Genomic DNA, 131,444 nt, shown 5'->3' with positions numbered 1-131,444 from the left:
ATGATGATGAACACCTTGTTTCACCTTCCAATTTTTATATATAAATTAATACATTGCACACACACACACACACACGTTTGTTTTTGTGAAAAGTGGTGACATCCCATAGGCGTAATGGTTCTATCGGCCTACACCAACCCTACCCCTAACCCTAACCCTCACGGGAAACATTTTTACTTTCTCAAAAAAAAAAAAAAAACTCATTCTGTATGATTTCTAAGCGTTTTGAAAAATGGGTACATGGGTTATGCCCTCATAAGTCACCCTCTCCTGGTAATACCTGTGTCATACCCATGTCATTACACAGAATTGTGTTCTGTATAATGAATTGCTCCACTGAAACCTCACAAAGAGAGAATGACAAGGCAGAAAAGGCAGCTATAATTAAACATTTTTCTCCACCTCAGATAGCTGTTCCTTCATCCACTGTCTCTGAGCTTCTTTTCATCACACTCCCCGTGAATAGTTATTTCGTATATTGATATCGTGCTTGTAAAGTATGTTTGGCCATGAACACTCTTTGTGAACACGTCTCTATGCATGACAAACATGAGACAAGCTTGATTTATTAAATTTTGCAATTTCAATATAAACCAAACAATAAATTCTAGAAAATTTAACAAAGAAGAGCAGAATACAATAGGTAGGTTACATCAGCTCTTTTACTGGCTATGTGTGCTGTAACACAAAGCTTAAAACACAGTGAGATAAAGAATGTATATTCAGCAATTTATTGTATCAACAAAAGATAAAACGTATAAAAGTTACTATGAAACTAGGATCCATATGATTTGACTGTTACTCTGACTTTTTGACTATTTGACTCTGAAAGTGTCACTGTATACGTGCTCTAGATGCATTACATTGGTTAAAGTGAATCAAAAGTTACATTATAAAATACATTCAAATAGAAAACTGTTATTGTATTTTAAGTATACTAATATTTCTCAATACTCCTTTATTGTATTTCGACAGGGGTCGTTTTTGGAGAACTTAAAACCAAAAATGTAAAACTTGTAATTTTATAAAATCATCTTTATAAAATTTGATAAAACTGAAAAAAAAAAGGTTAGTAGTCTTAATACCCACATTCACTTCAACTGTACTGTAAATGCCTCATTATAACTAATTTTTAAAGAAGGGTGGACAAGTCTAAATATTTATGGTGATCAACATTATGCCACAAATAAACAATAAACTGGCTGCACCTGGAATATTTTCCTATCCCCAAGCACTGACAGCTGAGGCAATGACGTACACATGTCTTTCTTATGTAGCAATGATCCGTGATCAAACACGGTGAGCGTAAACAAGCTTGGTACTGCTTCGCTGACTTATACTGAAAGATCATCTACAAATACTTTGAAAAAAAAGGGGTGTAACCTATTTTTAATTAAAGTATTTACAGTTTGTTACTGTCATTATATCTGCTATTTACAGTAACTAGTGTGATGTCACACACACGTAACGCAACACACATAATATTATAATTTTTTATAGTTATATTATATATCAAATAAATGACAATTTCACAGTGTAAAGTACTATTCAGTAATGCATTTAAACAACAAAGAGTATTTGATTATGAGTATTACTGTAATGCAAAATGCACTTCAAAAGGCTTGGGTTACACATTCATCAGCAGGCAAAGACTAAGGTAAACATATGGGATATATATATATATATATATATATATATATATATATATATATATATATAGACTCATGATGTAATCCAGGTTAGGACATGACACTTTCATAAGACTGATGGCAAATAAATAAATGAATAAAAAACACTTGAAACATTCTGAATATCTTTCAAGATAAATAAATGAACACGTTTTAGGGGAAGCTTTGTTTTCATTTATGGCATTAGAAAATAGGCTCAGGTCCTTCATTTATCATTGGAGAAATGGGAGTCATCTCCTTTAACAATGAAAGGCAGTTAAACAAATGAGTGCAAGAAATGAGTGTCATTGTTTATAAATGCTTTTATTTATGGATTTTATAATTATATAATTAAAGTCAAGTACGTTAGCAATCTTATTGACTGGGTATGATCTCAGCTGGGAGGCGGTTTTGTTTTCTTTAAGTATACTTTCACTTTACACTGCCTCCTGTTGGCCAAATGAAGAATGGGTGCTTTGGGATTTTAGATTCCTGTATAACTACCTTCCTGCAGAGTTCAGCTCTACCCTTACGAATATAATCCATGGTTTTACTACAAAAAAAAAAAAAAATATATATATATATATATATATATAAAATACACCCTTGTTTACTACACTTTCACCACAATAAAACCATGGTTAATTTTCATAAGGGCAACCATGATCAAACACAACTGAATTAACTTATTTATGTCATCAACATCGACAACATTTTTGTACATTGAATCTGAATTAAGAGTTGCTGCATTCGCTTATATACACTCACCAAAAGGTTTATTTGGAACACCTTCTCAGTTTCTCATTGCCGGCAGCCATATCACCCTGGAGCCCAAGACCGGTTTCCCACTGAAGCTAAGCAGGGCTGAGCCTGGTCAGTACCTGGATGGGAGACCTCCTGAGAAAACTAGGTTGCAGGCGGAAGAGGTGCTAGTTAGGCCAGCAGGGGTTGCTCACCCTGTGGTCTGTGTGGGTCCTAGTGCCCCAGTGTAGTGATGGGGACACTATACTGTCAACGAGCACCGTCCTTCGGATGAGACATTAAACCAAGGTCCTGACTCTCTGTGGTCAGGTGTGACCTTGGCATCCTGGCTAAATTCGCCCATTGGCCTCTGACCATTATGGCCTCCTCCATTCTGCACACTAGTTGTTGATGAGGAGATACCCCCTGACAATGTAAATGACAATGCGCTTTGAGTGCCTAGAAATGTGCTATATAAATGTAACGAATTATTATTATTAATGCAACTATCTTATCAACCAATCACACAGCAGTTGCTTCAATGCATTTAGGGTTGTGGTCCTGGTCAAGACAATCTCCTGAACTCCAAACTGAATCTCAGAATGGGAAAGAAAGGTGATTTAAGCAATTCTGAGTGTGGCATGGTTGTTGGTGCCAGACGGGCCAGTCTGAGTACTTCACAGTCTGCTCAGTTACTGGGATTTTCACGCACAACCATTTCTAGGGTTTACAAAGAATGGTGTGAAAAGGGAAAAACATCCAGTATGTGGCAGTCCTGTGGGCGAAAATGCCTTGTTGATGCTAGAGGTCAGAGGAGAATTGGCCCACTGATTCAAGCTGATAGAAGAACAACTTTGACTGAAATAACCACTCGTTACAACCGAGGTATGCAGCAAAGCATTTGTGAAGCCACAACACACACAACCTTGAGGTGGATGGGCTACAACAGCAGAAGACCCCTCCAGGTACCACTCATCTCCACTACAAATAGGAAAAAGAGGCTACAATTTGCACAAGCTCACCAAAATGGACAGTTGAAGACTGGAAAAATGTTGCCTGAGTCTCTGATGATTTATGTTGAGACATTCAGATGGTAGAGTCAGAATTTGGCGTAAACAGAATGAGAACATGGATCCATCATGCCTTGTTACCACTGTGCAGGCTGGTGGTGGTGGTGTAATGGTGTGGGGGATGTTTAGCGCACTTTAAGCCCCTTAGTTCCAATTGGGCATCATTTAAATGCCACGGCCAACCTGAGCATTGTTTCTGACCATGTCCATCCCTTTATGACCACCAATTACCTATCCTCTGATGGCTACTTCCAGCAGGATAATGCACCATGCCACAAAGCTCGAATCATTTCAAATTGGTTTCTTGAACATGACAATGAGTTCACTGTACTAAAATGGCCCCCACAGTCACCAGAGCTCAACCCAACAGAGCACCTTTGGGATGTGGTGGAACAGGAGCTTCGTGCCCTGGATATGCATCCCACAAATCTCCATCAACTGCAAGATGCTATCCTATCAATATGATCCAACATTTCTAAATAATGCTTTCAGCACCTTGTTGTATCAATGCCTCGTCTCTACGGCAGTTCTGAAGGTGAAAGGGGGTCAAACACAGTATTGATATGGTGTTTCTTATAATCCTTTAGGTGAGTGTATCTTGAAAGTTAAATGTCTGAGCTGGAAATTATGTCACATCCACATGAACCTTGTTCCAGTCAATTAAAAACACATAAAAAGCGGTATTTTGCACAGATAATGCCATAGTATCATGTCCACAAATACAGGTTGAAGAGTAGGCCTACTGTGTGCACCACTGAGACACAGACAAACAGAAGTGCTACTAAACAATGTATTACTGCTGTTTCTCTTCTGTTGATGCACTGAGCAGCCATATTGGATTCTGAAGTTGAAGTTGTTGTGATTCCGATTCAGAACTACGACTTTTGAGAGCATTCTGTTTCGTGTGTTCGATTATGGTTGGAGCTGAACTTTGCAGGTCGGTAGATCTCCAGGAATAGGATTGGGCAAAATTATGATTGTATTTATTTTGGATTAAATAGGCAACTTTCAAATTGTCTAAATTCTTTCAAAAAACAGTCCATTTGGCTAAATTCAGCTCAAGTCTAAGTTGGTATGAAACACTTATTTCCACGAAAGAAGAAATTAACACATTTTGTACACGTTTTATTAGAGCAGGAAGATGCCAGAAGGACAAGAAGGCAATTATATCAAGAAGCAAAATTTCAACACATAATTATTGTTGTTGTTATCGGTTGTGTTGGCCTTCATTCCGCCCTTGAACAAGTCTCTTCTTCACATATTAGCAGAAACGAGAAAAACGAACCAGTGTTTTGATGAAATAAGCAGTTAATTTAGAAAATCATGTTATAATGACAGCAAGTGACACACCAAAATGAAGTATGTCAGGAGAAAACACATGGGAAAGTGCTGAAGCTGTCAAAACGAAGCATTTTGAGGAAAGACAAAAGGGAAGTTACACCCACTCCTGGCAGAAAGTTCCCTCTAATTTACCAGACTCAATCAGCCGTCATCCATACAGCTCGTCCGGCCCAGTTGAGATCCATATATGTGTACTTTTTCGGTAGCTCACACATTCATGACATGTAAGCCAGCAGTTTGACTTCAGTACTACAGTATTGTGGTAGGTTTAGCACTGCTAGACCTTATTTTTAGATAATCTTTCCCCCAAAATGAAAATGACAATGAAAAATGTAAAACAACGATAGCTTATTGTTGCTTTACAAGTAATAGAAATGGTAACTTCTATCAAAGTAGGTGTTTTTTTGGTTAGAATAAGCTGCATAACTGACCACATTTTATCTTATTAGTAAAAGGTCTGTCTACATGAGACTGCTTCTGTGAGTTTGGTCACTGGTGAGAGTAGTATGTCTTGCCAGAAGAGGGCAATGTTTGACCTTTTTTTAGGTTGTCCTGGCTCTATTGGGTGCCGTTCTTTGCTTTGGCCAAGGAGCTTCCAAACAGTGGTGACCTTGATAGTTTCTGGGGAAGTGCTGGTGTTTCCAAAGATGGAATTGAGGCATTCAAAATGAGACCGATAATGACAATAACAAGTAGTTTTACACATTATTAATAAAGTCATCTGAGTGGTGTACAGACTGCACTCAGTCTTATCTATAGACTTCAACCAGTTTAGATGCCATGTTAAATTTAATGTGGATGAAAACAAAGCTTTGAGGGATACACTTACAATGGGCAGCCCTAGAAAATAGTTTGGTTCTTGAATTAATCTGCATTTTGATAGAATCCATTGAGCAAATGATTCAATTAGCCTCAGTTAGCCATGTCTCTTGACTCCGAAATCATTTAGTGCTATGCCCACTTTGTTGTGCATATTCAGAGCTTAGTGAGGCAAACATTCCTTCAGTAAGGGATAGATGGTATTGGTTCTCCATAGAGTCAACACCAAGTGTCAAAGTTCCACTTCTGGATGTCTTAGGCCGTGTATGCTACCAGGTTCCCTGAGAAAGGGAACACCTGTGTCTCATTGCCATACTTTCTGTACATCTAACACAACACATTCTCACTCCCAACTCGTCACATTGATGCTTGATCAGGGTCCTTTGGTGTAATTTGTTGATGCACAGGGTACCACTATAACAGAATTTTTCAATGTGTAGGGTCTTCCGTTACTTTCAATAAGAAAACTTTGGCAACAATATGCCGACGCGAAAGGCATTGGGAATTTTGTCGTCATGATTAAATTATAATTAGGTAATTGTAATTACATTATTGCATTTTTCAATGTTAACCGTTACAACAATTTTATTTACATTTCATAATTTATGCTTATAAAGTATGAGCATGTAAACCAAACCCTGCAACTACAATGTTCAAGGCCTAGAAATGTAGTAAGGACATCGTTAAAATAGTCCATTTGACATCAGGGGTTCAACCTTAATGTCACGAAGCTCTGAAAATATTTTTGTGTGGAAAGCAAACAAAAGTAATGACTTTCTTCAACAGTTCTTCTCTTCCGTCTCAGACTTCGACGTACATTCACCACAGTACCACGAAAGAGAAGAATTGTTGAATAAACTCGCTATTTTTGTTTTCTGTGTGCACAAAAAGTAGCAGCGAATAAAAATGAGACTGTGTTGTGCTTGACAATTTTGACCATTTTTCTTTTTCTATTCCTTGTTTTTTTTTTTTTTGAAAAGCAGCAGTGGAACCATGGAAACACCATGAAACTAGGCCGAAAACACCAGCACATTTGACCAAATACACAAATGAAACCCAGTAATAAGCAAAATGTAAATACACTTCCTTATTCAACAAGGGCTGGGCTACAAAAACAAAACATTATGAAATAGAAATCCCGAAAATAATGTATTTCTTTTTTTAACTCAAAAAGTACATTTTAAAAGTTAAATGTGTATTAGTCTTGGTAAGCATTTGAAAAAGACTGTAAAATATTAGTTTCACATGTTTGGTTAAATGTATTAGGGCCCGAGAACTGAGTTGTGAGGACCCTCTTTTAATAGTTCCATTTCTTATTTAATTTTATTATATTTTTTTTTTATTTGTAACCATTCTTAAGTCGCTGGGGTATATTTTTATAAATAGCCATTAATATATATATATATATATATATATATATATATATATATATATATATATATATATATATATATATATATATATATATATATATATATATATATATATATATATATAATAAAGAAATGGGTCAAAATTATAGATTTTTCTTTTATGCCAAAAATCATTAGGATATTAAGTAAAGATCATGTTCCATGAAGATATTTTGTAAATTTCCTACTGGTAATATATCTAAACTATTTTTATTTTTGGTAAGTAATATGCATTGCTAAGAATTCATTTTGGACAACTTCAAAGGCAATTTTCTCAGTATTTAGATTGTTTTGCACCCTCAGAAAAAAAAAGAAAAACATGACACTTAAGACTGGTTTTGTGGTCCGGGGTCACATTTGAAAGAATAGCTCCTTACCATGCTGATTTGGAAACTGTGTTATCATACCATTTTATTATTTTATTTTTTATTTTTTTTTGTGTGGTTTTCACGCTGCTAGATTGGATTATTTGTTCAGTGCTGTGTATTTTCTGTTGTGTGACTATGAGAACAGGGGTCAGAGATCTTCCAAAAAACCATGGCAACAATCTGCACTTCGTGTCAAATAATTTTAATCTGGGTCCATCAATGTTCTAGTTACATAGTTAAACTTCAACTTTATTCACCCTCTCATAGAGGCCACGTGATGATCTCAATGTGATCTGTACTCTCGAGGGAGATCTGAGCAGTATGTGCATTTTTAGTCTAAATATAGACATATGCCCTAGATATTGAGGCTCCTCAGTATGTGATTCATCCTGAGTTTGACCTATTTACATACATACATAAACAAACACCCCCCCCTCCCAAAAAAAAAACAAACAAACAAAAAAAAAAAAAAACACTATTATTTATGCATTTTTCATTTTCAAATCATTCAGATGACTTTATTTTGAAAAACGGTAGCTGAGCATGCATGAGGCGACTATTGCTATTAATAGTTTCACTTGTTGAGATGACTCTGCTTAATAAAATGCACACTGGCTATTGTAAGATCACAATTAGATGAGCAAATAATTTAGAAACAGGGCTGGCATATGTCTAGCTGCTAAAGAGCTTTTCTGCAAAAGCAGACTTGTTGAGTGAGTTTTGTGTCATGTTTCATGTGATTCAGACTTAGATCAGGCGTGTAAGTCTGTTTGTAAGAAGACTGATCTTAGACCAGCCTTTGCTTTTCAAATAGTGAAGAATATAACTTCATACTGTGGAAGGAAACTGATTCTAGACGATGAGTTTCACTGTAAATGTGTCTCCAGGCCTCGGTGAGGGTGTGAGCTGGATGTATTAACACACTGGTTTTCAGTTCTTCATCTAATGGCAAAGTGAAACATTCAGACCGAGTGAGTCAAATTTGCAGCTTTCTTATGCAAAAGGTCATTCTCTGCTGAAAAAATAATAATTAAGACACAATTTATAACAGAGTAAATTAATGTAGGTTAATAAAACAATATTTTTATTTGCTTTTTAATATATTTTTATTAAATTATGCTCAGAATTAAAACATTGATGCAAAACTATTTGTTAAAATTTTAGTATTTTAATATTTATACTTAAATTTAAAGCAATTATATAAAAGCATCTATGAAAGCGAATGCAGCAATATTTTCTGTTTTATTTTAAGATGTTTTTTTTTTATACGTGTTGTATTACAATGTATTTTAACTGAAAACATTTAACAATGTATAATACAACATATATAAAAACATAAAAAAATATAAGTTGCATTAAGTAACACTAAGGATAACGTGCACACACACACACAAGTTTAATACTTTATGTTTTGGTTTAAAACAATTACATAAAAGTATAAACATGGAAGTTAATACAACAATATGTTTAATTTACTTTTTAATATAGGTATTGAGATTTTATACTTAAAAAAGAAACATAATTATAAAAAAAGTATTAATAATTGGTCAATGCGACAAAACCTGCAAATGGACAGAAAATCATAATATACACAACAGATCAGTCTCTTCTTCTCAGAAATTGGTTACAGATTCCAGCCACACCCCGCCAAATGTCAAAGTTGGTTTTCTGTACTCAGAAAAACAAAAGAAAAAAAAAAAATCTGCTAACAATAGATATGTGGAAGATAGTCAGTCGGATGAGCAAAAATGCATTAAAATGATGTGCAATCACTATGCATGTATTACCACTAACACTTCAGGCGAATATATGCGTGCACACGTGCATGTGGTCACACGCTGAAATGAAAACATATTTGTAGTTTAGCACAGAGAAACACCTGTTTTTATAGATTAGGAAAAAGTGAATATCACAAACAGTAAGAACTTAATGAACTATATATATATATATATATATATATATATATATATATATATATATATATATATATATATATATATATATATATATATATATATATATATATAAAAGAAAACAAGCAAAAAAAAAAAAAAAACTGTAAATACCAAGAACAAACATGATAACTCTGGTACTCTCCCTAATTTATGAGTACACTGGTATTTCCCTTTACAATAGGAATAGTATATATAGATTTACATATACACTGTAGATTTACAATATTTTTCATTTTCACATGTTCACGTACACAGCTACAGTTTTGGCTTGATGGTATGTTTATAACCGAGAGAGAGAGAGAGAGAGAGAGAGAGAGAGAGACATAGCTTTCTCAGAGTCGGGGAAATACTGTATCTGCCATCACGGAAGACCGAACAGAGAAAAACAGAGAGAGGGGAAGTTCACAGTGCAAATACATAGAGAGCCAGTCAACCACTCAACCTCACATTCAGATGAGAGATAGAGAGAGAGAGAGACGTGCGGACGGAACTGAGCAGCAAATGAACATCGCACTGGCTCTGTTAGCACAGTTATTTAGTTATCAGGACCAGTTCAATTCAAATACAGAGAGTTTTTATGTGTGTATGTTCGGAACTGGACTGGAATCGGGATTTAATATTGGATATGATGCTCAACTGACATAAACATGGATTGGACTTCATGGATTACTTTTTTGGTTGTGTTAATAAACACTCCAGCTTACATAAGAGGTAAGATTTATTTATTTATTTATCATGCTTCTTCTTAATTTTGCTCTCTCTCTCTCTCTCTCTCTCTCTCTCTCTCTTTCTCTCTCTCCCTCTCCCTAGACAATAACAATATATTTTACTGAATAATATTATAAATTATTTATTTATTTAAATTGCATATTTATAAAAATATAGTATACACAATACTGAACCCATGAAAAAAAAAAAGAAGTCAATGCATAGTGTAAGGGGGCGCTTGACTTGAAGTCCCCAGTTTCAGTCACCGTGATGATGAGAGTGATGTAAATTCCTCGCCAAATTTGGACTCCCCAGTGTTTTCATGCCACCTACACATGAAAATTACAGCTGATCAGGATTTATTCACAGTACTGTAAATACCTCGAATGTGAGACTTCAGCTTTGACTGGAACGAGCGCAAATAAACCACTTCTCTATTGGGAAGAGAGGATAATTGGGTCAAAGTATGGGAGATATGGGAGAAGTCTGTAGATGATTCTGATCATTTTCCTCTTTTTTACAGGTGAGCCACTGGAATTAAATGTGACTATAGACATATGGGAGGGAAATGTAACTGTGCTCTGGGATCCCCCTAAAGGTGCCCCTGTGAATGCCCTTTATCAAGTAAAGACAGCACTGTAAGCATAAATTTTGCATTACTCTCCACCAAACAGTATAAAACAATGTATATGTTCTCATTTGCCAAAAATATTTTTTATTTTTTTAGTTATTGTAAATGAAATTTACAATACGCCAAAGCTAATCTACTTTTATTTCATTTGATAGATACTCGCGTCGTAATGCTGAATGGGACATTGTGCCAGAGTGTAACATGACTACAGAAAATAGATGTGATCTTGGGAACTTTATATACAAACCGGAAACAAAAATAAAGATTGGACTGTTTAAAGGAAATTGCACCGTTTCATGGTCATCAGCAAAACGAATTCGTTTAATTAATAGTAAGTATTTGTAAGACAACAATTTACCTAAAAAAAAGAGTAATAAATACAGCTAATACTACTTTCTTTTAAGTATAAAGAACATCTGTTTAACTGTCTACAGGTTGTCCAATTGTTAATGGTGGTCTTCCTTCCATGTTTTAGGCAAACTGTTGGCTCCAGAGTTTGACTTGTCTTTCTCTCCTAATACGGTGAAGGTTAAGATTTACAGAAAGCCGTTTCTCAATGATATTTTTAAATATGGATCAATGTACTCTGCCATGCTGTACCCAAAAGGAAAGGAGAGTCAGGTTGGTTTTTAGTGTACTATCCTAAAATAGTTTTTTTTTACAAATTGTAAGTGAACGTTTCAAGGTTACGTAGGTAACCATGGTTCCCTGAAGGGCCAAGATGCTGTGTTGAATGCTTTGGGAATGCCCCCGGAGCTTGGAGCCTCAATTTTTAGGGCCTCAGCCCCTGTTCTTGAAAGGATGTTTGCTCCCTGATTGAGATGCCTGAGATATAAAATGCTCTGAGTCAGAGGAGATTTCCCTGAGCCCACAGGAGAACTTGGTGCATCAGCTTGTAAAGGTGGCACAAACCCAGATGCAAATTATGTAGGAGACCACCAATGTGATGTCTGTGTGGTCAAGCACATGATGGAGGACTGGGCACCGTATACTGAGGTTTGTACCTCTCCATCTCATCTGGTGGGATGATGCTGAGGACAGGGAGAGATAATTCCTGAGCATCTGCTCCACCACTGGCATTGCCCCAAAACCCTTCTCATTCAGCCCCATGATGTTAGAGTAGTTTGTGACTGTAGGGCTGAAGAGTTGGGATGAATATGGTTTCTCCTACAATCTGACACCTCGGTATGGAGATAAATGGATAAACGTAAGGCCCTGATGTGTCGGCTGCAATCTGGCTTTGAAGAGAGTGCTTGACGAAGGACGAACCCATCTCAGATCCCTCCGCAAAAATTCACTTGTGATGCCCACAATAGCAGCTGACACTGTGCCTTGGCAACAGTGGGGCCAGACCCAACCGGATCACAAACTTGGCTTCATCGAAGACGGCCAGGTGGGAGTGGAGAAAACACAGTGTGAAAAAGAAACCCCATCAAGGGCTGCCCGTCCATGCTCCCCTCCCAAACAGACAACACAGAAATCGTGTAAACTCAAGAGATAGCTTGGGCATGGAGGAAGACACGACTTGAAACACCCTCCACTTGCCACATTAGATTTTATTTTTACACTTAGGCAATGTCTCTGAAGAGCAGAGGCTAACGTGTGCTTGTTGGATGCGCCTTTATGCTTCCTGGTTGCTCACGTCAGCCCGCTCGTGACATCTCGCTTCTCTGTTGGACTGATTTCACACATTCTTCAAAAAGTGGTCTCGACGGTGGTGTACCCAAAGTGTTCGACGCAGCTCGATGTCCTGTAGGGGAACTTGCTAATTGTATTGTGTGTCATTGCAATCTCTAAACCAGTGTTTTCTTTCTCTGATGTAGGCTTTAAAAAAAAATGATGAGGATGAAGATGGAGAGGTGGAGTTCACATCAATACCGTTATGGAAGGAGTATTGTGTCCATGTGAAAGTGGAGATGGAATCTAATGACGTGAGCAACACCTCATTACCACGCTGCATACATCAATCAGAAGGTACTGTAGATCACATGGACACTATTTGAATAAATAATAATCATCTATTTTTACAGAGTTCTCTCAAATAGAAGAAGGTTCTGATGTTGTTTTTATATAATGCAAACAAAACATTAAAGGCTCTATCATACACCCGGCGCAATGCGATGCAAGGCGCAGTGCAAGTGTGTTTGCTAGTTGCATTTTCCCGTCCAGTGACGCGTCGTTTAATTAGCAAATGCAGTTGCACCCATTTGTGTGCCCATGGGCTTGCTGGTCTAAAAAAGAGGTGTGTTCAGGCGCATTGCTATTTTAAAGGGATAGTTCACCCAAAAATCATAATTATGTTATTAATAACTCACCATCATGTCTTTCCATTTATCTTCCGAACACAATTTAAGATATTTTAGATTTAGTCCAAGAACTCTCAGTCCCTCCATTGAAATTGTGTGTATGGTATACTGTCCAGGACAAGAAAGGGAAGAAAAACATCATCAAAGTAGTCCATGTGACATCAGAGGGTCGGTTAGAATTTTTTGAAGCATCGAAAATACATTTTGGTCCAAAAATAGCAAAAATTATGACTTTATTCAGCATTATCTTCTCTTCCGTGTCTGTTGTGAGAGAGAGTTCAAATCAAAGCAGTTTTTCATATCCGGTTCGCGAACGAATCATTCGATGTAACCGGATCTTTTTGAACCAGTTCACCAAATCGAACTGAATCGTTTTAAATGTTTCGCATCTCCAATACGCATCGTTGAATATATTCCACGTGTCATCAGTGGTTTAACCATAATTTTCAGAAGCTACAAAAGTATTTTTTCTGTGCAAAGAAAACAAAAATTACGACTTTATTTAACAGTTTGTCTCCTCTGTTTAAAAAAAAAAAAAAAAGTTGTTATTTTTGTTTTTCTTTGCACACAAAAGTTTTCTTGTTGTTTCGTAAAATTGCGGTTTGAACCACTTATGTTAAATTATTTTAACGATGTCCTTGGTACATTTCTGGACCTTGATTGTGGTAGGATCCTTGCAGTCTATGGTAGGGTCAGAGAGCTCTCAGAATTCATAAAAAAAAAAAAAAAAAAAAATGTTTTCCGAAGATGAAAAGAGTTCTTATAGGTTTGGAATGACATGAGTGTGAGTAATGACAGAATTTTCATTTTTTGGTGAACTATCCATTTAAAAGATAAATCAGGGTCATTCAAGAATTTTCATTTTGAGTTTGGGTTTATTATGGCCTGTGTATGTTTCTAAAATTAATTCTTTGTGAAATTTAAATCACTTTCTCTTGTTTGTCAGATGTATCCCTGGTGATCTCCATGTCCTTTGTTGGTGTAGTAGGAGTCATGTCTTTCTTCATGTTCGCAGTCTGTTTCTTCCTGAGGCGTCCTGGTAAAATGCCCGCTGTTTTGGTGAGTCAACTTGAGGATTTTAAAACAAATGCAGTTTCATCAAAACCAAAAGTTCTAGAGCAAGCCAGTTTCATAGTCTTAAAAAAGGAATAAAGTGTAAGCAAGAAAGCTCAGTACTGACCCATATCATAAGTGTCGCTTCTCCTTTCGAGGAAAAACAGCAGAAAAGGGAAACGATGGGGATTTTTTTTAAGTCTTGTGCATATATCACCTCAATGTTTGGTTTAAATGATAACAAAGTTCCACTCACAATGAAACTATGTCTACACTTTCAGTTTGACAAATAAAAAGAAAATAAAATCTTATGCTTACCAAGGCTGCATTTATTTGATCGAAAATACAGTAAAACAGTTATATTGTGAAACATGTTTACAATTTAAAACTTATTTGATTATATATATATATATATATATATATATATATATATATATATATATATATATATATATATATATATATATATATATATATATATATATATATATTATTTATATAATTTATATAATATAATTTATTTCTTATATGGAAAAAGCCAAATTTTAAGTAGTCATCATTGCAGTCTTTGCCATGTGATCCTTGATTTGATGGTCAAGAAAGGTTTTTAATTGTTTTTATTTATTTTTTTCATTAGTAGTTATCAGTGTTATAAACAGTTTAGCCCCTAAATATTTTTATGGAAATAACAATATATACAATTATATTTTATTTTATTACATTTTATTAAGGGACTATTTAATGAATGCATCCCTGCTGAATAATAATAATTGATTTCAAATAATTGACTCTCCAAACATCAAAATAATTTTTATTATCTAATTTTTGTGTTCAACAGAAATCTGCTGTGAATGGATGGAACCCTATGAATGTCGGATTGATCCAAGTGGAAACAGTCACTGACAAGGGATGGCTCCTGACTAGCAACAAAAAGGTGGAAAAAAGTAAAGAATTTGATGAGAACAAGGACCTTTTGGAGGAAGACAAAGAGAGAAGAGAGAGTACAGACAGTGGAGTGAGTGTCGGCCAGCAGAATTCGATTAAGAACGAAGGACTAGACGGACTTACGGAGCAGGAAGATAGCGGCTGTGGCAGTCTGACAGGCACAGAGGACAGTCTCAGCAGTGGAAGAAGAAGCCTGGAAGAGCTCCCTTTTCTAGATGGTGAAGTAAACAGCAGCAATGAAAGTGAAAGAAAAGATGACAGTGGCTTGGGAATAGGAGACCAGGATGCTTCCGACAATCTCACGGGAACGGACGTTGACCTCTCTGAGATAGTAGTACTTGGGGATGGATATCGTAGTCAGAGTCCTTCAGCTGATGCTCAAAGCGAGGCCACCATCCCATGTGATATAGACGCCAACATGGCCAGCCCTAGCGGTGGCTATCGGTCTGGTCATGTGACATGCTTGTGTTCTGATGTTGAGACTTGCATGTGGTGCAAAACCAGGAAGCTCCTAACAGACAGTGATTCATTGTCTCATGAGCAAACCAGCTGTACTTTCAAAGCCAATAATGACAATGACAGACTGAACTATTTGAAAAAATCTCCTTTAGATTCTGTGAATGTATCAGGATTGGAAGAGTCATCCTTCCAGTCAGAAGAGGACTGTGGCGAGTCGTCGCTTTTTATCACCTGTCCACTAATGCTACAAGAACCTTGTGAACTGGACATTTTGCCTCTTAAATTAGGAGACGTAGAACTGACATTCACGTGAGATGTGAGACATTTTCATAATTGCGAAGCCACTGGACAAAGCATATCTGCTTCTCCTCATGCTGTTTGTCCAGCTGGCATTTATTCCTCATTTAGATGCTGGGCTGTCAGAAGTGGGGCTGCCCCTCTGTGACTTCCTGCATGCATCAGGTCATAATTTTTCCCATATGCTGACTATAGAGGAGACATCCAAGTTTCTACTTGAGTGACCAAGAGTGATATACTATCAGAATATGATGATGATGATGCTGAGTCTAATCTCATGTATCTGCCCCACCACTGATACAGTTTTATACAGACTCAATTATGTTACACTCTCTAAAAAACAACAAAAAAACATGGTTCTTCTGAAAGTTTATTTGTAAACTTCCATGACATTACTGCAAAAAAAAAAAAAAAAACACATTTTAGAACCTTTATATTTAGGAGTGTAGTGTGGAGAACATTTTAAATATCAGAAAGAAAAAAAAAATGTTTTACTATAAAGAACCTTTTACTCAATGTAAAGGTTTTGTAGAAGGTGCTTCATAGAACCATCAATGACAATTAAGTCATTTTTTGCACATGCATTGTACATATTTACATTATATGTATGCACTTACATTTTCTAAATGCTGAATATTGAAAAAAAAGTGTTAATAAAAATATCATTTTTTTTTTCATTATATACAGTATATATTTATAAATATATATAAAAATTGTGTTAATCCTATACATAACTCACCAACATGATATATATGGTGGTTGCAAGAGTGTTGCTATGTGGTTGCTTTGGTGTTTGTGCATTTTGCTTAAGCAAGCACCAATAATAATAATAATAATTATTATTATTATTTATTTTTTTCATTCACTTTTATGCATTTGGCAAAAGTTTTTATCCAAAGCGACTTACATTAAATTCAAGGTACACATTTACACAAATTATTGCTTTACCTGTGTATTTAACCCATGAACTTGGTGTTGTAACACTAAGCTAAACTTTTATTTATTTTTTCTTCTTTTCACTGTTTAGCGTCCTTTCAGGACAAGACACAAATGATTTTCTCCAAAATTCCAAATGTGGTCCAAACATGCACTTCATATCACCAGCAAAAACATACGCAAATCATAAGGCAAGAATACATGCCTGAAATTCCAATGTAATAATAAATATACAAATATTAATGACACAGGAAAAACCAGCACTTCCTCTAGTGGAAACCCACAAAACCATGTGACTGTTTGCCTATTAAAATGACAGGAAATGCTTGTGATATGTTGTGATGATGTGTGCAAACCACGTCACTTATTTAAAACAGTTTTACTGCAAAAAAAAAAAAAACACCTGGTGGAGAATCCATGACCATTTTCCCCCCTATAAACTCCTGGATATAAACACATCTTCCAAAGCAAGAACTCACAGATCTTGTGCAAACCCATTACTCAGTATTTCCATACAGTCACCGAGCTATGACGAAACAGACTTGAGAGAGCGGATGAGAATGAGAGAACGAAACTCTGCCGCAATCATTGACCTCCATCTTCAGATAGGTAAGGAAACAAAAAGTACTTTGAACCACATCTGATTAAAATAATGTCACAGAAGCTCACAAGGCTCTTTGCATAAAAGAAAAAAAAAAAACATGGAATGGAAATGCTGATTTAGAGTCAAACAATCATGGCGATTCCACATTGTGGAAGTATCTGAAACCTTTTCAGAGAAGTGTATGTACTGCTTTAGAAATAATTAATGTGCACTTGAAGTAATTATCAGATCTTTTTTTCAAAGAAATAGCTCAATCTGATAAGGACTGCAATATAGCACTAGAGTTGATTTCAGTATTTGCTTTCTCCGAAAAGTTGTGTGTTTGCAGTCATTTGTAGAATGGCAGGCACTTTTGCTTCTCATCTCAATAGCAAATCGATTGCTCAAAGAAACCACACCACTTCAACTGAGACAGAACACAACGACAACATTTATACCCACCTAACACTCTGTCATTATATCGCACACACTCATTTCTGAAACTGTCAGGCTGATGAAAAAGCGAAAATGGTTCAGTTTCTGTTCTACAGACTACCCTACAATGAAACAGGTGGTAAATTATATGTTACTTTATATAGAAAAGTCTAAAATACCCAGAGAAAGTAATACTTTAGATTTTTTAGTGTTCAAGTTTTATATTAAAGGACAATAACGATTGCCTTGCAATGCATCTTTTCTAAGACTGTACATCCACAGAACCCTTAAACTATAATGGAAAAATCTAATGTTATAATAGATTTGAGTTAGAAATTATTTGTAAGGTTTGAAACATGCTGTTTCGTTACGATCAGCCTCTGTTCCATATTTTTGAGATATTCAAATGTCCTTGTAGACACTTGTGGCACTTTTGGACCGAGACCATACTAGTTTTCATGTTAATAAAACAAATGGTTGCGTAGTTATAGGCATTTTTATGTTTTATGTTTTTTGTTTCGTTTTGTTTTTTGTTTTGTTTTAGTTTTTTTTCGCCATGACCTCAGATTGAGATTTTACATACGTGTTCTGATTTTGATGAAGATATCTCATTCCATTCTTTAACTTGGCTTACACATCACACACTAATATGCTTCTAATATCCAAATCCGTTAAAGTATTTTTAGGCTGCAATAATTAGGTAAACCGGAACCGGGAACTCTTCCCATAACACCTGATGTACTTGCTACATCATTAGAAGAATGGCATCTACGCTAATATTAGTCTGTTTCGCTTAGTTGGGGACAGTTCTTTTACAGCGATATTGTTGATTTGATTGCAAATGATTGCACAGACACTATTTGAACCGAACTGAGACGATGACATCACTGAATTCAATGATGAACTGCCGTTAACTGTCATTTTGCGTTATTGACACACTGTTTTCATAATCAATGTTGTTCAGTTGCTTTGACGCAATCTTTTTTGTTTAAAGCACTATATAAATAAAGGTGAATTGACTTTTCTTGACTTACAGGAATTTTACTAGAAGTCGACCAGTCCTTTTCAAACGTTTTGATGCTCTTTTGCGACGGTGGGGCAGTGAGAACTTTTTATTTGTGTGTTCCCTGGAAATAGAACCCACTGCTGCTAACGCAATACTCTACCACTGAGTCACAGGAACACTCCAACAACACAAGACATTTAAGCCTGCGACTGACGGTTCAGGAGTTGTGAGCAATTTCTTTTTCACTGTAGCGCTCCCATCAGGCTGATTGAGGGAAGCCTTAGTGACATTGTAGGCAGTCTAAGTACTACCATCCCTAAAAGTTTCAAGTCTATACAACTCATGGTTTGGTCTGCACAATCAGTTTTACTTGAAGATTCCTGAACCTTGGCCATTCTAACAATTACAATAGGGTTTCAGTGATACACACTTGAACCCCTAATAATGAGTATTGACAAATAAATCACTTTTTAATGGTAAAAGTGTAAGGATGTCAATAGTATTAAATTCTTTCTCAATTATTGCCTCGTGATTCTCTCATACACTTTTTATTCAACACTCAGGATTTTCAAAACATCTTTAAAAAAACTACTGAAACTGAATATGATCATAAGTAATTTTGTTTAAATCCTTATTTGTGCATTAGTTTGCGCTGTATAGAGTTTTATTGTTACTGTACCAATCAACGTAATGCATTCAGTTGAAGTTCTGGAGAGCAGCTGAAACATACCAAAGACAAAACACAGGAAGTGCTTTAGAATGTACTTCCTGTCTTTGATGTCACAGCTCAAAACATCTGTGATAATTAAATAAGAATAACAAATTTAATTGTAATTTAAAGTAGTTTTGGATGGGAAGCATGTGAACACTTTAAATTCTTGATACGTCAATCCAACTACCCAAATGAAGATTAAAGAATCCCAGAAAAACAAAAAACAAAACAAGAACTAGAATCTAAAAACTAACTAGATCTTTGGAAATTCTACAGTAGAGAACTCCACAGACATTGCATTTATTGATCTGTGTCAGCCTTTAACGAAAAGATGCCTACAGGTTAGAAGAAGATTGGAAAATATTGGAGTTTTTGTGAGTTAAGCTGACATCTCACTCCCCCATGCAAAAAACTGCCATCAGCTTAGTCATGCCTGCGGTTTCCCAGCTTCTATGTCGCCCTCACAGATTGTATCTGCCACACAGGGACGACACTGAATGGAGAGATTTTGAGTGTATCATCTCAGGGTTTGTCCCACTCTAATATGTTGATAAGAGATAACATCCCACTACACACTTCCATGTTGTTATCAACTTTTAATGAGTCGACAAGAAGCTAACCATGAAGTTAAACTTCAGTTTCACAGTGTAAGTTTATGTAAGATTCAAATGTCAAGTTTTGACATTAACGTGGACTGATGCACGGCTCATGCTGAGTATCAGAGAGGAAGTGGGTAGGAAGGTCTGATGAGGAATGTGGTTTTTATTTAGCTGTAGTTTCTCAGTATCTCAGAAAAAAAAAAAAATGTATCAAGTTAATTGTAGAATGCAATTGCCTCGTGCATACATTTTACAACTGCATTCCACACTTCACAAGAACTTTAATCAGACTATCATCTGTTTAAGCCAAATAATATTCTGGTTGTCGGGGGCAATTGCAAAGCTCACGCAGTGTGTAATATATATGTGAATGTAAACAATCTGCAAAGTTGTAAATTAGAAAGTGCACAAAAATGGCTAGTTCTGTCATGAAAACGCATTGGCTGATGGCTTGTTAAAGGGTCAAATGATGTTGCTAAAAACAACATTATTTTGTGTATTTGATGTAATTAAGGTTTAAGGTTAAAAAACACATTATTTTCCACATACTGTACATTATTTTTTCTCCTCTATGCCCCGCCTTTCTGAAATCTGTCAGTTCTTAAACAAATCATAAGTCTGAAAAGCGAGGTGAGCTCCGATATGCCAGCTATCCAGTGCATTGTGCTTTGCCAAATAGCTCAAGTGTGTGACAGAATTGTTACGCCCCTCACCATACTGTGTTCTGACGATTCTGTGCTACCCTGTCAGATTTTTCTTCCTCCCATTAAAACAGATGGCAGTATAATTTGATAGCGAAAAGTGTTTCCTGTTAAATTTGGCTTGTATCATGATATTTATAAGGTTTGAGGCTTTATTAACATGTACACCTACCCAACACCTAAACCTACCTTTACAGTATGGTAAATACAGTGTTGGTAGCATAATCTGTTAAGTACCGCTATTTGTCACTGGCTGAAACCCATTACAAGGCATTTGTTGCATTCAGTGGGGACATAATTACTGATTATATGCCTGCATTTGTGATCGGAGACACTCTACTCTACACTGCTCAAAACTCATGTTTGAATCATCAGTGGCATATTCCTTAAATATAAAAAAACATAACTGTGAGTCAGAACAGCCATCATTGTAGTCTACTCTTCCCGGATCAGGAAACAGTTTGCCATAAAATGCATTGCACACATCTGTATATTTAGGTTGAACTGTTCTGGAACAATGTTGTAAATACAACTTAATCACTTATTTCTATTTGTGTCCTCTTTTGGAAGGCCAAACAAAGTAGGTTCATTGTCACAACAAAACACAGCATCACACACAGTGGGCTTGAGTGAGCGGCGATGAGTTCGAGAACGGCGTGGCCAGCGGATTCGGCGAAGGAGCGGTCAGCGGGCTTGCGGTAACCACGTGTGACAACCCCAGACTGGACTCTGCTTCGTCCACAGTCAAATCCAGTATGGATCAGTTCTAAGCATGACAAGGCAGATATCGCCCTCTTTTGGAAGGACAAATTAAAGTAGTTTCACTTTCACAATGAAACACACAGCAACTCCACAACATGGTAGTGTGCCAACAACAATACTAAAGCGAGAATAAAAGTTAAAGAGCCACACAGATGGGAAATCAAAAATTACCTGTATTACAGTGTATGATGTAGCTGTCCATCAGTGTAAACAATGTGCAAAGTAATTAAACCAAAAAGTACACGATTTATAAAGTTATTGGCTTCTAAAGTAAGGAGTCGACTCTGAATCGCTGAAACGAGTCGTTATAGATTTCAAATCTTTTGCCCATCTCTATGTACGTCACTAGGAACAATTTGCATAATAATCTCCGCCTACCGTCTTGGGAGAAACGGAACTCTGACCTGCCCCACCCCCCACACAGACGCTCTGGTTGGTGTGAGAGCATCATGTCGAGGAGACAGTGTGTTTTTAATTGTAAAGGCAAGTTAGTTTTATTTTCACTGCCAAAGAATGAAAATCAGAAGAACCAATGGCTAAAATTCATTTTTACCACAATACCAGAGCAGTACAACAAATCCCTTTTGTTGTGTTCACAACATTTCACTGATGACTGCCTTTCTAATCTCGGTGAGTACAAGGCTGGATTTTCAAAGCGTTTGGCCATAAAAGAGGGTTCATTACCAACTTTATTTAGACTAACAAGCATCTCTGAATCACAACGCAAAGTATGATTATGAAGTTATGTTATGTGTTTTCTCCCGAGCGTCTTATCAGTATGTGTGCTGTCTGCAGCCTTTGTCTGCGCTGATCTTCATTTACAAACACGTCATTGAAATGAAGTGTAACAAGTGCTGCTAACAGATATTCTGTGATAAAGTAATCCATATGAAAACAACGCGATGTCCGTTTTTCACGTATCGGGTGACCACGTCCCCGCTCTGAACACACTATTCAGATTCAAACTGAAGTGCGCGGCTTGAATACACCCACACAGAAGAAAAAGCAGCGAGACTGTTCAAGTTTTTTATTTTACTGTTTGCTTCGCGATGAGAGGAATAAGACATTATTCACCCCAAAAAGATGCTAACGCATTGTTTACCATGAAGTTGTGTGCGGAACAACCAATCAAAACTGACTATGTTAGTTGACCAATCAGAACACAGTATGCTACTGAAAGGTTGGGTTTGAAGGAAACTGAATCTTTTGAACAGCTTCGCGCGAACCGTTTGGGGATTTCTGAGAACTGAGGTAATTTTAAAATTATATTTTGACAAAATGACAATGTTTTTTAACCTTGGATGGATTTAAACCTATTGTACAGGACTTATAAACAGTGATAGGAAGCTTAGAATTTTCATCTTACTGGCTCTTTAAGCCTTCTTTCTTTGCGTGAACATTTGGGCGGCACTATGTTAATCTTCTCACAACGTGATGTAGATATTTGGGGTCATGTTAGAATGAGCTGTTTTAGGTAGGCATGACAATATTCACAGCACGTGGCAAAAGCTGATTGATTCACATTGCATCTGCAGGCGATGAACTTACTGCTTTATTTAAATAGCAATTTGGGGCACGTTTCCCTTCACCTTCTCCAGCTCCACCTGTATAGATCTGATGCAAGATATTAAATATGGTATTATTGCTGCAGCAGTATATCTGAATATTCATAGCAATGTACTGATGCATTCATTGACAGAAGGAAGTTCTTGTACTTGCTTTGTAGCAACAGCAATAATCTACAACAGTAGCAATAACAGCAGCAGCGTAGCTACTGTAGATCACAAATACATCTACATTGTCATATGTGTTACCACCCTAAAGTCTTCTTAGAGTTGTCATGATAGAATTAAAGTTGTCTCCCAAAAGTAAGAATCGACTCTGAAAAGTTTAAACGAGTCGTCATTTGAATCCTACTTCTTTGACATCCAATCTAAGAACTGCTTTGAACAAATCGTTTGGGAATCCTTGGAAAATTAGGTGATATTGGATGCATATTTTGACAAAACTAAAGTGTTTTTGACCTTGCATGCATGTAAGCCTAATATAGGAGACTCCAAAAGCAATATTAGGAACCTTAAAGAATGGAATAATAGGGACACTTTAACTGACAAACCAGTGCAAATGATTCAGTGAAACTGAATCATGATTCAGAACGTTTTGCAAAGCTGTTTCACTGCAAAGAATCAAACTAATACTTAATTCATGCTAGCAATTTGATGCCGCTGTAATTTTGAAGTGTGTACTGAAACTGTAATGGAATAATACACAAATTAATGACATGGGATTAACAAATCTTCTTGTACATGCCATGATGACTTACATGATTACTTAAAATGAACAATGAATGGAACACAGTCAATGGAATCGGCATCATTTATTCACCCTTATGTCACTCCAACCCACATGCTGATATTTTTCCATGGACCAAAAAGGCTACATGAACAAAAGATAAAGAGCACACCTTAAGTAAAAAAGAGTATATGTGTGTGTGTTCGGGCATGTTTTTGTGACATATCAGGACACACTTTGTATAATGACATGGGTATGACACAGCTATTACAAGGAGAGGGTGACTTATGACGACATGACCCATGTACCCATTTTTCAAAACGCTCATAAACCATACAGAATGAGTTTTTTTGAGAAAGTAAAAATGCACAAAGTTTCCTGTGAGGGTTTTGGTTAGGTGTAGGCTTGGTCTAGGGCCTAAAAACCATTACGCCTATGGGATGTCCCCACTTTTCACAAAAACAAATGTGTGTGTATATGTGTGTGTGTGTGTGTGTGTGTGTGTGCGTGTGTGTGTGTGTGTGTGTGTGTATTTATACAGGTACATCTCAATAAATTAGAATGTCATGGAAAAAGTTAATTTATTAGCTGATTAGCATGTCACCATATTCTAATTGTTGAGATTATAATTACAGATTAGAGGTTTTTTTTGTTAAATGTGAGCCAAAAGCACTACAATTAAAAGAACCAAATACTTAAAGTATTCAGTCTGTGTGCATTGAATTGACTTAATACACAAGTTTCACAAGTTGAGATGAGTTACATTTAACAAAACCCCCCTCAATGTAATTATAATCTCAACAATTAGAATATGGTGACATGCTAATCAGGTAATCAACTCAAAACACCTGCAAATGTTTCCTGAGCCTTCAAATTGGTCTTTCAGTTTGGCTCACTAAGCTACACAATCATGGAGATGACAATCACTGACACCCTTCACAAGGAGGGTAAGCCACAAACATACAATGCCAAAGAAGCTGTCTATTCACAGAGTGCTGTATCCAAGCATGTTAACAGAAAGTTGAGTGGAAAGAAAAAGTGTGGAAGAAAAAGATGCACAACCAACCAAGACAACCGTAACATTATGAGGATAGTCAAGCAAAATGGATTCAAGAATTGATTGAACTTCTCAAGGAATTGACTGAGGCTGGGATCAAGGCACCAAGAGCCACCACACACAGACATGTCAAGGAATTTGCTGAACCACTGACACGTCAGAGGCGTCTTACCTGGGCTAAGGAGAAGAAGAACTGGACTGTTGCCCAGTGGTCCAAAGTCTTCTTTAAAGATGAAAGCAGGTTTTGTATTTCAAGTTGCTTGAAGTCAAGTGTTGAGTTTCCACAGTCTGTGATGATTTGGGGTGCAAGGTCATCTGCTGGTGTTGGTCCATTGTGTTTTTTGAAAACCACAATCACTGCACCCGTTTACCAGGAAATTTTGGAGCACTTCATGCTTCCTTCTGCTGACCAGCTGTTTGAAGATGCTGATTTAATTTTCCAGCAGGATTTGGCACCTGCCCACAATGCCAAAAACACCAAAAGTTGATTAAATGACCATGGTGTTGGTGTGCTTGCCAGAGAGAATATATGGGGTATTGTCAAGAGAAAAATGAGAAACAAGAGACCAAATGATGCAGATGAGCTGAAGGCCACTGTCAAAGAAACCTGGGCTTCCAGACCACCTCAGCAGTGCCACAAACTGATCACATCCTTGACACACTGAATTGCAGTAATTAAAACAAAAGGAGCCCCTACCAAGTATTGAGTATATGTACAGTAAATAAACATACTTTCCAGAAGGCCAACAACTCACTAGAAATATATATATATATATATATATATATATATATATATATATATATATATATATTATTATTATTTTTATTATTGGTTTTATGAAGTATTCTAATTTGTTGAGTTTGAGTCATCACAATTAAAAGAACAAAAGACTTAAACTACTTCAGTCTGTGTGCAGTGCATTTATTTAGTACACAAGTTTCACAATTTGAGTTGAATTACTGAAATAAATGAACTGTTCCACAACATTCTAATTTATTGATTTATTTATTGAATTTATTAATATAAATAATAATATATAGTAAATTATGATTTTATTTGGAATGTCATGAGGGTGAGTAAATCATGACATAATTCTTTAAGTTGTGAAGTCACTGCAGCATGTCAGTGTCTGTGTGGTTTAAAGAAAGGTCTTTTTTTTTATCATCCTGTGGGGTTTGCATGACCAGCAGATGTTTCTGACAGAACTGGTCTCGAAAATAGTCCCTAAGTTTAAAAAGCTGTTGAACCTCAAATGTTAACTGCTGTTTCTCACTTCCTACAGACCACCGCAATGCTTTTCGTGTAGCTTGCCAGCTCAGGAAACAAATAGCCTCTTTAGATGTTTGCATAAGTTGCATGAGTTGAAGAGCTAATGAAGCTCTGTCTGGCTTGCGGTTTAGTGCGCTGTGTGATGTACTGCAATAAACTGAATCAAATGAAAAACAACGATGATAACCAAAGAACAAAGAGGAAAAGCAACCACAGTGCTTCTATTTTTATAAATTGAATATATATATATATATATATATATATATATATATATATATATATATATATATATATATATATATATATATATATGTATGTATGTATGAACAAAACATTTTGAGTGGAAAGTTGAATTGAAAAATAAAAATAACAAAAAAACTAGTAAAGGATAATGTTTGAAGAAACACACACACACACACACACACAGAGAGAGAGAAAGAGAGAGAGAGAGAGAGAGAGAGAGAGAGACAGAGTGAGAGAGAGTGAGAGAGGATAATATACTAGACTTATAAATCTAATAAATATTTCTTAACAGGAAATATATCACTCTAGAGGACTAATATAAATCACATTGAAGATATTGTGACCTTTCTACTGCAACTGAAGATAAATATATATAGTACATATGGTGACCTCTGACATTATTTTTTACTTAGAAAAAGTTTGACTTGAGAAGAATGCTTCGCTGTGTTTTTGTGGTGACACTGAAACAGTGAGACAATTCACAGAATGTCAGAGAATGAGAAAAACAACAAGAGAAGCGATCGCAAAAAGCATTAAAGGTGTGTTTTTTTCCCCTTAGCTGTGGGAAAATGAATCATCAACACCCTAGCAATACTAACACCTTTACCCCAGAAACGTGATTCACACTTTTCACAGAAATAAAAAATAATAATAAATTGAAAGACTTCAGAATAATATGGAAATAATCTGTTACAATTCGACATCGAGAGAATGTCATATGAGCAGTGATGGCCGTTATTTCTTGTCAATGAGTTTGCTGATTGAAAATGGATGTGAAGATTTCGTAATCCCAACTTTCCTGTAAAGATACACACAATGAAAATAAGCCATGATTAAAACGATTTCACACATAAACACACCCAAAAAACTATTAATAAACTATTTCTTACTTTAAAATTTTGTCTTTCACTGAAGGCTCTGTCAAAGAAAAGAAAATAAATCCTCACTGTTACTTGGATAGTTGTTCATTACTTCAAGAATTTTAATAAATGCTGGTTTGTAAGGAACGAAGATGCTACTTAATTTTGCGCTTACAATATTTGATTTTCTTGATGCATATCTGAAGCAAACAGATCAGCACGAACAATCCCAAGATCCCAAATGCCACAACAATGCTACAGAACTCCATCACAGATTTTTAAATAACACACATACTGTATAGAATTTACGTTTGCCAAGATATTCTTCAAACCAACGTTACTGCATACTTATGTTGGGCTCTTGTTAGACTTATGGATTTATGCCACACTCCAGTTCACATAATACCCATCCTAAACTGTAGAAATCGTATGTCACAAATTCTAATATGTTGAAAAGAGTGTCCCAAAGGAGCGTGGGTGGTCTAAAAGTTCTGGTAAGAATGCAATGTATAGATCTGTGCATACTCTAATGGCTAATATTTTCCTCAACCCATTGCACTTTGGAAGAGATTTTAGTTTAAAACCATAAACTTTAATAAAATGTGCAAAAATGTGTTTCATCTGACAGCAACCACATTGTGGATTTGTATAAAGACACATTTGACCATTAAAGGCGTAGTTCACCCAAAAATGAAAATTATGTTATTAATGACTTATATCATGATATGTGAGTCAAGATTCATATTCCATCAAAAAATGAATACAATATGTATGCTTAACTGAAGAGACTTATATTTGAGAGATATTTCATATAATTTATCTTTCATTTGCATGCTCATAGGGTGTTAAAAAACAAGTAAAGCACACCACATAACAGGCTTTAAAATAATTACTTATCAGTAATTGGTAGCTATACGAGGCTACTTGTTACTGACTGCAGCCATTTTTGTTGTTTTATGTGACATCACCACAGACACGTGCAGGAAATCTGTGATTGTATTAAATTCCAAACTTGTGACTAAAAGTTTGACAAAAATGCACACACACTATGTACTGGGCAGAATACACTATTAATCACAGTTATTGCTAATTATGAATGCTGATTGCTAATTGCTAAAATCTAGCATATTAGCTTAACATGTATTATGCAACGTTAAAAGTCGGATGAACACAAAATTACATTGACAAAGACATTGTCAATGTATCCCTTAAGTTCTGAACACTGTAAACATATTAAATCTGAATGTATTTACATTTATTTCTTCAGTAGGTGCTTTTATCAGCAACTTAACAAGAAATTTGTCATAACACCATCATAGCAGTTTTATTTATTTTTCATTTATTAAACGTTAAGTCTTCAAGTTAAAAGACTTGTACTGTATTTGTGAACAGCAATAGCCACGTTCTGATAAATAGAGTTTCTTACCCATTATGCCTTTTTCCTGACAGCAGCTGTGCTTTTTTACAATGTGCTCAAAAGAAAGGTGAGATTTTCTTTTTTACTCAGAAAAACAATATATATTTTTTTCTGATACAGTGCTAGCTTTCTGTGTCGCTAATTAGCCTTGTGTACATGCTGACGGGGAAAAGCTGATGTTTTCTAAACTGGTCTGTCTTCATTATATTTTTGACATTTTCTAAAAGGCCTACCCTTTTACAATGGCGCTTCATTTTCACCTGACTACTCTCGCTTGTTCTGATTGCTTCTTTAGCGTATTGGCTAGTTTGTTTTCATTATGACGACGTTTCTTTCAGTCATGCCGAGGCTCAGGCTACATTGCCTTTTTCATTTGGAGACTGGTGATTCAAGGACAAATGGTAAGAATGTGTTCGGTTGAAAATAAAACGTTTTCAGGTATGTTCTGTTCTGGTAAATGTGAAGTATGCCGCAGCATGTCTTCACCACGTCTTCTTATATACACCTACATTTGTTATCTAGTTTAATGTCACCTGTCTGGTTATGAATCAGATGGAATGAGGTTTGCGTTCTCATTCAGTACAGTGCACACTTTGTGGGGGAGGGTCGGTTTTACGTAAATATGCATGTGGTTCGTACTGCCCTCTGCTGTTCAAGAAATGTTAAATACAGTAGGCTGGTGGGCATTAACCAACAGGTCCATAAACCACAGGCCCTTTGTGGACTTCCTCTCTCGGAATGCAATAAAATACCCTTTAATTCAACAGGGGCTTGCATAAGACAGCACAGGAAACATAAGGAAGGAAATACAAAACCAGAGAGATAAAGTTCAGCCTTGTGAAAGCGAAAGACTTAAATGCCCATGTCAGTCCAAGTTCAATCCCATGGCTCCAGATGTGAGTTTTCTTTGGTAGTTAGTAATTTAGTTCTGGAACACGTTGTTATACTAGTTTAATCACTGTAGATATATTTTCTAGAATTGTAACTACAGGTTCCAGATTTGTGGGCTTCAGATGAGAGCAGTATTTGCATTATTTGTATGTGAAACCAATTGAATGTGAAAGCAGCACCAGAGTCTAATTTATTTTTACTCTTTGTAAACAATAACAATTGCGTGGTTTGATGACGCAAAGAAGGAGCGTGGAATCATGGGATTTGTTGTCTTCTACCCAACCACTGACGGCAATCAATCAGACGGAAAGATAAATCATGGATTTAACGGATGCATATTTTACTGCAAATATCTTACAAATTGTAACTTTAAATGACAATCTACTAATCTGTACACTTTTTTGTGTGGTGTGTAGCGAAGTGGTGAAGCGATGTTGTTGATCCAATTCATGAAACCAGTCTGAATGATTAATTTACAAAGCTGACTGATCTACTTCTACAATTATAACTCAATGACCCAATGATCACTGGAGGGACACATTATCAGGAAATACAATTTTAATGATGTTCATAAGACTTGAAATATGCCACATAAATTAGATAAAGGGATAGTTCACCCAAAAATGAAAATGATATAATTAATTACTCACCCTCATGTCATTCCAAACCCATAAAATTCCCATAAATTCCCCTTCGGTACACAATTGTTTTGCACTCAAAAAGTATTCTTGTAGCTTCATAAAATTATGGTTGAACCACTGATGTCACATGGACTATTTTAAGAATATCCTTACCCTTCTGGGCCTCGATCGTGGTAGGACCCTTGCTGTCTATGGAGGGTCAGATTTAATTAAAAATATCTTAATTTGTATTTCGAAGATGAATGAAAGTCTTGTGGTTTTGGAACAACATGAGATTGAGTAATTAATGCTATTATTTTCATTTTTAGATAATGAAAAATTGTCTCATTAAAATACCAAACCACCCTTTCAGCATACTGAGTGATATAAAAGGATCTGTAGCAAATGCATGTACGGTATGTTTTATCCAGATACCGTAATAGTGTACTGTATATGTGTAAAAGAGATGAGTAGGTCAAATGTAATATGAGTTGGAGGATCAATGAATATTAACTCTTTAAGAGGAAATGGCTGTCCCTATGTGGGGAGTTCCCCACTTGCACCTGTTTCTGTTTATTCCAAAACTGTGTAAAGCTGGTGAAAACAGAGCTGCCGCCCTGCACACGAGCAGCTGCAGAGTTCAGAAGAAGAGCAGAAAGGCAGGTAAACACAGTGCTCACTGCAGAGTTCTCAGAATGTTTTGAACACGGAGATCAAGGCATTAACCACAACCTGTCACATGCCTCTCGCTGGGCTCCAGGCCTGAAATATCCTAAAATAACACCTGTGTGGTTCTCGAATAAATGAGAGCTTTTAAAAATTTGCTCAGGAGGACTTTGTACAAACACTGCACAAGCTAAATATAAATAAATAAATAAATAAATAAATAATAATATATGAATTACAATAGTTACTTTATGATTGATTGAATTATCTGATCGTATTAATATAATATAATATAATATAATATAATATAATATAATATAATATAATATAATATAATATAATATAATATAATATAATATAATATAATATAATATAATATAATATAATATGTGACCATGGACCACAAAACCAGTGTTAAGACTAGATTTTTTATGAAATCTGGAATCTGAATACTGAGAAAATCACCTTTGAATTGTCCAAATTAATTCTTAGCAATGCATATTACTAATCAAAAATTAAGTTTGGATATATTTATGGTAGGAAATTTACAAAATATCTTCATGGAACATGATATTTACTTTATATCCATATAATATAATATAATATAATATAATATAATATAATATAATATAATATAATATAATATAATATAATATAATAATCTTTAAAGCATGTGCTGTATAATAGCTGATTATTTATGACAACTTATAAAGTGCCTTATAATCTTTTGACTGAAACATTTACTTTAACACTCAGACGTGTCCTTCTCAGGCCTGGATTAAGAACACATGGGGCCCCTGCATGTGGCTTTAGCAAACCTAAGGGCCCCCCTTTATCGTAGCCTATCTTGGTGCCACAATGTTCTCTGCAACAGGAATAAATTGTATATTATTATTATTATTATTATTATTATTATTATTATTATTATTATTATTATTATTATCAAATCTCCAACACACAGACCTACAATGTGTATGCACACTAAATATTCCAGACTTCAACACTTTATAAATATAAACACATTAACACCAGTCATATGAAGTCAAAGCAAACGGGTTTCCAGAAGCAGCAACAACTTTTGTGCATATACGATCCCTTAAGGAGTTTAGTTTAAATAGTTTTATTATTAGAAAGTTTTAGAAAGTTAGGAAAAAAATGTTGTCCCTAGAAGAGGAGAACCATCAGGGCTGGACTGATGCTAAAATCCAGCCCTTCTGGCCCACACAGTCCCCCATATATTTTGCTGGGGTTAGGGAAATTGAAACACATTATTCATTAATAAAAAAACGGACAGAGACATTTGATGTTTTTTAATACTTCAAATGCACTTAATATTAATAACCCATTATATTGCAGGCTCTTAATTATTGAAATCATATGTTTCTGCAATTAAAAGTTTATTAGAACTATTAAAAAGTCCTTTGTAGTTGTCCTAATGAAAAGCTAATTCTTGCAGAATTATCTATAGTATTAGTAAACCTTTATAAAATTGCCTTTACTGAAAATTTAACCAATTGCTATTTTTGTGACATTAATAATAAATACTTTACCCTTACACTTCACATCAGAGACTTTACTGTTCAAATATACGGTAAATGTCATGTTTGGGATTCAAAAAAGGGCAAGCGCTGCATATTATCACTACTGAAGTAATTTGAGCAATCTTTTGGACAGAGATAGCACAGACACTAATATGTGGGGGCATGGTGGGATTTCGGCAAACGGCACACAGGGAAAAGCTGGCTGCTCCCGAAGGGCAACCAGTTCTAGGTCAGCTTTTCCTTTCCTCCACAGCCAATCATGTCGGGTCCTGATACTTCTGTGTAATTATGCAAGATATTACATCATATTTTACTTTGGTTTTGCTGTAAATGATTCAGCACATCTATAGACAAATACTTCCTTCCACACTGATTCTGTGTAATATACTGGTAATACGGTAATCTGAATCCGTTTTCCTCCATATGAGATTTCAGGATACGAGTTGAGATATCACTACAAGAAAAATAGGAGCACTTCCTTCTATCCTTCCACAGAATGTAACATATTCTAATACAAAAAAAGATGACAAAGATATATGAACAATAGATTAGTGGGAAAAAGGAAAGACAGAGGCAAGGGTCAGTTATAAAGGGGCTTGATTCTGAATTGTATGTTAGTTTTGAAACTGCTTTGCCTCGTGAAGACACATCTCCATGAACATAGTGACCTGACTTATCCTGCCGGTCTTCATCAACATCAGATCCGTTTGGAATACAGATCAGGATTTCATTTTAAAACAGTAAGATCTTGCTTAGTTTTTCTATTGTGCTTTTTTTAATTATTTATTTCAATTTAAAAGACTGAAAAAGTTTTCCAAAAAGAAAACAAATGTAAGACAGCTGATATTGCTTACGTTTACTTGTAATTGTTCTATGGGTGATTATTATTGTGATTATTAGCAGCATCATAATTGTTAATTAAGTTATTTGTTAAAAGTTAATTACATGACGTTTACTGTAAACTCTGTTTAGTACGTGTGTGTATTCGTGTCAGGTGGCATGTGATTAGAGTGTTACGCTTTACATGGGCTTAACAGGAAGATTACAAATATAATTTTGCAAGAAATAATTGATTACCAGATATTCAGTTCCTATCCTTCATTTATTTATTTATTTATTTATTTATTTATTTATTTATTTATTTATTTTTATGTAAAAAAAAAAAAAAAAAAAAATCCATTCCTCTCAATAAAATAATGTTCAGTACATCAATTCATACAGTATGTTGTGTTTCAGTACATGGCAATGTATGAAGTGCCTTATATCCTATACAGTGTTTGTCTAAAACATTCATTCCAAATCTCAGGTATTCTTAAGTATAATTATTTATGTAAAATAAACAGAGATTCATAACCTATTTTAATTTGGTTTTACTGTAATGATGCAGCATCTCTGCACACAATTACTTCCTTTTACATTGGCATTGTACAATATTCCAGTCATGACAATTAGTCTCAGCAGATTTTTCTGCATATCAGATTTCAGTATATTAATCTATTCCTTTAAATCAGCTTGACTGGCATTGGTTTTAGAACTAGAGCTCTGTTTTAATTTCTATTTTATATATATATATATATATATATATATATATATATATATATATATATATATATATATATATATATATATATATATATATATTTAAGCAGTTAAGCAACATTCTTATTCATGTTCTCACTGGCTTTGTTTTTCACGTTCTTGCTCAGTTTTAAAGTAATTTAAAATACAAAAACAAAGTGAGTCATCGAGTAGCATGGTACTTCAGTATCTATACATCATAATAGTTGCTGAGCAACTTTGTTACGATAGCAGTATCAACAACATGTTTAGTGAGGTAAACAGCTCTGGTCTTGGCTAGTCAGTATGAGTTGCTGGAATTCATTACACACAGTTTCCTAACACAAGACTGAGATGTCGACCAATATCATGGGGTCATACTCATCAAGAAGAGGTCACACTGAGCTGACCCTGTAGAAACATGATCACTTTCCCACTGAGAACTTTCACAGAGAATATTTTCTCTACATCTCACTCAATGAGAGACCTCTCTCTCTCTACAGAATGAAATTAGAGTGATAACAGAGCTCCAGGGTCAAGCGTTCTTTGCTTTGGTTCACTTGATTATATAGATAGTTTTATGTTTGTTTACCAGATTGATTGACTATAGACAAGTTTACTGATTTGAGTTTAGAAAATGAGGCGAGAGACTGTTTATATTTATTTCTCTGAAGTTTAATTCATAATGTACTGTACATATTGAGTTTTCTGGCATTATGTGGTCAAATGTAAATGTGAGGCAAATGCTTTAGTCATGTTGAGTAAATTTACTCCTTAAAGGAAATAGCACAAGACTAGTTTTAGGCAGGTTACATCAGACCTAACAGGATAGCATTATCATTCATCTGTGAGGAAATGATGAATCACATGCAAAGGAGGTTAATGAATCTAACTTTATTAAATTAAACAAATTAAACTGACTGAAGAGAAGGTAAACCAAACTAAACTGAATCTGACCTAGACCACAAAACCAGTTATAAGTAGGACTAGTATATTTGTAGAAATAGCCTACGATACATTGTATGGGTTCAAAATTATTGATTTGTATTTTTTTATGCCAAAAATCATTAGGATATCAATTAAGGATTGTGTTCCATGAAGATATTATGGCAACTTCCTACCATAAATATATCAAAACGTATTTTTGATTAGTAATCTTTGTTGCTAAGGACTTTGTTTGAAAAACTCTAAAGGCTATATATATATATATATATATATATATATATATATATATATATATATATATATATATATATATATATATATATATATATATATATATATAATTATTATTATTATTTTTTTATTTTTTTTTCATGTTTAAAATTCATATTTTAAATAGTTGTTTCTTGGCCAAATATTGTCCTATCCTAACAATCATGCTTCAGTGGAAAGTTTATTTATTCATAAATCGTATAATGTATATGTTTAATCGTATAAATTAAAAAAAAAAAAAAATAAATAAATAAATAAATAAATCTTTGACTTATCATTTTGTGATCCAGGGTCACAAATGTGGAAAGGATTTCGCAGTCATAAACTGTATACTGATAGGTAGCATTTTCAGAAGTAAAGTGCAGTGAATCAGTGAAGTAAAGTGAATTTAAGTAAAATCAAGTACATTTAAATAAAGTAACTACAATCAAATCAAATCTGAAAAAAAGATGCACCATCATTAAAAGTATAACACTGACTTCTGAAGGGGACATTTGAAACCTTCTTATTAAAGAAAGAGGTCACTGAATTATTACACATTCTGACATGAGCAATGATACAGCAACATCATTATATGATATGGTCAGTTATTTCATTGTGACAAACCGGTAGATTCCTGATCTACATTAAAAAACTGTTTTCATGAGCTGTCCTAATTAAAATACTTAAAATACAGCATAATTACAATGATAAACTACTTGTCATAGCCACCAAAACCTGTTTGAAAGGACATCTGGGAAATGAGGGCTATTTCCTGTATAAAACCAGCTTCAAAAACCTTCCCTGAACCCAGAACAACTTGTAATCCTGCTCAACCAAGCACAAGATTTAGCTCCGTCCCAATGAGGAAGTGAATGCAGCGGGAGGAGTGACATATCTAGGTGAGATGGGCGGTATCCTCTTACATAGGTACGGGTTTTGATCGGGGGCTGGGAAACTCCAAACAAATCTCCACTAGACAGAAGCTGGATAGGTGGAACATTTCAAAAGACAGAGTCTAGAAGCGTAGAGAGTTTGAAACAGCATTAGGGCAGATCGGGTAGCAGTAATTGTTAAGTGAAAGACAAGACGAGAAAGAAGTTACTGACAAAGAAAATAGAAGCATTGTGCATTAATAAAAGGAAGGTTGCAGAAAGAGGTGTCTTTTTTGGCATTGAAGTGGCTTCTGTGGTCTCCACTGGTCATACTGCTGAGGTCTGTACGGCCGGCAGATTCCAGGAACGCGCCGACGGCAGTGATAAAATCATGAGGGTGAGTGTGAACATGCTCAAAGAACAAATTGATGTAGGCAGAACAAAGATAAGAAGGACATTTACTTTGCTGATCACTAGACTGACAGGTGTAGATTGTGTTGTTGTGGGATTTTGAGAAGAAAATTAACTTTTGGATGGCATGGTCGCATCTGTCGAGAATTGTGTGATTATTAAACATTTGCTATAATCTTGCACCGATCTTTATGTCATGCCAAACTCATTTGATTTACAATCATATGGACAGCAGATGAATTGCTATTATAAGAAGTTGGCATTAAACTATCAATAGTTAATTCAAATATAGCCTATATGTTTATTCAATTAAAGTTTATTTGTATAACGCTTTTTTACGATACAAATCATTGAAAAGTAACTTTACAGAAAATTACGTTTCGTAGTAGTGTTTCGTAGTAAATTCAGTAGTAGTGTTTATAAAACAGTTGCGTTCCTTGCTACTGTACATCCATCATGTCATTATCATGTGATAACGTAAATTATCAGATGCATTTTCATTACTTCTCTCCTGTGGCCCCATGGGATTATAAAGTGTCTATCTGTCTATCTGCACATTTTAGAAATAGTAAATTTTCGTTACTGTTTGGTTACTTTTTTTCACATGCTGTTTTCATTTATAGCAGGATACTACATAGTATGCAGACTACCAGTCTGTGTTCATAATGGGGATTTGCAGGTTTGCAGGCAAATTTTGCAGGTTACATTGTTAGGCCAGCAGGTGGCAAGTGACTGTTTTCGTTATTCATACAACTGATTAATTCAAGGAATAGAACATGTGAACATTTTACAACTGAGTCATTCACTTAAATAATTAATAAAAAAAGACACCATTAATCATGATGGAACGTGACTATAAATGAGTCATTGAATAATCCACTCAACCTACCGTATTTATATAAAAAAAAAAAACATACAGTAGAAGCATTCAGCAACGAGACACTTCTAGTGTGTGCTGGTGTTCGGTTTGGGACAGTTTTCATCGGTGGACGTGCAAGTGACGGGTTGTTTCGAAAAATGTAAGTTACGCGATCTTAACTTCTTAGAGTAACACTTTATTTTATGGACAACTATTAACTGGCATGCATATAACTAGCATCTTGGCTGTTTATTAGTACTTATAAAGCACATATCAATGCCTTATTTGGCATGAATGTAATTAAGATTTAACTCCTAAACAACTACCATACTAACTATTAATCTACAGCAAATTAGGAGTTTACTGACGCAAAAGCCGTTAATAGTTAGTTAATTGTGAGAACTGGACTTAAAGTGTAAAAATAAATAAATAAACTAAATTTAAATGTTTGAAACAACCCATGGTTTTGCATTGATAAAGAAGGTTTGGATGCATCTAGCAAAAAAAAAAAAAAAAAAAAAAAAAAAAAAAAAAAAAAAAATAATAATAATAATAATAATAATAATACGTATTATATAGCGCAGGAATAATCACAGCTATAAATTGTGGACATGATCAGTTATTGTACACTGTCTTGATTTTTTTTTTATTTTTTTTTTTGTGCTTTGTGTAGAGTATATGGAGACTACACATGGTTCAAAAACACCTACTTTACATTTCAGTCATTTGAATGGGTCTGGTTCCTGTTGCACGGCGCAAGTGAGATTAGAATGCTTGAAGCTTGAACTGCAAAACTGAGAAGTTAATAACAAATGCTTGGCTGCCGTTTGAAAGGAGCTGTTGGGTTGGCATGTGTATCTAATCTGCTTTGGCATGAGTCAGCTTTGATACTTTCTCACCTGAGAAATCTCTTTGGGTTTGTTACTGTAGGTATAGTATTTCTCCAGTCTCCTCAAGGGACCTGAACGATGATTAGTGTTTACTTGTACAGTAAAATCAGTAACAACACTGGGCATGACATGGAGTCAATAATTGCTGGTGTATGACTAGATCTCTTTCACAAAGCAATAGTACCAGACCGAGCTGTAAAAAAAATAAACAGTATGAGTTTATATCCAGACATTCTGGATGGCACAGACCATGCTAAATGACAAAACATTTAAGCTATCCATCATTTTCTTGCCTGACATTGTGCTTTTGTGCAACTGTTTGTTGTAATTTAATAGTTTCTAGTAAACGGTCACTCCTCTGAAACAGACATGATCCTGTTTTACTAGCTTATTCTTTCATTTGCTCCTGTTCTGTCTGGTTTTAGATATGTTGTTGTTGTACCTTTTACATTCAAACATTCCGTACTGTTTGCATTCTGGTTTCTCTCTGTCCAGATCTCATTATGTGATAATGACCCATTCACACAAAGTTGCACTTTCAGTCTCTGTCTCTCAAAGATCTTTCAGTGGTTTCAGTATTTGTTGAAAGGGGGATTCAAATTCCAATGTCAGCCTTTCAATTTGAATTTTATTTGCATTCTCACCAATACAATACACAATTTCACCCGTACTATATTACAGTATGATGCTGAAACGAATGCAGACGATAGGTAATTTGATAATACAACAAATTTCTTTACACAATTACCATATTGCGCTGTAATGTTGGATAATATTACAAATAGTTTAATTATGATGATTGCTGATCCCTTTGGCTATGATCTTTGACCTCTAGTGGATGTGTAATGTGTTGAAGTATGCTAATGTTAATGATATAATTTTATAATCATTTAAGGGTGAATTTAAACACAGTTCTGTGTTTAGTGAACTATGAGTTGTCACCAAGGCATGAACACACAAGATTCAACTGGTTAAAGATAAGAAACATGATTTTAGAAGCTAACTAAATAAATACATACATAAAATACATACACACATATATATAGTTTTCTTTTCTTTCTTTTTTTCTCAAAATTACTGATGTATGTTTGTCTTATGTTTGTCTCTCTAATTTAGTTGTGATGTTACAAAATTATATGAATCAAGGGAGTGTTCTGGGGAAAAACCTTTTTGGGAAAAGCCATTATCAAATCTCTTTTGAAGACACATGTATGTTTAAGGTGTGCCATCTCATTGTGGTTGATAAATTAAGAAGAAGAAAGAAGAGCACACCCAGTCTGTATTGAGAACACAGTGGATGCTGCATGATGAATGCTTTGTGTCAGTACAACTCCATCATGTAAGAAGTCAATCAAGCATCTAGAACTTGTTGTACATGTGGACACATACAAGCACCGCAAATTTGGAAGCTGTCCCACCCCATTCTTGACCTGAGTTCATAGGGTTTCTTAGTGAAACAAAAAAGTGTGGCTAATCAGGTTGTGACTCCAATGACTTAGATAGGAACAAGTGCCATTAGTTATAGGCTTCTATTGAAATACACTGGAATTTGGATCACTTGCATTCTGACTAGTTTCTGTTAAACTGTGCCATTATTGACCAATAAAATTGTTGAAATTACATAAAATAAAATAAAAAAAAAAAAAATTAAAAAATCTATTATTTCTCTCTAAATAAAATTTCGCAAGGGGATTCTGTTGTCGCCAAATATGTGGAACATATAATATAGTAATAACACAGTAGCGTTAGATTAAAGTTATTGGTAGAACTTTCTTTTACAGTCCTGTTCCCCATGTACATACTATTTACATATCACTGATTCTTGAGAGTTGGGACAAAACATGTCCCATATAGAAAAGTCTAATTTATAGCAAAAATTTAAAAAATCATCATGATTGACATAATTACAAAGTTAAATCTAAAGGAATTGTATATACCCATGTAATTTTTAGAATAAACTTTTTTATCTTTTTGGGTTTTTTTTTTTTAATGTGTGGTCTGTGGTTAGAAGGTCCATGTTATTGCACTTGTCCTCAGCAAGCGGTCACAATATTAATCATACCAAAAAACTTTTAAAAAGCTCTAAAATTGTGAAAACATATATAGCCAATAAAAAATAAGAGGTATAAATATAAAAAACAATGCATGAAGTGAACATCAAACTATATTTTCCATAAAAATCTACCTATTAAAGTTGTGTCCTCAGTTTCTGTCAACTCCGTCGGATTTTTTTAATAAAGCTATTTAAATCAGGAAATTCAGGTCAGCTATATCCCTGAGGACCCCTTTTCATCTCCCTGCCTGTGGTGAATGCAGCACTACCACACATGCTCTGGTATGTTTACATTTTTTTAATATATTAGACAAACAATGTCAATATTCCTATGGTCACAGCTGCACCATGTCAACACCATCTTTCTGTTAAGATACTTTTTATAAACCACAGTGGATTGAATTCAAGTATTTTAGTGAGGTTATTGGGACAGCTAGCAACTGAGGAAAAACTACCTAGCTGTAGTGTACAATACATGTTTTGGAGGGAAAATACATGCCCTTATGTCAACTCCGTCAGACGTCAACTCCGTCAGGTTCTATGTCTGAGGGAGTTGACCTGTAAGCTGATGGAGTTGACAAATCCACCAATAACCTCTCAATGTGCGATTATAATATTGTTTGTAAATATAGTATAAGATTAAACTATTATTTCAGGGTTTTATTTACACTTAAATGCACATTTAGCTTGCATTACATTATTTAACCATACGCATCTGACTTGTAAAGAATGGGCAGGCAGTGGTCTGCTTGTTATTGTGTAACATGTTATTTATATATAATATATATATATATATATATATATATATATATATATATATATATATATATATATATATATATATATATATACTTACATACTTTACATATATACTGTATGTGTGTGTATATATAGACACAGAGATAGAGGAATGAGAAGCCAGTGTGTAGATTTTATATGAAAACTACATACTGCACCTTGAGGATTTTACATCCATCCACTATTCAAGAAATCTGATTCTATACTCTTATTCAAGTAAATTTTTCTTTATTTCAATTTGTATTTTAGGAAAGCATGGCTAGACAGAAATTGTCAGTTGAGGATCAAAGGAGAAGAAATAGAGAGTACCAACGAAAGAGAAGAGAAAAATTAAACAGTGACCAAGAGAAGGAAAGACAAAGGTGGAAGAAGAGAGTTAAAGACAAAAAAGTAATACAAATAGACGAGATGGGAGACAGGGCAAAGAGGAATCAGAGAAAGTATTGGAGAGAGGCACAGAAAAGGTCTAGAGAGAAAAGATCCATTGAAGATGCAGTGCTGAGGGCACACACCCCTCCAGATAGTCCGCAAGATCAGGATATTCAAGAATATAATGCCAGACACAGCAGACAGTCTCTTAGACAGAAAAGGGAGAGGAGTAAAACGAGAAAAAGGCATTCAAGAGAAATAAAAACTTTGAAAGAGAAGCTTAAGAAGGTAACAAAACAACGAAACAAACTGAGAAAGAAAATATATCGAAGAAGAAACGCTACAAATAAAACACCACTTGACTCCCCAGGCACAGAAACAAAGAAGATGCTATCAGAAAGCAACATTAGGAATCCAAAAATCAAGAAAGTCCTTCTATTCCACAACATCCTCAGAAGAGAGCTGAAGAAAAACAAACAAACTCCTGGGCCACGGCGTCAGGAACCAGCACTAAGTGTGTCTTCAGGCAAGATTCTCAAAAAGTATCGTCTCCTTCACCAAATCCACCAGTTTGGGATAACCTACAAGTTAATAAGAGGAAAGAAACAGACAAAGAAAAAGCCAACATTCCTAAAGGGTATAACAGAAACTGTTAAGGATTTTTTTCTGAACTCTGCACGTGTGACCACTGATAAGACTGACACCATCACTAGGAATAAGATAAAGCAGCAGAGAATGATCCTGGCAGACTCCATGATCAACCTCCACTCTGACTTCCTCATTAGTAACCCTACTGTGAAGCTGAGCTATTCTTCTTTCTGTTCTCTGAAACCATTCTATATTACAGCACCAAAAGCATCTGATCGGAAGACATGTCTATGTCAAAAGCATGAAAATGCATACTTAATTCTTGAGGTCCTTAGAATGTCTGGTGTTGTGAAGTCAAACAAACTGGATGACAGTTTTCAATTAGTTTGTTGCTCTCCAGCAAGTGAGGCCTGCCTTCTTCGCACCTGCTCACGATGTGTAAACAAAGGAACAGTTACAACCCAAGAGCAAGACAAAATCCATGTTCAGTGGAAGCAGTGGGAGAGAGTTCAAGAAGAGACAGTCAATGGAATCAACACTAAACTCGTCCAACACAGTGGCAGTCTTTCAAAGCTAATTAAACTCTATGAGCAAATACTCCGAAATGAAACCACAACACATGTGTGTTTAGTCCGAAACCAGTCAAAAGCATACAGAAACACAATTGAGACTTGTGAAGAAAGTACAGCAATTGTTCACGTTGACTTTTCAGAATTCTGGAGATGCAAGTATCAATCTGAAGTACAGGCCTGCCATTTTGGACAAAATCTGCCACAGCTAACTCTACATACTGGAATGTATTACATTAAGGGTGGAAAGGCAGGTTTTTGCACACTTTCAGAGTCAAAGAGACAGGATGCTGCAGCAATCTGGACACACATGGATCCAGTCCTAAAAGATATCAAAACAAGATATCCACAGGTCACCACTGTGCACTTTTGGTCTGATGGTCCAAGTAAACAATATAAGAACAAGAAGAATTTTTTCCTTCTGTCTTGTATCCCACCTACACTTGGGTTTGAAAGAGCCACATGGAACTTCTTCCCCACTTCCCATGGTAAGGGCACACCAGACGGCATTGGCGGAACAGTGAAAAGAACAGCTGACAACCTGGTCCTGAGAGGAAATGATGTGACAGATGGACACACATTCTTTGTAAAGGTCTCAAACAGTCTGAAGAGCATTCAGCTGTATCACATTGCAGAAGAAGACATGCAAAGATATGATACACTTCTCATGCATCCTCTCAAACAGGTTCCCTCAACCAGAAAAATACACCAGGTCATCCCACATGAGAACAGGATCCAGCACAGACAACTATCCTGCTTTTGCAGCAAGATGTTGGTTTGCCAGTGCTTCAGCCCAGCTACCTTCTATTTCCATGGCTACCCAGAGGAACAGCAGAGTGATACAAGGAGGGCAGGGAAGAAAAGACCTTTGGCCATGTTGTTGGAGGAGATGGAAAAAGAGATGGTAGGGGGGGAAGATGTAATGGAGGAGGAGTTAGATGAGGAGCCTCTGAAAAGTCCTGAGGGTACTGTGACAGTAACGACTGTTAGCAGCCTTAACAATGGAGACTGGCTAGCAGTAGTATATGATGACCACTGGTGGCTAGCCAAGACCATTGCCGTGGATACTGAGCATCAAGATGTGAAAGTGGAGTTTCTGCATCCCCATGGTCCAACAGCAAAGTATCAGCCTAAGCTTCTCACAAAGGATGTCTGTTTCTGCCCAGTTAAAGACATCATAGTGAAACTAATGGGAATTGCATCACCAGTCAAATTAAGAAAACGAGAGATCTACAGCATAGCCCCTGATGTGATGGACTTCATAGAGCGTGAGCATGTCCGACGCCTGCTGCCCAAGGCATAAACGCAGCTTAGATTATGTGTTGCACTATTGTTGTTAATTTAAGATCACACCCAGTATAAAGTAGGCAGTGCAGGGCAAACACATCACACACACACACACACCTCACTTCAAAGTAAAAAGAAGAGGAAAAGAAGAGGAGAAGAGGTGGATGAGAAAAAGAAGAGCAGGAAGTGGTATAGAGGAGATAGATGAAAAAATTGGGGGAGGAGGGCCCCTGGTTTCCCTTATTGTTCTTTTTTTTTTGACAGTTGGAAACGGTGTAATTTATAATAGTTGGAAATGGTGTATGTGCAATATCTTAATTATAGTTTGCTTTACAGTACTTTAAAAACAATGAGTAGTTTTAGTATAGTATTTGAAAAGCACATCTGTTCATTAATCAGCAATGCACACATATTTTTGTCAACACCATCAGTTTTTCATCAACACCGTCAGATCTTCATCAACAGCGTTGGATGTATTTTTTTGTTAATCTTTTGGGGAAAAAATATTCTTCCTTCAGTTTATGTTGTTTTTGTAATAAAGGACCATCTGATCTACATTCTCTTATGTTTTATTTATTCTTTATTTATTTAAGGAAATATTAAAGTTAAAATCAATGTTTGAAAATGCTAATATTTAGAAATCTGAGTTTTCAGAATAGTGTGGAATCACAACCTAAGTGTATATATTGTATTTTTTTACATATCAGAGTAACTAAACACTATTACAATATACTTCAGAATTTTAGTTTCTTGTTGGATTGAAAGAATTAAAATTTTATACTTTTTAGTGTGTCTGATGGAGTTGACACTAAACAAGTTCTGAATGAAAACATGTTGATTTGTTGAAAATGTGTTTTTATTTAGAACCTGTTCCTTTACATGGTTAAATAGCTAGGACCTTTCTCTGCAGAAACATATAACTTTAATTGATATAGTGTGTATTTAAAAAAAAAGTTTTTTAAAACCTGTTTTGTCCCGACTCTCAAGAATCAGTGATATTATAGTAATTACAATAACTATGTAATAACTAGGTACTAACCCTGAACCTACCCCTAAACCTAACCCTACCCCATGTAGTTACCTTGTATTACCAGATCTTTCTTAGATAAATACACTGTAAGTACACAATAAGTACATGTAAGTACACGTACTGTTAAACAAAGTGCAACCAAGTTATTTCCATTAATGAATTTAAAAGGTAGCTTTAAAAGAATAAACTTACAGTACATCATATTAAGTACAGCATAAGCATATTGCTTTTCATTCATGTCTTCTCCGACAATGATAAAGGAGATGTTTATTTGGAGATTCTCATGCTGTTGTCGAAACTGGACGCGTGTTTTGGAACAGTTTGTTCTGACTGTTATTTCACGGGGTGTTTTGAGTGACAGAGGTGTCTGGAATCAGCCGTTACACTGATGCTAAGTCTTAGTCATTGTTTTGACTAGTTGGCTGATGTTGAAGTTTCACCTCGCGCTCTCAGATGTGGCATTTCTGGTTTATTCAGCCACGATACAGTACACATTAAAGTAAATAGGAAGAGGTTTTTGAGGAGACGTTAAAGTTCAAAGATGTTTTAGTGGTAGTTTTTAAAAATGTTCTTAAAACAGAAACAACCGTCTATATTAGGGTTGCCATGAGCCATGTCTGATCTGATACAATCAAAATTATATTAGCATCAATACACGAGAGAAATGTGCCTGAGCTGTCAGGAGAGTACTGGTCTCTGAGCATGACGACATTGGGACTAATATAATTTTCCATAACCATCCGGGATCAACAGGTTTAAAATTGAAAGAGATGCAAAAGCCCATTGGATTATATAACCAAGAATCAATATATAATACACATAATATCTATCTATCAAATGTGTAATAAATGCAGCTACTGTTTATTTCTTGCTGCAGCTGAACTGCGGCCTACATGTTTAAGCTGAGTAGGCTGCTTTACAAGGAAGTGTGTGAGATTTCAAGAACAACTGGGAGCAAAAAAAAAAAATCCCATGTGACACACTGAAAGCGATACAGAAAGTTACAGCTGAGTCATAAAGCTTTAGGGGATTGCGGGTATGAAAGAAATAAGAAAATAACCTCTCACTTTTTTCGATTTCCTCTTCTCTCTTCCTTATTCTCATTCCCAGACTGAAGTTCAGGTTCCCGAAGAGAACACCAGACCCTTAAACCCATCACAGCAACAAGGTACAGCGTCTGGGGTTGCTGGTCTCATGTGTCAGCCAATTACTCGTGATTTAAGTGGGTGTAGTACCAGAAAGAAACCACACTGTACTGATTTCAACTGACTTTCGTGTTCTCCTCCAGCGGCTCGGCCCGGAAAACACAGAAAACTCATGACGGCTCCAAAGACTCAGGCGGGGAAAAGGCCGAACAAGAAAAAGATCATCATTACAGTCCTGATAGTGGTGGTCGTCCTGGCCATCTTGGCTGTGGCTGCTTACTTCAGTAAGTTCTAGGTCATTTGAACCCCGTCTGGATTTCAGTTGAGCCGAAAATGATGAAGGCTAAGGCTGGTTGTCCTGCTTTCACTCCAGTGAATATTGCTCAGGGAGGATTAGGTCTCAAACTCAAAAATGTAATCTAAAGACTTGGCTGCTTGAAGTTATTGGGCATTTCTAATGATTCAGCGTTATTAGACTGTATTGGCAAATTGTCACACTTAAAATCTGTCATTATACATCTTACATATGACAATTTAAAGAGAAAAAAAAACACTTATAGAATGGAAAAATTATTTAACAGTAAAACTATAAAAGCCATCATTCAGATATATTATTATGGTAGACTTAAAATAGCATGGACAGATCATATGATTGAAAATGTGAAATCTCCAATTAATGCATTGTATGAATTGATACAATTTAAAGCATGAAAACGTAAATGTTTAACATTCTAATACTTAAAATGAAAACGTGAACCGTATTTAAAATTTGTGAACATTTCAATTAATACTTTGTACAAATAATAATAACGATAATATATCACATACATTTATAACATTCCAATACATTTGTAATTAATTAAAGTATCATACAAACACACACACACACACACACATATATATATATATATATATATATATATATATATATATAACATTTCTTACACATTACATACATTATTTCCTGTAAATATGAATGCTACAGATTTATTCGATTTTCAATATGTGTTGAATCAACAAGTTATGAATTAATATATTTTATAATGTTTATAATATTTAAAATGTTGACAACATGCTCTGACCTGATTAATAAAATGAAATAAAATAAAATAAAATAAAATAAAATTATTTTTATTGTTATTAAATTATCTTATCTTGTGAATACAGTTCAGTTGAGAGGCAGGCCTCTTTAATGTTTGTTTTTAATGTGAGTGAGGAACACCAACCTACTATTTTCTGTTTATAATCTTTCACACATTCACTTTTTACAATAAAAATGAGTCACAGTTGAGTCTTAGTCTTATCTCCTCTTCTCATCAGCAGCAGTTATTTAGTCACCCCTCTGACCGTTGTGACTCAAGAAACAAAAACAGACTGATTCATTTAACCTCACTTTTGGTTGCTTTAATAACAAGTACTGTTTTTACTCTTTCCTCCTCTTCATGAAACAGTCAAGCAGTTGATCGAGAGCAAGTATTATTTTTGCTCCAAGTCAGTGAAGTTCATTCCGCTGGAGAAGGCCTGTGATGGGAAGGAGGACTGCAGCGGAGCCGAGGACGAGTCAGCCTGTGTCACCAAGTTTGGAGCCAACTCCACCTTCCCCCGTAAGACACACACACACACACACACACACACACCTGCTCACCAACATGTATGCAGTCAGCACTGCTAGAACCTGTGTGTCTGGTTTCAGGAAAAAAAAAACAAGACAGATCCCCCAACACTAACCTAATTTCTGACTGATAATATGTTAAAAGATTATATATATATATATATATATATATATATATATATATATATATATATATATATATATATATATATATATATATATATATATATAATAGATTTTAAAACTGTTTGTCTGTCTCTGTCTCTACAGTACGGCTGATAACATCCCGCAATGTGCTGCAGATCTTCAGCCCTGATGAGAATAAATGGAAAAGTGTATGTTCAGACAGTTTCACCCAACAACATGCTGAGACAGCGTGCAAGCAGCTGGGCTACTCAGTGTGAGTTTTTAATCCACAAAACACTGTCGTTACACACTTAACTTCCTGGTTCAACCAGAAAGACGTCAATACCCGAAGTTTGCAACACTATTTGATTCATAATATTAAATTAGAATAACAAACTTGGATTATTCTATTATTCGAGATACTACTGGGTTTATTAATAGCCTATGTTTATTTTTTTGTTCATTTTCTGATTTCATTGAAATATTGGTTAGTTTTAGTAATTGTGTTGCATGTTTTTACCATATATAATAGTTTTTTTTATTTTTTATTACACAATATGAATATGAATTCATGAATATATATATATATATATATATATATATATATATATGTGTGTGTATATATATATATATATATATATATATATATATATGTGTGTGTATATATAAATATATATATATATATATATATATATATATATATATATATATATATATATAGTTATTATTATTATTTTTAACAATTTTCCCCATTATATATGAATAATAATCCCCCCCCCATTATTTTATATATTCATATTCACATTGTAAAATAATAGTAATAACAATAAAATAAATAATAATAATAATTATATTGATTTTCAAATTATGTTGATTTTCATTTAATATTTCATTTTTAGTTTTATTTACTTTGTTATGGTTTATAGTTTAAAGATAGTTTCAACTAGCTGACTAAAGGAAGATAAGCTTTTTCATATTTTATTTCATGTGTTTTAGTTTCAGAAGTTTTAGTTTTAGTTAACTAATATCTGTCATGGAATAAAACCTCCTGTAAACATATTAGAACCCTAAATACGTGTAAGAATACAGCTCATCATTTGATCTCAATGTCATTGTCTTGTGTTTTTCTGTTCTCAGTAAACCCACTTACAGTGGAGTTCAAGTGGGTACACTGCCGACTGATCTGAAGATGTCTTTCTGTACGGTGGGCTCATCTAAACCCCAGACCTTCCAGTCGACCGTATCAGATCTGTGAGTATTCATACTCTGCAAATACAATATAGCCTTGAAAGGATTGGGCACTTCTGAAGATAAACATTTCAGTAAAAGAAGGGCCTGAAATGATAAAGCAGTAGATATGTTGTTAACAATTTAGACAAAAGTAATTGGCCTTTTTTCTGGTTGTCAAATGTTAAGCATGAATCACGTTTCCTCATATTTTGGGGGCTGCTGGAGCCGTTATTAGTTTTGCCTGTAGGCATTCTGACATTCTCCCATGTTTTCTCTCTCTTTCTCAGTAAAGTATGCAGTAAGGGAGAAGTCGTTACATTAACCTGCTCAGGTAAATATGCAGTCATTATTCAACAGCCAATTATCAATAATGGAACACATGGATAATTACAACAAGCACAAAACTAGCAATACATCATCAGAGGTGTGTTGAGTCATTTGAACTGGGCAATTTGACATGCTAGCACATGTTTTAAAGAAACAGAACAAGAGGAGAACTGCAGACATTTAGCTTCATGTTTGGTCAAACTGTCCCTTGTGAAGTGCTATGCTAGGAACAACATATATTTTATATTTACACTATGACATATTTGTATTGTTACATTTTATTAGAACATACAACTTTACTATCATATATTCTCTACTTATGATGACAGGCACGTTTTGTGTGTGATGTATCATTGGCCGTTTTTATTTTGCAGCGGAGTGTGGGTTGTCCAGAAACCAGGAGCGGATTGTAGGCGGACAGGACGCTATCATTGAGAACTGGCCGTGGCAGGTCAGCCTGCAGAGCATTGGCCAGCACACCTGTGGAGGGTCACTGGTGTCTCCAAACTGGGTCGTGACTGCGGCCCACTGCTTCAACGGGTGCGTGTGTAAAACACTCTTACAAAGCAAATGCATCTCTTTAACCCTTTAGATCACACAGGCTTTTCATCTACAGTAAATCAATGATTGAATTCATAATATGAACACTTAAAAAACACAACAACAACAACAACAACAACAACAACAATAATAATAATAATAATAATAATAATAATTATTATTATTATTATTATTATTATTATTATTATTATTATTATTATTATTATTATTATTATTATTATTATTATTATAAATAACAATAATAACAAACAATTATCTAATTAATATTATATTATATATTATATTATATAATTAGTATTATATACTAATAGTATATACAAATGTGCTAACCATTCATATTTTATATATATATGAATATATATATGTGTGTGTGTTAATTATTATTATTATTATTATTATTATTATTATTATTATTATTATTATTATTATTATTATTATTATTATTATTATTTAAATTTGGTACACTGAAAATAAGGTGACCTAAGAACAATAACATCTACATTAACTGATTATATTAAAAGCCAATATTTTGTAATATTGTTGAATCAAAATAATTTAATTGATTTATACCATATATTATTATTAACATTAATATTATTTCATATATATATATATATATATAATAATCACAATAATATTAGCATTATATGTATGGTCTACAACTACTTTGGGTTTATTACATTTAATATCCAATATTATTTAATATTTTGCTGAATACATTTATTTATATCACCAAAAGTACATAAAAAGGGGTAAAACTGATAGAAATAGCTTTAGCACTTAGGTTGCTTTTTTTTTTTTTTTTTTTGCAGTGTATTTGCATTTGTAGCTCGTTAGTTTAATTAATACCTGGTTCATTAATGTATGTCTATATATTTTGTATAGGCTTCATTCAGGTAGTTAACACAACCAATGATGTGCTGTTTTGAAGCCTGCAAAGTGTCTCATAAGTGTCTGTTACTTTTGGAAAACATGAGTCATGGAAGTAAACATGTTTTTATCATTAACTTCAAAGATATGTTCATAAACGCCATTCATTTCTGAAAATCATTTATAGCCCTAACAAGTTCACCCAGTTTGAAAACAGTACGCTGTACGTCATTCATCATTCACCGTGCAAAAAATGTAAAGAACTCAGAACTGAATTGTTTGCATCTTACCTGACGCATACATTTAAGCTTTGTAAACAGAACTAATACAGGGTGTTTCTTAAACGAGTAATGCATTAAGAAGGTCACACTGTTCTTGTCTTCTTCAGGGAGGGTAGGAAGGCTCTGATCCGATGGAAGGTAGTCTCTGGAAACACTTACCTGGGCTCTGCTGATGCTTCTTCTGTGGACAAGATCATCGTCCACAAATATTACACGTCAGGACACAACGACTATGACATTGCCATGATACGACTTGAGTCTCCCATCACTGTAGGAGGTACATCACCGCACACACACACACACACATACACACACGCGCATGCACGCACACACACACACACACACACACACACACACGCATACACACACTCGCATGCACGCACGCACACACACACACACACACACACACACACACACACACACACACAACACACAGTTTGACTTTCAAAACCTAAATGTTTGAGTTAATTCGATATAACAGCATTCCATTTAATCTCCCATCAGTATTTTGAAAGTAATTAAGAAATGTACATGTACAGTAAGAATATTATTATAATAATACTGTTATTATTATTATTATTATTATTATTATTATTATTATTATTATTATTATTATCAGTTGTTGTTGTAATAATATTTACATGATGATAATAATAATAATAATAATAATAATAATAATAATAATGGTAAATTAATTGTATAATCATTATTAGTATTATAGCATTATATGCATTAATGGCATAAGTATGAATTAATTATTATTTATTATTAAACTAATTACGATTTTATTTAAAATTATTGTATTGTTAAAGTACGTAGAACTAATTAAATTAAAGTCCAACTTATTTACATTTTTTTATTTTTATTTTTTTATTTAATGATATATTTTAATACATATTCTACATAATTGAAATATTTGTGTGTGTGTCTACATAATGTAATTATGGTTTATTATAGTCCCACAAGATATTTAAATATTTAAACAGTTAAGTCAATATAAAATATTTATTTTATTAATTATAACTTTTTTTGTATGTGCTAGATAGCTAAATAGCATCAGCTATAATTTTAACATCACCACATCCCTTCAATCCTTCAAGCTCAATGTTTTGTGTTTTTATTTTGTTCATGCCAAATGGGAGTAAAGATCATTATTCTTTTTTTTTTTTTTCACATTCAGAATCCCGCAGGCCAGTATGTCTGCCACCTCAAGATCTTGGTCTCAAAGGAGGAGAAAACTTAGTTGTGACCGGCTGGGGACATCTGACAGAAAAAGGTTCCTTGCTTTTTTCCCCTCTCTAACAGAACCCTTATTATTCAAACTCAGTTTACATCAAATACCTCTAAGACCGCCTGCAAACTTAAACCTTATCTTGGTGTTTTCCTGCAGGAAAGTTGTCTTCAAAGTTACAGAAGGCTCAGATCCCTCTTGTAGACAGAGACCAGTGCTCAAGCCCCATAGTGTACGGCGCTTCTCTCACTCCCAGGATGATCTGTGCTGGTTATATGACGGGGGGAGTGGATGCGTGCCAGGTAGGTCTCAGTTTTTTTCTGTGTACCATTATGTAAAACTATTACCATGTTAATAGAATAACATTTGCATGTTTTCTCTTTCTAAGGGCGATAGCGGCGGTCCTTTGGTGTATTCATTCAACCGCTGGATGTTGGTGGGTGTTGTGAGCTGGGGTTTGGGTTGTGCCAGACAAGATCATCCTGGTGTTTACACCAATATGGACCAGATGCTCGACTGGATCCATTCAGTCATGAAGGTATGAGCACATTGTTCTGGAAAAACTCTAGCTGTGTAAAGAAAAGTTAGTATAAGAATAGCTTGAATAGGTATGGAAGATTGTTTCAGCCACAGAATATAAATAAATAAATAAATAAAAAGGGTAACTGTGACTTTTCATGAATTTTCTGAATTCTGAGATAAGAGAAGTCTGAATTGCAAGGTATAAACTCAAAATTGCTAAATATAATCTTAAAATTTTCACAGAATTTTTTCCCCCTTCCAATTCCAAGCAATTTTATGTTCCGTAAAAAAAAAAAAATTGCAATTCTGTTTACATTTCACAATTCTGACTGTTTTTCTTCTTACAATTGTAAGAATTGCGAGAAAAAAAAAAAAAATAAATTGAGAAAAAAACGTCAATAATGTGCGATATAAATTCACAAATGTGAGAAAGAGTTATAACTGTGCAAAAAAAACAAAAAAAAAACAGTTACATTGTGTGTAACATTTACATTACTATGTTTTTCTCTGAATTGCGAGTCAGAATTCAGAAAAAGTAAATTATCAAGGCAATTGTCTTCCACAATAGAGAGTGGCTACTATTACAATGGGTAATATGAATAAAATTTGTATACGCTACGTCTAACATGTTGTATCACTTTACCGCCTTTCACAAATCCTCTCCTGTATGTTTTTTTTTTTTTTTTTTTTTTTTTTTTTTTTAATGAATTTAGACATACTGCTCTTTTGACATAATGTATAGTATGGGAATAAGCATATTCAGACGCAGCATGTGTCTGTGTACACCAACACTGAAAGCAGAAGAGTGGCATACTAATGGTTGTTTGTTGTCTTCAGGAGTACCAGTGAGTCTGGGATGGAGAGAATAACAGTAAAAGCCACAGCACAGATTCACAGAGATCTTCAGTCCTCAGAAAGAAGATATTCTATTGATCCACACAAATTTGTGGAGGAATCGCTGTGGGAGTTTTGCTCAGGGTCTTAAAGGTGCCATGAGAAAGATTTTGCACACTGAAATATATCATGTATGTACGGTTTATAATGAGAACATATTGGGTGCCATGTTATATCTTGAATTAAAGCCAGTGCTCATTTACTAAAATTCCATGATGCCTTTGAAAGGCTTTACAAATGTTGCATATACTATTACATATTTAATGATAATTTATGACATAAGATACAGAGGCCAACTCTTTTTATATAGACTGGGATTAAGCGCTCAAAAAGAAGAGTGACACCTGTATTTAACTGCTTTGTGTGTATGTGAACGCCACATTTCCCTTTGTGAGCCAGTATTCAATCTAAATGAGTCACAGTCAGTCCCATCTGGCTTTTCATATTTGTTCAGAAAACATTTTTAAACTGCACACAAAACTAAGATGCGTCATTCAACCTGTATCCATGTCTTGCAACTTGTTTAACTTATTAATGTTGGTTTTTAACTTAGGGTGGATTCAGGTAATTAGGGCTTTGTTGACCGTCATGTCAGTGTCAAAAAAGTCGCCCATTTTATCTGAATTCACCCTAATTGTGAAAGTAAAGGATATTTCTTTGTAAATATTGTACAGATTTGTGTTTGTCATGTCAAATTCATTATATTAAAGTGAAGAGTGGTAAACATCAAGTTTGGTCACTGACTCCACAACCAGCGAAAAAATAAAAAAAAACACAACTAGTAATATTTTTTTTGCAAACCTTTATTCCGCATAGTGATATAGTCATTAGTTTATTAGTTTATTCTTTACAATCCAGAGAAATCTACTGAGATGCATAGTTATGACAAGGAAATGTGACAGATGTTGGTACAAAGGGAAGTTGTACATACATGTTTTTTAATGTTCTTTTTTATGTCTGTGTTTAAAGTGCTCAGTCAGAGCCAGTGATCACAAAACTAGTATTCAAATGCTGTCCATCCAGACTTTTTTTGCCTATTATTTTGCCGGTTCCTTTAGAAATGTACAGAAGAGGGAGTTCAAATGAAAGGAGCGTTCTCCTGGGTGCACTGATGGGAGGTACAGAAGGGCTTGTGTTTAAGTAGATTAGATAGTTGTATATTTAGGCTGTTGTCTCGGTTTACGTATAGGAATAAAATCTCTTAAATTTGTCTAGACTATGTGGTGGACAAATAACGCTTGTGCACACCCGCAAAATACAAACTTGAAAACTCTACATTTGTCCTTATATGATGGCTAGGTTTGGATTAGCATGCTAGCATACTACTAGTACTATTTTTGCAGTATGCAATATGTGATTTTAAGCATGTATGGAATTCCTGTTAAATTAGGTCACATGTTCGATCTATAGCATCTTTTGTTGTCGTTTAAATTAACAAAACAAATTGTGATATTACAATTATAAATGGATATTGGCAATTAAAATAAATCTGAAATAAAGTATAACTATATATTAAATGGAACACTTACTGTAGATGAAAAAAAAGTGAATTAAATTAACGCTGAAGTTCTAAAATTACTCAAATTTAATAACAAAAAAAGCAAAATGGAATTAATTTAAACAACTACTACTACCACTACAAAAAAAAAAAAAAAAAAACCTTACAATGTAATGGTAATGTTAAAATGTAATCTAAAATTAAAATGAAAACCAGGGTTGCCAGGTCTGCAAAACAAAACCAGCCCAATCAAGACTAGCTCAAAATGTGTTTCTTCCATTGTCAGACTTGGCAACAATGATGAAAACTAAACATATAAAATAAAAGCTAATTCAAAATTATAATAAATATAGTAACAGCACATGAATGGGGAAGTCATGGCCTAGTGGTTAGAGAGTTTGACTCCTAACGCTAAGGTTGAGGGTTTGAGTCTGAGTCTCGAGCCGGCAATACCACAACTGAGGTGTCTGATCTCCCTGGAATTATTTCTGCTAGATTTTAACATAACGTGAAGCATATTGCATACTGTTATACACATTATTTAAAAAAAAAGAGACAGTAATTAATATATACTGCCCATTATGTAGTAAGAAGTATACTTAGCCATTCCAAACGTAGCCAGTGTGACTGGAATCCTTGATTATTTAAAAATATTGGAAGTCTTAAAATCCACTAGAGGGAGACAGAGCGTCTTGGAATGTGTTGGAGCACACAGAAGTCGTCACACTCTCTTGGCTTGGCAGTGAGAGTGAGTCACCCAGGCAGTGAAATCCAGTTGTTTTGAAATCCATTATTTGTAAGTCTGCTTTACAAAAGGTCAATCTGTTCCTGAACGAGATCAGATTGGACAGAGCCAAACTCTCAACTGAATATAGTAGAAGGATTTTAAAAGAGTGCAAGTGGTTTTGGACATCCCACGTGAGTACAGTGGAACAAATTCTCACTGCAAAATAGAGAGGAAAAAATGTGCATGTAAAGCACATTTTATATTTCAGATCTAAAATTTTCTATCTACCAAGATCGAGCAGCCTGCCTGAAAATGCAGCTGTAGATATTTAACTTAAATTAGTATTTGTAACATGTGACATGACCCTAAAAGTGTAAAGAATTTAATAATATGTTGGCCGGTTTGAAAGATTTTTCTTTTTTTATGACAGAAATCAGAAATATCACTTAGGTTTCCTTGCTATAACCCTTCAGAGCCAGAGATAAATAGACTGATGTGTGCAGATTCATGGCTCAGTGCTGCAATATTAGGATACGGTTCATACTGCAACACTGCAGCTATGCAGTCTGGTTTCAGCGCAGACGCTCGCCTACCCAGACATTACTAATCGAGCCCAGAGTTGGCTGATCTGAGCCAACCAGTCCAGCAGACACAAGCAACAAGACCAATATATCTATGCGTCTATACAGCTACACAGTACACCAGTGGTTCTCAACTGGCTGCCAATACAGTGGAATGAAATATACTAAATGCATTATTTTATCAAAATACGATCATACAATAATTATGTGGCATTTTGGAAAATCTTAACCTCCTTATGCTAGTAAAACAGATTCCAAAATTTACAGGTAATCTGACTTTTGAAACCATCATAAAAACTGCTTTAAAATACTACATCTGGAGTTTCAATGCATCTATCTATTAGTAATTTCAATGCATGATGCAAAAAGCACTATGGTTTACACCACTTGGTGTAAAATGCAAAGCAAAACCAGTTGAGAACCACCTTACTGTTTCATTATCAATAAACATCTGATTCAAATGAGTGCAAAATATTTAGGGGGGAAATAAATACATAAGCAAAGCAGAACAGGAATTAGGTTAACATTACAGCTAAATAATAAAAATAGAAGCTCTAATAAAAGTTACATTTGCACCTTTTGCATACAACAGTCCATTCTCGAGAGCCTAGGCACTCATGTATATCCTTTTTTCTTTTCTTTTTTTTTTTGACATTTTCCTTTCTTTTTTTTACAGTATTGCTGATCTACGTAATCTCCTTGTTTATGTGATAGTTTCCTCAAATACACTAGCTGCAAATGACAAAAGGCAACAAGCTGTAAGAAGCATAACATGGTAAAACATTCTGCCATAAATTAATCAAAGAAGCAATGTGAACAGCTCGACAATGCTAACCACATTACTGTACAGTGCATCTTATTTCATACCGCTCTGTCAAAGAATCCCAAACAGTTGGGATTGCCGAAGCCCCTGATTTCTAAAAGAGAGTCAAGTGATTTGGAAGACTGCTAATATGTGCACATACAAGAGATATAGCCATTCAAAGAGACAAAATATTCCTGTTCCGCTATTCTTAATATATCACCACTGCAGCTGTTCAAGTACATAACTATAAATTCTTCATCATTCTTTGCTCTACATAAAGAATGAGCATTCAAAACACTTCTGCGTACATCTTTATGAATAAAGTGCCCAGAAACGACACCTCTGAACTCTGCCATAACTACAACCACTGCGTACATTCATCTTTGGGTTATGGCGGAAGACTAGTAGAGTTTCATTGCATTTCTTATTTTTTATTATTATTATTATTATTATTATTATTTAATTTATTTTTTTGCTGCGTATTCGCAAAGTGACATTCATCGCATGTTATAAATTTGTTGATACATTTATACTTAACCCATATATGGATATGAACGGGCATTGTGCATTTATGGGGTTCCCTATACAAAAGGAAAGAGGAAGACAAACGAAACAAGATGGACGCAACAGTAAATCATCCACCATTCCACTAGCAGTTCTGTTTTGGCACTTAAATCTTAAATAACTACTGAAGTATTTGGAAAGTTGCCTTTTTTTGATAAACAGAGTTAGCTTTACAGCTCCAGAACGTCTAAAAAAACTCAATCCCACAAGTATTTTCCACCATTTGTGTGTTTTCTTGAATAAGCATCAAACTACTCTGATATATGAGAAGTTTTGAGAGGTTTATGCTAATGCTAGTTACATGTGCACTGTAATTAGCCATAGAGAGGCATGTGAGGTATTACTATCTATTATAATTTGTCACAGAAGTAGTGTGTTTTTGTACGATGATATGAAAACATAAGTATTCGTTTTCAGATGCTAAATGTCAACATTAGCAGTTAGCAACAATATTGTGCCCGGTGAAGTTTGGATGTCACGATAAATTTTACCAGTTAACTACAGTGGCCCTACATGCCTGTATGTTGGATACATACAAGATGAACTGTGACGATGTATACGACAAGCACAGGTTGATCAGTCATGTAAGAAAAGACTGGAGAACACGATTCAGAGAAATGGATATATAGTACCCTAGATGTACTGTATAAAAGCGTTCACATGCATTAGGAAAAGTTATTGGTTATTGAAAGCAGCATCAGAAGATCATTCATTTTCTACAGGGAGTTGATTTCTGGGGATTGTCTTTATATTTTAATGTTTTTTTTTCTTTTTTTGTTGTTTTTTGTGTTTGTTTTTTTAATGTGAGCATTGTTTAATTAACTTATTTATATAGCATTTGAAGGCTCCCAGGAAGCATGTGGAGCTTGAAGCATTAACAGGCACCTGTGTTTTATCTAAAGCAGAAAAAAATGAAAAGAAATGAATAAACCGTGCTGGGCTGGATGCTGGATATACACACGCCTTATCTCTGTTAAGTCCTTTTATTTTCAGTTCCTTTTAAACAATGCTTTAGCCATGAAAAACACTCTACACAAACTTTTTTTTCTCACACAAGACGTCACAATGCATGTGTTGTAATATCAACATTGCCACAAGGGGTGCTATTGCGTAGAGTGTGTTTCTGCCCTTCAAGTGCACTTGCATCCTGTTCTTTATGACCTCAATATCACCTGTAAAATTAGTGGGAGTGGTTAATAATCAGACTTGGTTAGCTGCTTGAATTGGTGGTAAACATATTCCAATTTGTAGAGGCACCCTTGGTTTTTAATCTGTAAGTTGTTTAGTATTTTACAGAAAGGCGTTTCTGTGTCTGTTTTGTTACTGACTTGTTAGCTTGTGAGAGATTCCACCGCGGGATCATTTGGAATGCAGTGTGAGGACGTTGTAAAGTTGCACTGGAATTGTACCGCAAACATTTTATAATGTGGGTTTTGTGCTGTCGAGCATTGAAAGGATATGGCAGTTCATGAAAATGGCAGTGTGTGTGTGCTGTGTCTCACAGACAAGAACAGAATGCAAGCACACTGAAGTGTCTCCCATCATCTGCTCTCCGAATATCTTTTTATGCCTTTTCAGTCCAGCAAAGGGTGTGTGATCCAGCCTGCAGCACTTTGTATTTTTCCTCAAGCACAATCTAAAATATATATTTCCACATATTTATATGTAGCATTTTTTTTTTCTTTGAGATAAAGATAATAAAATGGTCCATTGTTATGACTTTCTTTCATATTGTTATGAATATGTATGCATGTATACATATGCTCATATATGTACACACACATGCTCTTTTCATGCCTTTGGTGTTGGTTTGCTGTCTGCTTTGGATCCCGGGAGGCCATTTTCTGTATTGTCATTCCCTGAAGAGCTCACAAGGCACTCTTTACTATAAGAAAAAGGAAAACAGACAGACATTGACAAATAAGAGTGGCCATGAAGAAAGAAAGAAAGAAAGAAAGAAAGAAAGAAAGAAAGAAAGAAAGAAAGAAAGAAAGAAAGAAAGAAAGAAAGAAAGAAAGAGAAAGAAAGAAAGAAAGAAAGAAACATATTTTAAAAAGATTATATTTTAACATTTTTAAAAATCCACCTAATGTCAATTTTATCACAAAAAAAAGAAAAAAAGAAAGAAAAAAGACATATGATGTGAACATTTAATATTGACTTTGAATTGATGTGAATATACACATTTTAATTATTATTTTAAAATCAAGGAAAATGTTGAATCTAATTCAGAAAATGATCTTCACAGTCGACATTCCAGAATTATCCATTCAAGTGTTTAAATATAGGTTAAGTTATAATGAATCAGACAGAATAATTAGGGAAATGTTGTCCTAAGAGGGATGACCCCTATAACCATTACCCAGAATGCCTTATTGTTGGCATTTACTCAAAATGACAGAATGATATTTATTGGCATTTGCTCTGGTGTCACAGGGGTTTTATAACTGTCAAAGTCACGAGACAAGCACTGGACCCTAGTGGGGAGCTCAGTTAGTGTGCAGCACTCATGCCACCATTTACAGAGAACAGAACGGTGGATGACTCTGCATATTTCTCCCTGTTGTGGCAAACCCCTGTCCATTATAATTGAAAATGTGCTATATATCTGTCTGTCGGTCGGTTTATAGTGTTGGGTCCGAGCCGACCTTGTCAATCTGAGTCAAGTCTTAGACTTTAACAAATCGAGCTTGAGTGGAAGACATTTTATATATTTTGTTTTCCTTCATTTTATGTTGTTACTTATGCTTTTAATCTTTCATGTTCACCAAGACCACCTGAGTACATCTGAAACCAAGTTTATTCATAATTGACCTATCGGTGAGATCTATCTATATGTCCGTCCGTCCATCTGTCCATCTATCATAATATCATGTGTCTAAGAGACCAATTATAGTATCTAGTAGCTAAGTATCTACCAAGCAACTAATTAGAAAACAAGGGTAAGATAGATTGGTTCATTTGTTTAAACTTTACCGTTTCATTACTGTAGAATTGTTTTATCAGGATAAAACTGACTTACTTCTTCTCCTGGACCTTGTTTAGAATGGCGAGGACTACAGCTTTCACTACCATGATGAGAATGATCAGACCTATAACTCCACCAAGCACGGACACAATGATGAGGGTCAGTGTGTTGTCCACCTCTCTCACTGTGAAGACAAACACACGTTGAGTTGATCTGGGTGGGTATAACACCAAACATAATGGGAAGAACAACAATATTATTAAAATGAGGCCCTTTGTAAAATAGAGAGTGGAGACTCACATTCGTCCACCACATAAAGAGTAAAAATGGCACTATGGTTGCGATCCTTCTCCTTGGGATTGCGGGCGAAGCAGATGTACTCTCCCTGGTCCTCGAAGGTGACGTTATGCAGTAAGATTGAGATGTTATTCTGTTTGCTGGAGCCGACAAACTCCACCCGCTCATGATAGATTTTCACATTAGGTTCTACTCCTTCTGCTGGGATGATGGCCTCACATAGCTGAGGTAAAAGATAGTGTCACTAGAGAGTATTTGAACAATTAATCCTCACCCTTTTTTTTTTTTTTTGCATGAACTGCATTAAATAAGTGCGCTTGAGAAACGGTTGGTTATCTCACCTTAATCAATGTCCCATTGTCTTTGAACTGCCAGTTGAAGTAAAGGTTTTTAATGCCAATGCAGCTGGCATAAGTGCAGGGTAAGAGCACTGAACTTCCATTCATCACTTCTATAAAGTGGACCTTTCCTGTATTTACCTCCAGTGCCTGAGCGTACCACACTCCTGAGACAAATGGAAGAGATAAACACAGATTATGAAGAACCTTTTTAACAATAAACAGTGATTGAAAGAGTATGGTTTGAAATATATATGTGTGTGTGTGTGCATTATATAGCAGTTTTTAATTGTATAATAATTAAATACTCAGTATTCACAATACAGTGAGCAAGCACTGGAATTAAAAAAATAAAATAATAAATAAATATATCACAGTTTCCACATAAATAATTTATCATAAAAGCACAATTGTATTCTATATAAGTAATAATAAGAAATGTTTTGTCGGCAGTGAATCAGCATTTTCAAATGATTTCTGAAGTATTATGTGGCACTGAGACTGGAGTAATGATGCTGAAAATTCAGCTTTGACATCACTGGAACAAATTACAACTAAAAACAATTTTACAGTTTAATAATATTTCTGACTATTTTAAACTTACTGTATTTCTGATCAGATAATTGCAGACACTGTGAGACTTTTTCAAAAATGAAAATAAATAAATAAATAAATAAAATAAAACGTGTATACAAACTTGTATATATGTATGTTATGTTTTTACATATTACAGTTTATATTGGTACTACTTTTACATGTAAGGTGTAAATCTAATTAAAAACTTGTAAAAATCCAACTTGTAACAGTGTTCGTCATTCTTTTAAAAACTGACAATTATCATAATCATTGTTTCAAAACATAAGGTATAGGTATAGGAGAGGGCTGGCAAGGATTTAACCCCCTGGCCCCTCTAATGCTGGATTCACACCAAACGCGAATAAAGTGTCAAATTTGCATCTAGTTTGCCGCTTGAACATTTTGAATGCATTCATGAGTTCACGTTTACATATAATTCGCTGAGGTATGGTATACGTATTTGGCATGCTGTCCGGGGAAGGGCTCTGAGCTCGGGAATGGCCTGAACCTAGAGTACTCCCCAAAAAGCAAATGGACAAGAGGACAGCCGCCAGATTAAGAAAGCCCCCCAAAAATGGCATTGAGTACTGGCGGGGCTGATTTTATTTTCTGAAAAGTCATCTCGTTGGCGGGCCGGAAGAGGCTACTTACTCCAGTGGGAGTGACATAAGCGTTGGAAGGGTAGGCCCTACCAGCTGCAGGTACTGGACTATGTGGTTAGAGGCACCCGCTCAGTAGGGCTCGAGCCGATGCTCAACAGGAGCTCACAGCGTTGGAAAGGTGAGTTCTGCCAACCGATAAGGAGGAGCAGCGTGGTTATATAGCCTGACCAGGAGGGCCCGAGCTGCCTCGACTGAAATAGGTCACGGTGTCTGTGTACGGGCCCTACTGGCTGATAAGCCCCTTCTATTCAGAGGGCGAAGGGCAAATGGCTGACCGAGAGGGCCCATGAAGCCTCAGACTGGAGATTAAGACTCAGGACGACAGATGTCTGCGTCCTCTCGGTTTGGCAGATAAAAAGTATTTTTGGGCTGACTGTCAAGGAGACTCTTGTGACATCCGACGGGAGGTTGATACTCACGGCATTGGAGGATGAGACTAGCTTGCGGGCAGCAAGTATGGAACCCAACCAGGAGAAATCTCGCCAACGTCTGACGGGAGCACACGCATCAAATGGGTAAGCCTCACCGGATGGGGAGAGGAAAAGAAAACCCATGCTGGGAGGCTCTCGCTGCATCCGATGGGGTATCAACTCAGAACATTGAATGGGTAAGCCTCACCAGGCGGGGGAAAAGATTTGAGGATAGCGGAGGGAGTTCAGACAGTATTTGACGGGAGGTTGAGACTCGTGGCATCGGATGGTTAATTCTCGCCTATTTTACTAAATAGGTCAACTCGGATGTCAGACACGGATTTGCATCAAATGCGTAAATGCACAAAAGCAACATTCACGCGTAACGCGCCAGACGCTCAATTTGCATCATTCGCGCAAACTAGATTTGCGAATGAGGTGAATTTGCATCTACAGCACCGCTCTAAACACCTCATTCGCACCACAAGACCTCCAGATGCGCGGAAATTCATCTTTACATTGACTTAACATTGAAATCATTCATGCCAAATGCTCTGTTCGCGTTTGGTGTGAACTCAGCATGATGAACCTGATGACGAGGTCATGCTTACCTAAAGACTTCCCATTCAAGGTACGCAGCAATAGCGGCAACCTGAAGAAGCAAAAAGGTCTACCTGAGAAGCTCAGAACCGTCTCCAAATCAGCTGGACCGTCAGGGGATGGAGTCGCCATTCTCCCTGGAGCATTCCAACTCCATACCAAGAAAAGAGATCCTCTGCATTGGTGAGAGTTTGCTCTTTTTCCAGTTGCCTTGAAGGCCCAACAGGCTCAGATGCCAGAGCACCAAGTCCCTGTGCTCGCACAACTGATCCCGAGATTTTGCTAGTATCAGCCAATCGTCCAGATATTTGAGAATGCGAACACCCTGCTCTCTGAGGGGAACAAGAGCCACCTCCATGAATTTCCTGAAGGGCAGGACCTTGTACTGATATGCCCATCCTTTGAACACAAACTGCAGAAAAGGTCTGTAGCGCGGAAGGATGGATACATAATAGTAAGCGTCCTTCAGGTCGATCACTGCAAACACCAATATTGAAATGCCCGACAACCAACATCCGAAAAATGTGTTTATGCATCAACATCTTGAAAGGTAGCCAATAAAGGACCGTATTCAAAACTCGCAGATCCAAGATTGGTCGTAACCCACAGCCTATCTTTGGTACAATGAAGTAAGGGCTGTAAAACCCCGTCCTCGTATTGACTGGAGGATTCGGATCTATCTGGGCAGCCGAGAAGTGCTGGGCAAAGTTCTCGACTGCATCGCCGAATAGGCTGGTCTGGGACACAGGGGCATTGAGAAACCGGACCTGTCTAGTGTCCCTCATGTCTGACAGACACAGCCAAAGATGGCACTCCTGGACCACTAACGTGGACATTGCACGACCCAGTGAACTTGTGGTGACCTTCGTCGCTCAGAGCACGAGGTCAGTGGCGGTTCGGAGCTCTTTCAGAACTGCTGGATTGTGACCACCCTCGTGCAGGTCCTTCAGTGCCTGAGCCTGGTGCACCTGCAATAACACCATGCTTCACTGCAAGCTGCATAGGCACCGCCATTTAGACCAGATGAATGCCTACAGGCCTACAGGCCAGGGAAGGCAGTACTGACTCTCCATGCCAGGAGGAGGCCGACTTAGGACACAATTGCATTGCTACGACGCACACCACCGGCAGGATCGCCAAATACCATCGAGGGTGGTGAGGGAGGGGGAGCTCACCGGCTGGTTTCTGGCAGTAAAAGGTGCCTTCCAGGACTTGGTAAGCTCATCATGCACTTCCGGGAAGAAAGGCACTGAGAACCAGTACTGGCTGCCCCGAGAATCCAATCATGGATCAGATGTGCAAGAGGAGTGATGGTCCCCAGAGGGTTGGTTCCCTGCGAGGTTTGCAACTACTATCATACTCAAACCACCCGCGCTACTGCCGGAAGTGGTTCTCGTCTGTCGGCCGCCAGAACGAGCCCCAGATCACAGCAGAGGCAATGGGATTTGCCCCACTGAAGGTAGCAGAACCTGGTTTACAGCTACGAGATGGTCATATTCCCGTATTGGGAACACGACTTATTCACGAAGGCCCCCTCAGCGTGCTCAATGCCCAGACATGTGAGGTAGTGATCGTGACCATCACCCGTTGCCAGGTAACGACCGCACCCAGAAATGCATGGGTGAAATGGCATCCTTATAAGGATGATCCATCGTCTTTACAAAGACGCACCTGTGAAACTCTTTTACAGAAATTTGCTCTTTAGGAAATGCTCTTTTAGTGCTGAGGCGCACATGGGGGTTGGTCGCTTGTAAAACGACAGGGGGTAGTTAAGCCTAGAGTGCGCAACCAACTTGACACGGTAACGACCACAGCTGAAGTGCCGTCTCGCCAACATACGAAGCTTCCCAGAGCGTGCTGAACACGTAGTTTACAGCAGACATAGTTGTGTAGAACGATACTAATGTTCGGCTCTGAAGCGAAAAGCTGGTATGCATTGCATAGCATGTTAGGGATTCTTGTTAGGGAACTCATGTCCAAAATTATACCCTGCAAGAGCGGGAAAATTTGGACCACGTGCTTGATAAGATAATATATGATTTATGATACCCTAAGCAAATACAATATCTAATTGGTCAAAACAACATTTGAGGTGTGGCCAAGAGGCCAGTTTAAATACTCAGGACACCATCAAATTCAGCTTTTAGCTTTTAGCTTGCATTTCGCTTTTGCTATCTGTCATGCCAGCTTTTAGTGTTTGCTTTTCAGCTGCTGCTTTTAGTCGTGACTTTTAGCATTCTTTGAGCGCGGTTCAAGCATGCTTCAGCATGCACGCCTGCTGCTACTTAGCCACGATGAGAAGAAACACCACCTAGTCTCGTCAAACTTTACTTCTATTCTTTTACTTCAGTTTCTTTTCTTTTCCGTTGAGAGTTTCTTGTTCTGAGTTAAGTTTTGTAATGCTGTGTTTCCGAGTCTGACCTCGAGTGCCAGTTCAACTTCAACCAGTCCACAACCCCGCATCATCAGCCAACGCCCAACCACGGGTTTACCATGACGTCACTTCAATGACTACTGAACTTCCAGCCAATCAGCAACGTCGGGAAACCCCCTTTCAAAGGCAACAAAGGTAAACACCTTTACACAGGCAACACAAGTAACTATCTCCAGACTCTGATCTGTACTGGTGTATCTGATATAATTTTAACCTTACTGAGAAACTCAATGCGAGGGTTAATTAAGTGATCGATGGCTGTTCATGTCTATGCAATTCCACACATTGCTGTAAACTTGGGATTCCACATTTTCATTCTCTTAGACTCATTATTCCCTAACTTTCTATCTTCCTGCAACTTGTGTGAATGTGTGCGTTTATGTGTTAGATTAGTTTATATGTCTTAGATTTATCTAATAAAGCATTATTCATATTGAAAGGAGAAGTATCTTGTGTTTTCTGCTTACAAGTTGATGTCTTAAACTGCCGATCTTGGTACTGTGCTAATTAATAGTGTTTTCATTATACTTTGGGTATTAATATCCAGTGCAGATTTGATGTTAAGTGGCTCGTTCAATGAATCGCTGGCCGTCTCAGTGATCAGCCGTGAAACAGTGATTCTGTTCAAGTTCCCTTTAAAATCTTAAATGATTCCCTTTGAGCTAAATTGAACGGTTTCCCGTACAATTGCATTCTCAAAATATGACAAAAAGAGCCATTCAGTATGACATTTATATTTGTTTTCTATCCCCAGCTCTGGTATTTGTAGCATGTGTCTGAGAGCCATTGCAGGAAGGACTATTTATAAATAAATCCATCTCAGTATTTAATTTAGTGTTTTCACTATACAGATTTGATGTTAAGTGGCTTGTTCAATGAATCGTTGGCCGTCTCAGTGATCAGCCATGAAATGGTGATTCTGTTCAAGTTCCCTTTAAAATCTTAAATTATTCCCTTTGAGCTAACAATTCCCTTACAATTGCATTCTCAAAATATGACATAAAGAGCCATTCAGTATGACATTTAGAGTTGTTTTCTGACCCCAGTTCTGGAATTTGTAGCATGTGTCTGAGAGCTATTGCGGGAAGGCCTATTTATAAATCCATCCATCTCAGTATTTAATTTCAGTGCATACAGCAAGATGTTCTGTGGTGTTCTTGCTTTTTTGTAAGTATAGTTTGCTTGAAATTACTGCAGTTTTAGGTGGTGCGACAATTTCTCTAAAATGTTTCTTCTCCTGTAATTATGTATAGAAGTTTTGAGACGTAGTCAAACTTAAGGCAAGCAGTTTAGATCAAATCGCCGAGTGAACGAGTGAATCTTTCGTTCGTTATCTGGCTCTGCTCTGTGTTCATCTTCAGTTCTCTCTTCACAGCACTTCAGTCAGTGTACTGTTTTGTAAATTAATTACCCTGTGATATTGGTTTATTTGACCTCAGAGGGAGTGTCAGCCACGTTAAAAAGACAACAGTTTAAGTCATTTGTGGATTAATGCTTATCGGAGACGTGAACCATTTCAAATGATTCAGTTCGATTCGGTGAACTGGTTCAAGAAGATCTGGTTACATCGAGTGATTCGTTCACGAACCGGACATCACTACACTGCAGTGAATGCGCTCACAACAGACCCGGAAGAGAAGACAATCCTGAATAAAGTCGTAGTTTATGTTATTTTTGGACCAAAATGTATTTTAGATGCTTCAAAAAATTCCAGCTGACCCTCTGATGTCACATGGACTACTTTGATGATGTTTTTTTATTACCTTTCTGGACATGGACAATATACCGTACATACATTTTCAAAGATTTTCAACCAACATCATTCAAGGGTTAAAATATTTTGCTCTCAAGCAAAATTCCTGATTGCATGTATTTCTATAGTTAAATGGCTGGGTTGCACCTTTGAAATTCCCCAAACAAAGGTAATCTTGCTGTGCATTGTTAGTATGATGTTAGATCAACATAATTAACACAACATTAATCATTAGGCCTTCTATTATTATTAGTGCAGCAAATGTGAAATTGAGAAAATACTTTCTTCTGTTTTGGCACCTATTACAAGAAAGTGATTCTGAAAAATTCAGCTCTGAGAAAGAGCAGAAGAAAGAGAAACGCAAACGTCTGTTTCTCTGCCACCCAGCAAATAATTTTATTGCTTTTCATCACTCTGTTATAGAAAACAATTCATGACTTAACAGCCCAGTGGTTTTGGTAATTAATCTAACCAAAGCAATCGTGGAACAAGTGCTGAACAAGACGTCTTAATGCTGTGGATAGCATACCTTCAGCCATGTGGATCAACTCACATGCATGCCTCAACAAAACTCTACCCACTCATTGGTGAGGAAGCAGATTAGATGTTATTATTGCTAAACACCATCACAAGAATGCAATGCTAATTTGGGGAAAGTCTGCATATTTAATTTCATCCCTCTAGCAGAATTAATAAGAACACCAGTGATAGAAACCTCACGGAAAGACATTATGACTGAATATGTGGATTACTTTTGTGTGTGTGAATTGATTTTTTTTTTTTTTTATGTTAAAAGTTAATGTTTAAAGCAGGAGACGATTTAGCTGCAGCATGCGCTTGTAAGAAACTGAATATTATCGTGTCTTGATTTTTGCATGCTAATACAATGCAACTGTATTGTTCTCTTTATGGTTATCATGCTAGGTGTGAACAGGCATTATGTGCCAGCTCATTTTAATCGATCACAAATTCTGCCGATTCATTTTTATTGTAAAAAAAAAAAAAGAAAAAAAAAAAAAGATTCTGAATACTGAATTGTTGGATTTTGTTCAATAATCGAGTGTTAAAAAATTTATTAATTAATTGTAATAATGTAAAGAAGCATAACATATTTGAAACTATGTAAATTCAGTATTTCTCTCCTTTGACTTCTGACAGGGTGAGTTTGGGTGGTGACAGAAGGTGGAGGGAGATGTAGATGCTCTTTGACTGTGGAGCAGATTTCTAAGTTGTCTAGGTTGATAAAAACTCAAATGCTTCTATTCAAGAGAAGCATTACAGAAAACACAGTGTCTTTTCATAAAATACCAAATAATGCATCTTAAATGCCAATTAATACAACTTATTTTAATGCAGTGATATCTGCCATCTGACCAGCCTCTCCCTTTAGTTGCAAAGCTGGATGTCAGTAAATAATTCATCATCTCAACTCAAACCTCTTTCTTGCTGAGGGGACTGTTTCAGCATGAGTTCACTTCTACCTTCCGGTGAGGTCAGCACGTGGGAAACAATCTGATTTATCATTTCGTTTTTCATGCTAAGTCTTTAAACTGTCTGGATTTCTGAGCGGTGGTTTTCCTCCACCTGCATCCACGTGAAAACACCCAACTTTCCCCAAAGCCATTGCATTCTCTTTTCCTCCCCTGGCCAACTTTCTTTCTAACTCACTCCTTTCACTGTTTTTCTTGATCCCTCTCTTCATATCCATCCTCTTTTATTTCATGCTTTTTCTGCACTATACAATTCCTGTCTACCTATCTTATATTATATTATGTCTAATGAGATGATATTATTTTGGTGCTTTTATTTTATCTACTTATCTATATAATCAAGATATTATGAAAGTGTAAGTGTAAATACATGTTCCTGATATACGTTTTTGCAGTCTTGCAATCATCTACACTTTGGCAGGGGCCATTACCATTGCTGCTGGTCTTTCTTGTTTCTAGAATACTTCCACACTCGTTCTCCATCCCTTTTTCTCTCTGTAACTCCATTCAGCCCATTTGTTTCCATTGGCCCTAATTCCCCCTGAGACTCTGAGTGCAGTCTACAGGAGAGGGAGGAGCTATGGCTTACAGTAATGTGTCAGCCTTTTCTTGTTTAATGTACTGACTGCAGCATTGCGCTGAGATGGGAGCTCATCATTTTGATCATTTTACCACAAGCCACTTTGTCAAGTCTTTTCCATATTAACTGATGGATGACTTGCAAACAGATGGTCCAGTTTGTTCAAAGTTTTTTGACTGGATGGGGGGGGGGGGGGGTCCGTTAGCCATGTAGATTCCATTGGGAAAGACAACTGACAAATGAGATGTCTTATCTAAATAAATTGTTCTAGATTCTTTTTCTACTTCCAAGATTGCTCTCCTGATCTCACATGTGTCACACTAGAATTCTAGTGTCTCAAACTGTGCTCAGGTTTGCCGAATGATAAACTCTGAAATCAGAGATTTCAATAAAACACTTTTTGAAAAACATTTAGTGTCATGTCCAGGATGGAATTATCTTGAAGCATCAAAGTTTTAGTTTGTACTACTACATTTGTAGAAGTTATGTAATAATTGTATTTCAACAATGGACTTACTCATTTGTTCTTTATAAGCTAAATCTAAATAAGAACTTTGTTTTCTGAGCAATGAAAGAGCAACCTGTGGGTTGAGACTTATTTTACGTAAATCAAACTGAAACTATTCAAATCAGTTTCTGTTCATTTTAAATAAAGCCAAAGTAAAATATAAATATTGGATACGAATAAATAAATAAATGAGAAATTTTGTCATGGCAACTAACTGAAATAAATGAATAAATAAAAACAATTATATGTATTTTTTTTAATGAAAATATTTGTGAACAAAAAAAAAAAAATATAACCTTAAATTGTAATATCTTAATTTAATTTTAATTAAATATATATAACAACCACAAAAAACAACATCAAAGTACTAAAATTGTATATTAATAATACTAAAACAGCAGTGGTTCATATATAATAAAAAAAAAATAAAATAAAAACTTATTATGCATTATGGAATTTGAAATGTAAAGCTTAAAATAGAATGACTTTATTGTGTTCGATCTGATTCACATAATATTAATCAGAACTTCCCCTTAAATCTGCACCCACTATTCCACTGAGTATCACTCCAGAGAACAAAACTAATTAAAGCAAACAACCCCCCTTCTCCTATCACTCTGGCCCTCTTAAGCATCTTTCTCTTTCCCTTATTCAGGACATCAATTTTCAGCCAGCTATCATATCTCATTATCTCTATCCCTGATAAGACATTCCCTTGACTATATGTTAAAGTTCCTCATTGCAGTGTCAGAGAATGCCAAATAATAAAGCAAATAATGTACCAGTTGTGAGTAGATTTTGTGCCATTTTATCTTATATGTGTTATATTAGTGAGCTATGCTACTATGGAGATGCCAAAAGGTCAAATGTACGGTGCCCGTAAAATGACTTATTCGGTTTACTTAGTTTTGTCGTGGCCACAAAATAATAACTCCTGGAAACATGATGATATATAGTGGCCACGAAATATTAATTTGTGGGAACGTCATATTAACTTGTGGGAATGTCATGTGTCGTGGCCACAAGATCATTTTGTCTTTGCAACGACATCCTTATGTACAATATCCATTTCTCGTGGCCACGACTTCTGATGTTGAGGCAACGACTTGTTTTTCTTGTGGCCACGAGTTTAATGTGTAAACAAACCTGCGTGACCATAGCAACCCGGGATTATCAGAGATGGATTCATTAGTAATTATTATATTATTTTTACATACACAATTTATACATTTACATTATGACATTTTATGTTAATGTCGAGCATTAACAGTACGCTATTATTAGTATTCAGAATATTAAATAAAGAGATCGAAAAAAAAGAATATAAACAACAACAAATAAAATCCAATAATAATAGGCTAATAATAATAATAATAATAATAATGTACACATATTACGGGGAAAGACTATCAGTTAATGAACTTACAAAACTATAGGATAGATAAAAGAAAGTTTTTATATTTTATTATGCACTTTATGTAATATTTATTTATGATAAACAAAAAAAAAAAAATCAGAAAAACATGTCGTTCCCTCACCATTAGAAGTCATGGCCACGAGAAATGGATGTTGTTCCCTCAACATAGCATCTCGAGGCCACGACATAAGGATGCCATTACCTCGACAAAATGATCTCTAAGTGAACGTCATATGAAATAATATGACGTTCCCACGAGTTAATAGGACGTTCCCACAAATTAATATATCGTGGCCATGACATATTATCACGTTCCCACGAGTTATGTCATGGCCATGACAAAAACTAAGCAAACCGAACAAGTCACCCTACGGGCACCGTACAAATGTGTTATATCTTGAAAAAATATATATTTTGACAAATGAATTATTACAGACTGATTCTATAAAGTTCATTTAAAATAAATGTCTAAGTGTTTGTTTACAATTGATAGTGATCCTTTTACTGAAAGCCAGATTGATATGTGTATGCTGTTGATTTATTTAAATAGTGTGATACTTCAACAATATACATTTTTAAAATCAGTCATAAGATACCAAACATCACGTCAATTTAATTTATGAAAGTACTTAAGTTGTATGAAATGAAATGAAGAACAACAAACCACTAATGAATGAAACAATCACTTTTTGAAAATATCACTGGATATTGTATATGCAGTATTTATATAAAATGCTGGTATTACAATATTAATTATTATTGTTTAATTATTAATTATTATTACAATTATTATTAATTAACCGATTACCACTTTTTATCCTAATAAATATTAGACTTACTAAGGTTATTTTTTTTATTTTTTTATAGTATACATAAACTCTTGATGGTTTTACCCAGCCTTTTGTATAAAATGCATTGCAAAAAGAAAAGAAGAAGAAGTATTTATATTTATAAATGTATAGATTTCTTGCATTTACAGATTTCAATACCTCACCTTCCACCCCTGGGAGGTAATAAATACCCATAATACATAACCACAAACACTCATTTGCAGTGGTATGAGGTTCATATTGCTACTTAACAGGTCAAACGGGGAGTGAAGGGAAAAAGAAAGAGAAGTTGAGTGAAAGAAAGAGAGAGGAGAGTGATGTGTAACTACGTACAGTATATCTACTCTGTGTAACAGGACTCCATGTTCAGCCTGTGACATCAGCATATCATAAACATACTTTAGAGCCTTTGGATCTTACTGCTGGATTAAACCAAAGTCCCTTTAAGGACAGTCAGTCCACTTGCTGGCCAGAGGGCTGCTATTTTGGAATCATGCATGTACAGCTGGGTCATTCTCGATGGAGAAACTGTACAAATAATATGCACGATTGTTTAACAAACCTATTCACACAGTATTAGTATTGTAAGCATGGCATGATTTAGCTGGTTACCCTTGGCAGTTAACCACTGCTGGTAGATCCTGCATTATCATTTTTTTAATAACAATAATAAAAAAATTAAAAGTTCCTTCATAGACAAGCATTTAAAAGTAAACCCTGTAAAAATGCAATATGTATAGTATGAAGTATAGTAAAAATTGCCTTTAATCTCAAATGGCTTTATGCTACTTTAAAAAGAACTGACTGCCACTAATAAAGTGATTATGTTCAGGACGTCATTATACCGTAAAGTAAGCCCTTTAGATCTGTGCTTACATACTGAATTTTAATACATACAAATTCCCAATAAAGCTGTTTCCATGAGTATAAAATAGCATCACAATTCTGATTTATAACCACTACATTGCCTGACTTGTTTTCATCTCATGCATTTATGAATTTCACAGCACACCCTATGTATTATATTCTCTTCCAAGGAAAGAAACTAAGGCTTGTCAAGACAATTGCTAGAGTGGTTATGTGCTTTTTGAAAAAGATATTAAAAGGGGTATGAAAAAGCTGTTGTGAAGTTGGTAACACTGACAACTATGCACATATAAATAAGATATTTCCTCACAATCAGGTGGGTCCTATACTGTCAAGTTGCTAATTTTCAGAGATGATAAAGGTTCTGTCGAGGGGTCCAGGCGTGAGCTCCTAATCATGTTTGTCCTAATCACTCTAAGGTGTTAGGGACTAGTGACGGTAGAGGAGATACCACAACTGCTCTTCACATGCTCTGCATGCCATGCCATTACACACGTGTGCTCTTGGACTATTTTTAGAGCCCTTTTTTTATCAGATTGCGCAGGATAAACTATATTGACATTAAGTTTTATTCAAAATATTAGTAAATAAAAGTAATGTCCATTTGGTACTATTAGGACGCTGTATTGTTTGGTACCAGAACTGTTAAGAGCCATTTAACTTCTCTGTCTTTCAAGATCTCCCAGGCTTCTGACAAGCGAGTACATTTGCTTTTTTCACAGCACTGATGGAGTATCAATTCTTTGGTTTCAAAATAATTCTATAGACTTTTAAATGACTGAATGACTTTTTTTTTTTTTTTTTTGGCACGGACGCAGACAGATCTGATGAACTCTGATAATATACGAATGAGGGTTGTTTATATTGCAATTAACCTCACATTCCATCAATTGCAGGCACAGCGAAAGGAAAAATTGTAATCAAACCACCAGCAAAACTGTGTCGTATGTCAGAATGATGGTTCGCCCCTAAGTGGTGCACCTTTCTCATAACCTGACGGATGTGCCGCGAACATATAGCAATATATCATACCTCTCCGAGTCTACTGGGAACTCTGCAGAGGATGCATATTAACCATCTGAGTTCATGCTATAAAGGAGAGAGTGAAAATGACCTAGTTTAACGGCCTCTAATTCACCTTCACAAGCAGTAAAGAGAATCGGGAGGGGGGCTTGCTTGGAAGAACCGGGCCCACCTGCTCAAAAAGAATTAATGTAATTCAGTGGCGAAATTCAGTGAACTCAGCATACTGTTGTGCAGTGTGATTCAAGACTCGCACAGCACAATACATCATAAAGATGCTCTAAAGCAGAAACCCACACGTCCCAAAAACATCCTGCAGCTGGGGTAAAATGAATGCCTTTTACAGCAAGATCATCAGATTTTAATGTAAAAAGTATGTAAAAATGGAGACCGTATTTCATGGATGAGACAAAATGTTCACGATTTGTGTAAAAGTTCAAGAGTCTGTCATTAAAAAAAAAACCTTATCAATTGAACGCTAATATGAACATTGGGGAAGATGTGTTCCCCTTTAAACTTGGCTTGGCTACGAACCAGTACACTGGACATGGCTTGAAGCACAATTGAGAAGAAAAGGCAAAGTCACCAGAGTATTTCAGTCACTTAGTGAGATGGATTTACTGCTTTGGAGGTGAAGATGTTAAGTACGATCTTTGATAGACCTTATGATTCCCATCAATATCAACTAATTTAAACCATCTGATGTCAACATGATCATGCCTCCTTGATATGTACTGTACCGTGTATTGATACAGTACTTTAAATTATTTTTTCACCCTCTATCCCTTTAGTTTCACCAGAGTTAAGAGAAGGAACCTAATCCTCCCAGAAGATATCCTCTCGAGAGATAAAAACCTGAGATCTTTCAACAAACAGCAACAAGTATATAACTCAGCTTGTTTGGTCCTATCGACTTGTGCGAGCCATGCGAAAACTGCAGCATTTTGGCAGTTACCCCACTAGGCAAGCATAGGATGGTGGGCTCAGGAGTAAACAGATAGAGAGGGGGACAATGTAGGGGAATGATTGCAAGAGACTTACCAATCAGAAGTGTGACGACCAGACCGGCGTGCACTACATCACCGGACCGCGCACACCTGTGCAGGAATGATCTTCTGTGTTGCTCCATGTCAGACCGTCTGCCCAGTCTGTCCCTGGTCAAGTCTTCTGCCGTATGTCTTGAGTGGGATACTGCAGGTCTGAGGGGTCACAAGGGACCCGACACGAAATTAGACTTTCAGCTGGGGAAGTCTTGCAGCGTACCTCCTTGTCCTCGGTCCTCCTTTGCAGTATGTCCCGGTGAGGGAGGGAGGGAGGGGTAACTAGAGAGCGAGAAATACGGAAGCAGCAGCTGATCCGTTGCTTGATCTTCAGATCAGTGGCTTTCAGTTGCCGGCAGTGTCTCGCTGATACTCTGTCTGATACTCTGTCTGACTCAGCGTGGTTGTAGACGCAGGAAACGATGCATTCATTTCGCGGCAGCTGTAGCGCAGAGCTCCACTTTCAGCCTTGGGTCTTTCCCATGAATAGGTACCGCATGCTGGGATGAGTGACCAGAGCAGGGGTGGAGGGGGGCGGTGTGTGTCTCTAGCCGGCGCAGGAAAGAATGAGCCACTGCAGAGGCACGGGACGAGTGAGAGGGAAAGAGAGAGAGACGGAGAGAAATAAGGGAGGGCAGGAGAGTGTGTGAGGTGGGGATGGGTGTGTGTTGTGGGAGTGGGAGTGGGGGTATAGGGGGTATCTTTTAGACTAATCACATCTGTGGAGATCATAAAACCGTCAGTGTGTCCCGTTATAGCCCGAGCGTGTGAGCATGGGATTCTTTATTCCTGCCCCTATCTGTTTCAGTATGGGTGTATTATTGTGCGACTTCAGTTCAGTCAGTTCTATTATTGTTATGTTGCATTTACTGCTGCCTTCTGTGTTTTATCTTCCCTACTTTTCTGTTCTAAGTTTGTTGCAATGCCCGCAAAAAATATTTTATTGCTCAGAGGTTGCCTCTTTCACATCTCGGGAGCAAGGTCAGAAATTAAACGACGTGTGGCAAAAACTGCACTAAATGTGACAGAACATGTCCCAGATTTGTAAAATGTGGGGTCCAAGATGTCCCTGTAATAAACGCCCTTTTATTTATCTGTTGTAGAATTTGATATAGTTCCGTTTTCATTCTCAAGTTGTATTTTAAGCCTGTCTTGTTGTACGTGAAGAGCAGGAGTGTCATATTTTCCAACGAATAGAAGTAACAATAAAATAAAATAAAATAAAATAAAATAAAATAAAATAAAATAAAATAAAATAAAATAAAATAATGGTTGGGTTAAATGTTTAAATGGTTAAAATAAAAAAATAAATAAAATAAAATAAAAAATATCCGTCGACCTAGGGCATGTAGACAAGATATATTCCTGAGATTGCTTTGTATTCTCTAGTTAGTGCACTATGTGGCATGCTCATTACATAGGGAATAGTGATTGATTGAATAAGTGAGCAATTTAGGCCAGTAGCAGTGTCAGTGGGGGGGTCCAGGGGGAAGAATTGTTCCTTTTGTTAAAAAGGTTAATATCTGACAATTCTCAGGAGTTTTTCCCGCTGAAGCTGCTCCTAAAATTCCATCAGAGAAATTAAAATAGACTCAAATTGTCACTATACAGTTAAGGAACTAGAAAAAGTACCAGGGATAGCATAGCCATTTGAGAAACGTTTGAGTTCATTTGAAAATCTTTTGTATCCTCATAGCCCCCCTCCTATGAATATCTACCTCTTTCTGTCTATTTCTCTATTTGGAGCTTTTCCAGGTCTTGAGTAAAACCAACCACAAACCACCCAGCAATGCAGGACTGGATCAATGATTACGGTTCCAGGAAGAGAAGCTAGATCGAACACTGTCTAGCCTTGACTGAAATACTAAATATGCATGATAAATGAAGTAATGGACACTTGTGAGTCCTGTAGTATCCCAGCGGAGCTCATTCAGGATATCAAATGTATTATCTGCATAATTTATGATGCCGTTTTAATCTCAGTAGTAATGCATCCAAACAGTTTTGTTGTCAATAGTGGCCATATTAGCCTTGTAAACAAATTACTGACTGTTGAAACCTCTCTCTATGGCACTATTTATATCTTACAATTTAATAAAATACATAACTTATGAATATGATTTAATAATTATTTGTTAAGAAAATTATTAAATCAAATCATTAAAAAAACATAAATATCAAAGCATTCTTTTATTTTATTTTACTAGCATTAGATTTGATTAGCTCAAAAATGATTGCATTTTCCATATTAAATTCATGATTAGACATATCATTTTTTTATCAGTGGTATCACAAGCTTCATAGATATATTATTACGCCAAGAAAATGTCAAGTTAAACACTCTGTTGCCTCAGCTTCAGACAACACGCTCACAGACTGCAGTCTTTTCATTGACCGTCTCATGCTTACGATACACGGACATGGCAGAAACTAGCTGAAATCTCTAGCTCTGATTGGCTGAATGTTGTGTTAAATCAATAAGTCCGTGCACATTGTATATATATATATATATATATATATATATATATGAAGTATGGGGCACTAAATTCATTACATAATTTTTTATCAAATTTCCATTTCTTTTCAGCCATTGTTACAAGTTGAATACAAACATAAACTGTGAAACAGACTTTATCCTCCTAAAAAGCCTGGCTCTTTTGAGTCTAAGCTATCTGAAAGGTGCTATCCAATGGATTATTTGATTATTTGTGTCTCATCTCCCCAGAATTCTAGCAATTGGATTGGATGACAGATGAGCCAGCAGTGCAGCTGTTAAAAGGGGAAAGCTTAATACATGGGGAAGTGGTCTGGGACCTTTGTGGTCAGAGTTTTATAGACTGAGACACTTGGCTAGTCAATCACATTGGCCATTCAAGACATGTGACTTATCTAGACACGTGGTCTAAAGGGACAACAATATAACAGTTATCACTCATCAACTTAATACGACATACTATAGTCAAAAATGGTTAAACGTAAAGATGAGTATACGTTTTGTTTCTGATGACTGTGATTAAATCTTTAGGCCTGATCGTGGGGGAACATTTGCTGATGAAGAGCGCCGTCGCTCGATGCAGATGTGACACCGAGAAGAGACAGCAGCTGTTTCACAGACAACCGATCCAAACAGAGACATTTACACACAAACGCACACAGATATCTGACTGACAGAATCTCATCCTGTGTGGGCTGTTGTGATTTATAGGATAGCACTTGATATCAACCCCCTGTGGTCACACTCTTGTACACACACACACACACACATTCAGGACAATGTGACCTTGGGAGTCCATATCACAGCATATGTGTGTGTGCTTGTGCAGGGTGTAGTATCAGAGAGAGAGAGACAGAGAGAGAGAGCAATTCCCATAATGCAATCTACTGTATAGAGAGAGAGACTGGACAAGAGAGACCCACTCACGGATGAAGAATGGAGGAATGCATTAACAAGACAGAGTTTGGGACGCTTTGGAAAAAGGAGCACAATCATGGGCTTTGGATTGGGATTGACTAAGCAATAGTAAAGAAAAAGAGAAAAATATTTCATTAACGTGACCTTGGTTAGGATGAATTTCACTTGGGATGCCACGCACCAAATGATATGCAAGTACTGGAGCACATGACATGTTATCAACTCCCCTGGACTGCGCCAGCAAAGGGAGCATGATGTTGCAAAACTTAGCCAGAAGGGAAAGGCAGAGAGGAATGGAGGGGAGGAGGAGGAGGAGGAGGAGGAAAGGTGTGGAGGACACCAGGAGGAGGGAGAAGGTGAGCCGGAGAGGTAGAGAGCGATAAAGTCTCTGCATTTCAAGTGTTTAACAGTGACCTTAGAATCTCTCTCTATGTCTCTCACTCTCTCGCTCACTCTGCATTAAAGTACAATGCTGCAGTTCTTCAGACCTTTAGCGTCCCGGGAACAACTACAAGAGTGTCTGCAGGAGGACGCAGCCCTCCCTGCCTCTGTTTCTCTCTCCCTCCCTCTTTTTCTATAACTTTATGATGCGTGGACGGTGAACAGTGATGCTGAGGCCTGAGAGCGGAGCAGAAGTTTGGACTTGTGGGCAGGACAGGCTTCACTGGACGGAGTTACCCTTTAAAATGTCTTCAAATTTAAGAGTGAATGCTTCTTGTATTATGGTTCATTACCAGGTAAGGAAAACAGTCATTTTATTTGGTTGTACTTTGAATGCATCTGGATCTCTTTGAGCTTGAAATTTTCAAAGAGTACTTTTCCATATTATTTATAATCTATAAAAAGTGTTTGTAGTACAGTTGTTTCTTTAAGAACTATTTGTAACTGTGACTTTGTCAACACTCCAGATTATTGTTGTTTGTATGACATAATTTAGTACCATATGAAGCACATTTTTAAGTTTACTGACAAAACTTTATAAAATATTTTGTATGTGTAGAAAATGTATATGTTGAAGAGATGCTTTTAACAATTCTTTACACACACAAGGAGTAAGTCACATGAAACCAAAACCAAATACCATAACAAATACACTTGTACTGAGATGCATTTGAAGGTGAGGCTACGGTGTTACACTTGTCTACAAAATACATTGTGCATTTTAAAGCGCTCATCAAGTTAGCTGGTTTCTTGTAATACATCATTTTTATGCCTAAATGTTATGTTTCCCCCTTAAGAAATATTATTTAATAGTTTTATTTTAATCAATACCCTTTTTTGCTATTTGCAGGTGACCACCAACTATATATATATATATATATATATATATATATATATATATATATATATATATATATATATATATATATATATATATACATAAACATTTACTTGATGCACATAAAATAACATGTTTGTTCATTACCAAAGTTACATCAGTAATATATTGCTGACATGACATTTTTTTTTTTTTTTTTTTAAGGTTAAGGTTTTGGATAATTTAAGCCAATTTATTTAGATGTTGCGATTTTTGGTTACCATTTATTTCAGTGTAGAAAATAATCAAATAGTCACATTTCTATCATAAAAAAAATGGCAGACACTTTATTATTTAGAAAATCATTGAAAATGAAAGATAAACTGACAAAACAGCATTCGTCCTCAAATAAGTATTTCTGAACCATTATAAAACTTACTCGAATACATTGACTATAGGCATATTATCAAAGACAAGGACGTTGGAAAGAGGAACTCTTATGAAAACAATAAATGCTATAGGAAGTAAAATGGTAAGACTGGTCTTTCAAATAATTTGACTTGACAGTTCAAAAAGAAAGAGAGAACAAAACTGTTATTTGAGGAAATTATACAAATAATTACCAATAAGAATACCAAGATGAGAAATAGTCACATCTGTGTATTCTATATCAGACTAATTGTGGAGCGATTGATTAGCTGAATGGTTTTTGCACCAGATGTTTAAAATGACATCTGTCTTGCTGAGTCACTGTATGCAGAAGTAGCACATATTAAACATTAAAACATAAAAAAGGAAGAAGAAACAAACCACTTACTGCATCAGTAATACATGTACTGATCAAAAGATTCACAGCTCATCCGCTCTGTTTAACTGAATGACTGACTAGTGCTCAGCTCAGATTTGTTTGCAGATAACCAGGCTCTATGATTTGTATTATTTTGAACTTTAAGTTGTCGTGTTGCTGTGGTCTGATTTTGCCATTTTGATAAATATCTATGTTGAATATTTGCATGCATGAGTCACTATCACTTTTGCCTGTACAGCAATTTTCTCCAGCAGTAGCTGGTGTTGATCACACTGCGGATCTGCTGCCAGCTTCTCTCTGTAGAACTTACTTAAAACACCTGCTCCTGCTCATAATTTAATAAGAATAATCTTCTACACAATGCAATTTTTTAAATGTATCTATTATTATTTATTTATTTTTCTTTTAGGTATTGGTAAATGGCTTGCATGACTTTAAAACATTAATCAATATTTGAATGCAGTAATTGTAATGTTTATTTTTTTATTTTTTTATTTTTTTACCAAAAGTACATTTTTGAGGGAAACTATATCTTTGAATATTAATTAATACTTTTAATTAATAAAACATTTTTAGATTTAAAAAGAGGCAGGCATTAAATGCTATGTTTCTTTGTTTCTTTTATAAAAAAAAAAAAAAACAGAAACAAAACAAAAAACAATCAGTGATGTAGGTCTTAATTATGGTGCAATGCAAGCATACAGTGTGTTTACAGTAGGCCACCTTCAGCGAGACACTAAACAGAGGGCATGCATGATGATGAAAAAGGAAATAAATAAATATTGGTCCCCAAACCATTCCAACCAAAAATGCTGGACTGATTTATTTATTTATTTTTTATGCCCACATATATGTTATGTTTGTACGATCTTGATGTACAAATGAAATTTTGAAGGCAAATGCATTAAATAAAACATCAAAGCAGTACAATCATGGTTGCATCTACTGTATGTGATCAAATTCACCTTGAATATAATATTAGGCTTCTCACAGTTCAAAATTATATTTAATGACATTTATTACATCAGTACTTATGAATACATGTAAACACGTAACTAGGAATTTGTTGTCTATCTCTAATAGAAGAAAATCAGGGTTTTAGAGTCATGTTTCCTGGCAACTCAACCTATGAATGGCAACCACTAAAGCGCTAGCCATAAAAACATTAGGCCACAGTCTGGATATCAGAAACTGGCTTAATGGTAACTGCTGTGCAGCAAATCAAATTATGAGCTTAATGGTTTTATTATATCCTTTAGGAGACTTTTTAAAATTCTGTGGGTGCCTGATGTTGCTCATATTATGTAAAAATATAATGCAAAGCATGGTGGCAAAAATAAAATGTACATGTGTAAATGAGTGTCATTGAATACATGATTATAACTCAATACATAGCAATACAAGTTAACAGTTATGATTACACAATATGTAAATCTCAGTTTTGGTTCATAGTACAATAAAGCATTACTGAACGAAACATTAAAATTAAAAACAATAATAGATACATTCCCCAAAATTAATTTGAGGTCAAAATGGAGAAATATTATAGATGTAACACAGCAATCCTTCATCATGGTACATTTTTATAAAACAAGAAGCAATACTTGATTTATTAAATACTTATTGCAGTACAATATGATGTGGAAGTGTAACATAACACCTGTCAGTCAAAATAAATAAATACATAAAATAAGCCAGTCAGAAGGCGACTGAGTGAGTTAAAGTTTGAGTAAACAGAAGCCAGTGTGGGTGTCGGCTTTGCCCAGCAGAGGGTGAGGCTTCTGGGGCTCAAAATCACTGTGGCTCCAGGCTTTGGGCCTCTGCTGCATGGATGCAGTGTTACAGCATGCACACTAAATTATCATTCATGGTGAAGTAAAATAAGTGCTGAAATACTTTATTTCCATGCTATGTAGACAAATACTGTATATCTTGTATGAGGTTGTGAGAAGAATAACTTGTAAATGAGCCAACATCTCTATGACATTGTCTTGCTTCAATTTAAACATACAGAATGTTTCAATTAGACATATACTGCTACTTTTTGACATCATTCAAGATTACAATATACAAACATATTATATTATATATATATATATATATATATATATATATATATATATATATATATATATATATATATATATATATATATATATATATATATATATATATATATATATTTAAATCAAACTATTTAGAACTATTTAATACTCATGTTTCCTGACCATAACACAAAATATGCTGTAATAATTTAGCTGAGGCTATTCTTTTAAAATTGTTCAATTTAGCAGATGGTATGTGAGGGACCTGCCCCTTCCCTACATTATCTACTACACAGTATGGAGTCTATTACTACGAGTGCACTGAAAGTTCACAATCACTGTGTTCAAAATGGATTCCCATCACATGAAGAAAAAAAAAAAAGAAACTTGTTTTGTTTCTTTTTTTCTCCCCATTTACTTGAAATCAAAGTTTCTTACAGTATTTCCTTTGTATACATACAAATATAATATGATGTCATACATACTTGATTATCTGTTAATCTTTTTTATTAAATGCACATTCATTAATCCAGTATCTTTCATTGGCTTGTTACTCAATTTAAAACCATTTTAGCCTCTTTCAGGACAGATTATATGATTATGTGGGAAATTTGATTATGAGGTTAATAAATTCAGTCAATTAATTTCACAGCTTATACGTTCAATAAGATACTCATGTAAAATAAATTCAAATATATTCCCAAATATATTCCCAATAACACACCACAACATCCTGTACATATCAAACATAATTGATAATATTAACAATCTGATTTCTGTATACATATATTTTTTTTCTTTTTTTTTTTTTCTTTTATCTATAAATAGATCATGTTTAACTAATCATTGCACCTGAAAAATTATGATGTTTATGTGTGAAAGCAATGTTTTGGCATTTTCCATAAATAGGCTATAAAATAGCTGATACTTATTTGATCTTTTGTTTATTCATAATTGGGAAACATCTATAGGTTACGTATGTAACCCTAGTTCCTCGAGGGAACGAGACACTGCGTCAAACAACGCTTTGGGGAACAAGTACCAATGCCGCCAGACTACCAAACCCCTGCCTAGTGTGTATCCGAAGAGCACAGCTTAGGACGAGAGGACAGAAGCGCCTGGAGTGACTGGCATGTCTAGGCCATATAATTTAACAAACGTAGAAGGTGTGGACCACTCCGCAGCATTGCATATGTCCAGCATGGATAAACCTGCTAGGAAGGCCTTGGAGGCCGCTATACCCCGAGTAGAGTGAGCCTTGGCTCCCGACAGCAGGGGACGATCAGAGGACTCATAGGTGGCGTTGATAGCCTCGACTATCCAATGACTAATAGTCTGCTTAGAAGCAGGAGAACCCCTCTTGAGGGGACCGTAGCATACAAGCAATTGATCAGTTTTTCTCCACAGGGCAGCTCTGTGGACGTATGCGTACACAGCGCTCGAACTGGACACATACAATTTAGCTTCGCTTGGTCGGGCTCCTGAAAGGGAGGAGGACAGAAGGCCTGCAGCACTACAGGTCGTGGTGTAACAGAGGGAACCTTAGGAACATATCCTGCTCAAAGGTATATGAATGGTTTGGTCATGCCAGGTGCAAACTCAAGATAAGTGGGGGCCACAGAGAGGGCCTGAAGATCTCCTTCTCTCCGCAGAGGGTTGATAGCCAACAGAAAGGCAGTTTTAAGCGTAAGATGTATGTCTGAAATATCTTGAATGGGTTCAAACCGGGGTTTGCACATTGCTTCTAACACCACAACCAAGTCCCACGGGGGAATACAGGACCGTACTGGAGGTCTCAGCCTCAGCCCACCGCAGAGGAAACGCATATCTAGGGGGTGTCTTCCCAAAGACTGGCCATTGAGAAGGGCATGGTAGGCCACAATGGCCGCCACGTAAACCTTCACCATGGAGTGGATCAACCCTGCAGAGAGCCTGGCCTGTAGAAACTCCAGAACTGTACCAACTGGGCAGTTTGCTGGGTCTAGCTGTCGGTCTCTGCACCATGAGGTGAAGAGTTTCCACCTCAGGGCACAGATTCCTCGTTGAGGGAGCTCTGGATTGGTGGAGGGTCTCAACAACCTCGGTTGAGAGACCAGCTGCTAATAGTTGTGCGTCCTTGGGGCCAGACCCACAGCTTCCAGAACTCCGGGCGAGGGAGAATTATCATGCCCTGCGTGTGTGAGAGTAGGTCTGTCCTGATCAGTATCTCCCATGGAGAGCCTTCGAGGAGCGAGACCAGGTCTGCGAACTATACTCAGCCCAGCCAGAACGGGGCTACTAATAACAGACGGACCCCGTCCCGGTCGTACTCTCGTGAGAACTCCCAGGAGCAGAGCAATAGGGGGAAAGGCGTACAGACGAAGCCTCGGCCAGGTCTGTACCATAGCATCCAGTCCCAGAGGAGCTGGATGAACTAGAGAGAACCAAAGGGGACATTGTAATCTTGAGTCGCAAAAAGGTCTACTTGAGCCCTGCCAAACACTCTCCATATCTGCTTCACCACCTCTGGGTGAAGCCTCCATGCCCCTGTCTCGACAGTATGTCTGCCATATTTAGTTTCCCAGGAATATATACTGCTCTTAATGAGAGGAGTTTGCTCTGGGACCACACAAGGATCTGGTGCCCCGCCTTGTACAAGGGGCGCGAACCCAGACTTCCCTGGTGGTTGATGTAAGAGACCACTGATGTGTTTTCGGTGCGCACCAACACATGGTGACCCCTTAGGTCTGGGAGGAAGTGATTCAATGCACAATAAACTGCTAGCATTTCTAGACAATTGATATGCCATATTAGATGGCCACCGCTCCACAGACCACGGGCAGGGTGGCAACTCATGACTGCACCCCAACCGATGAGAGATGCGTCCGTCACTAGTATTACACGGCGACAAGGAGCTCCCAGCACCGGGCCCTGATTCAAGAACCAAGGTTTCTTCCACATGTCTAAGGCACGGAGGCAGTGCCGCGTGACCTTGATAGTGTGAAGTGGATTGCCTCTCGGGGAAAATCCCTTGGTCTTGAGCCATCACTGTAGGGGTCTCATGTACAGCAGGCCAAGAGGTATCACGTTGGACAGTAAGTGACTGGCCTTCTCTGACTCTCTCAACTGAGATGAGGATCGACTCGATACGAGCAGGGGACAATCGTGCCTGCATCGCGGTGGAATGACATACTACGCCTAGATAGGTTGTTCTCTGAACCGGAGAAAGTACACTCTTCTTGGCGTTCAGTCTCAAACCCAGCTCCCCCATATGTGCGAGAATTACATCTCGATGCTGAGCCGCAACCTGCTCTGACTGAGCTAAAATCAACCAATCGTCGATATTGTTGAGAATGCAGATGCCCTGCATGCGCAGGGGGACCAGAGCCGTGTCTACACATTTTGTGAACTTGCGGGGTGAGAGTGCAAGGCCGAAAGGAAGTACTCGATATTGCTAAGCTTCGCCCCCAAAAGCGAACCTCAGAAACGTCCTGTGTTGTGGAAGGATGGATATGTGGAAGTATGCATCTTTAAGATCCATTGTGACAAACCAGTCCTCTGACCTGATCTGAGCTACAACATGCTTGATTGTGAGCATTTTGAACTTCAATCTTATAACTGAACAATTTAAGACCCTCAAGTCTATAATCGGATGCAACCCCCCATCATTCTTTGGAACTATGAAATACCAGCTGTAAAATCCGGACTCCTTGTCTTGAGGAGGGACCACCTCGATGGCCTCCTTCTCTAATAGGGTTTTCACTTCCTGTTCCATAACCAGACCCTGCCTGGGGCCGACTATCATCGGAATGACCCCGTTGAATATTGGCGGCACAGAGCCAAACTGAATACTGTAGACTTTTTCTACTGTGGACTTCTTGACTTCTATGACTGCCCTAAGATCTTGTTTAGGCTTAGAAGACCTTGGCTGGGATGCTCTGTTTCTGGGCCCTGGATACGAGGAGCTAGGGTGCGGCTGGGGCATCTCCCACACAGATGCCCCAAGAGAGCAAAGAGGGAGGGACTTGTTTGCGGGCCTCCTGAAACCTGTCAACGACAGAATTGACTGCGTCGCCGAACAGACCAGTCGGCTGGATCGGGGCGTCCATGAGGCAGACCCTGTCCCGCTCTTTCATATCAGACAGGGTCAACCATAAGTGCCTCTCCGCGGCCACCATAGCTGCCATGGAGCGCCCAATCGCTCGGGCAGTCTCCTTGGTGGCGCGGAGGGAGGGATCAGTGGTCCTTCTTAGCTCTGAATTATCATGGGACTTGATCTCCTCTCCCTCATCTAGCTCTTTAAGCAGGTCGGCTTGGTACGCCTATAACACTGCCATGGTGTGCAGACATGCACCAGCCTGACCTGCAGCCGCATACCTTTTGCCCGTCAAAGCCGATGTTGTTCTGAGTGGCTTTGAGGGCAATGCCGGGGCCTTCAGAGATGATGCCGTGCTGGGGGACAGATAACTCTCGAGGCGTCTGTTCCACCCGGGGCATCGCTCTATAGACGTGCTCTCCCATCCCCACCAAGTTGCCGCAGTAGTCAGACGAGGGGATGTAGAGGCGGGCTGAAAATGGGCGTTTCCACAACCTGGCGGTCTCATCATGCAGGTCGGGAAAGAATGGAAGGCCCCAGCTGGGAGGTGGCTGACTTGCACGCAGGAAGCGTTCATCGAGCTTGCTTCGATGCAGTTCGGTCGTTTTTTTGGCGGGCCACTCAATACTTAATTTTGCCACCGTGTGAGTAACCACCTCCAAAAGCTCCTCATATTGCTGCGAATGGGGTGGTGAATCCATGTCGACAGATTCCACATCAACCTTCTTGGAGGAAGAGAGCAGAGCGTCGATCCCTCTCCCTGGGTGGAAGGGGCCGCAGAGTGCGCTTCCGACTCCAGAGATTGGGCGCCGGATCTGGCGGAAGTGGAATGAGATAGGGACTGGCCTGTCTCCATTCCCTCCACCATATCCACTTGCGAACTCAAGCAGAAGTGGGACCAGCACCGCGGGAATGCTGGCGATGGCCCCCTCCTCGAAGAGGGCCCCCTGGGAAGGAAGCAGCCGCACCCACATTCGCTCACAGTGCGGACAGTCGGCCCCCTCGAGAGCCAACTCAGCGTGCTTCGCTCCCAGGCAAACCACGCATAAGCTGTGTGTATCCCCACCCGTTATATATCGCAGGCAGGGAGGAACACACAATCTATAAAGTGATTTGTAACCGCCTTCACTATGTTTTGATTTCGCCTTGCTCTTCGGCATGATTTGGAGCTCTAACTGGAGAGACAACAGTGAATAAGACTCACAAGACAAACAAGTGACATTCACACACAGAGCGCTTGCTGAAAGACGCAAAGCTGATGCCAGCTGCGCGGCATGTGCTTTTATAGCTTCCTGGTCGTTTACGTCACCTGCCTGTGACGTCACGCTCTTCCATTGGACTTATCACACACAATATTCAGAGTCGCTCACGCTAAGCGCGTTCCCCAAAGCGTTGTTTGACGAAGCACAAGTTCATGAAGAGGAAATAGAGTTTATTTACATCCAAACTAGCTTTATTTGTTTGTTTATTTATTTACTTATTTGGTAATGGGGGAAATATGTTTTAATAAGGTTAACAAATAAATTAAGAATTCACTTATTTTTACTTTTCATCTATTGCAATGATGATGCTGTTCTGTGATATCTGACCAATTCCTCATGTCACGAAACAGCAAAACATACCCTATTTGTGGAATGTGCCAGATGCTTGTGCAAATTATTATCTTTTTTTTTTTGTGCAAATTATCTGTATCATGCATAAAAAAATTGTCATGCAACGATTGTACATGTTTTGGAGGTGTGCTATGTGCTGTACACTAGTGAATTCTAGATTTTGTTACTGATGTATAGTCATGATCCTGCCTAATAGTCTGCTGTAAAAACAGCATAAGCTTCTAGACCCAACAGGAGCAAACAGGGCACAATGAGAAGGCACACACAAATATACAGGTTATATTTCTACATCCACTTTAGAGGTTGTTGAGGGCAGTGATTTCTCAAGAAACTCTTAAAATGTATAAACACCATAAGGGTAAAAACACTTTGGCAGTTGTAAGGACCTTGTATAATTTAAAATTCATTTCTTAAGAAAATTCTCAGCAGAAATACTGGATGGTTGATATCAATAGAGTTGGTGGCAGTAGTTGAAGAACAAAAAAAATCCATTACTTGACTTTGAAAAAAAGGGTGGTCTAAACGAAGAGTTTTGCAGGAAGTTATCACCTTAACCTGTTATATTGAGTGGAAGAGGCAGCTTGAAACCCTTTGTGATTTCTCACTGGTAACTGGATACCATGGTCTTCCTTTATGACATCTTCCTTTATGACATGTTTGACTGCTACACGAGAAAATCCGAGGAATGTTGAACGAGACCGTTATAGGATGAAGAGTCAAACAAGTGTTATATATCTTCAGGCAGGAGGCTTAAATTTCTGAAAGGTAAAAAGAAAGGCAATGAAAAAAAAGTGAGCATGTTGAATCAGCATGTTGAATATTTACATTGATTCAACTGATATAATTTTTGCATGATTTCCATTTGTGGTTATGTTGTAGGAAAATACCATTACATTTGGCAAATGTTATTCAATTTGATGTTTTATATATATATATATATATATATATATATATATATATATATATATATATATATATATATATATACAGTATTTCAATTATATATATATATAATTGAAATAATTATTTTCAATAAATTCATTCATTATAGATTCATTTGCCAGAACATATGTACTAAAATGTCAAGAAGGTTGGGAAATTTGTTTAATTTCCGAGTCAGTTTTGTCTAATTGTTTGTTTTGTCCAAACACTGATTCAATGATTCACTTGCCTCATTACATATAAATTTGTTTAAAATGCTTGTCAATATACATACTTAAAGGTTTGATTTTATATATATAGGAAGACATTCCTTGGTTAGGTAAAGTATATCAACAGTATATGTATGTACAGTATATATATATATATATATATATATATATATATATATATATATATATATATATATATATATATATATATATATATATATATATATATACACTGTATATATAGAGAGAGTTGTATATAAAACAGATTAAGTATATTTAAGAAAATATGTTTTCAGTTTTTCTACTTCAAAATGCCACATTTAATTAAATGTGTTACTTGCCTTTTTAAAAACTGAAATTCACAAGCATCTGGAATGCCAATTGAACATACAACATACCACCAGCACAAAGACATTACAGAACCCAACCAGATAAAGCAAGACTACAAACAGATTGATAGTAACCAGGTAATTAGGGTCTAGAACTCAGAGAACATAAAGAACAGGCTAATAAAACGAAGATGGAGAACTTGAAAGTGCTACTGTCAACCAAAGTCACATGACCCATCAAAACACACTTGCTAGCAATTATTTTTACCAGAATGTGTAGGATGGAGCTCCACCATCCGTTAGGCCTCCAGGGCTAAGATGGCGGGTTAGGGCTGTCTGTTTCAGGATTCAAAGTAAGCAGTTTGTTTATAGAGAAGAGCTCTTTATTACACAAAAAAAAAAAAAAAAAAAAAAAAAAAAAAAAACATAAAAGAAAAGAAAGAAATTCTTACTTTGTAGCTTCTTCTGTGCCTCCTTCTCCATCTGCTTTGCCCTCTTCCTCCATCTTCTGCTCATCTGAGATCAGCTCCTGGTTTTTATGTCTGCGAATACACTTCACCACTACCATGGACAGAATAAGCAAAGCTAGAATTCCCCCCACAGATGCCCCGATGGCAACAGCAATGGTCGAATCTCTTGGTGGCGGCACTGGGCAGAGGAAGACAAAAATTGAGGAAAATGAAATAACTCAGAGTAGCATATTATTAAATAGCAAAAAAATAATAATACAATCATATACACACACACACACACACACACACACACACACACACACACACACACACACATCTACACCCTTGTTAATCACATATAATTTCGCTCCGATTTTAGGAATAAATTATGGGTAGGGTTACGTTTAGGGGTAGGGACTGGGTTAAGTCTGAATTTTTGGAAAATAATGTTGATCTAGTATCATCAAAAGGTGTTGATCCAGGAACATGTCTTACTTGGCAAAATCACTTGGCTGAACATATATATATATATGTTAGTGGTGGGCCGGAACAGCATTAACGTGCTGCATTGATGGGAGAATCTTATCGGGCGATAAAAAAAATAAATAAATATCGCCAATAATCTATTCTCAAAGTTGGGTTGAGAGCTGGGTCTATACTAGGCAAACTATTTCATGAGTTCACGCTTACATATAAATAGCTGAGTTATGGTTTGCGTATTTGGCGTGCTTTCCGGGGAAGGGCTCCGAGCTCGGGAATGGCCCGAACCTAGAGTACCCCCACTTCCCCGTCTGATTATAAGTGAACTGAAGTGAGGAGACGGGGTGAAGGAAAGATGCTGATTAACTGATAGAGGTAAGTCAGCGATATTTATACTATGGGATTGATTACTAGATTGTGGTCTACCTGTGTTGATTAGGCTAAGTATCTGGCGCGCTCCTCGCGAACCTTGTTACGAGAACGTCATGATGACTTTCACCTTAATATTTTAGCGCGGATGTTTTCCTGACTGAATTGCACTGTAGGGGGCGAGAACGAGTCTTCGAACCTGTGTGTATACCTACTGTGAAATTACCACATCAACGTGACGTGCTAACATGGATGCAGCTGAAGTTGTCGGGTTAGCTTCATGGATTTTATTATTTTTTTAAGAGGCTTCCGTGTGCAGTCCGTGTTTGTTACGTGTGTGGTGCAGAAGCAGCACAGACTCATACTCATTGTGCTTTCACACAGGACACGTTTGCAGTTCGCTACTCGGTACGTAAACGATCGCTGCACTGCTGCAGACACAACGCTCCTGGAATGCACTGATGGACCGCAACTGCGTGAAAGCAGGAATCCGTTAACATGTGTGTAAAAAAGGTGTGTAAAAAACACGAAACACATACTTTGGCAAAATTCAAATGAGCCATTTTAATCTAGATTAATCTAGATTAATTCCAAGGTTACAGTGAAATTAATCTAGATTACAAAAATTAATCTATACCCACCACTAATATATATGGCTCAGCAGTAAATGTAATGCATTAAAATATAGCGTAACTCTATTTTCAACTTTTCAATCATGTCCTTAATTTATGGAATATAAATAGCCAATGTGATATACAGGTGCTTCTCAATTAATTAGCATCTACAAAAAGCTGGTCAGCAGTAGGAAGCATGAAGTGGTTTCTTGGTAAACCAGTGCAGTGACTTTGGTTTTCAAAAACACAATGGACCAACACCAGCAGATGACAGTGCACCCAAATCATCACAGACTTTGCAAACGTAACACTGGGCTTTAAGCAACTTGGAATCTGAGCTTCTCAACCCTTCCTCCAGACTCTAGGACCTTTGTTTCCAAATGAAATAGAAAACTTGCTCTCATCTAAAAAGAGGGCTTTGGACCACTGGGCAACAGTCCAGTTTTCCTTCTCCTTAGCCCAGGTAAGATGCCTCAAGGACGCCTTCTGTATCCAAATTCCCTGAGACGTCTGTGTGTGGTGGTACTTGATGCCTTGACTCAAGCCTCAGTCCATTCCTTGTGAAGTTCACTCAAATTCTTGAATTGACAATTCAAGGACAAGGAGGACCTTATGAGGACAATCTTCATAAGGCTTCGTTTCTCTCGGTTGGTTGTGCATCTTTTTTTTTTTCTCAACACATTTTCCTTCCACACAACTTTCTGTTAACATGTTTGGATGCAGCACTCTGTGAACAACCAGCTTCTTTGGCAATGAATGTTTGTGGCTTACCCTCCTTGTGAAGGGTGTCAATGATTGACTTAACTGTCAGATGTCTTCCCCATGACTGTGTAGCCTAGTGAACCAAACTATAAGATCATTTTGAAGGCTCAGGAAACCTTCGCAGGTGTTTTGAATTGATTAGTTGATTGGCATGTCACCATATTCTAATTTCTTGGTGGGTTTTTGTTAAATGTGAGCCAAATCATCACAATTAAAATAACCAAAGACTTAAACTACTTCCGTCTGTATGCATTGAAATTATTTAATACCGGAATTTCACAATTTGAGTTGAATTACTGAAATAAATTAACTTTTTCAAGACATTCTAATTTATTGAGAAGCAACTGTATGATGTGAAAAGGGAGAAGAACGAGTTCAAACTCTGATCACTTGCGTCAAAAAGAATGCATAACTTGCTTTATCACCTTTACCTTTGTCGCTTCAAAAAAATGTTAGTGGGCGAGGTTAGTGTAAAAAGCCACTATTTGAATTTAATGTAAATAGACACTCTATTTAAGATATTTTACTTGTGTTGAAAAGGGCGTCTGCAAACAACTGGCTAAAGGGACTGCATATGTTTAGCTTTTTACTTCTGGTGATTGTATTTATGCTTCAAAATCTATATAATTTGTATTCATATGTAAAGATTATCATTATGAAAATAAAAACATTTTAGAATCATAAACATTTGTAGTTCACAGAGCTTATTGTTTATAATAATCCAAAGGCCACTAGAAAATGGGCTTTTTGTTGAGCGAACAACTCACATCATCAGTGTAGCCCTCTATTCCAATTCTGGACTTAACAACACCTGCAATAAGGAAACACCATTCATCACAGCCTCTCCTAAAATAACCCGGGTAGAGCTTCTTGGCCCATACTGAAGCCTTACATTCAGTCCGGACGTAGACCTGAATGGTGCCGTGGCCTAGGATGCGGTCTGGAGGGTTGCGTACATAGCAGTTGTAGATGCCCTCGTCTGTCAACTGCACATCTGAGATAGTGATGCTCAGGTCGTTCTTATCCAGGTTTCCAGAAAATGTGACTCGATCTCCAAATCGGCTCGGTTTTGGTGTTATCTTGTTCTTATAGGTCATGAACTTGGAAAAGGAGACATTTTGGATGAAGGGAGATTGAGAAAGGTAATGAAAAAATGGAATTGTGTAATTTTAAAGAACTGATAACACAATGGTATTAACGTGTTTAGTCTTTCATTTCTCTCACCATTTCTTCTGTGCTGTTGCTTGTCTCCTGATAGGTCCAGTTCATGGCAAACTTGCTGGGATCCAGCTTGTAGCATGAAGTGAATGCACAGGGGATTCTGACAACAGTCCCATTGAGAGCGAGAATCTGTGGTGGCACCAGCACATCCATGGAATTCACTGGACAGGCTACAAGAGATGCAAATATACACATGTCTATGGCATCTGATTGGTGAGATACTTCTGTAAAGTGTATGTTTTATATATATGCAGTGTGCATGATTTTTTTTCAGGTAAATTAAAATGTCATTTTCAAAATTTACTTACAAAGTGGTTTGAGCTGTTGCCATATAGTTTCTAATGATGAATATATAATTATATTTCAAACACATTTTAAAAGTTAATTTTTTTTTTTATAGAATGGCTAGTTTTGACTGTAAATTTGGATTGGATGAGACTTGTTCAAGTTGGTAATATTTTATTTATGAAAGAAGTCTCGTATGCTCACCAAGAACAGCATTTAGTTATAGCAGCATACAGTTAAATATTGGGAATATTGGGAAATATTATTACAAGTTAAAACAATTATTTACTCTTTGGATATTTTGTTTTTAAATATAATTTATTGCAATAATTGCAAATCTGAATTTTTTAGCATCAGTACTCAAATGTTACAGGATACATCAAAAATCATTTTAATAAGAAAATTTAGTGCTTAAGTATTTTTATTATTGTTACTATTATCAGTTTTGAAAACAGTTATGATGCTTTTTTTATTTGTAAACTCTGATACATTATTATTAGTAGTAGTATTATTTGTAGAATAGAAAAATCATAGAAAATCACAGAACAGTTTTTAAGTCACTTTTGATCAATTTAATGCATCTTTGCTGAATAAAGTATTAAGTTGCTATACACACAAACACGCACGCATGCACGCACGCACACACACACACACACACACACACACACACATATATATATATATATATATATATATATATATATATTACAGCCCAAGAATCTGAGACCACATTGAGAATCTCTGATGAGGCATTATGAAATGTATGCTTTCACTTAAACATAAACATTTGCTATCAAAGTCTCAGACTTTTAAATCCCAATAAATGTTAAATATTTCAATATGTATTATAGTATTAATGTCATTTTAATCTAAGCAATATGTTAACAATGTTGTCAAGTTCAGTGTGAATAAATTACTTCTTAATCTGTATCTTTATTAAGCATAAACTTTCAGTTGCATTGCTATTACTAATTGGCAAAAAAATATTTTATCCTGAATTCTAAAGGTTTATTTCCTCCACCTCTGCACCATTTCATCCCTCTGCAGTCAGGAGTTTTGTGTTTCTGGACAAGTTCCCACTACTGCAGCAGTTATGCTTTATCGGCCCGGCTCTCTGCAGCAGTAGCAGCAACTTCGTCACACCCTCCCATCCCATCCCATTCCATCCCCACCCCCCTCAAAGTGCTGCAGTTTAGTCCGTTCCCCTCCCTTTAGAAAAATCAGGTGTCCTCATGGATAGAGAGCAAGAACTACAGCAGCTGTGTTCAGAGAAAACACACATACACACACAATCCTTACACATATGTGAAATGCTTCAGTAACTATTGTGATTTATAGTGCGCTAAACCCAGAGTGCTAACAAGGCAACATTGAGCTATACAGATATACAACAATATATTGTATACATAACAGTTTGTGTGTGTGTGCTACAAATGATGCAGTACTGCATCATATCACTGTATCCTACATAGGCTCTCAGTGTGGGCTGAAGTACACACACACACACACACACACACACACACACGTTCAGCATAAACACACACACACACACACATGCAGAGTCAGCACTTGGCCCAGCGTGTTACTCAATAGAGGCACTACGTCAATGTCTTCTCCACCCACCCTTTTACCTTCATGTATATTTAGTCTGTTTCTCTCTGCGGTCTTTAAAGACGCTTGAAAACTCCTTCACATACACCATGCTCATTTAATCAGTACATCCATGCATTTCTTTCAATAGAATCAGGAAATATAAGCCATATTGTTGTAGTTTGAAAGCTACACAGTGAATCTTGACTCTTGTTTGCGAATGTTTGTGTTTATATAAGGGGTCTGACTAACACTGACATCTCTAGCCCACTCTTGGGGTAATGATTTGATAGTTATATACCAACATTCACCAGTTCAGAGATCTGTAGGCATAACATACTGCAGTGAAGCTCTCTCTCACACAGCAGTCCTTGACAACCCCCCCCCCCCATCCCTACACCCTCCCTGCGCTGTCTGTGTCCTCTTTTTCTGCTCTCAAGGTTATGCGAAAAGGAGAAATGTGGACAAGGTACATTGTGGCGGTGGATATGCATGCAAAAACTAATAATACTGACAAACACACAAAGACTGAAATACAGTACATACAATTCCTGGTAGATTACTTATAAATTGTAATCTATTCCTGATTCAAAAATACATATGAGATTACACACATTTAATCTGATTACTTTTAGATTTATTTTGATCTAACGTGTTTATCGTATCGTGTTCATTTCAATTCAAGTTTATATGGATATTGCTTAAAACTATGGAAGCGTATGGGTAGCAATATTCAATTTGGAATGTAATATGCAAAATGACAATGCAATATGTAAAATGGCAATGCATTTCTGTATTTACATTTACATTTTCCAATACATTTGTGCAATGTATGGCGCAAAGTTAAAATGAAAATTAAATTACATAATTGTCATTTGCCATTTCACACACTAATTTTAATATTTTAATAATATGAAAATGTATTACAGAAATGATTAGATATGTATAACATGCTCAAGCAAAAACTGTGGCAAAATTATCATTCACATGCTATTTTTCTTAATTGCATTAACAATGTGCACATTGAAAATGCATTCCGAGCCGATCACGTCTCCGCCCCCTCACGCCATGTCAATCACTGCGTGAACAAGGCGGGGCTTGCAGAAGGTCAAGATACTCAATACTCAATAAGAGGATTCAAGTGAGAGAACATGGACAAGACAGTTGGTCCGTGTACATTTTGATCATTTCGGTTTATGGCTTCAATATTTCATTCAGACTTGTGGGCGGATTTCATTCTTTCTGACAGAATAAGAGTCAGTGCGAGTGAAGCACTGTAATGTCTGAAACCACCGCTCACTGTTAATAAGCATAATATTTGAATCAGATGTAGCTGGGCACATAATTCGTGCTGCTGCGACCTGCAAAATATTTCTAGGTTGTAATATTGTATGAATATTGTCCCACTGATAAATACAGTGCAAATAGTTATGTCTGTAGGATTTTTTGGGAAGGTAAGTCTGGCCAGTTATACAGCAACGCAAGTCAGACGAGTCTGAAGATCTGAGCTGAATTTGGTGAAACATTAAAGTTCTAGTCTGTGTCAATTACTCTCATAATAAATAATAATGATAATGTTACCAGTATTTTTTAGGACTATAAGTCGCACCTAAGTATAAAATACCTCATGAGGAGGAAAAAAAACATATATAAGTCGCACTGGACTAAGTTGCATTTATTCAGAACCAAGAGAAAACATTACCGTCTACAGCCGTGAGAGGGCGCTCTGGGGTGGGCTACAGGAGCACTGAGCAGCATAGAGCGCCCTCTCGCGGCTGTAGGCTGTAGATCTTGGTTCTTTTGTCTATGTTCACGTCAAATTAATTTTGATAAATAAGTCGCACCTGACTGTAATTCGCAGGACCAGCCAAACTATGAAAAGAAGTGCGACTTATAATCCGGAAAATGCGGTAAATATATGTTGTCTTTCTCAAGCCCAACAAAGAAGACTAAAAAGAGAAACATCATTCAATTTAATATGTAATAAAAGGAATATTACTAATTTATTTAAGAAATGCAACTATATTAATTTTCACAATTATTTATTAATGTCACACACACATACCTAGTGCCTTACGACTTAAAAGATGAGAGTGGTAAATGTTACAGACATGGAACTGTTCAGTCTATTATTGATTTTTATTTCCACTTCACTTTTATCAAAAGAGACAGAACTATTTGCACTGTATTTATCAGTGGGACAATATTCATACAATTCTACAACCTAGAAATAATTTGCAGGTAGCAGCAGCACGAATTATGTGCCCAGCTACATTTGATTCAAATATTATGCTTATTAACAGTGCGTGGTGGTTTCAGACATCACAGTGCTTCACTCACACTGACTCTTATTCTGTCTAAAAGAATGAAAAGTCTGAGCTGAAGGTGGAGCGATTTGACAAATCAGATGAAAGCAGCGTTTCAGCTCCGCCCACAAGTGCGAATGAAATATTGAAGCCATAAACCGAAATGATCAAAACGTACACGGACCAACTGTCTTGTCCATGTTCTCTCACTTGAATCCGGCTCGGAATGCATTTTCAATGTGCACATTGAATTGTGCTACATTCATTCCGGGACAATTAAGAAAAATAGCATTCGAATGATAATTTTGCCACAGTTTTTGCTTGAACATGTTATACATATCTAATCATTTCAGCAATACATTTTAATTTTAATTTTGCAACTTATAAAGCATTCAAATTAGGATTCATTTTACATATTAAAACTAGTGTGTAAAATGGCAAATTAAAATTATGTAATTTAATTTTAATTTTCATTTTGCACCATACGTTGCACAAATGTATTGGAAAATGTAAATGTAAATGTAAATACAGAAATGCATTGCCATTTTACATATCACATTCCAAATTGAATACTGCTACCCATACGCTTCCATATAAAACAATGCATATAGTTTCAAATCAGCTTTAAAGAAAATATTTCTTTCATTGTTAATGTTTGTTTCAAAGTCATCTGACCAAACCGGAAAACGAGTCTCATCGCATCCGCTTGTCGGTGAAAATGTTAACATCAGAGTGAACTGATAGCGATATCTATGGACATTGTTATTGTTTTATTCCATTTTAATATCTGAACATGTAAGAAGAAAAACAAAACATTTGCATATGTGACCCTGGGCCACAAAACCAGTCATAAGGGTCTTTTTTTTTACTGAGATATAATTTAATTCCATGAATGAATAAGCTTTCCCTTGATGTATGGTTTGTTATGATCGGACAATATTTGGCTGAGATACAAGTATTAGCAAATCTGGAATCTGAGGGTGCAAAAAAATATCTAAATATTGAGAAAACTACCTTCAAATTTATCCAAATTAAGTTCATAGCAATGCATATTACTAATCAAAAATTACATTTTGATATATTTATGGTAGGAAATTTACAAAATGTCTAAATATCCTGATGATTTTGGCATAAAAGAAAAATCAGTCATTTTTGACCCATATAATGCATTCTTGATTTGCATCAAATATGGGTCAAAAAGACTGATTGAACATGTAAAGCAACAATTAAAATGTGTGCTTATAATGATTACAGAGTCTGATCTACCCAATGGCATGAACACAAGCAAATATGTCGTAAAAAAAAATAAAAAAAATAACGCAATCGCAAGCACGCTATTTTAGCTTATTTTTCAATCTCTAATCTTTCATTGCAGGTCATGATTTTTTCAAGGGATTCATACCCAAGTATTCCACATTTTAAATCCAATTCCATGCCGGCTGAGCTAATGAGCTGTAATCATAAATGTGTATGAAATCGATAAAACAATCTCGTTGTTTTAATGCCTCTAGTGTTAATTTCTGTTGGAAACTGCAGTAATGTGTACTTATTGGTACATATTTCTTGTTTTGCGTATGAAAGGAATTTTGCATGATGTTCCACAGAAGAAAGAACATCCTATCCACTTTATTTTAACGTAAGAGAGTGTGCGAATGTTTGTAACTTGAACGTTTGAGGCTTCTGCTTTGAGTTATTCAACATACAAAAAAGTAGGCTACATGGTGAGTCATGCTGCTAGATATTGCAAACTAGTATTTATTATCATATTATGTTAATTTATCACCATAACCATTACATTGCTGGTTTGTAGTGAAGCTAGTTTTACCATTTACTGCACTTTGTTAATCAGGTTTTTTTTAGCGGCTAATGATTTGGAAGTGTCACACATTCAGAGGAAATAGCTAACTGCTGCTTGGCAAGATAAGGTTCAGAGTAACGTGATGGTGAATAAAAGCTGACAGAATTTTCATTTGAGGGTGAATACATTTTTTATCCTTTAATAGACTTACTCCAGTAATGGTTTATATATATTTTTTTTCATCCTTTTTCTTTTTTGGGCATGTGTTTTAAAATGTTTTATTGCAAGAAGTCTCTTATGCTTACTATGGATGAATTATTGGATTTAAAAAAAAAAAAAAAAAACTGTAGTGTAGTGTACCTTTACACTGAAGAAGAAGAGGAGGCGGTTTAAAAAGTGACACTGAGTTCAATAGCTTTTAGGGCTTGTGGAATAATTCAGTATTTTCAAGGATGCTGACTGAAATGTATTATTAAGTTCAATCTCCTGGAGACTAGGATGCCTCACAAATATTGTTAAAATCCATAGTATTTATCTACAAACCTGAATGTGGTATTGATATACAAATAATTTTTACCCAGGGAAGTTAAGGCCAAGATCTCGTGGAATGAAACCTTGTATTACAATACATAACATATTTGAACACATTTCTAAATGCTACTGCAATAGCAAAAAAATAAAATAAAATAAAATAAAATAATATATAATAAATAAATAAATAAATAAATTAATAAATTAATGATAATAATAATAATAATAATAATAATAATAATAATAATAATAATAATAATAATATCAATTAATTAATTTGAAGACATTAACTGTGCATTTTTATGGAGATTGGAAATCTATGTTTAGAATATGTCTAATAGCTCTTAGATTCCTACATATGGCCATATCATGTAAGCGTAATAAATAATTTAAGATTAGAAGTATGAGGATTTTTGGAGCTAGACAGTTAAGTGAAACTGGGTTTTAATTGCAGGTCATGTTCCTCTTCTGTCACTGAAACACTGGGTTTTACGCCCTCTAGAGGCTTTAAAAAAAAAAAAAAAAAAAAAAAAAAAAAGGAATATTCATTGTTTGCACTTGAACTTGAATCAAACTTCCAAATTCAGCTGTGTGAAACTCTTCTGATGTGTACATCTCCCTTTCCTTTATTATTAAGCCTTAAATGAACAGTAGTTTGCTAAGAAATATTAATGAATTATTATTTGTGAACTAAACCACATGGATTATGCACAAAAAAGTAGGTCATCCGCCTTCGGTGGAAAAATATAATCCTCATGCAACCTTTAACAGAAATGGTCTTATGAGGCCACAGCTGTAGCAATAAACACATCTGCAAAATAACCAGAACATTCATATTGGTTATGCCGGTTCATTAATTATTTTAACTAAACTTTGCCACATTGGAATTATTAGGTTTTATCTGCATTCTGAGCTGTTTTGAGATATTGAGTTTAGTATTCCAGAGAACCCCAAAATGTACACAGATTGCAAAAGAACCATCACATGTGAATAACTCAAGTTTGACAAAAATGTCAGATATAGCTTTAGAATTCCAAGCCAACGACTTGTTTGCTTGTTCAGACATTTATACATATATACATATCAAGAAAGAAGTACATGAAACTTCTGTTCAATATTCATTCACTTCATCAGGCCAATTTTCCGCAACCAAAATTATTGTATTATTATAAAGTATTAATAATACAAATAATAATTAATAATATTATAAATATATAATTTATAATATTGATATTATTATGTGTAGTAGTGGTAGTAGCAGTATTTAATATTATTATTACTATTATTATTATGTTTTTTATTTATCTATTTCTGTATCTTTTATCAATATCTTTATTGAACTGTCAATGGGAGGTGGGATATGGAGTTCATTAACTTGCATTTTATTTATTGCATTTAAAGTATTTCCTTTTTTTTTTTCACCAACGAACATAGCTCGAAACGAGGCAGAATATATTTGTCCCAGAGCAGCAGCACTGTTTTATTTTGAATGAGTCAGCGTTTTGAAGGAATCGTTTGAGAGAAAGATTCTGACTCGCTCATAAAAAACATTCATTTGTTGCCACTTACTGGTGTAACGATGTAACTTCAAGAAAGCGTCACTGAAAATAAATAAATAAATGAACGGAGTGATAGAATTTAAACCATATATTGACTCTATATCGACAATACGACACGGACCTAAATGTACAATGTTAAACAGATCATTAAACCCGCAGCGCTGCTCAATGTTTATCAAAGCTGCTCTTCTGAAACACCCAGAAATGCTGAATTCTTTATGACAATGGATATGAAAATAAGACATATATCCTGTTTATTTTCCATAGTCAAGCTGAACGCGCTCACAACGGCTTCAAAATCAAAACAATACTGATGGCGATGAGGAAAAACATCACAACGGTGTATTTGACAGATGATTTGTATGAACTATCAAATGATATGATGTAATGACATATTCCTAATTTTCATGAGCATCCTTTAACGGATAGCTAGACATGGCTAGATTAACACAACTGTTTGACTGATACATTGAAATTAATTAAAACGTCGAATGGTCATTTTAATGGTGCGTTTCATTTATTATTATTATTATTTTCCCACATATTAAAAGCTTTTTTACTTACCCAGAAATACCATCAATGCAACACAGGATAATTTCAAAGCGGACGCCCACTGCGTTTCTCCAAAATGCAATAAAATAGGCATTTTGGTCGATGACAATAAACGTGGCGGAAAATAAGAACAGAAAAGCTTTTGATATATATTTCTTCGTTTCAATTATACTTAAAAAAACACGTAAAATGTTTTTATTTTGTGCTATGATATGGCTGGCAGTGTCTGCAGAAGGAAAACTGGTTGATAGTATGGTTGTGGTTTGGCATTTGTCCTTCTTGAGGGTTCAATTGAACCATGTTAGGATATATAGCAACAGATAAAATGTTATGAATTAGTTTTACGTGATTTTAAAAAAGTAAAAATAAAATCAGAATGCATCTTTATATTACATGTCTCTCGTAAGTTTGAGAAAAAAAAAAAAAAAAGTCACCCTAGGAAAATCCAAACGGCCGTTGACGCAAAACAAAATAATGAGGCTCTAGCTTGCAGTTGGACCACCTCTCCTCAACTCCTCACTAATAGAGATAAAAGTGCACTAGAGAAGAGCAGGAGGTGGAAATACACATAAGGGAAGAGAATGGTGTGCCGAAAAATACGATGATAATTATTAAAGATATACATTGACACACACACATATATATATATATATATATATATATATATATATATATATATATATATATATATATATATATATATATATATATATATATATATATATATATATATATATATATATATATATATATATATATATATATATATATATATATATATATATATATATATATTGGCATTGACGTGTAGCCTATGTGTCTGATTAGTGAAACGAGAGCACATTCGTTGAGAGTGTGCCTTGATACCAGTAATGGTTAGCCACTAGTTTTATTACTATTTATACAAATCTTGGTATGTGGTTGCTCAAATCTCAAAGGACAGCTGGCATGAATACTTAAGTGTGCAATGCTCAAAACCACTTCTCCACTGCAGGGGAATTTAGTTTGCCTCTTCAGAGAAAGTGAGACCGAAGAAGTGGCAATTTCATGCTGATGAGAAGTCATTGAGAAGATAGAGCGACAAGTCGAGGAGTTATTAAGCTCACAATAAAGTGCAACTGAACTATATTGACCACTGTTGACATCTGGTAGATGATGAAAGAGGTGCATGAGGAAAGACGGTTATTTATTTTAGAAACAGATTTATTATAAGAGATAATGTACAGTCATCTGTTGAGTACTGAAAAAGAATAAACAAACCAGTCTGTTTGGGGACTATATAATGCCTAACACTTACTCTCACTAATTTAATCAGTTATTCTGTGGCTCATCTTTTAAGCTTCATATACAGGTTCCTCATCCTTCGGCTGCCAGTCAGAGGGAAGACATCTGTTGCGTCCAGCTGTTACAGGAGCGTCTGGAGCGAATGGAAAACCATGCTGCTTCCAGCGATTGAGAATACACACAAACAAAAGCCATTTTACATATTGTGAACATTTGATTTATTGTATTTTTTTTTTTTTTTATGTGATAAATGGTTAATAATCAGTTTACACATGAAGGGATGCATGTATATAGTGCCCTCCAGTATTATTGGCACCCTTGGTAAATATGAGCAAAGGCGGCTGTGAAAATAAATCTGCATTGTTTCTTAACTAATTGTTTTTCTCCAATGCATGATGGTCACAATTATTACCATGCATTGAAATTATTTTGAGTAAAATATCAAAATAAGTGTATTACCATTGATAGTTTTTTTTTTTTTTTTCTAGTACACCATGGTGACTAGGAGCTTGAAATTGTCCAGCCATAGCTTCCTGTTCCACGGGATTATAAATATGAGGACCATAAAGGCCGAATACCCCTTAATCATCCATCACAAGGAGTAAAACCAAAGCTCTGATGTGCAGAATAAGATTTCTGAGCTTCACACGATAGAAAACGTCTGTAAGAAAAGAGCTAAAGCATTGAAAATCCCCATTCTAATCAACTAAAGATGTTACAAATCTGCCTTGAATAGGACATGTGTCTATATCGTCCTAATGCACAGTGAGGAGAGTTTGAGTGGCCAAAGACTCTCCAAGGATTACAGCCGGAGAACTGCAGAGATTAGTTGGGACTTGGGTCAGAAAGTCTTTAAAAAAGATAATCAAAGAGCCCCTACATCACCAATGTTGTTCATGAGGGTTTCAAGAAAAAATTGCCTTGCTCATCCCTAAAAACAAACAAAAAAACAAAAAAAAAAACTCTAGCAGTTTTCAGACAAAACTGGAACTTCAAATGGCACTGGCTTCTGTGGTCAGATGAAACAAACAAAAAATAAATAAATAAAAAGAGCTTTTGAGCAGCAAACCCACCAGATGGGTTAAATACAAACAGGGATAAAAGTACCCCATGTACAGGGTTAAATATACTGCTGGATCTTTCAGACACATGGCATAATGAATTCAACCAGACACCAAAAGATAAACCTAAACCTGACTGCCTCTGTTAAAAATATTATAATGGTTTCTGCTTTTTGGATGAGTTGAGGGAACTGAAGAGAAGAAGCACCAACATGGAGCTGTGAATCTAAAGGATCTGGAGAGATTATGTATGAAGGAATTGTCTCTGATCTCTTATCAGAAATTCTTCAAACTCGTCAGGCATCATAGAAGAAAACTCAGAGCTGTTATCTTGGGAAAAGGATGTTTCAGTAATTGGGTGCCAATAAGTGTGACCGACATGAAAACACATTTCACAGTTTTACTTCATTGAAAGTTTAGAACTGTGTGAACTTTTTGAATGAAAGATCAAAAAGATAAACAATTCAGCTTTATAATCACAGCCGTCCTTGCTCATTTTTACCAACTGTGCCAATAATTGTGGAGGGCAATGTGCATATTTCACTTACAATAATTAAGATGCATGTCATTAAGAATATAATTAAGGTGTATTAATGTCCACATTACATTTTACAGTATGAAGTATGTTATTAATCAACTGAAAATTGCATATACACTCAGTCTATGAAAAATGTATTTAATGCAATGGTGCATTAATATTTGTATAAGGGTTTAAAGAGAGTTTGACAAATTTATGTCATTACATAATTATGTAGTCCATTGAAATGTAATGCCACCTCTTTTGAAATGTGTTTGTTTTTGCACATTTGCAATGGAGAATCTGCAATTTAGTAACTTCCATACTATGTAATACTGAATATTCATATTTTAACTTTACATATTTTATTGTGCTATTGAGCACATCAGAACTTATTTACAGAACACTTAAATATTTAATTTGAAAATAATATTTAAAGTCACTTTTTAAAATAAAATAAAATGTACTGAAGTGTGTTAAGAAACATGCAAATGTCTTTCATTGAGTACACTTAAGTGGACTTTTAGTTCATTAAAATGCTATTATTTGCAAAACAGGTTTTTAAGATTTAAAGTGCACAACAAGCATCAATGCAATTATGCACACTTCTTTTTTTTTTCACAAGGGAAGTTCAAACTCATGCAAAACCTACTCTCATTTAACATCTTACCATGGTAACATAGATGTTATCTGGACTGCTGGGAGGACTGTTCACGTCTGCAAGGTCAGGCATGCTGAATCCCACCTGAGAAACGACGCAAGTCATCTTCAAGACCCAGGCAACAACCCATTTATACGTTTAAGAATAAGACCTCAACCAAAGCATGTAGATTTTATATTCATGCATTTAGCAGACACTTTTATCCAAAGCGACTTACAGTGCATTCAGGCTATACATTTTTTTTTTTTTTAACCAGTATGTGTGTTTCCTGGGAATTGAACCCACAACCTTTTGCACAGCTAATGCAATGCACTTCCAATGAGCCAGAGATAAACTAAATTTGATTCTACAGAAAGCAAAGAGGAAATGAGAGCAGGCACGCAGAAGGAAGTTGCATACAGTAGATGTGTGCTACCTTGCATATCATTCCCTTGTCTTCACCGTCAGTGCTAGTTTTAACCTCTTCCATATTTTCCCTAGTAGAAATTAAAGCACAACATGAAGCCTGAAAAATGCACTACAAGCTGCTATTTCTCTCTGTGAACTGACGATGACTTACTTTGAGTTGTTTTCTCTCTGGGTTGTTCTGTAAGCTTTCCTCCCCAAAAACACTGCACCAGTTAGTAACACAACCCCAGCCACTGATGCCACAGATGCCAGAGGGAGCAACCAGGGAGGATGTTTCTGCAGATGATTAACATCTAGACTGTTTCTCCTGGTCAGTGCTGAAGAAAACAAAGAGGAGATCTGAGCTTTTAGCTCTTATGCAGTCTAATCCACAAAGAAACCTTCAAAACATTAATATTTTATCAACTCTGACAGGTGTTTACTGTATGCTGGATATGCTATGGAAGTTGCTATTGAACACAAAATTTAAATACAAAGAACACTCAATAACTGAATTTTCAGCAGTCATTACTCATCTCTTCGGTGTCACATATGAATATATTCAAGATGTTTGCTCAGTTTAATTAATTTTGATTAACAAATTTTACATTTAGCATGTGAACAAATACTATACAGGTTATTATTTTTTATTTAAATAAATTAAACACATAATTTACAAAGTCTATGTATGGTCATTAGCCCTGTCCCCCAGTCATACGATCACAGAACATGCACACACACAGTTGCTTAACTCTTTTAAATGTCCAGCATAACTAAACAGTAAATGCTTAAGTCTTCCCATTTCTTTCAGAGATGAAGAAAACTCACACAACTCTGCATAAGGCTCCAGTTGAGTCATCAGAAAAAAAACAAAAACAATGAGTATTAAAATATTTTGTAACTTTATAAATGTCTTTACTGTCACTTGGGATGATTTAAGGTGTAAAATTAATGGCTGAATAATATTATCCCTTTGCCCACTAACATTTTGTTGCACGAGCAACTGATCCACACTAAGTAATGACTGACAAATAAACATTAAATGAACATGGGGAAAAAAGAGAAGGGGTTTCTACCTGATTGCACAGTGAGCTGTGTCTGGTTCTTGTGAAAAATGCCATTGAGACGCAATCTACATAAATAAGTTCCGTTGTTCTCACGGGTCACAGATGGGAGATGTATATCAAAACTCCCTAATTCGACATCTCCCTGAAAAAGCACACCAGGATCTGGTACAGTTTGATTTCTGATGTAGTAGATAATTAGTAGTAGGTCACTATGAAAAGCGTCTGGCGCCGGTACAGGATGGCTGCCTCCGTGACGAGCTCCGCATATGTTTTTGTGTTTTTGTTAGTTTGTCCTGTCTTTAGTTATATTCCTGCCATCAGTTTCACCAGGGAAGAACTGCTGAACATTCGGCAGAACACACCACAGGATATTTTACCGGATTTCAATTATTCAGACGTTTTACTGAACGTTGTTATCGGAGGAGCGGCGGCGCTGATCAAGCGCTTCAGGACGCGCAGACGGGGGAAGCGAGCGGGAGCGCTCGTCAGACTCAGGAAGCGCGGATTTCGAACGCCGTTGCCTAGCATCCATCTGGCAAATCTCCGCTCTCTACCCAACAAAACGGACGAACTCCTTCTGCTTTCTCGGACAAATAAGGATTTCACACACTCTGGTGCTCTGTGTTTCACGGAAACCTGGCTGAATGACACCATACCGGACAGCGCGCTCCATCTGCCGGGCTTTCAGCTGTTTAGAGCGGATCGTGACACAGAATCAACGGGGAAATCGCGTGGTGGCGGGACATGCTTTTACATCAATGAACGGTGGTGTACAGATGTAACTGTGTTAAAGAAGACGTGCTGCTCAAATCTCGAAACACTCTTCATTAACTGCAAGCCGTTCTATTCGCCGCGGGAGTTTCACTCGTTCATTCTGGTCAGTGTTTACATCCATCCTCAAGCGCATGTGAGCTCAGCTTTACAGAAACTCGCTGATCAGATCACAGAGACAGAACAACAACACCCTGACTCTGTTTTAATCATTCTCGGGGACTTTAATAAAGCCAATCTGTCCCGTGAACTGCCAAAATACAGACAGCATGTTACTTGTTCCACAAGAGACAGTAATATATTGGATCACTGTTACACCACAATAAAGGATGCATTTCACTCTGTTCCACGAGCAGCTTTGGGACGTTCTGATCACCTTCTGGTTCATCTAATACCGTCCTACAGGCAGAAACTAAAATCAGCTAAACCTGTATCAAGGACTGTAAAAAGATGGACTAATGAAGCAGAGCAGGATTTACAATCTTGTTTTGACCTCACTGATTGGAGTGTTTTTGAAGCTGCTGCCACCGATCTGGATGAACTCACAGAGACCGTAACATCATATATCAGTTTCTGTGAGGATATGTGTATTCCTACAAAGACTCAACTAATTTACAATAATGACAAACCGTGGTTCACTGCAAAACTCAGACAGCTCCGTCAGGCCAAAGAAGATGCTTACGTGAAGGGGGACAATGTCTTGTATAAACAGGCTAAATACACATTGGAAAAGGAGATCAAAGTGGCAAAGAGGAATTATTCTGAAAAAATAAGGACTCAGTTCACTTCCAACGACTCCGCATCAGTGTGGAAAAGTCTAAAGAAGATCACCAATTACAAGACACCACCCCCCAGCACTGTAGAGAATCAACGACTGGCAGACGATCTGAACGAGTTTTACTGCAGGTTTGAAAGAACACCCATCACCTGCCCTGAACGCCTCCCCACAAAACCATTCACACCCTTCACAGCTCCTGCAACCAGCCCTGAATGCCTCTCCAAACTACCGTTCACACCATTAACAGCTCCTGAAACCCATCCTGAACACCTCTCCAATCAAGCACTCTCACCATTCTCACCTCCTGCATCCCCCCTCTCCCCCACACCTGCAATTCAGATCAGCGAGGATGCGGTGCGCCAGGTCTTCCGGAAGCAGAAAAGGAAAAAAGCACCAGGCCCAGATTGTGTTACACCAGCCTGTCTGAAATCCTGTGCTGACCAGCTGGCCCCCATCTTCACACAGATCTTCAACAGATCGCTGGAGCTGTGCGAAGTCCCTTCATGCCTCAAACGTTCCACCATCATCCCCATCCCTAAGAAACCCAAAATTACAGGACTAAATGACTACAGGCCTGTGGCTCTAACGTCTGTAGTCATGAAGTCATTTGAAAAACTGGTGCTGGGCCACCTGAAGGACATCACTGGACCCTTGCTGGATCCTCTTCAGTTTGCCTACAGAGCAAACAGGTCTGTGGACGATGCAGTAAACATTGGACTGCATTATGTTCTGCAACACCTAGACAGACCGGGGACTTATGTGAGGATCCTGTTTGTGGACTTCAGCTCGGCCTTCAACACGATCATCCCAAACCTCCTCCTGCCCAAACTAAATCAGCTCTCCGTGCCCACCTCCGTCTGTCAGTGGATCAACAGCTTCCTGACAGACAGGCAGCAGCTAGTGAGGCTGGGAAAATACACATCCAGCACCCGTACAATCAGCACCGGAGCTCCCCAGGGGTGCGTTCTCTCCCCACTGCTCTTCTCCCTGTACACTAATGATTGCACATCTAAGGACCCCTCTGTCAAGCTCTTGAAGTTTGCAGATGACACCACACTCATCGGCCTCATTCAGGACGGTGACGAGTCTGCTTACAGACAGGAGGTAAAAGAGCTGGCTGTCTGGTGCAGTCTCAACAACCTGGAGCTTAACACCCTCAAAACAGTGGAGATGATCGTGGACTTCAGGAGAAACCCCCCTGCACTCTCCCCACTCACCATCATGAACAGCACTGTGACTGCAGTGGAGTCATTCAGGTTCCTGGGCACCACTATCTCTCAGGACCTGAAGTGGGACATTCACATTGACTCCATTGTGAAAAAGGCCCAGCAGAGGTTGTACTTTCTCCGCCAGCTGAGGAAGTTAAACCTGCCACAGGAGCTGCTGAAACAGTTCTACTCCACCATCATTGAATCCATCCTCTGCACTTCAGTAACTGTCTGGTTCAGCTCAGCTTCTAAATCTGACCTCAGAAGACTACAGAGAGTAGTCCGGACTGCTGAGCGAATCATCGGTTCAACTCTCCCATCTATTCAAGAACTGTACTTATCCAGAGTGAGAAAAAGGGCTGTCAAAATCACTCTGGACCCCTCACATCCAGCACACTCCCTCTTTGAACTGTTGCCATCTGGTCGACGCTACAGAGCACTGAGCACTAGAACGACCAGACACAGGACCAGTTTCTTCCCTCAGGCAATCCATCTTATGAACAGCTGACAATAATGGCGAACACACTACACTTTATATTTATATACACACACTTTATTTATCTAACACACATACTTAGTATACACTTAAATCTTGCACACAATATATATGTACATACATAACTTCACTTTGTAATATACCTGCCTACAATTGTCATTTGTATATTGTCATTCACTGTCTACATATTTGTATTTTTTATTCTTTTATTATGTGTTTTATGTTCTGTCGCTGTCATTCTGTTGTACTGCGGAGCTTCTGTCACGAAAACAAATTCCTCGTATGTGTAAACATACCTGGCAATAAAGCTCATTCTGATTCTGATTCTGATTCTAATTATTTTTGGCTCAGAGGAGATACCCTGTGTTTAAAAAATACAAAAAGTATCAGAAGTTTAATAATAATTATAATAATAATATAATATATACATGATACATAAAAAGTGTAAAGTATATCTGTGTGTGTCTATAGGCTACCTAAAAAAAAAAAAAAAAACCCTACCTTGAATTCCCACTCTACACTAAGTGACATGACGTCCAGAGGTCCGGGACATTGGCAGAAATTACACGACAAATGGACATCTGTCCCAGCATTAACCTTCTGGTCTGGACTGGTTATCACACAACCACGGGTTCCATATACTGTCAACCAAATGAGTGCATATTACATTCAAAAAGTACATACAATGCTATGCTTGACTGAAATAATGAATTTGTGCTTACCTGTGTAGGTAAATACAATGGACAGGTACCACATAACTGAGCATGAAGACACGGCAACGTTTCTTTTCTCCGTAATAACAGAATACATAAATATACTTTAAGGGAAAGGCAGACATTCACATACAGAAGATCTTATATGAACTTCGGATCTCTCATGACTCAAAATTTCTATGCTGCCATCAGGGAAGTGCTATATCGTTTCGTTCCACATTCTGTGGTGGCTAATTATCAGTGTCTGAAACTGTTACCACATCCTTTGTGGTCCGAACACATGATCTAACTACAACTGATGTTTCTCCATTGTGAACAACAAAAATTAACATAGTCTGTGTGCTTAAAGCGAGCTTATCAGCACTGCAAACTAGGCCTTTAGTTTCCTTAGATCAGTTCTTATCCGTAAAAATAGTGACTAGTATATTATTCAACATATCCATTTTGTGTTCCACAGAAGAAAGAAAGTCATTCAGGTTTGGAACGGCAAGCCAATGAATAAATGACGGAAATCCGTTTAAGGAACGGAGGAGGTCGGTCAAATGAACACAGCACGCTTTCCACAAACAGTAAAACGAATCTCTTTCGCACTCTAGTGTATCATTTGATGTAAAGCGAAAGGCGTTTTCCTCAAGAGAACCGCGATAGACACCGTTTTAAATGAAGGTTTCCGGTAGGTACATCACCTGAGACGATAAACAAAGATATTTGTCACATTGATCGATTCATTCCTTCTGATTCAGCACCTTTAGCTCTCACAAAACACTTTGCCGTTTCTGTTGATTTGATGAAGGACTCGATTGTCAGATGATGATGTCAGTATATAGGTCAGACATTTAATCAGCATTGTAAAAATGAATTATCCATGAATAAAACATGAGCATTGTGCTGCAATACAAAGTGTGTTGTCAAACTGAAATAGTGCTTATGCACCAGCGATCTGAATCACTTATGATTGAAACACTGAATTATTCATCAGATCCGTGAGTCTGTTAATGAGTAAGATAATATATAATCAATTATTTGTTACTGAACACATGCAATGGCCAGATGTTTGAACGGAACAAGCTGACTTTAATATGTATTATCTAGTCAAAACGATTATATGACACAAGATACAACATTGACAGTATTCATCGGATGTATTGCAGCTTGCAAAATGTAAGCCAGCTGCAGCAGTGGTTCTCGTAAATGAAAATTACAAAGATATAAAGATTCAGACCAACCTTTGTTTATATGCCGCGTGACTCTTTTTGGTGGTTCCTGAATTAATTACATGATGAGAAAGTAAGACCATGATAACATTTTCATTTTCCTGCATGATATTTTAGACGCAGAATATTTTTAAGCTATAGCCTACCATAAAAAAATGTCAAATGTTTTACATTAACATTGCACATTCTCTTCTTTCTGAACAGATACTCATTGGGTTATTGTTTCTTTTTTATAATCTTGCCTTTAACTGTGCTGGCCTAGTAAGGAATAGTAAAAAGAAAAAAAAAAAAGTGCTCACCCAAAGGTTTTTTTTTTTTTTTTTTTTTTTTCACAAAAACTTTGGATAAATTTACCATTACATCACTTGCTCATCAATGGATCCTCTGCAGTGAATGGGTGTCAGTCAGAATAGTCAAACTAATAATGTCAGCCCAAACAGCTGATAAAAACATCGCAAGAATCCATAAATAATCCATTTCAGTCTGTCTTGTGAAGTAAAAAGCTGCATATTTGTAAAAAATAAAATAAAATGAAAATAAAACAACAACAACAACAACAAAACAACAACAACAACAACAACAACAAAAAAAAAAACTAATAAATCAGGAAATTTAAAGTATAAACTATTGTATCCATAATATTTTTTATTTTTTTTTATTTTTATTTTTTTTTGCAGTGAAAAAGTCAACTTGTCTGAATCAGGAGAAAAGATATGCACAGACCAGGCACTATTTACAAAAACAGTTCTAAAACTACGTCAGTGGGCTTTGATGTGAGAGGACAACAGAGGGTGACGTTATTATTTAAGTTACGGACTTGTGTTTTGGTCAGAAGCAATAGTTTACAGTTAAAATGCCTTAATGATGGATTTGTTTGACGTTAATTGATGAACTGGAGTTGTGTGGATTACTTGGGGAATATTGTATTGTTTCTATCAGCTATTTGGACTCACATTCTCTCATTCTGACGGCACCCATTCACGGAGCACGTGATGTACATTTTGATGATACATTTGTCCAAATCTGGTTTGATGCACAAACAAACTCATCTATTTCTTGGCTTGCCAGGTGGGTAAATTTTAAGGAAATTTTCTTTTTTAGGCGAATTATTCCATTAATGAACAAAGAATATTGCTGACGTGCAAATACCTGTTAATATATTCATCTGTCTGACACCAGAATTAGACTTTTTTTGCAGTGTAGTTTAAATAAATTGTCTTTTTGAACACTGGAGGAACTTTTAAAAAGGTCAAAGGAAACTAATGAATTCATTATGTGAGCCCTTTAAAAAATAAACATAGATACACTTTTCATACAGTGGCTGAATTGGCAAAGACCAGTGAATAAATGAGACTGTCTTCAGTTTACAGTAACAGTCTATGTGTTCCTTCCATTGACAGCTTGTTATTTTTCAGCCAATGGTTGGTCCCATCTCAGAGAACAGCATAAATCTGTTCAATCTTGTACCTTTAATGCTGCTCATTATTAGATTCACAGTGTGTAGTTGGTAAATTGTGGCGAGTGAATTAGTAAAAATAACCCAATGATTTTGTTAAATCACATGCCAGAATTCCTTAAAACTGCTGACGTTAAAGACTTAATTAAGAAAGCAGATCCTTGTGATTGGTTTAATTATCGGTCTATTTCACATGTCTTTTATCTCCAAGATACCGGGGAAGGCTGTTGCTCAGCAACTGAGCTTACTCTTGCACAGGAGCAACACTTGTGAGATGTTCCACTCAGGTTATAGATAATCATACAGGTACAGTCTGTATTATTTCATACAACTGGCATAGACAATGAAAGTTTGAAATATAAATTTCTTTGAGATAGTTCAGAAGTACATGAATGTTTGACTTTAGTGCACAGAATTAACTATTGACTCAGATGTTTCTTCAGTTGGTGGAGATTCTGTAAAGGAGAAACTTTCTTTTATTATTATTGCCGTTGAAGTCGTATAATACACGGAAATTCATTAAAATGTGTACAAATTTAGATGCCAGACCCAGTGAGGTTTCTGATTAGTTTCTAAAGCATCTACTTTGTTGTCCATATGTGACCCTGGACCACGAAACCAGCCATAAGGGTCAATTTTTTTAAATCGAGGTTTATACATAATCTAAATGATGAATAAATAAGCTTTGCATTGATGTATGTTAGGATAATATTGTTAGACAGGTAAATCTGGAATCTAAGGCTGCAAAAAAAAAAAAAAAAAAAAAAAAAAAAAATCTAAAAACTGAGAAAATTGCCTTTAAATTGTCTAAATGAAGTTCTTAGCAATGCATATTACTAATCAAAAATGTAGTTTTTATATATTTACAGTACACAATTTTCAAAATATCTTCATTCAAAATTATCTTTACTTAATATCCTAATGATTTTTGGCATTAAATAAAAATCTATAATTTTGACCCATACAATGTATTTTTTTTTTTTTTTTTTTTTTTTTGACTGTTGCTAAAAATATACCCCAGTGACTTAAGACTGGATTTGTGTTCCAGGGTCACGTATGCAATGACATTTCACACTGCAATTAAGACAAGGCAAATTAAAAACAACAATAACCAATGTTCTGGACAGATTCTAAAACATATATAAACAGCAAAACATACAATACACACACACTTCTGTTATACAGGAGCAGTGTTGGGAAGTAAAGTTAAATGCAACTAAATTATGCAAATTTACATACAGGGTTACTTTTTATTTTATTTTTCACACACCCACATACAGATTTAATTGATTGCTTTCATAAATTGCATTAATTGTTCTAAAATATGAGACGTCAATATTTCAGGAGTTTAGAACACATAATAGGACACATGCTCATTTGATAACCATTTTATTTTCTATTTGGGTTTATGTATATGCTTTATTTTTTAAGATCAACTGTTTTCTCCAAGCCATCGTAAGATGCCAGTGTTTCTTGTCATAACTACACAAAGATTTGATTGAAAATAATAGAAACTAAAGTATTTCTTGTCATAGTTTTAAATCTGTATTTAACTTCAGAATTTTCTCAAAGTAAATCCGATTTTATGGTAGCTGTGTTTTAAAATGATCATAATCTTAATTCAAGTGATAATGGATTTTGAAAGTCTGACACCTTTGTTTTAAAATTATTAACAGTTGCAAACATTTAGATTTTAGAAAGGTGATAACGTTACCGGTAACGTTACTTTAATAAAATAATTAAAATAGTTACCTCTCTTAGATAATTTGGTAGCCTGTTACATTTCCAGATTAACCTTCCCAACACTGCACAGGAGTAATATTGTCCCATTTCTGAGAAATGTTCAATAAGCGGTGGCATTCTGGACAATCAGTAATCATGATATCGTGGACAATGGAAACAATGAAAACAAAATTGGTCCCAAAATGGATCCTTGAGGGATTCCACTTTCACCCAGGGTAACTTCAAAGCTCCTATTAGTTAGAAAGGACTTAAACGATTTTAAAATAGTGCCACAAATCCATACCACCCATTCAAGCTGTTTTATCATGCTCACAGACTGAAAGAATTCAAATAAAGAATTCCTTTTCAACAAAGGACTGAATAAGAACAGCTTTCTCCAGCACTTTTAAGAGAACAGATAATTTCTAGGTCTAGACTGAATGATCGATTGGATCCAAATTAATGATTTAATTGTGTGTGTACTACACCCACATTTAAGGGATTTAAGGGTATACTACATATGCTTAAAAAAAAAAAAAAAACCTGAACCAGTCCATGATAGACTAATTATAGCTAATTATTAAATTATTATCAATAATATACTAGGCCCAGCAACATCAAAAGCCTGATTGGTCAGTCTTGATGGGACAATATCAAGTAGTGAATCTGATGGCCTCAATCGGTCAACTATTTAAGCCAAGGTGGAGAGATAAAGAATGACCCTGTGAAATCATCATTATAAAACCTGCTTTTAACTCAGGTTAAAGGTATACTGACTCCAGAAGGCCTCTGAATGTTTCTGGCACCAAAACATTTGCAGGTCCCGCAAGACCCTCCATCCTGGACATTTTCCTTGCACGATACTCCAGTAAAGCTACCAGTATCATGAATGACCCCATCAATCCCTCCCACAGTCACAGTCTCTCTCAGCTCTTGCCCCCGCTGTAACCTCATCCACAACCCTAACTCCTGAAACCAGGACTCCCCCCATCCCACCACACCACACGCACCACATGAAAACCGTTGAAAACCTCAAGAACATTGTGAAATTCTGAGTGTGCTACACGCAGGTTAGTGGACTGGACCAACCACCTGTAGAAAAACACACGCTTTTTTTCTCTATATGCACCATACACTTTCAAATAAACACTCCATGTTACAAGGACTTAATAGGATAACACAAATATATACTTGTGAATGCACCTCAAATCATACTGCACTACTTGCTTCTTAACTTTAAATAACTCGTTTGCACAATATCATGAACAGCTGTTATGTAAACTACTTGTATAGTCAACTATGTATAGAATATTTATAGTTAGATTACCGCTTCAGATAGTTAACTATGTAGGTCTAAAAATTGTCTTCCATGGATCACATTTGTTGGTCCAGCATATCCCACATCCAAATCCAGTAATATAGTCTGCTAACTCCTAGAATATATTCTTTGTTTACAGAGCCTTGTTTTTCTATGCAGTGACCTCACTGTCAATAGCAATTGTCTATTCTATTCTCTGGTGTACATACACTTGAGAGCAACATCTTTGTATGTAATGTTAAGTCCATCCAAACTGACCCCCCATCGATTGCTCTCCATTGATTCAGCTTGTGCCCCTCTTTAACCTAAACACCATTCATCAAGGTGGCCTCTCACTAGTCCCTCTATGATGCACACTCTGCCCTTCTGCTCGCAAAGCTTCTCCATCTTTAAAAGTAAAGTTAGATTCAATATGAATATCTCATATAGATGACTATATTTTTAAATCAATATCAACTATTGGCAGTTTATTGTCAGGCCTTTGCTGCTTTGACAATTGCTTTTGTGGGGGAAAAATGTTTTAAGAAGATATGCTTTGAAATTATTTTTGTAGTCATAGTTGATGTCGGGATAGCTTTAGAGAAAAAAGAGAAACTAAATTTATCATCCTCATGTTGTTCCAAATCGGTATGATTTTATATGATTTTTTATTCTAAACTTAAACACAAAAGAAGATATTTTGAGGAATGTTGGTGACCAAACAGATCCTTTGATGTCTTTGATTTACAATTTTATTTTCTATAACGTGGAAGTTATTGACTACTGTCAACTTTTTGTTATATATATATATATATATATATATATATATATATATATATATATATATATATATATATATATATATATATATATATATATATATATATATATATATATATATAATTTTATTTTGTAATTTACTTATTTATTTTTGTCAATTTGAGACAACAGATTTGGAACAACCTGAGGGTGAGCACATGAAGACAGGATTATTATTATTATTTTTTTAAACTATCCCTTAACCCAGAAGAACCCTTTAATGGATGTGTTGCAATACCACCAAGAACCACCGGATGGCAGTGTGGTTCCACTCAACAAACAAGCTTTTCTGCAACCCCAAAACAAACAGATGTTAGCATGTGTGTTGGCAATTTGTTAATAATTTATGAGGAATTAATTAGCATTCTTCTAATTACCTCATGAATATTCCACTAGGCGGTTCACAGCGTTGAAGAGTTCTAAATGGGATTAGCAAAACTACACATCCCGCTGCACAAGATCAGGAGAACTCTTTTCTGCAATGGCCTGGATGTTCAAGTCCAGTCAGCGCTTTGGAGCTCAGCTGCATTAGTATGTGCAACGCGGGCCAGGTAAACTGGTCCTGGGCCAGCTGAAATGAGCAGCGTGTCTCTTGTGTGCTAGTGAACAACAGCAGAATCAATGACAACAGGAAATTGCTGATGGGAGACTTTGGCCAGACTTCACCCTGGAGGCCCAGATCAAATGAGAAGCCTGTGATTATCTCACCAGGAGATTAGTGTGAGAGACTGTAAACCATGGCCAATAAATAAACACTAGAGATGAAGTGTTTTTCTTCGTCTTCCTCTTCTTCTTTTTATCATAGAAAATTATTACTCTATCGATAGGAAATACGGATTTGTGATAGAGGCATAAAAATGTTAGGGTGGCTAATAAATTAGATGATATACTGATTAATTGCAAATAAGTGTAAACAAATATTTAATCATACCATCAAAGTATAAATAATACTAAATTAAAGTGGTTTCATTTGAGTATATGGATTTTTATGGTATTTAATAATATTTAAAATTCACGTTTATATTTATATTTTCAATATTCAATTTAGTTTTTGTTTAGATTTTAGTAATTTTATATGCTTTATATGTCATTTTTATTAGTTCATTTTAATATTATTATTATTATTATTATTATTATTATTATTATTATTATTATTATTATTTTACCATTTAATCAATTCATTAATTCATTGTTTTATTACAATCTTAGTAATTCCAGTATTTCCGCCTATTTTATTTAATTTCATAACATTTACAATTTCCATTTAAGGTTTTCATATAATATTTCCGTTTTATTTTGTATATGTACAAATTAGTATATATATATATATATATATATATATATATATATATATATATATATATATATATATATATATGCACACACACGCACACAAACAAACAAAGTATTGTATATAATTGTATATATATAATTTTTATTTGACTTTGTAGCATTTTTTATCTCAAAATAACCCATTTAATGAAGGGGGATACATTAAAAAGGAAATTAAAACAAGAAAATAACAAACAAATTAAATTGAATTCAAATCTAATTTATTTAGCCCCCACTTGATCGGCTTGTGCTGGTATTATGGTTAATCTCCAAAATGGGAAACAATCCACAGATGCTCACGCTTATTGTTCTTCGTTTTCTCATCTCAAATTTATCTCCGACAATCTGGCATCATCTCTCTGCTCTCATGCTCCTTTACTCTGTTAATGCATCCAGCTTTCACACATATAGAGCGAATGAGATTAAGGGATTGCTGACAACAAACAAACAGATTACTCGGTCAAATGTTTGTATAACATGGACACTCTCTTCACAGTATTAGCATCATCCTTAATGAAAAGAACATCTGAGTTTGTACAGGTTTATTTTTTGACCTACAGTATGTGTGACCTCTTCAGCAAACTATATATAGTCTTGATCGGTAAAGGCTAATGAAGGATAGGTAATGAGGGCATGCACAATTTAACCGCATGCACTTGATATTCAATACATGTCAAAGTCAATGCCCAAAGAGTTTCTATACCAGGAAAAAAAAAATAAATCAAATAAAAATAATCGAAAAAGTGTCAGAAGCGTACTGTATGTTGTTAAGTCTTTGCAGATATCTATTTCAAAACTTTAAACTAATCAAACAAGATGAAAGTTTGCTTATTTAAATGATTCAAGATTCATTTAAGACGTCATGAAATGGTTTGATGAATGCAGATTTCTCTTTTATGTTGCCATAGTTCATATTGAAACGGAAATTGAATCGCAATCCCATATCCCTTCATCAGCAAAGCCTCTCTATTGACTGAGAAAGAAATGTTATCTATGCTGTGCCTGATTAGAAATGATAGAACTTGCTTTATGGTATATTTATTCTTTAATACACCATAAAGAAAATATGCTAATTAGTGCTTTTGAAATGACTTATCACATAAATGAAATTAAAATGACCAAATACCTTTCCTTGTTTTCATTTAGCTAAGTTAAAAGCTTATCCACTGGCATAGCATAACTGTAGCTGTTTAAAGAAAAGCTTGTTCGATTAGCTAGGACTATAATAACATACTATTTTGACGAGGCAATGTTGAGGCAGAGTTGAGATTGACAATAATTTGCCACTTGCTTTTTGCAAGCCTGACCAAACAACCATCTAATTGGTGACTAGCATTAAGATGTTTTGAGGAGGCTATTGAGATGATCATGCTTTTTTGTAATTGTCTGTAGCAACTGTCTAAAACCCTTCACTGAAAAATTATGGCATACAAGGGCAATGCGTTTGATGTCTCTGAAACAAGATTTTAATGCTGTGTTGATCACAAGTTTGGCAATAGTAAAGTGAGTTTGGTAATATAATTTGTATTATTATATATTTTTGTTGACAATTTGAATAGTACTAAATTTTTATGAACATATTAAGCATTACAAACAAATCAATCTAATAATTCCAGAGCCCTGCACTTCACATGCATTAAAAAAATTAATTGTGCAAGCGATTACTATTTTGTTCCGTCGTTTTGCTAATTTGTTCACTCGATTTGCTAAAACTTGTGCACAATTCACTTATTCATTCTCTCAATTTATAAATCATGTGCATCATTTTTAAAACGAGGGAACAAAATGGTAAATTGAAAACCTTCTACGTTTTCCTGCATGCCATGTGCGGGGCTCCATAAATAATACCAGAAATCAAAATTTGCAGAAGCTGTATTTACCCTAAGGCCATTCAAGATGTAGACAAGTTTGTTTTTTTGTATTTAAGTTTGTTTTAATACATATATTTTGTCCTAGTGCATCAATACAGCCAATCACAAGCCGAAAATAAAGCAAAATTCTTGATCTGACTGAGCTCCAACAATAGAGGATGTTTTGAGAAGTGCCTTTTATATATTATGCTAGATTTTTTTAATAAACCCTCCAGAGTTAATTATATATTTAACTCCACATTGGATCCATATACGCTTTGTTTTGTCAGTAAGTGAGGGTATGGGATCAGTAGGGGAAAACCGCCAGTCAACACTGGGCGTAGATCATGAACCTCTGTTGAGATGTGTAAATGTAGGGCTGATTAATTATGCAAAGGCACAAAAGGAGATCTGTGGACACATGATGTATCAGCCATCCTCTCTGAACTCTCTTTCACAGTAAATCAACTGTCTGTAAGCCACTTGAGAAGATGAGCCAAAAGAATAGAAGGTAACACCTAGCCAGCTAAGTTTGTAGTGCTAAATGACCAAGTTAAAATCATTTTATAGCTTTGCCTAACTCCTAAAAAAGGGGGATGACAAAATAAGAAATCCTATATTGCATATTTTATTCACAGCCTAAAGTATATAGTTTCCATTGCATGATTTGACTGTGGTGAGATCCTGTAACTACAGTGACAGAATACTTGTATCTTACATTAAGTAAATAGATGTATTTGTAACAAAGATTTAAAAAATGAATTGTCATTTACATTGTAATTATCACATTTCATCATTACTGTATATATCATTAATGCCATCACCAACATCATAAATATTATCACCACAACCACCACTATCTTCATCATCATCATCATCATCATCATCATCATCATCATTAACATCATCACTACCACCGATCACACTATTTTGTCATCATTATCATCCTCCTCATCATTGTCATCATAATCACCACCACCATTATTATTACCATCATTACAATATTTCCAACATTAAACCATAATCACCACCACAGCCACCAATATTCATTTTCAAAATTTTCATTATTAGCATCATCATAATCACCACCACCAGGTTTTTACCATAATTTTATTCATCACCACCACTGTCATCAATAACATATTGTTCATCATTACTACCATAATGACCATTACTTTCAATGTAATCATTTCCATCATTACCATCATTTTGATTGTCACTACCATCCTCCTCCACATTATAATTATAATAATCATCACTACAAGTGTTGATAGTCATTTCCATCATTACCATCGTCATCTTCATCACCAAAACAACCACTGTTGTAATTTGCATTCTTATCATTATTTCCATAATCCTCACCATTAGCATCATCATCAACAATCACCACAACCATTATTATCGTCATTATCAATAATCACCAGAACCACTGCCATCATAATCACATAATATCTGTTACAATTTCTATCAATACCGTAATTTCCATCATTACCACCACCATCATTGCTATAATAATCATCATCACTACCACCACTGTTATCATTACCATCATTACCAGAATTACCAGCAACATCATCAATACAATTCTCATAATAATCATCAATGTCATTATCATTAGCATGATCAACAATTTCATGTTTTAGGAAATATTTCAAATTGGGAAATTACAAATAGGAAAACATAAGACAATTGTTAATGCTTAGTCAGAGAATACAGCTAAAAAAAATAACAGTAGACTGAGGCAATGGAGAGTCAAAAGGCTTTTGGTTTTATCTGGAAGTCTTGGCCACTCTGATAGTCTGCAGAAGACACATATAAGATTTTTTTTTTTTTTCATCCCTCCAAATGGCATACACCCCACAGAAATTGCAAAACATTCTGGTGCTTGTAACTCTCATTTGAGGAAATACAAGTCATATGAAGTCTCTCCTTTGAATTATAGCAATCATTAATTTGAGGATTAGCTCTCCTTTCTCCTCTCTGTCTGCCTCTGTTTGCAGGGCTGAATCAGGCCAACAGCACCCGGGGCCCATCACTTTGAAAGCTGCTTCCTGCAGCATGCTGGCCTTGTGTCAGAAATTGGCTTTTTGAAAGACATCTGACATCCACTAGAGAGTACAGTGCTGTAAAGGGAGAGCCAGGGAGAGAGCAAATAGATCTGGAGCATAACATGTTCATATCCAGCCCAGCGTTTTAGGGCATGAATGACCTTTAGAAAGAACATGATCTACTGTACAAAATTTCAGCCTGTGATGCTTATTACCGGTCTGTTTGAGCTAATGAACAAGGGCCCTTCTTTAAGGTCCTGGATAAGAAATATATAGAGTAACCATGCATTTTTTTCACTTTTCACCTTTCACTCAAAAATTCTGGAATCAGCTTCCCAAGATAATGTCAGTTTAAAAAAAAAAAAAAAACATTTGGAATTTTGCTTGGTTTATTTAAATATATGTTATGTCAGGATTTGATGGATATCCATTTCTTCATGTCCTAACTCAATGCAATATGATAAGATTCCAGAAACTTCTGGCACAACATGACTAGACCCTCACAACCAATAAAATCCAGTCATATAATAAGTTCATGCTCCCAGCTGTGACTCTGAAACTAGAAATATAAATTATTCAGAAGATAGAATCCTGTTGCTTGTTGCACAATGTCATCATGACTGGTCAAGACAAAACAAGATATAATGGGTCTGCTAAGTCTTTCATAGTCCTTGGCATATTTGGCCTGTCTAAGATTGTTATTGGCCTTAAAGATACATTCCTTGAATACATTTGTTCAGATAAATAAAACCGTCAAAATGGCCCCCCAAAAAGAAAAGAAAAGGTGATCATGAATGCCGAATTTGACCTCTAAGAGTCAGAGACTCCAAAGCCCCAAATTTAGTATTATGGCCCTCATGTGGATAGAGCCATATCAGAAGTCTCTGACTCAAACTCTGATCATGGATTTACCCAGAGAATTCAGAAGACAGCCCATCTTAAATTGGGTGACATAAAACAGCATGTGCTTCTAGACTCAACTCCTCAAATAGCCTCTTCATATAGCACCCTCATTTTTAGGGCAAGATTGCTTAAAAGCGCTGTTACTTCTTTCACTATACTTCCTTCCAAATCTGAAAGGAATCCAATAATGCACTTGGTCATGGCAGCCTATTTAGATTAAGTGGAATTTAGGTCATTTATTTAAGACTATGTTACTTATGCATGTATATTTTCGACTAGCAGTTTCACAGATTGTCAACTGTCACTCAAAATGCTGGATTAAATATGGACAAACCCAGCAGTTGGGTTAAACGTTTAACCCAACTTTCTGGGCAGTAACCCAACCACTGGGTCAAAACAATCCATTTGCTGGGCTTGCCCATATTTTACCCAGTGCTTGGTTGTACTTAACCCAGCATTTGTGTGTTGAGTGTATACTATAAATGCATACAAACTCAGTTTTAAAGAAAAATCTCCAATCAATAACCAAATGATAGCTTTTTAATCTTATTTTGCAAAGCAGAAGTATGCTATTTTCTTCGACTGTGTGATACTTCAGATTCATTAGCCACTACAAAGAATAACACAGTGCAGTAAACAGTCCAATTATTTGAGTTACAACCCAGTTTTATAATTGGATCAATACAATAATAAATACCAGTTTGCAGCATCAGCATAACAAGCTGTTTTGTATAGCTTGAAATAACAGTAAGCTGATTACACTAAAAGACTCGCACATTCAATGTACAAATAGTTTTTACACATTCTTACATTAAAAAAAGGTGGACATCAAGCAACATTTATGCTATTCCAAGCAGAAGATGGCAGCTCTGTATGTGACAGGCCCTTCTGTTAAGGCCATTGGCAGAGTGATAATGAGGTGGTGTGGTGCAGAACGGCTTGAGCTGTGTCCAGTTCATTAGAAGCCGACCATTCCGTGACACGACTTGCCAAACGCAGACTGACCCCGCTTGTCCAATAATGAGCCTCTGGTAAGGTCAAGAAGCGTAATGAATTAATATTGATACAGCTCATAGAGGTAGGTGAATTGTGAGAGAGCACTTAAGAAAACTGACCATCTGGAGAAGTCATTATTTTTGGCTGGCGATTTGAATAAACTGATGGAATAATCAACTAAATTTAGGGTTGAGCTTGAGAGCTGAATAGTAAGTAGTGCAGAATAAATGGTTATTGACTTGCTGGTAACAGTTGCTTTTCATGTTTTCCATAACCTTTTTGTAGACACAGTAACACAAAGCATTCCTCTATTTGAGTATCCCAACCAGCAGGATGGATTGTGTTTAGAGTGGGACTTTTAAAAAGTCTTGTCCCACTTTATATTAGGTGGCCTTAACTACTATGTACTTACATAAAATAATAAGTACAATGTACTTACTGTGTTCATATTGTATTGTAAAACACTTTTGCTGCTATTGAGGTGGGTAAGGTTAGGGAGAGGGTTGGAGGTATGGGTAAGTTTAAGGGTGGGTTAAGGTGAAAAGTATGGGTCAACAGTGTAATTATAAATGTAATTACAGAAATTAAATACAGATCTAATTATATGTTGTTGTTTTTTAAATATAAGTACAATGTAAAAACATGTATGTACACAATTAGTACATTTTACTTAATTATTAATTAAAATGTAAGTACATAGTAGTTAAGGCCACTTAATATAAAGTGGGTCCAAAAGTCTTCTGCACATTCTGTTTAATGATGCTAATGGTGCAAAATTGACAAGCTATGTTTTTAAATTCTAAAAAAATAAAAGGTTTAAATTGTCACAGGTGGAGGGAATAACATTGATCATATCCTTCAAATGGCACATGTCAAGGGGTGGGATACATTAAGCAGCAAGTGAACAGTGAGGTCTTGAATGTTATGTTTTGGAGGCAAGTGAACTTGGATTGTAATTGTTCACATGGGCACCTAAGCTATTTTCAACATTTACAGCGGTAATTTAGTGATTTTACTGCTGTTTGAATCTAGAATGTCTGTGTTTCTCCCACCACCTGTATAAAATAACTGGCTGAATTACATACCGTTTTCATTTTTTTTTTTTTTTTTTTCTTCAAACATCAAGGTTGTCGCAATTTAATTGACATCTAAACTCCTTTCTCTGAGTTTACAAGAGGGGATGAATTCAAAATACACTGTTTGAATCTTTTTTGACCACTGCCAACCACCGTTCAGAAATAGTTGATTCTCGCTGTAATTTGCATGCATTTGATAGATAATTACTTTCCATCATTTCAGTAATATAAGTCTACAAGAACAGAATTTCCTGACCGCTCCACCATGGCAAGTGGGAGCTCTTAACAGAAAAAAAAAAGATAGAGAATAATGAAAGCATGTAAAAGTTTAAAATGGGCCGTTATGATGTCAACAACAAGCATATACCCAATTATGTGATTGGTGCATTCCCGGGTTGGTAGCATCACAGAATTCACTGCTCCACTGTGAATAATTTAGCATCTGAATGCAGTTCACAGATGTCCACATCAGAAACATTTACCTTCCACATAGGGCTTTTGATAAATAAATAAAAATTTGACAACGGCCAAATACTGGTGGCCAGACAACTGGTTCAGAACATTTCCAAAACTTGTCTTGTGGAGTGTTTCAGGTGTGCAGTGGTTTGTACCTACTAAAAATGGTACAAAGAAGGACAGCCGGTAAACTAGGTAAACCAAGGTTGATGCACACGGGGAGTGAAGGCTAGTCTGTCTATTAAATCACACAGAAGAGCTACTGAAGCTCAGATTGTTTCAAAACTTAATGCTGGCCATGATAGAAAGGTGTTGGAACACAGAGCATCCCAGTTTCCTAGAAGCATCAGGAGTGGACAATGGAGCAATGGCAGCAAGGATGCATTATGGAACTAAGGCAGGCTGGCAGAAAGCAGTGTTTTGTTCTGGAAAATGTTCTGCTGTGAAATCATGGGTCCTGAATTCATGTTGATGTTACTTTGACACGTACCACCGACCTAAAGATTGTTGAAGACTATGTACACCCATTCACTGCAATGGTGTTCCCTGATGGCAGTGGCCTCTTTCAGCAGGATGATGCAACTGACACACTGCAGAAGTTGTTCAGGAAAGGTTTGCATGACAAAGATTTCAAGCTGTAGCCTTGGCCACCAAATACCTCAGATCTCTATCCGACTGACTTTTTATAGGAATTGCGGGACCAGTAAATCCAATCCATTGAGTCTTCAACGCACCACTTGCGGGTCTTAAAGGGATAGTCCACCCAAAAATGAAAGCTCTGTCATCATTTACTTGCCCTCATGTCATTCCAAACCTATATAAGTTGCTTTCTTATGCTGAACGACATGAGCGTAAGAAAGTTATGACAGAATTTGTATTTTTGCATGAACTATCCCTTTAAAGGATCTGCTGCTTTTGTCTTGGAGCCAGATACTGTACCACAGGACAATGGACGTCAAAGAAATCCAAAACTGTTTGATTACAAACATTCTTCAAAATATCTTATTAGTATATTTAACCCTGGTGTTATTCTAAAAACTATATTAGATTTATCTTTCTGAAACAAACAACCAAAATTCCTGCTTATATGTGTCTATATAGACGCAGTGAATGGTGATCATATTCAAACTCAAAAAAAGTAATTAGAAGGAATTTATGAATTATGTTCTAGTGCTATCCCTGACTAAAGAGTTTTACAGTCGACTAATAATTGTTCTTTTAAGTCATTAGTTAACTAATTGCACATTTCTATTAATTTAATCACTTTGATATATACTTGAAAGGCCTTTAATATATAGCCAATTCTACACTCAAGCGCAGCTTGCATTGAAACACCAGTGAAAGTAATGACTAAGAATCAGGCCCGTCGTCAAGGGGGGGCATCGGGGGGCAGTGCCCCCCCAAATGACTTTTTGTGCCCCCCTAAACGTAACGCACAGAACAATTAACCAAACTTGCATTACTGTGCATTCACACCGCCGGCGTCGAGAGCGTCAAAGTGGCCGGAAGTCATTCATTTTCAATGTAAACCAGGGTCGAGCAGCGGCGAGGAGAGTTGAAATCAAGGCAACTTTATGGTAATGAGCTATGACGCGGTTGGGCAGCAACCAATCGGAACGTAGAAGTCAACCGCTTGAGAGGATTCCAGAGGACGCAGCTCCGATCACATTAGTTCCCAAGCAAAATAGAGGACAGGTTGATTATTGCTGTTTTGCGTTTGCAGTAATCTATGTGTCCCTGTTTGCGTACAGGGACATAAAAAAATAATTAAAAGTGATACGTGGACCAAGGTGTCTGAGATCGTTCATTTTAAGTAAAGGATCTTAATTTCATCTACAACAACATTTAATGAGATCAACTTATAGCGTTAACCTCCTTGTGGTTAGTCTGCATAAGATCAAAAAGCCTGTTTGCTTTGCGGCCACTTCTAATACAAAATAACCAATCGGTCTACGTCAGATCGTCTTACCTACCGATCACGAATCTCTCTGCAGCGTCGTGAGCAGAGCGGCAAGAGCGATTTTTTACGCTCCCGACGCCGCCGGTGTTAATGCGCATTTAGACGATTGATATAGAATGTTATAGATTTAGATCATTGCACTAATAAAGTAGGGGTGGTGAAAAAAATCGATTATTGATTAATCGCGAGTATGTTATGGACGAGTATGAATCGATTATTACATTTTCAAAAATCGATTTTTTTTTTTTTGCATTATTTTATTTTGTAAAAAAAATTATACCGGGAGTTGAACGTCACGAACGCGCCCAGTTCCAGTTAGCAAGCAGCCAGAACAGGTGTGTAAAATGGAAAAACCAGGAGCGAGCAACCAACCGAACCACCCAGCTCCATCTGGGCTCAAAGCAAGGGTGTGGATTTATTTTGGTTTTCATGGCAGGAGCTCTAACCCTCTTGGCGCCATGGTTGAGTTTACTCGACAAGATGCGGCACTGAATAAAACGGCCGATTTAGTCAAATAGTCTGTCAAATTTCACGCGACCTCCCCTGCACCAGATATCAGACATGTAATACTTCATCTCTGACTCAAAAAAACGTAATGCTCCTTAACAAAATCTTCGAGAGCGCATTGAATCAGTGCGAAAAAAAAAGCGGAGCTTGTGTGAGAGTGAGCCATTTTATTTGACCAATGTTGTCAACGTCAGCGAGTATTGGCATTAGATTATTATTATTATTATCATTATTATTTTTATTATTATCTAATGGCATCAATAAAGCTTCAATAAACCCGCAATGAAGTGTTGGGACTTCTATTACTGGACACTGATTCTGAAGGGGAATATCTGTATCCAGAAGATGACGGTGATATTGAAAGTGAAAGTACACCAAGCACAAAAGGTGAATCCTTTGCCCAATGTAAATGGTCCTTTGCCAAATGTCAGAGGTGTGAACAATGTTTGCAGGGGTCGGAGTGTTCATTGCGAAATTAGCAGGCGTTTTATTGTTGCGGGGACGAGGCGGGAGATTTTTTCCGCGCTAGACCTGTATATTTGTCTTCTGACCGCACCTCTCCGCAATCGCGGTGACAGTATTGTAGTGGAGACTTTGTCTAATGCCTCTGGATATGTTAGACGAGGTCGAAGTATTCATATGACAGTGAGGAGGCAAGGTGGGGAGTCGCAATGACCCTGACAGTAGTTCGAGATGTGCACACTCGGCGCGTGCGCGAGGCAGATCTGTCCGCGCTGCTCATAGCAGAAGCAGAGGCGATGTGACACGGGGCATAGATTTTGAACTAAAAAGGTCTTGTCTACTTGTGTTTGTGTGTCATATGAATAATATATATGTGCCCCATACATGGAATCAGAGTGCCTGCTGCATGTAGTAAACTGAAAATCCCAACCGCTACATGCATTCGGTTTGTTTCTACCATTTATTAGTAATGATTTACACAGTTTGTTTACTACTTACTGTTGTGAAATGGAAAATCAATAATCGTTAATCGAGAATCGTTAATAATCGAAAATCGACTGTAATCGAATCGGGACTTCAATAATCGTAATCGAATCGAATCGGGAAATCAGACAGATTAACCACCCCTATAATAAAGTCGTTTCAGCAGAACTTGACTCACAGGAACAGTAATCACTACAACGGTAACACTAGAAATGCATAACACATATACCTTCAGAAATGATTCAGACGATTCATTAAGCAACGCATTAATACACAGAACATAATTTTAAATATAATTATATTCATAAATTACTGTTAAAACATCCCAAAACAGCACCCAAACCTTGCAAAGACCTACCTCATTAATTATTCAAATACAACAGCCAATGGCAAGTCTCCAGCAGCAGACCTTTCAATATGTTATTTTTGTGTTAGTAGTTTTATTAATTCAAATTACAATATGCAGTTTGTGTGTAAGTATATGTATATGTATATATAAATCATGCAATTCATTTAGTTAAGCATACAGTATTGTATTGTTTATACGCAATTCCTTTGCGCAGCTGAGCTGCGCGTTGCATGTGATCTCAGAATAAATTTTTGGCGGTTTTGGAAATGTTAAGAGACAATCAACAGAGACGTTAAGATCAAACGGTGAAGTATTTTATTTGAATAATTGAACAAAACAAGACTATTGTGGTCTATTTTAGTTATAGCCTAATATGGGTTTATGTCATGGTCTGTCTCAGATCATTAAAAAAAAGTGTGCCCCCCTATGAAAATTAAATGCCCCCCCATTTGGTTTGTTCTGGCGACGGCCCTGCTAAGAATAGCAAGGATATATTTAATTATTTATTAATAAACAAGTGTTTTCTGGGTCAGTGTCAGCTGCAAAGATGAACTGGATACTGACTCACCATCTCCAGAGTACAGTTGGATGCACCTTCATAGATAAATCTATATTTAATACGGATAACATAATCAGAGAGTTTTTGTTTTCAATTTGAACGGGTTAGTTTAAAAGTAGACATTTTCAAATTTCTTTAGATACATTTCTCATGTTTGTGAGGCAAGTAGCCTATACGTTGAGTTTAGTTCAT

The 131,444-nt window shown here is 36.3% G+C and overlaps 5 protein-coding genes across 9 annotated transcripts; 2 read left to right on the top strand and 3 right to left on the bottom strand.

The window, feature by feature from the left end:
• Positions 1-9,753: 9,753 nt before the first annotated feature.
• Positions 9,754-16,452, top strand: il10ra (interleukin 10 receptor, alpha). The gene is made up of 7 exons (XM_052576260.1): positions 9,754-10,084; positions 10,605-10,719; positions 10,868-11,043; positions 11,188-11,333; positions 12,536-12,686; positions 13,965-14,077; positions 14,910-16,452. Exons 1-7 carry the CDS (start codon positions 10,021-10,023, stop codon positions 15,786-15,788), a joined length of 1,644 nt encoding a protein of 547 aa, XP_052432220.1. The 5' UTR covers positions 9,754-10,020; the 3' UTR covers positions 15,789-16,452.
• Positions 16,453-16,754: 302 nt separating this feature from the next.
• tmprss4a (transmembrane serine protease 4a) lies at positions 16,755-54,366 on the top strand. 3 transcript variants are annotated; one of them, XM_052576263.1, is made up of 13 exons: positions 16,755-17,317; positions 45,954-46,011; positions 46,132-46,272; positions 47,440-47,592; positions 47,871-48,000; positions 48,864-48,977; positions 49,244-49,287; positions 49,658-49,823; positions 51,103-51,272; positions 52,176-52,271; positions 52,386-52,528; positions 52,615-52,764; positions 53,586-54,366. In XM_052576263.1, exons 3-13 carry the CDS (start codon positions 46,161-46,163, stop codon positions 53,595-53,597), a joined length of 1,290 nt encoding a protein of 429 aa, XP_052432223.1. In that variant the 5' UTR covers positions 16,755-17,317; positions 45,954-46,011; positions 46,132-46,160; the 3' UTR covers positions 53,598-54,366. The 3 variants fall into 3 exon arrangements, with proteins under 3 accessions (XP_052432223.1, XP_052432222.1, XP_052432221.1); XM_052576262.1 differs by lacking the exon at positions 16,755-17,317 and adding an exon at positions 35,931-36,016; XM_052576261.1 differs by lacking the exon at positions 16,755-17,317 and adding an exon at positions 36,075-36,386.
• A 95-nt stretch (positions 54,367-54,461) lies between these two features.
• On the bottom strand, positions 54,462-76,222 carry scn4ba (sodium channel, voltage-gated, type IV, beta a). Its single transcript, XM_052576264.1, has 5 exons — positions 75,612-76,222; positions 61,424-61,587; positions 61,086-61,305; positions 60,840-60,969; positions 54,462-59,702 (listed from the first exon to the last, which is right to left on the bottom strand). The coding sequence occupies exons 1-5, from the start codon at positions 75,697-75,699 to the stop codon at positions 59,609-59,611; spliced, it is 696 nt and encodes a 231-aa protein (XP_052432224.1). The 5' UTR covers positions 75,700-76,222; the 3' UTR covers positions 54,462-59,608.
• Positions 76,223-83,270: 7,048 nt separating this feature from the next.
• Positions 83,271-103,055, bottom strand: scn2b (sodium channel, voltage-gated, type II, beta). 3 transcript variants are annotated; one of them, XR_008156998.1, is made up of 6 exons: positions 102,833-103,055; positions 94,203-94,369; positions 93,871-94,078; positions 90,754-90,949; positions 90,570-90,637; positions 83,271-89,579 (listed from the first exon to the last, which is right to left on the bottom strand). XR_008156998.1 is itself a non-coding variant. In XM_052575431.1 (5 exons), exons 1-5 carry the CDS (start codon positions 102,912-102,914, stop codon positions 89,549-89,551), a joined length of 684 nt encoding a protein of 227 aa, XP_052431391.1. In that variant the 5' UTR covers positions 102,915-103,055; the 3' UTR covers positions 83,271-89,548. The 3 variants fall into 3 exon arrangements, 2 of the variants coding, with proteins under 2 accessions (XP_052431391.1, XP_052431390.1); XM_052575431.1 differs by lacking the exon at positions 90,570-90,637; XM_052575430.1 differs by lacking the exons at positions 90,754-90,949; positions 93,871-94,078; positions 94,203-94,369; positions 102,833-103,055.
• Positions 103,056-104,009: 954 nt separating this feature from the next.
• On the bottom strand, positions 104,010-122,849 carry LOC127973068 (uncharacterized). The gene is made up of 6 exons (XM_052577099.1): positions 122,744-122,849; positions 107,807-108,043; positions 106,903-107,068; positions 106,759-106,819; positions 106,353-106,427; positions 104,010-104,259 (listed from the first exon to the last, which is right to left on the bottom strand). Exons 1-6 carry the CDS (start codon positions 122,847-122,849, stop codon positions 104,155-104,157), a joined length of 750 nt encoding a protein of 249 aa, XP_052433059.1. The 3' UTR covers positions 104,010-104,154.
• Between the last annotated feature and the right edge of the window lie 8,595 nt (positions 122,850-131,444).

Source organism: Carassius gibelio, chromosome B15 (assembly GCF_023724105.1).
Source record: "Carassius gibelio isolate Cgi1373 ecotype wild population from Czech Republic chromosome B15, carGib1.2-hapl.c, whole genome shotgun sequence".
Lineage (NCBI taxonomy): Eukaryota > Metazoa > Chordata > Actinopteri > Cypriniformes > Cyprinidae > Carassius > Carassius gibelio.
Note: the sequence above shows the minus strand (reverse complement) of the source record. Positions and strands in the feature narration are given on the sequence as shown.

Coding starts and splice junctions, on each gene's coding strand:
- il10ra (XM_052576260.1), top strand. CDS start 10,021: ATGGATTGGACTTCATGGATTACTTTTTTGGTTGTGTTAATAAACACT. Junction 10,720..10,867: donor TATCAAGTAAAGACAGCACT/GTAAGCATAAAT, acceptor TTCATTTGATAG/ATACTCGCGTCGTAATGCTG. Junction 12,687..13,964: donor CTGCATACATCAATCAGAAG/GTACTGTAGATC, acceptor CTTGTTTGTCAG/ATGTATCCCTGGTGATCTCC.
- LOC127973068 (XM_052577099.1), bottom strand. CDS start 122,849: ATGGTTGTGGTGATTGTTGATGATGATGCTAATGGTGAGGATTATGGA. Junction 108,044..122,743: donor TGGTGATGAAGATGACGATG/GTAATGATGGAA, acceptor CTCGTCACGGAG/GCAGCCATCCTGTACCGGCG. Junction 106,820..106,902: donor CAGAGAGAAAACAACTCAAA/GTAAGTCATCGT, acceptor AATTTCTACTAG/GGAAAATATGGAAGAGGTTA.
- scn4ba (XM_052576264.1), bottom strand. CDS start 75,699: ATGGAGCAACACAGAAGATCATTCCTGCACAGGTGTGCGCGGTCCGGT. Junction 61,306..61,423: donor ACAATGGGACATTGATTAAG/GTGAGATAACCA, acceptor CTTTTACCTCAG/CTATGTGAGGCCATCATCCC. Junction 59,703..60,839: donor AACAAGGTCCAGGAGAAGAA/GTAAGTCAGTTT, acceptor TTTTTCTTATAG/TAAAGAGTGCCTTGTGAGCT.
- tmprss4a (XM_052576261.1), top strand. Junction 46,273..47,439: donor GGCTGTGGCTGCTTACTTCA/GTAAGTTCTAGG, acceptor TTCATGAAACAG/TCAAGCAGTTGATCGAGAGC. Junction 48,001..48,863: donor AAGCAGCTGGGCTACTCAGT/GTGAGTTTTTAA, acceptor TTCTGTTCTCAG/TAAACCCACTTACAGTGGAG.
- scn2b (XM_052575430.1), bottom strand. CDS start 88,368: ATGCCGAAGAGCAAGGCGAAATCAAAACATAGTGAAGGCGGTTACAAA.